Below are 110941 nucleotides of genomic sequence, written 5' to 3'. Positions count from 1 at the left end.
AATCTCTAATGGCACGTCTTCCAATCTGACCATTCCGCCCAAAACCTAGCTGAAGCTCAAAAATTACCAGATAAACAATTGATCGAGGCGACCAGAGTGGTACGAAACTAGCCCCCGGTGAAACTTAAACTGGCCATATCTTGACAACCAAAACCCCGATTGACGAACTGGAAAGACCAACACGCTCCTCAAATTGAGCACTTCAGGCCCATGCATTCATATCATCTTTGACCCTTTATCAGCAGTAGCTGCCCAATTCGGTATGGATCTGCTACTAACTCAACTTCAAACTGACATAACTTCCTATATGTAGCTCCAATTGACGAGCCGTAAAGATAGGCCTATAGAGAACTTCAAGTACTACAACTCTAATGAATAAATTTCCAGTTGTGACCACTTCAAGCATACTCATTGTTAGCATTACCAAGACATCTTTTGGCCCTTAGAGCCGCATCTGGCATATTTTTAGCTTAAAATTGGCTTGTTAGCAAGCCCTTATTACTGCTGAATAATCATGTAGGATTCAAATAAACCTAATTGGCATTCCTTTGCTCATTTTCTTGTCATGGAAGCGGAGCTGCATGACAGCGTAGTGGTCTAGTGGAAGTGTGTGGATGTGATTTGTGGTACTTCCCACCTGGCTAACAATATCACCTTTATGATGTCAAAGCCACTGACTTTAGCCTTAGATTCCATAGGAAAACAAATCCAATGTAATTAGGTATGTGTAGGAAACACCCTCCTTTTTTCACTAGGTCAATTATGTGTGTGTGTGTGTGTGTGTGTGTGTGTGTGTGTGTGTGTGTGTGTGTGTGTGTCCCGATGCACAGTTAGCCTCATGGTGCATAACAAGCCCCCAATCTACTCAAACTAGAACCCTTCACGGATTGTTCTAGTAGTAGAAAAGGCTTCATCTATGTATGTGTTTGCCTGTTGATGTAGATTTAGCCTTGTGATGCATAGCCCCCTCTTGAGGCCTCCTCGTTCTCTCATGTGGGTGCAAGTGCACCTAGTAATTATGTGGGCAAGAAGGGCTTCCTTTCTCTTGTAGCCCGTCTTGGCACTTTCTTTCCTTTTGCAAGTGCACCTAGTAATTATGTGGGCAAGAAGAGCTTCCTTTCTCTTGTAGCAAACAATAGCACACCCTCTGTATTACTTTAAAGCAATGGGGTAGGGAGGCACCTTACATTGTTAACTCTCTTGAGGCCAAAGAGGCCCTAGGGAAAGCAGGTCCTCCTCAGTACCCCTTGTGTCAATAGCATGGCTAATACATTGAGAGAAATCTTTGCTAGTGATTTGCTTTAGCCATGCCGCTCATACCAATTCCACCTTAAAAAACACACAATAAGAAAATTACATGCTTGGATAGATGAACAAATTGCAACAACAAGAGACATCATCTATAAGACCATAACTAATCCATAAATAAGAATATAATTGCATTGCATGAAGCACAAATAAATTTTATTTTGAGAAGGAGCCAGAAAAAACACAATTTTTAGAGAAGAACAAAAATATATTTGGGGTGAGGATTACACCATTAGTCTAGACAACTTCCAATAATTTATAAAAGATGTAATGATAGCGCCTAAAGCAAAAAAGAGATCGAAAAGCATTAAAATATATGTCAATACTAAGTGAATTTGTAGATGATTGGTCCTATCTTCCCAATCCAGTAGAAGAAGTCACTTAAAAAAAGACTTGCAAGACTTGTTCCCTTTGTTGAATTAGGGATCCCACTTATATAGAAGTCAAAGGAAATCATGCATGGGTAAAATAGAATTCAACAAAGAGGAATACATGATACCAAGTGTTGAAATGGTATGCTAAGTGCATCAAATGGGATAAGTTGGCGCATTTTACAAATCCAACAATTTTAATGTAACACATCACAAGTGTGAATAGATATCTATACTGAAATTACCAATCTCATTAAAACTCATTCCCAAATTATTCCAAGGAAATATAAAACATGGTACTACTCCTTTTGCACGTTCTTTAAGCACACTTAGCATGATTCAAAATTTGTGAAATTGAAGCATTGAATGGGTCTATTTTTCTTTGTTGGATTGAAAAATTAGGTACATGTGTATAAGCTTCACAGCGAGACTCTGGACATTTGCCTGTGAAGCTTATACACATGTACCTAGGGAGCGTCGTGCTAAGCTAGATTCAAAATCTTGAAACCGCATCTTTATTGTCTATGGATTGGATGGTCAATTTGGCTATCATTTGTGGGATCCAGAGAGTCAATCCGTTATTTGTAGCAATGATGTTGTCTTCAATGAGACTAAGATGCACACACAACCAATAAAAGAGGTTGAATTCCAATAGGTCACATTCTACAATGTATCACCTCCTATGCATACAACTCAAGAGCTTCTTGTTTAATGATAGAGATACTATAAGCAGGCTACTACTAGTCAGTCAAGATGATCTCAGAGAGCCTCAAATTTCCAGAGCAGTCTGTTCGTGGTGTGGGTTTTGTGTTGCTGAGGTGAGCGTTCTTGTTACAAAGAGGCCTTGCTAGCCAAGGATAATCCTCAGTGGGAACTTGAGATGAAAAATGAGTTGTCTAGCGTCAAAAAGGACAAAACTTGGGATTCGGTTCCATTGCCGAAAGGCAAGAAAGCATTGCCTTGGGTCTACAAATGGAAGTTTGCATCCAATGTTGGGCATGCTTAGTTAGTAGCTAAGGGATTCAAGCAAGAGTATGACATAGATTTTGAGAAAATATTTTCTCCAATGGTCATGGTGGCGACACTGAAACTGTTGCTTGGATTAGTTTCCATAGAGCACCTGGAGCTAGTTCAAATGGATGTAATAACAGCTTTCTTACACAGTGATATCGATGAGGAGATTTATATGCAGTCGCCTGAAAGGGTTTGTGCACAAAGGCAAAGAACATTTAGTGTGCAGACTAAAGAAGAGTATTTATGGTCTAAAGCAAGCACCCATGCAGTGGTATCATAAGTTTGATACTTTTACAAAGTCCCAAGGACTTACGTGTAGTACCAAGGATCCATGTCTTTGTGTGAAAAGACCGCGGAATGGATAGCTTATTGTGCTTATTCTCTATGTGGATGACATAGTCATTGCCAGTCATTCTAAAAAGGACATTGTTGACCTAAAGCAGAAGCTACATATTTAGTTTGACATGAAAGATTTGCATGACGCCAATCATGTTTTGGGTATGCACATTACTCAAGATCATAAGAGCAGATTGTTATATGTGTCTTAGAAAGAGTATATGAAAAAAGTGCTTGAGCATTTCAATATGCAGAAGGGAAAGTCAATGAGTACTCCATTGCCTGCCTATTTGAAATTGAGTAAGAATGATTGTCCTAGATCTGTTGAGGAGAAAGCCGCAATGGCTAAGGTTCCTTATGCATCAGATTGTGGCAGTCTCATGTATGCCATGGTGGTACAAATCTCAACATTGCGTATGCAGTGGGAGCTGTCAGCAGGCATATGTCCAATCTAGGAAAGAAGCATTGGGATGCTGTCAAATCGATTCTCAGATATTTGAGTGGCATAGCAGATAGACAATTATGCTATGGTCATGGAGAATTATCCATTAGGGGAAAATTGATAGTGATGCATGCTGTGTTGACAATCATAAATCAATGATACACTTTTGTTGGTTCTGCTATTTCTTGGAGATCCATTCTTCAAGATTGTATGTCAATTTCCACTACAAAGACAGAGTATGTTGCTTTGAGTAAAGCATGCAAAGAAGCTATATGGCCTACTCGTTTAGTGAAATATCTTGGACTAGAGCATAAGATACCAGTTCTTCATTGTGGCAATCAAAGTGCTATTGCTTTGTTTAAGAATTTAATGTTTCATGCAAGAAAAAAACACATTGATGTGCATTATCACTTCAATCACAATTTCCTGGCGAACAAGAAGATTGACTTGGTGAAGATACATACATTAGAGAATACAACGGATTCACTCACTAAAAATCTCTCTAGCAATCAGCTTCAATACTACTGCTAGTTGATGGGCATCGAGTGAAGACGCGGTATTCTTCACTACTTGTACAAGTTGTATAGTTTTACGGCCTCCCACATTGGCCATCAAGTGGGATAATGTTGGTTTGTTGGCCATGTTGGTTGGTCGTCCACCGCCCATCACTAACTTATCTCTGCTGACCTTTAGAAGAGAGCTAGCTCTCCCTCACCATGTGTGTGTGATGTGCTCTCTCTCTCTCTCTCTCTCTCTCTCTCTCTCTCTCTCTCTCTCTCTCTCTCTCTCTCTCTCTCTCTCTACCTTGTAGGTGCTTTTCCGCTTCCCTTCAATATGAATTTCTTAAGCTCCAAAACCATCTTCACGAAGAACAAGAAAATGGGGAGCAATACAAAAAGACCATCAAGGAGTTGAAGGAGGATGACGAAGAATTGGGAGCAATAAAATCCAATCTGAAGTCTCATAACAAAAAATTGGCAAGGGATCTGAAGAGAAAAACCACTGAATATGAATCCACCCTTAGCGAGAAGCAAGCAAGTGTTGAAAGCTTAAAAGCCATAAACAAGATTGTGAGACATGCAATATTGGATAAGTATATCCACCAATCTCTCATAGATATCACGGTAACTGAAGGCAACATAGCTCTAAGTCTGGATGAGATAAGAAGTCTGAAAGAGGATATGAAGACTGACTTGGAAGACTTTGCTTCTAGATACGCTAATACACTAGCCAATCAAGCATTGACTAAACTCCTGCAAGCAAGCTAAGACAAAGATGATGAGGAGGAGGATGACAAGGAAGATGATGAAGATGATGACACTACAGAACTTGACCTAAATTCATTTCCAAAGTCCAACAATGAGGATGATATAGACACCCTGATCAATCCAAAGAGCATCATCATCAGAGGAAAAATGCTTATATAGATCACCGATTTAGGCAACACATGTTTGTAGAGCACCAATAGAGGGACCATATGTTTGGAATCTTTAAGTTCTTCAATGCTATCATTGCATTGATTGAGGCAACATAAATGACATTCTTGTATAGATTATCGATTGAGGTGGTACAACTGAGGACAATTGTTTTCAAACTTGGGGGCATGTTATGAAAATAGGAATTAACTAATATTTTTTCTTAATTTTTAACCCACCGTGAACATTTTGTTCGTAAAAATATGACCTAGTGTGTGATTGTTGTATAATGATAGATGAGTGGATATGTACTACAAAAACTCATTCACTTTGGGTAGCCTCCACTTCTACAATAAAAAACAAAGTCCATTTAGCTCTTAGTTTACGATAGGAAACCTCTCTTAAATATACAAACTTTCATAAGTGCAATGTATCTCTTCTTTCGAGCTCACCTTTTTAGTTTAACTACTACAAAGAAATACATGCACAAGGTTGGAGCTCATTTGTTCATGGGGACAGGCTGGACCTGATTTGTGTGCATTGTCTTCTTTGCCTTCCTCTTTGCTTCTATGTGCAATCTCAAGTATACCCCATAGCATGTCCTCATATCATAGTGGGCAACATGTGTCCCATTGACCTAGAGTGCATTGAAGTTGACACCATCCTCATAAAATCCTCATTTGAATGCCTCACCTTGATTTCTAAATACTCACTTGTGGTGTGTGACTCCCATTCTAAGTGGCCCCTCCTTGCCATTAGGGCCTATATAACTAGCTTATTCTTAAAATACTCAATCTTGTTGTTGCTAATATCATTAAACCACAATTCTTAGATGGTGTTGATGCATAAATGATTAACTTTTTATTTGTATTTATTACTCTAATTGTAATTTTCATTTTATTTGAAATATCCTCACCAAATATATTTATGGAGAACACCACTTATCACAACATTTTTCGAATCTTTAGTTTAATGTTAACCACAAAATTACATGACTTGCAAGACTCTTCAAAAATTTGAGTTGTTTAACCTTCTCATACATAAGAACAAGAGTGTATGTAGAAGCTATCATTGATAAAGGCCCCATTGATGACTTCACTCACAAGTAAGGGGAAAAATATACAAGAAGAGAACCTCCCACTATTACTTGAGTCCTTACCATGTTAACTTTATAAAGCTACATTCACACTCACCACATCACCATTCTTCAACAAAACTTGCTCTATTCGCACGCTAGTGCTACCTTTCTTTCGGCCATGTTAGTTCTTTGTTTAGGGTCAAGATGGAATGCTCGAGTGGTGAAAACAAGCAATTGGTTGCTAACATGGACAAAGTGGTCAAGCATTACTTAGAGAGGATAATGGAATTGAGTCTCTCCACATGCCAATTCGAGGATTGGAGTACGTGTGCTACTGTAGCCACAAATCTCACACCATGAGCCACATGCCAATTCGAGTGTTGGCATACGTGCATTGTAGCCACTAATCTGGCGCCTCTTCTTGAGTTCAAGACTCGTTAGATAGATCATTCAAGTCTCATTGGATTGTTCCTACAGGCTACAACGTTAAAATCTAGGGAAAATTACCAAAATACCCCTCTAATTTGTGGAAATTCCCAAAATACCCTTCAAATTTCAAAAATTCCCAATATACCCCTCATATTGTCATAAATTCCCAAAATGCCCTTCAAATTTTTTGAAATTCCCAAAATACCCCTGGTTGTGAGAGTAAATTTATCCAAAGATTAAAAAAATTGTAGCTTTTCATAAGAAGAATGATTGTCTATGAATACAAGATACTAAAACTAGAATTTGAGCTGGTTATGTAGGCTTTGGAGATGAATTGCTTCATTATTTTTAGACATAATTGTGTTTTTTTGGGAGGTATTTTGTGACAAATTACATGCTAAGCACTAAAAAACGGATATACATTGTCAAAAAAGAATAAAGATTAGGAGATCGTGAACAATCCAACTAAAATAGATACAAAGGTATTTTGGGAATTTTTGAAATTTGAGGGGTATTTTGAGAATTTCCACAAATTAAAGGGGTATTTTGTAATTTTTCCTAAAATCTGGTGGCTGACGTGGACAAGATGCCGAAGTACAAAATGTATGAGAGCTGACACGGCAGCGATTTGAGCCACAGAGGAAGCATTTCTTACGAAAGAACAACAATGATACACAACAACAGAACAGGAGAGAAGTACTATGCAAGCAAAGATGGAATTGCTTATTGTAATGCAAGTTTAAGCTGACGAAGGAAGCAGCAGCAGGGCTCGTTGCGCAGCAGACAAGAGTAACGAGGCTTTCTTGCTGTCATGCGAAGCTCCCTGTTTCCTTCTTCTGCTGCTGCTGCGTAGCTATGGAGGACCGGCCAGCTCCTGAACTACACGATTCGAAGAATTGCGACACTGCTTCTCCGTCCGTACTTCATTCTCTCTCCATGCCCACCGTATGTCCTCTCTTCCTTGTTCTTGTCTTTGTTCTGAGCTAATAGCACACAGTTTAGACCAGATGTAGCTTTCAACGTATTCCATCTGCACTGAAAAATTCATGCTTGTGTTTACATGTATATGCTATGCTATGCTTCTGGGTGTTGCGGATCCTTCCATGCACGTTTGCAGAATTCTTTTGAGTGTGCGTGTGTTGTGAAGTTGCCTCATCAGCGCTACAATCTAAGAGGGTGCCCCAATAGACCTTCCACATTGCAGGGCCCTTCTGCAGGTTGAGAGTCCTCTTGATTTGTTAGAGGACCGCCATGCTGAGCAACATACCGAATCGTTGACCTAATTTTGTCCGGCAGAAGCAGGCTTCAAGAGTAATCTCCACACCCAAAGGCTCACATGTATCACTGCCACCAGTTTGTGAAAGGTAAGGTGACAACAGAGCTGCTTTTTACTACTCCATGAATCTGCTCTTGATCCAAGAGTAAAGGTGTAACTTGTAGTCAACCATTGTGTAACCAGCAAGGCATTCGCAAAGTGGGAAATTGATAGCAGACACATGAACATATCTAAAAACTGATAACACTAACTACAGTTGAGACAGGAAGTGGCGGAGTTTTACTTCTAGATGCATCGGCCCCAAAGTTTGGCGCACATTTTGGTACTTCTTTTTATATTCTGGGGGCAAGCTCTACAGATGTGCGCCCAAGCACGTGATCCGACAGAATGAGTCCCTAAGGCTCATATTTGAAGCCATGGGTTAAGATGCAACTGATGCCAAAAGCTAGGCGTCCCGAGAGCAATAACTGCTAAAACAAGTCAACTCCAAAAGCTGGAAGTCAACTGTTTTGTTAACTGACGTCCAAAAGATGTGCAATGTCAGCACTGTACCGTCTGCTCTTCATACGGCCCACTTTTCCAGCCGTGATTCTTATCGTGATTTTCGGTATTTTGTAGGGTTATTCTCTACCCTCTGTCTTGCTGCTACCAATCATGCCATGACATCATTTTGTGACATACCCCCTTTAAAAGAAGAGTAATCGCCTTGGATGACACTTGCAAAACAAATAGTGGACTATATAATAGCTTGGTAGACACCGACTTTCTGCATACATGCATTTGACTACTCGAACCATGCACTAGCACATAGATACAAGTCACTGATTAATCACAACCACATTCACATCACTATCCGCGTCGAGATCTTAGATATCAATGATCATTATGAGGTATTTAGCCATCACATGGAGACTATGCTGATCTCTAATGGATGTCTCGATGCATTCAATCTCATCACTCTTGATTCATATCACGAAGACAAAACGTAGCAGACATTTCATCTTACACACATACTCAGACAAAGAAACAATTGTAAGAGAACATAATTCATTTAGTTTTCAAGGAATTCCAACCATAATCCCCCAAATTATGGTCAACTTTTTATGTACATATCATAAAGTTACTCAAAAAGAGTACTATCAGCTTGTTAGCACCGCCAAAATCTCAAGGAGAAATTGATTGACTCTATTCCTTGTTTGGCAATGTGCAATAAAGAAGTGGAGTGGCTTCCCTGTTGTGCAACACGCTTCTATTCGTTGACACTTCATCCTTGAAAGGTCTCAATAGACTCACATGAAAAGCATTGTGAATCTTCCAAGTATCTAGCAACTTCAATCGTAAGGATACATCATTGATCAATGAAGCTTTGGAAAAAGTCTCTCCTTACACTTCTTATGTCGTTCTTGAGATTTCAGTAAAGCCTCCTTAACCTTGGCTTAGAGAGTTTCCACATCCTGTACAATTTGTGGGTCCTTGGTGCACAAAATAGGTAGACCCTTTCTGCCACCCTTGAAAAATTTAAATGGTGCCTTCCCCGTCGAAGTGTGAATAGGGTTATTGTAAGCTAATTCCACCAATGGAAAATACTTCCCGTGGAGTGTTATTTTCACATAGAGAGCACTTTAACAAGTCTAATACCACAGAATTTGTAATCTCTGATTGTTCATCGGTCTGTGGATGAACCGAGGAAGAGAATTTGAGCATAGTACTGACATTCTCACATAGTGCTCGCCAAAATAAATTGGTAAATTTGAAGTCTCCATTTGAAATAATAGACTTAGGCATTCCATGCAACCAAAAAATGTGTGAGACAAACAGCTTGGCCAAATGGTCGGCCTTCATTGTCTTGTTCACTAGTACAAAATGAGTGTGCTTGTTGAATCTAACCACGATAGACCAAATGCCATCATGCCACACTCTTAGTCTTGGGAAGCTCAAAGATGAAGTCCATCGCTAGACTCTCCCATGGTTAGACTGCATTGTCCGGGCGTCCACTCCGGGCGGCCGCTCACCATTGTCCGGGCGCCCTCTTATATATTTCTTTTTCTTGTTGGGTCGTGGGGGATTTTTCTAGGCATTGCCCTACCTCCCCTTGGGCACCAATTTATGGGGCCAGTGGGGTACCCACTTTCATAGATCACATATATCATCTGGTTGTTGTATTGGGTCTTCTGCTCATGGTAGTCATGGGGGGCTGATCGCCCCCTCTTCACCATAACTAGCGTTTGTGCCTACTCTCTCTCTCTCTCTCTCTCTCTCTCTCTCTCTCTCTCTCTCTCACGCTTCTACACACGTGGACTCTCGCAATAAAGGCTATAGGAGTCGTGTCGCTTTGTCCATGTTGTACTTACATACTTAACAGGTATGCACAAACTCATCCACATCCTTCTTGAGCTGTGTCAATAGAAATAAGTCTCATTGCCCTTTACGTATCTCCAACTCTCATGGTCCAGGTCTGTAAAGTCTTCCTTGAGTAAGTAATGCAACGCCTCTCAAAGCATGAATGACTGTTAAGAGTTGCTTTTCATAATGTGCGGAACCTTCTATGGCTTTGACAACATTCGACTGCTTGTAAGCTATGACATGGCCCCTTGCATTAAGGCCCCACCCAAACTGCTTCACAAGTATCATAATAAACCTAAGTACGAAAAAATCAACATTGGCCAGTAGTCAATTTCTGCCTGATTCTCTCAAATGTTATAATTTGTGAAGGTCCCCAAGTGAATGGTATCCCTTTCTGGGTCAAGACATGCAACGGCAAAGTAATCTATGCAAATTGTCTGATGAACCGTACATTCCTCAATGTAGGCCAATCATGAATAGCTGCCACTTTAGCTGGATTCACGCTAACACCCTTGGACGAAACAATGTGTCTTAAAACGTGCATCTCTTGTTGAAAGAATTGCTCTTTTTCTTGTTGAGCACCAATTTGTATTCTTTTGTGCTTTGAACACTTGCGACAAATGCTCTTGATGTTTTGCTTCAGATTTGGAGAAGTCATCAAAGAATGTGTCCACAAATTGTCTTTGCTCTTGAAAGATCCCGATTCCTCTCCATCATCCTGTTGAACGTTGCAAGAGCATTTGTGAGACCAAGGCGTCACTAAATACTTGCATGATATACCACACATCTCTCCTCAAAGTAGGCCAGTAAAAGAATGTCTCGATCGCTTTCACTGTCGCATGTATACCACTTTGCCTTGCATACGGTGGGACATGACTTTCTACCATAACCTTATGTCGCAATGGCCTAGTGACACAGTCACAAGACGGGCACCACGTGCCAATAGAAAAGAACAGACTGAACAGACTTTTAGCACTTCAATAACAAGTGAACTGAGAGAGAGAGACGACACGCGACACGGAGTGGCGGAATTCCACCCCAGAGAGTATTGGCCCCAAACCTTGGCGCCTCTTTCGGTGTTTCTTTATATTGTATCAACACAGTACAAGCCGGTACTCCAGACTCTGCACCTTCTCCAGGAAGCATGCCAGAGAATGAGCCCTAACCTCATATTTAAAGGCCCTTGGCCTAAAAAGCAATTACAGTGAAAAGCCTTCAAACTCACAAGCATTTGGTCCAAAAGCAAAGCCAAAAAGCTGCCAGCGTAAATCACGGAAATCCGTAGAACCCTGCCAGGTCATCAGCTAGCGCAAAACGCGGAAATCCGTACTGCCTGCCACGTCATCATGTCAGCGCAATTTTCGAAAATCTGCCGTACAGCTGCCACGTCATCAGTTTTGCGTGTGTATGTGGGTCCTGCTTTATTTTACTTCCTTTATGTCACTGGGGCCCCATCGGACGGGGTCCCCATAAGTTGGTAGGACTTCTTCTTCTGTTACTTGTTCTCTTAGGGTTTAGGCCCCTCGGCCAACATCTGCAAGTTGGCTCCATTCTTTAGGGTTTTGACACGTCAGCAGTTTGTGACATCTCCCCTTCTTGAAAGAGAGTTATCGTCCGTGATTACAACATATTTGCAAAGCAACTCAAGTTAGCTAAAAAATTTCTGAGGGACATTCTGAGGGACAATCAGTGTGCTCTTTTTATTAAGGAGTTAGCTTCTCCTTTCTGCTCTTTTGATCAAGGGGTTAGCTTCTCCTATTGGCTGTTTTGATCAAGGAGTTAGCTTCTCCTTTCTTCCCGATCGGAACTGTTGATATTCCGGTGTAGTAAAAGTAGCCATCACACCCAGACCGTACTGATCTTCCACGGGTGTCTTGATGCACTAAAGCCCACCAGCACCTGGATATAGGAAGATTTGTTAGAGTCAAACGACCTAAAGATCTACCAGGGGGTGTTCAAAGACAATGAAGGCAATGTAATAGAGCTGCCAATGCTGCCAAGAGAGCTCAATGAATTTGTCCAAAGCAAAATGGCCGGTTACTTGGAGAAAATTGACCTCCATAACTATTTCGAAGCAATACCAGCAGGGGTGGACGTCAAAAGAGTATGGGAGTTTTCCAATTAGGAATATTCAGTGGTTGGCTCATCACAATGCAACACAAATGCTCACATATGCATGTTACAAGACATAGAAACATGAAGCCGTCGATGAACACTCCTCCCGCATAACCTAACAAGGTCCGGGCCGGGAGAAATTCGACGACTCCCTCATCACTCCTCCCGCATAACCTAAAAAGGTCCGGGCCGGGAGATATAGAGGGCTTTTACAACCAAACACCCCCCAGACTGCAACCTGCGTCGTTTGGAGGTGCTAAGAGTAACCATTGCTCAGACTTCTTAATACTCCTCCCGCATAACCATCCATGTCCGGGCCGAGAGGCACAACAACAATACTCCCCCCGTAAAATAACCACAAGGGTCCGGGCCATGAGTAAAAACAACACTTTTCAATCATTCAATACTCCCCCCGCAAATAACCACAAGGGTCCGGGCCATGAGTATGAACAAGCATTCTCAAACATCATTTCTTACTACTCCACCCGGGAGTAAAATCACCAATCGTTGAAACCAATTTCAAAACTAGAGTCAAACTTTCAAATCGACACCAAGACAGGTTCAAAATTGATATTATCCATTTCAAACAAATTTCAAACAATACTTTCTCAAACAAAGGTCAAAAGTATCTAACTATAAAACAACTAGAGAGTTCATTCAGGGTTTGGTTCGAACAACCGAATTTGGAGGACGACTGGCTTGCCCTTCTGCATCACGGTGATGGTTCGGTTCCGGACCTCGAGAGTCGCATCATTCTTGTCATGCCAAGGCATGCCTAATAGAACGTCACAATTGCCCAACTTTATGATGTGGAAATCAGCTTTTCCATGATAATCTTGAATAGTCACTGGAAGAGCACCAATGAGCGATACTACTTTCTGAGTTTGCCGTGTGGCTAGCGCAGCTTTTTCAATTTCTCCACCCTCTGCATCATAATGAAAGTGCATCTGCTTTAAGAATTCTGGATGGATGAAGTTCTCTATAGCTCCGAGGTCAAAGAAAATAAGGGCTTTGAAGCCATTGACTTTGCCATATGCTCGAAACAATTCATTTGTACTCTCAAGGCGTATGCCATAAATATCAAGAACTAGTCCAATAGCGGGTCTAGCTCTCTTAGTAGGAGGTGGCGCTTGGGTTCTGTCGATCGTTGGTGCGGGTGTCGGCTCCTTTGGTCTATCAGTGCGCTTGGGACAATTAGAATGATTATGCTCTGCTTGAAAGCATTCAAAGCATCGGCCTTCTTGTAGTAAGGTGTCTCGTTGTTGAGGCGTCAAACGAGGCCTTTGCGGTTGATTTTCACGAGACTCGAGAATTTGTTCGTTGTTGCCGAGAGTTGTGGTTAGTGGCCAGAGATTCTTCTGTGGTAAACTCTAGCTTTCCCTTCATCAGTTTGTAGCCGATTGCGGTATGGTCCATAAGTTCTTGCATGGTAGAGACTTGCTTGGATAGACAATATTGTTGCAATGGTGATGGTAGTTTGTATCACTCGCATTGGGCCTCCAAGGGAACAAATCTAAAGGACACCGGAAGGTACACGTCGAGAAACCTTTGGTTATATTCGTCCATGGTTTCAGTGGCAAGCATTTTCAAGTTGCCCCATTGCCAAAATCCGGACTTCAAACATAGAAGTCATGTAACTACGTGCAAAAACTGTCTTGAAAGCTTGCCAGGTCCTTGGAGCATGCGGTTGTGTCGCGATTGAACTCCACCATTGCATGGCATTATCTTCAAGAAATCCTGCTGCTCGAGAAATCTTGGATTCTTCTGTATAGTTCCCTAAAGCATAGATGTTGTCGAATTGCTGTAGGAACTGCAATGCTTTCTTGCGATCTTTCACCCCGGAAAAAGTGAGAAATTTGACTGTCGTGCCACCATCTTTGAAATCTTTGGGTTGGTTAGGCGCATATCCTAGGTATGGATAATAAGGGATCCATATGGGCTCCAACCATTGTAGCCTGGTGGCGGCGGTGGTGGTGGTGGGGGCAATGGCGGCTGCACTGGATCAGGGTCAGATGGTATCATCATATTCCTGAAGACTCCCCCGATCGGAATAGACGGCTGAGAAGGTTGCTAGTTGGAAGCTCTCGTACTTTCTGGTGGCGGAGGAGGAGGTACCACCTGGGTCATTAGAGGGGGTAACATCTAGTTCAAAAATTGTTGAAAACTTTGCAGCATCAGAAGATTTTGTTGAGGATGCCGCGAAAGAATGTCGTGGAGTTCGTCGAGCAAAAACTGCAAATATTCTGCTGAATCCATGAGTTTTAAGTCTTGGGTTCTTAATGACTTATGCCCTGTAAGACCTGAGCGGTGAAGACGGGAGCGCGCCCGATGTGCGATGAAGTAAGGGTGGGAGTGGCTAATACGTCCGGTTTGGAGGGCGACGATACCTCAAATAAAATTCCAATAGCTCTGTCTGCTCTTTTGTAGGACCGATATGCTTTCAGAAAAGCACGCGTGATGCTCTGATACCAGTGTCACAAGACAGGCACCACGTGCCAATAGAAAAGAACAGACTGAACAGACTTTTAGCACTTCAATAACAACTGAAAGAGAGAGACGACACGCGACACGGAGTGGCGGAATTCCACCTCAGAGAGTATTAGCCCCAAACCTTGGCGCCTCTTTTGGTATTTCTTTATATTGCATCAACACAGTACAAGCCGGTACTCTAGACTTTGCACCTTCTCCAGGAAGCATGCAAGAGAATGAGCCCTAACCTCATATTTAAAGGCCCTTGGCCTAAAAAGCAATTACAGTGAAAAGCTTTCAAACTCAAAAGCACCTGGTTCAAAAGCAAAGTCAAAAAGCTACCAACATAAATCACAGAAATCCGTAGAACCCTGCCACGTCATCAGCCAGCGCAAAACGCGGAAATCCGTACAACCTGCCACGTCATCATGTCAATGCAATTTTCGGAAATCTGCCGTACAGCTGCCACGTCATCAGTGCTGTGTGTGTATGTGGGTCCTGCTTTATTTTACTTTCTTTATGTCACTGGGGCCCCATCGGACGGGGTCCCCATAAGTTGGTAGGACTTCTTCTTCTGTTACTTGTTCTCTTAGGGTTTAGGCCCCTCGGCCAGCATTTGCAAGTTGGCTCCATTCTTTAGGGTTTTGACACGTCAGCAATTTGTGACACATATAGTCTGCCATGCATCATCATAAAACCGTCCTTGAGGAGATAGTGCTCATGGCATTGTCCATCTTGCAAAATGTTCAAAGATTCTTGCAAATTCTTCATCAGTAGCATACTGTTCCTTCATGTCATCAAGCTCATGATGATAAGGAATTGACACTGCTGAAATTTGTGGCTTTCTTGATAACCATCAGCCACAACATTCTTCTCGTCTTCCACATGCATAATCTGAATGTGGAACATAGAAAGGATGTTTGCCCATCGTGTATGCTTTTCAGATAACTTTGACTGTGTCAAGAAGTATCGCAAGGTGTGATGGTCTGTTTGGACAACTAAATCAGCACCTAGCAGGTAGAAAGCGCATGAATCATAGCCAATAGCTCTTTCTCATAGGTTTGCATAGTCTTTTTGGGCCCTTGCAAGATTCTGCTTTCATAGGCTACTACCTGATCATCTTGCATTACCCCTGCCCCAATTCTATTGCCACATGCATCACACTGGACCACAAATGACTTCTTGAGATCTGATAAAACAATTACTGGATCTGAAGTCATCTTTTCCTTCAAGAGATTAAAGGGTGAAATCTCTTGTTGTGTCCATTTGAAAGTGACCTCTTTCTTTTGCAAAGCATGTAGGGGTGAAGCAACCTCAACAAAGTTTCGGATAAACCTTCTCTAATAAGAGCATAATCCCAATAAGCTACGGACATCATGCACAGTCTTTAAGTCTAGCCATGTCTTGATTGCTTCAACCTTGGCAAAATCCATTCGAATGTTGGGATAAAGGGCCATGTGCTTGTCCGCACCCTCATTGGGCGGTTGTATATTCGCACCCTTATCGGATGGTTGTATAATCCTACTCTATATCTATCAGAAAAAACCAAAAGAGGTACAAGTCTTTTGTACCCACAAACACTGTGTCGAAGCTATCCTCTCCCTCTCTAACTAGTATGTGTCAAAGTCAATCTGAGACTTCTGTGACAGTAAAGGGATAGAGAGGTAGCTGATTGCTCCTCATAATCCACCCCAGAATGGTGTTGCAGAGCGGGTGAATCAGATATTTGAAGAAAAAGTCCTATGTATGCTGTCTCATGTTGCATTACCCCATGGGTTTTGGGGAGAGGCTGTTATGACAGTCGTACATTTGATTAATTGATCACCACACATGTCTTTGGGTGGGAGAGTTCTCAGGAAGCGTGGTCGGGCAAGCCACCTTTGTACGCTCATTTGAAAGTGTTTGGTTGCGAAGCTTTTTGCACATTTGAAAGGAAGACTGCAACAAGTTGCGGCCAAAGTCTTGTAAGTGTGTATTCCTAGGATATAGTGATGATGGTGAAATGGGATATAGATTATGGGATCCCGAAAAGAGGAGAATTATCCGTAGCCATGATGTAATCTTCCGGGAGGATCGCATGCACAAACAACCTCAAAGGACTGAAGAAGTCAGAAGAGTTGTTTCTCGGGAAGATGTACCTTTTGGCCAACAGTGTATGCCCAATGGTTAGCAGCAAATTGCTGATGATGCTCTTAAAAGTGCAGGGAATGGTGCTGAAAAAGCTCAGCCAAAAATTGCCCATCATAGTCCTCAGTCGGAGCAGCACAAATGAGGACAATCAGAACTGGCAAACTCGCATGCAGGACAACATGCAAGACAGTCAGACTCTGGACAGTCTGAATTAGTTGGTTAGTCTGAAATGTCTGGACAACAAGCTGCAGATTTGCAGGCTGGACAACAAGCTGGAAGTATGGAGCCTTTGGTTCGGAGGTCAACCCGACCATCAAGGCAGCCCCATAGATTTGTTATTGGTGCTGATTATGTCATGTTGACATATTGTGGTGAACCGTCTTGCGTGAAGGAAGCATCGACTAGTTCTCACAGCGAGAAATGGTATAGGGCCATGCTGTTGGAAATGGAATCTCTGGAGAAGAATGATACTTGGGATTTGGTGCATTTGCCAAGGCACGATTGGTTGTCAAAGGGTACAAGCAAGAACACGGAATTGATTTTGATGTGATCTTTTCTCCCGTAGTCAAGATGACTACTTTGCGGATTGTTTTGGGCTTGGTTGCATCAGGGGATTGGGAACTCATACAGATGGATGTAAAAACCGCATTTTTACATGGTGATTTGCATGAGGAAATCTATATGTAGTAGCTTGACGGTTTTGTCGCAAAAGGGAAGGAAAAGATGGTATGTAAACTCAAAAGGAGTTTGTATGGGTTGAAACAGGCACCTCAAGAATGGTATCGAAAATTTGATACATTCATGCAATCTCAAGGGGTGAGCCGAAGTTAGATTGATCACTGCTTGTACACCAAGAGGGCAACAGAGGACAGTCTGATTATCTTGGTTTTGTATGTGGATGATATGCTGATTGCAAGCTGGAATGTTCATGCGTTGGACATGTTGAGGCAAAGCCTACACAACAGCTTTGATATGAAGGATCTCGGTGAGGCCAATCATATTCTTGGAATGCGTATATGGACAGGTCAAAAGGTTTCCTTTATCTGTCGCAACAGGAATATGTATCCAAGATTTTGGAGCGTTTCCATATGAAAGGGGAAAAGCAATTGGTATACCATTGCCTCCATATGTGAAACTTAGTGTAGTGGACAACCCTACATCTGATGATGAAAAGGATGAAATGACTAAGATTTCGTATGCTTCAGTTGTTGGTAGTTTGATGTATGCTATGGTTGCTACATGTCTGGATATTGCATTTGCGGTGGGAGTGGTTAGCAGGTACATGGCAATCCTGGCAAAAAACAATTGGAAGCAGTGAAGGGTATTATGAGGTATTTCAAGGGCATAAAGGATTTGTGCATCTGCTTTGGCAAGTAGAAAGTCATCTGTGGCGGGCTTTACAGATGTAGACTATGCTAGTCATGCGGATTGCAGGAAGTTTACTTCAGGTTATGTTTTCACGTTCACAAGGAGAGTAGTCTCTTGGATATCTAGGCTACAAAAGTGTGTTGCATTGTCTACAACAGAGGCACAATATGTTGCTGCTACAGAGGCATGCAAGGAGGCTTTATGGCATCCAAAGGATGCGTCCCTTCGCCCAAGAGTGACACCTATTCGGCGGAAAGCCATGCCTCTTGAGAGAATGGCTACACCTTTACATCGAAAGGTCACAACTCTACAGCAGAGGGACACGACTATTGGCCTAGAGTCATGTCTCTTGACCTATGGTTATGTCTTTTCATCGTGTCTCTTCAGTTTCTATATAAGAACGCCCTTGTCAGAGCAAATTTTTTCCCAAGACCCGAAGGTTGTGAGCCTCTCACCCTTGCCGCTACACTCTATCCCCTTCCCGGAGTTGTATGGAAGCAGAAGAAGGTGGTATACACACCTATACACAGCATGAGGTAACTCTTACCCTACACTACCTGTAATACATACATAATGCAGCGATATGGAGGGATGGCGTATCCGATGTGCGTGCTGAAATTTCTTGATGGAAGCCTCGCGATGCACCTCTTTATTGGCACTTCTTCATCGAGTTGTGCCTCTTGGTAGCCATCCGTGCCTCTTCAAGGTGCCTCTTCATCGGCTACCATTCATGCTATGCTTCTTCTACCGTGCCCCTTTTGCTTGAAGTGGTGCACCTCTTCCCCAAGAGTCACCCCCTTTTACTAGCGCTGGCTACGGGTGCCTTTTCTTCATTGCGTTGGCTGTTGCACTCGTCATGCGGGCTGCCTTACTGACATTTTACGCACCTCTTCACTTTGCTGGCACCCTTTCGTATATAGGAATATCTATCTGCTGGTGTGGCTCTCTGTGTGCTGGCGGCTGAATACCTTTGCTGACTGCTGCACATCAATGGGCATGCCTCTTCGTGAAAGGTCATCCCTTGTCCCTTGCTCGCACCCCTTTGCGCAATTGCTTTTCCACACTCTGTACTAATGAAATCACTGGGCTGCTTTGCTGAAATTTTCATGCATCCCTTCACATGAAAGGGTGCTGGCAGCCTTCCCCCTCTTTTCTTCCACGCCGGCATCCTTCCCAAGAGACATGGCTCTTGGCGCTGGCTATTTTTCTACCCTGCTGAACTGAAGCGTCACTTGGGCTATATAGAAGCGCTAGGCTGCATGTGCCTTTTAAGTTTTTACGTCGCTGGGCTGCCTCTTCGTCAACCAATAAAGTCATCGCTGGAGTTTTTACGTCAAAAAACACCAGCAGTGTATAAGTTTTTTTTGTTACGATATCAGCCAGCAGATTTTACGCACTTCAATTTTAATAGTCACATTACCTGCCAACCCCCAAAATTTAAACCCCTTGTGTGAAAACAGTGAACACCCCTTGCTAATAATCTTATGTAAAATAACATGACGACCAGCCAACAGCATTGTATATTGCGGTGCGCTGCTCCTTCCCCCCTTCTTCTAGCGCTGGCAGCCCTCTTTATGTACACCATGGCTGACCAGCTGGATAACCCTCTTCCTGTCCACGAGATTCTCCAAAACAGTACCCACCTCCGATCAACAAGGTCGAAGATTTGTAAACGTCCAATTTGGGTTGAAATTTCTTGGAAGAGCTCGGCGAGACCTCGGCATCGGGATCACCCGATCATATACCGCACATTCTCCAGCTTCTCCTCGGTATTCCCTGTGAGACTGGACCATGCCGACATCTCAGGACAGAGAAGGCCGATCCGAGGACACCCTTGCTGTTCTCAAGGAGCAGATGGCAGCACTTTCGACAAGCCTCGCATCAATCAATACTCGCTTGGAGCAGTTGCAGATGCAAATCTTTGAACCGAACAAATGGAAGGTTTTCTAGCCCAAATTTTCTCACCCAAAGCATGGTTTCTCAGAAACAACGAGACACGAAGTACCTTTGTGCGAGCAGCAAAAAGTCTCAGCATGAATATTCTTGGAAATGTTACGGTTCTAAGCAACCTACTTCTTATTGGAATCATTAGCAACATAAGCAGCAACATGAAGCTTCTAAAGGATCTCATCTTAAAAAGAAATCAGCTATATCAAGATGGGCTTACTTAGACCACTCTCGCCATAGAGAGTGGGGCCTTCGGAGGAGGGTTTTGACAATATTCTGGTGTCGTATTCTTCTCTCTCTATCTCTCAGTCTCAGCATCTTTATTCACAGTGTTCATCACTTTGTTTGTGTCCATTGCACTCTCTCACTAAAGGAACGGAAGGCTCTCCCTTTCGTAAGTAAAAGGAACCCTTGAGCACAGTTCGGAGCACTCATCTTGAGCAAAGTTCAACATTCACTTCCGTTGCACCTTAAAGGGATCACATAAGGACGGTGACTAAAATACAAGAAAGCATCACGAATGAAACACTCGAACAATGCGTGTTGACTAATCATTCGAACACATAATACTTTCTGTGAGGGTTCGTTGGACCTCGACTCGAGAGCCAAGATCGGGTCTTCATAATTGATCGAATCTTCTTGTGGGGGTTCTTTGGACCTAGGCTCGAGAGCCAAGATCGGTTCTTCGCGATTTATCGTTTCGTGTATTTTAGTCAGTGTCTTTATGTGATCTCTTTTCTTAGGCATGAGATATTGTACGTTGAGCACGATTCACTCATGAATGAGTTCGGATGTATGCGGATTCCTCATGAAAAGCTGAAAAGTATGCATTTAAGGAAGTCACATTCCATGTCTCTTCCTTGGCACGACACAGTTGTAGAAAGAGCACAAGAAAGATTTAGCATCAAGCATGGCATGTCCATTGTGATTTGCCACAGTTGATTGATTTAGATAAAAAAGTCATGATTCGATCTCATTGTTTGCATGCATTTGATGAACGGTTTGCCACTCCGTCTCTATGTTCATCTACATTGCATGCACAGTCTTTAAAGAAGACTAGAATTTTTCCAATCACTTTACATGGAATAGGTATGTTTATGTCTTTGTGTTGGAAGTGGTTTCAAGAATTTTCATTCTCGTAGAATCTTGAAGAAGGTGGACGCATGACTATAGACGAAGTTGAAGCATTGAAGGAGCCACAGATGACTTTGTGTCGCTTTCGGGGCGGCCCAAAGAAGCAAGCGTTGCAGACCTTTATGAAGTTCAAGTATCGCACGACCCAAACATCAGAGTGCCGGTGAAGAGTCCTTCCCAGGATTCATCCAGACACTATTGGCGATCTCCCTCTACGCCATTCAGTTCGGTACCAATACCTCACTTTGAAAAGGAGGGGATGTCACGTGACACATCCAACCCTATGTGTTCGTGGACAAGCTGCAGCATGACAAGGGTTTAGTTCAGTCAAGTCAATCTAGAATATAAAGTGATCTGGCACTTTTGTGAGTCTGTTCGCAGACCGTGCATGTCCAGACACTTAGATTAGATGCATACCCTCTCGTTGCACACGCATGATCATCAGATTTCCATCAGAACCCATTAGGAGCATTTTTACAGTGCATTAAACCTATTTTCCCTATTTTTGACATTTTTCACTTATTATTTTTAAGTGACTTTTGTTGGAAACTAGGTAGGTCAAATTTACTAAGTCTGTATGTATAGAAACCTCGCTAGCACTTTCTGGCAGAAGAGGCAGCAAGAGCGCTTGCTCACAGGCAACTTCTTAGCAGGACCCCAACATTCTCTAGCGTTTTTGCATCACAGTAGATGAGCTAGCGTTTTTGGACAAGAGCCCAGATTAGCCAGCGTTTTTGCATCTGTGTTAGCTTGGCGACAGCAAAGGACAGATCGGCACTAGCATTAGTGGTTAGAACTGGTAGACCACAACGTGTTTGCAACAAGACCCATTTTCAGCCCTAGCATCTTTGGTTTGTAGATCAGCCTCAACGGTTTTGCAGATCTTCGCGACAGAATCAGCCCCAGGACTAGCATTTTCAGTTTTCAGCAATCAGTTTCTGCAGTAGAACCCTGAACCTCGCAGATCTCACCTTCTTGCAGTAGATCCTTGCCGCACGGTTAGATCCCGCGAAGTTTACAGTTTGAGCCCGGAAAACGCAGATTTCAGCATCTGCGTTTTCAGCGCGTCCTCGTTGTACGTCGTGATCGACATCGTCACCGACATAGAGTCAGTTTTCAGCAGATAAAGATTGCAGATTTCAACCCTTAGCATTTTCAGATTTCAGCCCATCTCGTCGTTGTCCTCATCGTCGTCGACATCGTCGGCAAGTCCAAGCATTGTAGAGATTTGTGCAATCATAAGTAGACCGCTCTCGCCATAGAGAGTGGGGCCTTCGGAGGAGGGTTTGACAACATTTTGGTGTCGTATTCTTCTCTCTCTATCTCTCAGTCTTAGCACCTTTATTCACAGTGTTTATCCACTTTGTTTGTGACCACTTGCATTTTCTCACTAAAGGAACGGAAGGCTCTCCCTTCCGTAAGTAAAAGTGTCACAAAAATACGGAAGCGTAAACTGACATTTAATTGCACTTCAAATGCTCAAGAGAATTAGAGAGAGAGAGAAAGCTTGACACTTCATTGGGGACCAGAAGATGGGCTGGTCCCCCCCTTATAAAGAGAATATCTTTATTACTAAGGGAGAATCTTTACAAGCACAGGAACGGGGCGAAAGCCCGTCCTCTATTCTTTCTTGTCCTTTTTCTGCTTCTGACTGAGAGAGTAGAAGAACTGCTCTCTGACTACTGAGAGGATCTATCCTCTTCTGCAAGATTTTGGGAAGCTCTCGTAGGGGAGAGTCTACCTTCCACAAAACTCATCGGAAGCTCTCACGAATGAGGGTCTATCTTCCGCTAACTGTGCCACTTTGACGTAATCATTCCTGCAATTAACCAACCATAGAAACATGCAAAACACACACACACACACGCTTGCTGTAATTTTCTGCACATAACCAAAAATTGTTACCTGAGCGTGTTCCAATGCCAAATTGGAGGTCCTTTTCGCGATGGAAATGTTCCAAACTTGGTGTATGTGTAGAGTAGGTAGTGGGGAATGAGATTCTATTAAGACTTTACTGAAATACACCCTAATACAAGTGATTAGGGGCTGAAAACAGGGAATTCGCAGCAGCTAGACAAGGGAGAAAGAGAGTTTTCTACTACTTTACGCGATGAAACTTCTCCCAAAGCTGCAAGCAACCATGAGAGGCCTTGTTCTAGGTGATGGGTGCTCAGAGGCTCCACATACACCACAAGGTGTTGCTCTCAAGCTTCAATGGAGAGCTTCACTGCGTAGAGGATGGTCAACTTGGGGGGGGGGGGGTAGTGCACTGCCAACCTAGCAAGAGGGGGAGGGGCTGCTCTCTTATAGCCTCCTAGAAGAGGGGGCGCTAGCATGAAGAGAGGGAGTGAGAGAGCGAGAGAGAAATTGCATGGGAAAGTGTGCCAAGTGGCACACTTACTTTAAAATTTAAAAACCATGCAACTTTTGACTTTAAAAATCCTATGCTAGTTAATGAAATGTGCAATTAAGTGCACAACTGCACACATAGATGCAACAAATGAAAACTTTATCTGCTCCCTAACGCGTTGCCGTACGAGCAATGCTCTGGCATTACCTGTTCGCACTTGTCCAGCCATTTGGTCCAGTGCAAAATCACTTAAGAATACTTTTAACTAACTTATCCTAAGGCCGTAAAATAATCAAGCCTTAGGGTTAATAGTCTAAGGACCCCATCTCATTCCTGTGCTTGCACTAGCGCGCGTAATTTTCTGAGTCTGAAATCTGAGGCTACTATCTACCCCTTCATTGAAGACCCGATTTCCCAATCTCTAGGGCTTCAGGGTATTTTCTGCTAGGGTCTCCCTGAGGTGCACTGGCCCAAACTTGGGCTCACCTGAGGCCCCAGAACTGCTAAATCTATTCTAATGTGCACACAACTAATTAGATAATTTTTTTCTCGTAAATAAATTAATTATTTACAAAGTCTGACTTAGTTACATCCCTTTTGGTACTAAACATTTGACCTCAATTGTAGAGCGTCAAAATAACTGTGCAAGATGTCTGGGTAGTCCTTAAGATCGGACTCAGTCATCCACTTTGCATCTAAAGGAGTGTAATTCTTGAATTTGACTAAATACTTTCGATGTAGACTCCCCGACTTGAGTTGTCTCTCCGAGTGGTGTAATATCTGTTCAGGTTGAAGGATTTCCTCAGTCTCTTCGACTTCTGGAGGATCTTCTTGTACTGGTGTCACTGGAGGAGGTCCAACATATGGTCGGAGGAGACTGACATGAAAAGCATTATGGATGCGCCAGTTAGAAGGCAAATCCAATCTGAAAGTCACATCATTGACTTTATCTGTAATTTTGAAAGGGCCGTAAAATCTATGGGAAAGTTTGACAACTTTCCCTTTGCCGACCCGCTTTTTCAATCTAGCTTTCTCAAACCGAAGTAGGACATATTGTCCTTTTTCAAGATAGAGATTCCTTCTGTGCTTGTCTTCTTTTCTCTTCTGTTGCTCTTGAGTACGAAGAATCGCTTGCTTTACTTGTTGATGGGCAATATGAATATTGCGCACAAATTCATCTGCGGCGAAGATGTTTTCTTTGGTGACCATAATAGTATTGCGCACAAATTCATCTGCGGCGAAGATGTTTTCTTTGGTGACCATAATTGGAAGTAAGAGTGGCTTCCCATAAATAATTTCGAAGGGAGCTTTACCGGTTGAGGAATGTATGGTATTATTATACGCAAACTCAACTATTGGTAAGTACTGTTCCCATTGGGATTGTCGTTCCGAAACATAGTACTTGAGGAGATCTTAAACAGTGGCATTAGCGATTTCGCTTTGACCATTTATTTGAGGATGATAAGCTGATGAAAAATCAAGCTTAGTTCCCAAGTTTTCGAACAATGCCTGCCAAAATAGACTAGTTATACGGGGATCTCTATCGCTGACAATAGTCTTTGGCAATCCATGGTGTTTAAAAATCTGAGCTAGAAATATTCTAGCCATGTGATCAGCTTTGATCGTCTTCTTTACTGGAAGAAAATGTGCTTGCTTACTGAATCTGTCTACTATAGTCCAGATTGCATCATTTCCATTCTTGGATCTAGGTAGATCTGTAATAAAATCCATGGCAATACTTTCCCATGGCGTGTTAGGCACAGGGAGCGGTTGAAGCTTGCCATAAACTTTATGTCTGTCATATTTTACTTTTTGGCAGACTAGACACTCACGTACATGTTTTTCAATGTCCGCACGGAGTGTTAGCCAAAAGAAATACCTTTCGAGGGCACTAGTGGTGGAAGCAATTCCCCGATGCCTGGCATAAGGAGAATTATGTGCTTCATCCATCACCTTCTGTCGGAAGGGCTGAGCTATGCATATTGCTTGTTGACGATAGAGTGTATTATCCCTAATAGAATAAGGTGGCCTTGAGTGATCAGCTTGAAGATCTGCCCAAATTGTGGCGAAGTCTGGATCTTGAGGATACATCTCGCTGAGAGATTCTAGTTCCTCATGATAAATTGTTGTTAGTGCATTGATCTTTGGACGCCTGGAGAGAGCATCTGCAACTGCATTCTTCGTTCCAGAAGTGTGTAAAATCTGAAAATGGAACATTGAAAGAAAGTTGGCCCATCTCATCTGCTTTTCTGATAACTTTCTCTGTGTGAGAAAGTAGCGAAGACTTTGATGATCTGTCTTGATAATGAAATCAGCTCCTAATAGATAGTGTTTCCAAATGGAAAGAGCATGAATTACTGCCATTAGCTCTTTCTCGTATATGGAGACATGCAACCCTGCATCTTTAAGGCGCCGACTTTCATAGGCTATCGCGTGACCCTCTTGGTTCAAAACTGCTCCTACACAATCTCCAGATGCATCGCAGTATACCTCGAAAGGTTTGCGAAGATCAGGGACAATGAGAACAGGTCCGTGACTGAGTAGATACTTAAGCTTTTCGAAAGCTTGTTTTTGTCCAGACCCCCAATGGAATGGAATCCGCTTCTTTGTCAGGTCATGGAGGGGACGTGCTATCGCGGCAAAAGCTCGAATGAAACGCCGATAATAGGAACAGAGGCCAAGGAAACTTCGTACATCATGTACTGTAGTTTGCGTAGGCCATTCTACAACTGCTTGAATCTTATCAGGGTCCATCTTCACTTGATTGTGAGACACTATATGGCCCAAATAGTGGATTTCTTTTAAAAAGAACTCACTCTTCTTAGCATTCACAAATAATTTGTGTTTGCGTAATTCTTCAAACACTAAGGCGAGATGCTTATAGTGTTCATCTTCTGTCTCTGAGAAGATTAAGATGTCATGAAAGAAAACGCCTCTGAATCTTCTATATGAGTGGAAGATTCTATCCATCATTCTGTTGAATGTGGCTAGTGCATTAGTGAGTCCAAAAGGCATCACTAAGAATTCATACAATTCGAAGGTTGTTCTAAATGAAGTCTTATGCACATCCTGAGGAGCTATGCGGATTTGATGATAACCGCTCTTCAAGTCTATACGACTAAAAACACTTGCTCCTTGTAACTTGTCAAGAATGTCGTCAATCCGAGGGATTGGAAATCGATTCTTGATTGTGATCTTGTTTAGAGATCTATAATCTATGCACATGCGGAATGTGCCATCCTTTTTCTGTACTAGCAAGACAGGTGAACAATATGGAGAAGTACTAGGCCTTATTAAGCCCTTCTCCAAAAGTTCGTTAACCTGCTTGAGAATTTTCTCTTGTTGCGTTAAACTAACTCGATAATGGGGCTGATTTGGAGGAGAACTTCCTGGGATCAAATCAATTGTATGATCCTCAAGTCGCGAAGGTGGGAGTTCATTTGGAAGTTCATCTGCAAAGCAATCTTTATAACTTTCTAATAACTTAAGTCTTTTTTGCTCTAAAGAGGAAGAAAGTTGTGAAACAGACACATATCTCTCTCTTGCAAAAATCAAGTACGCTGAAACACACTTTTTCATTTCTTTCTTGATGGCAATGTGATTGGCGATAGGAATACGCCAGTCACCTGCATCTGCAAGTACAAGATACTCCTTTCCTTTATGAGCAAAGGATAAGGTTTTCTGAACATAGTCCGGAATGGGATGCATCTTGTAGTGCCAAGGCATTCCCAAGATAACATCGCATCCTTCAAGTGAAGCTAGTAAGAAAGACTCTTGATCTTTGTAGTCTTCGATCTTTAGATTCAACTTCCCTATGATTGGAGTAGAGTTTGAGTTCTGCCCTTTGAAAGTGGATTGTGCTTGAGTAGAAACTCCAAAACGATTGGGCTGCAAGTTCAGGTCATCAGCTAGCTTGGTAGAGATGAAGTTGTCTGTACTGCCAGGGTCAAACAAAATGAGAGCCCGTTGGTTGTTGATGCTACCCCATGCTTTAAGAAGAGCTCTTTCTTTTCCATCCTTGGTTGTATTTCCCTGTACATCTGGGACTGCATTGGAAGAGGGTGGTTGTGGAGGTTTGGTAGGACAGTCACCCTTCATATGACCAACTTGTCCACACTTGAAGCATCTTCCTTCACTAATGTAAGTTCGTAACTCAGCAGGAGAGAGATATCTCCCTTTCTTGGGCTGATTTGGCTTTGCTTCTGCTTCGGAGGCGGTTCTTTTCTTCTTTTGAAAAGAAGAAGTAGAGGTAGGCTGCTCATGGAGAGCCTTCTGCTTGGCATGGTAAGTGCTTTGCTCCATCTTCCTGGGAGTACCCTTGTCATGTATTCCATCAGCTATGCGGGCTGATTCCATAAGTATCTGCAAGTTACCTCGAGGGTAAAGCTTCATAGCCTTTTGCAAGGCTTCATGCAAACCTGCTTCAAACTTGCGCATCTTCTCCGAATCGTCAATCTTCTTGAATGGAGTGACTTTCAAGAGAACGTCCCAAAACCTATCCACATAGTGTGGAACAGTTTCGTTCTCCGATTGTGAAAGTCGATCCCATTCTTTCTTTACCTCTTCCTCATAGTCTGGAGGAAGGAACTGTGCGTAGAACTCCTTCTTGAAAGCAGTCCAATCTTGAGGTTTGCGAACTTCCAGGATAAGGGTTAACCACCAATTGCTGGCGGTGCCTTTTAGGTACATACTAACATGGCGAAGCTTGGATCTTTCTTTAAAATTCCCTTCAGCAAATGCAACTTCGAATTGGCGGATGAAAGCAAACGCTTTGTCATTATCACGCCGCCCATTGTAGGTGTCGAATTTCACATCTTTGTCTCCCGACTTGAATGTTTTCTGCCTGTGGTTCTTCTTCTTATGGTGCTCCTTCTTTCTATGCTTAGACTCCTTATGGACAGGAGTCTTTTCCCTTGAATGCACTTGTTGCGACGGATCGTCAAGAAACATGTCTTCTGGAGCAACGATGTCATCCAGATCCTTCATGAAAGAGAACTGAGGGGAATCAGGGGGATCCTGCTCTTGAACCTTTGGGTTAAACCGCACATGACGTTATGGAGGTTTCCTGTGCCTCTCGTGCATGTGGGAGGTTCCAATCAAAGGATCTTTCCTTGGTTCTAGCGCCTTTGGGTTCTGCGGGATTTCTCCCGACCCCATCGGCATTTTCTCCTTCCCTTTCTCAAGAGTATGGAGAATTTTTTGGACTTCTGGATGGAAGAGAGCTTTTTGCAACTCTTCCACCTGCTGTTGAAGGAGAGAGAACTCTATCTCGCTTCCTCCCATTTCTGCAGTCTGCCAAGAGTCGTCAATCCCTTAAGGAAGAGAGAGATGACCTTGCTCTGATACCACTGTCACAAAAATACGGAAGCGTAAACTGACGTTTAATTGCACTTCAAATACTCAAGAGAATTAGAGAAAGAGAGAAAGCTTGACACTTCATTGGGGACCAGAAGATGGGCTGGTCCCCCCCCATAAAGAGAATATCTTTATTACTAAGGGAGAATCTTTACAAGCACAGGAACGGGGCGAAAGCCCGTCCTCTATTCTTTCTTGTCCTTTTTCTGCTTCTGACTGAGAGAGTAGAAGAACTGCTCTCTGACTACTGAGAGGATCTATCCTCTTCTGCGAGATTTTGGGAAGCTCTCGTAGGGGAGAGTCTACCTTCCACAAAACTCATCTGAAGCTCTCACGAATGAGGGTCTATCTTCCGCTAACTGTGCCACTTTGGACGTAATCATTCCTGCAATTAACCAACCATAGAAACATGCAAAACACACACACACACGCTTGTTGTAATTTTCTGCACATAACCAGAAATTGTTACCTGAGCGTGTTCCAATGCCAAATTGGAGGTCCTTTTCGCGATGGAAATGCTCCAAACTTGGTGTATGTGTAGAGTAGGTAGTGGGGAATGAGATTCTATTAAGACTTTGCTGAAATTCACCCTAATACAAGTGATTAGGGGCTGAAAACAGGGAATTCGCAGCAACTAGACAAGGGAGAAAGAGAGTTTTCTACTACTTTACGCGATGAAACTTCTCCCAAAGCTGCAAGCAACCATGAGAGGCCTTGTTCTAGGTGATGGGTGCTCAGAGGCTCCACATACACCACAAGGTGCTGCTCTCAAGCTTCAATGGAGAGCTTCACTACGTAGAGGATGGTCAACTTGGGGGGGGGGGGGGGGGGGGTAGTGCACTGCCAACCTGGCAAGAGGGGGAGGGGCTGCTCTCTTATAGCCTCCCAGAAGAGGGGGCGCTAGCATGAAGAGAGGGAGTGAGAGAGAGAGAGAAATTGCATGGGAAAGTGTGCCAAGTGGCACACTTACTTTAAAATTTAAAAACCATGCAACTTTTGACTTTAAAAATCCTATGCTAGTTAATGAAATGTGCAATTAAGTGCACAACTGCACACATAGATGCAACAAATGAAAAGTTTATCTGCTCCCTAGCGCATTGCCGTACCAACAATGCTCTGGCATTACCTGTTCGCACTTGTCTGGCCATTTGGTCCAGTGCGAAATCACTTAAGAATACTTTTAACTAACTTATCCTAAGGCCGTAAAATAATCAAGCTTTAGGGTTAATAGTCTAAGGATCCCATCTCATTCATGTGCTTGCACTAGCGCGCGTAATTTTCTGAGCCTGAAATGTGAGGCTACTATCTACCCCTTCATTGAAGACCCAATTTCCCAATCGCTAGGGCTTCAGGGTATTTTCTACTAGGGTCTCCTTGAGGTGCACTGGCCCAAACTTGGGCGCACCTGAGGTCCCAGAACTGCTAAATCTATTTTGATGTGCACACAACTAATTAGATAATTTTTTTCTCGTAAATAAATTAATTATTTACAAAGTATGACTTAGTTACAAAAAGGAACCTTGAGCACAGTTTGGAGAACTCATCTTAAGCAAAGTTCAACATTCACTTCCGTTGCACCTTACAAAAGCGGTCCAGAATAATCTGCGTCGGCTCCATGTCTTCCACCTTGTCTACGATCTCGGGTTCATCTTCGTCAAGAATCTCCTATGGGGGATTTCCCTGAAACCACTTTAAACAAAATATCATAGACACATCTGTTACTTGTCGAGTGACTGGAAATAGACTGCTTCCTAAATGATTGCAGCTGGACTGCAGAAGAAAAATGAGAAAGTGTCAAACCTTTCAACAAGTACATGCCAAAATTGGGATCTAAACTTGACTTTTGGATCCAAAGTTAGCCATTGTGACAAACCACCAGGGGAATACCAATGCTTGATGGACAATCGTGCGAGTGTTTTTGCGGTGATTGTGTCTTGACAAGGAACGACCATGCAAAACTGACTGACATGAGTGACAATTGTGAAACATTGTGGATTCCTTGAATGCAAACGTTTTATCTTTCCTAGAGGGAACTTTATGCCTCTGTGCTCATCCTGACTAAATCATGTGCATCGTGCAATATGGCGTTTCTATGAGAAGGTAACACATAAAGACGGTGACGAGAAAACAAGAGACCGTCATGAATGAGTGTCACGTGACACATCTAACCCTATGTGTACGTGGACAAGCTACTTCATGACAAGGGTTCAGTTCAGTTCTGTCAGTTTAGAATAGGAAGTGATTTGGCACTTTGGTGAGTCTGTTCGCAGACCGTGCATGCCCAGACACTTAGAGTAGATGCATATCCTCTGGTTGCACACAACATGATCATCAGATTTCCATCAGAACCCATTAGGAGCATTTTTACAGTGCATAGACCTATTTTCCCCATTTTAGTCAGTTTTCACTTATTATTTTTAAGTGACTTTTGTTGGGAACGAGGTAGGGCAAATTTGATAAGCTTGTGTATATAGAAACCTAGTGCTAGCACTTATGGGCAGAAGAGGCAGCAGGAGCACCTTTGCTCAACAAACACCTTCTCAGCAGGACCCCACCAAGACCCTAGCGTTTTGTACCATCTGCAACAAGCTAGCGTTTTTGGACAAGATCAGCCCCTGGCGTTTTTGCATTGCAGGATCCCGGCGACAATAGAATAACAGATCAGCCTAGCATTCATTCCATGAACGAATAAACAACAACTCTATTTTGCACTACATGCTTGTCTATGGTGAGCTTGTGCTAAGCTAAGTCAATACTCAAGATTGTGTTTATGAGTCCAAGATAATTTTATCTTGGAACCTAATTGTAAAGTATGAGCTTTGTCCTAAGGTGTGAGTCAAGGAGAGGAGAGTGGATTTATCCCACATACTGTGGAGCAAAGCTGTAGAGCTACTTAAAGCTCATTTCATGAATGAATAAACAACAATTGTATTTTGCACTACATGCTTGTCTATGGTGAGCTTGTGCTAAGCTAAGTCAATACTCAAGATTGTGTTTATGAGTCCAAGCTAATTCTATCTTGGAACCTAATTCACTTGAGTAATAACCTTGCTTACACACACACTCACTCATTGACATTATGTTTCTCTTTCGTCCACCCTAGCTAGCACGATCCCATTCCTAACATATGGTATCAGAGGAAGTGTGCTAGCTAGGTTTGTTGTTACGCTTTTGTGTATTAGTGATTAGCACTCTTCAATTTCTTGGCACTTAGTATGATTCTTGCATAATTTATATCTCAAATTAATCCTTTCAATATCATAATCTCTTTGCATTAGAGGTGTGTGTGCATAGGCATTATCGAGAGCTATCTGAAGACTATTTGTTTGCTCTAATCGGGTTTCTAATTTGTACCTAATTGTCCACTTAGTTTTGCAAGATTGGTAGTTCTATTTGCTCTTTAGAATTTCTGCCCTGCAGCAACTCAAGAGTTGTGTGTGTGTGAGAGAAAAGCGTTTAATGCACAATAGAACTTTTTGGAAGAGTTTTCAAAAGTCCTCAAAGAAATGCCTTTACAGCATGTGAGAACACCCTATTTATAGGGTTGAGGGCCACGCACAAAACCAAACAAGGATTGGGCGCCGCCCATTGAACGGATGTCAAATTGACAGCAAATCATATTGCCATTTTTTGTTTCGGGTCCAATTGCTTTGACGTGCAAGCGTGCACAGAGTGCCACAGACTCCCTCGTCATTGGCTACACGACACCAGCCGACCCACCCGATCAAGTTGCCCCGCTAAGCAAATTTTTCTCTCGTCTCACATTGGTTCAAAAATCCAACTTCGCATTGTAAAATCCAACTCCGTGTAGCATTGTTTTCACTAACTGAGTCTGCAGTGGGTAGTTTGATGTATGCAGTGGGTAGTTTGATGAGTTTGATGTCATCAACTCAGTCCAAGCAGAAGAAAGAAAGCAAAGAGGTTCACTCACCTCATCGGGAGGAGTTTTTCTTGCAACATCTTTAAGGGAAAGGCATTCGCCATCAACATCGACAAACGGACGAAAGTGTTATGAATGTGGAAGAATGTGACACGTAGCGAAAGACTACTACACAAACACACCTTGCAACAAATGTGGTAGAAATGGACACCCTCCTTCTCGATGCTACTCAAATGGAGGCAGTTGCAGTGGAGAAAGCAGCAGCAGTAGAAGCAACAGCAGAAGCAACGAAGGCAAGAGACCTGACAGAGGATCAGCTCACATAGTAGAAGACAAAAAGGACGAAGACGAGAGCAACGTTGTCTTTTTTTATGAAGACCCATTTTGAAGATGCAGACTCTACTTGTAGGGGAGGACTTTTTCCTGTGTGGACATCACCATCCTTTGTGGATTTTTCTTGTGTGGATTTTCCCATCCTGTGTGGATATCACCATGCTTTGTGGACTTTATTTTTCTGTGTGGATATCACCATCCTATGTGGATTTTGTTAGCCTGTGTGGATCGTGCATCTTCAGTATCTTGTGGATTTTTCTTGTGTGGATTTTACCTCCTGAGTGGATATCACCATTCTTTGTGGACTTTATTTTCCTGTGTGGATATCACCATCCTAGGTTGGTTATGCTCTGTTTTGGGCAATTAAAGGCGGAATCGGGACAAAGACAGTGGTCTCCTTAGGATTTCCCTACTTGCAGACTGTTTTGGGCAGGGTTCTGCGTCGTTATGCTATCCAAAATTCTCCAAATAGGATAGAAACTGCGGGATACAGGTTAAGAACTGCGGGATACAGGTTTAGTGCTATAAGCACTCTTTGTATCTCCTCTTAGCTGTAAAAGAATAAAGAAATACCGAAAGGGGCGCCTATTTAGGGGCCAATCTAGTGTCTGACTCGCATACAGATGCTACAGATGCATTCTAGCATCTGTATCCCATTCCCCTCTCTTGTGTCATTATAGCACAGGTAGAATAGACGACTAATAATGGGTGAAAGCTAAATCAAGGTTTGAAGTAAAGTTTATCGCCCTTTTTGAAGTTAACAGGCCGGTTACATGGTTCCATCAATGGGATTAAATCACTTTTTCCTCAAAAAGTGAGCCTTGGTTAGTTTGGGTTAAAGACACAGAGAGAGTTTGGGATGACCTTGAAAACACAGAGAGTTTGAAAGTAGATCGAGTGGATTTACAGGTGAGAAAGGCTACGAGAGTCTTTCTTTGGATACAGGTGAGAAAGGCTACGAGTCTTTCTTTGGATTTACAGGTGAGAAAGGCTACGAGAGTCTTTCTTTGGATACAGGTGAGAAAGGCTACGAGTCTTTCTTTGGATACATGATGGATGGCAACAAGGAAGAGGGTTCCTCTTCAGAGGATAGACAACCTATTCCAACTGCACATGAAATTGACGAGAGTTCAGGCCAAGCAGAGAAAGCTTTGCAGGTTGTTACTGCTGTGACCATGTTCAAGCAATTGATGGAGAATCCAAGATTTATGGAGTTCATACAATCTTCATCAATAGCACATAAAGTTTAAGGCAGTTTTGGCATGCTAGGAACAGTGTTTAGGGGTATGCAAGGCATGGTGCCCAACCCCATGTATGCAAACATTGGTTTGCACCTAGGATTTCAGGGCACACAAGGTCAGTTTGGGGTGTCACAAGGCAACTTGGGTATGGCTGGTTTTTTAATCCCATCAGTGAATATGACACCTGGACATCAACATGTTACTGGCCAGAGAGTACAGATGGCTCCCACAGGTGTACCCATTATGCAAACTGTCTCTTTTGACAATTTGGAGTCAATGGATAAGCTAAAGCCATACAAAGAAGATGATCAATGAGTCCATTGACACATTCAATGGCTTTGATGAGAGGACAAAGGTTTTCTCTTTCCTCGAACAGTTTGACAAAGCATTTGTTGGAAGGAGCATTTAAAGTCAGGAAAGCTGCCACTTTTCTAAAAAAAAAATACAAGTCACTGTTGTTACAAGGACAGACTCCTTCCACTTGGAATGATTTCATACAGGTACCGAATTAGCTAAAGGCTAATTCAAAACAGGTACAGGATGATTTAACAAGATTTCTTGCAAGAAATCTCGTGTAAATCAAAGGGCAAGTAGTCCTACTGATACGGAAGATCAAAGGCTACGAATTGGTGCGATTGGCACGCAAAACAGAGCCCGAAAGAAGAAAATACATCTTGCTGTATTTTTCTGCAGATTTAGGGTTTTGACCCTATTTGATGCTTTTTTGTCCCAAAAGCTTCGGAGAAGCTAGAGGACAATAATACAAGTGATCTGGAGCATTTTAGGAGCTAAAAAACAGAGAATTCAGCGTGCTGAATTTCCAGGACAGGTTTGCAAAAGTTCTCTATTATGCGTGGATAATCACTTGGATATGTGGATTTTTGGTTGTGAAGGTTTCTACTACAGTTATGTTGCCAAAATTGGGTCAAAAAGAGAATTCTCGGCCCAATAAAAGTGACAGCATAAGGGTAGATCACAGGTTAATCTCCAAAGATCAAGATGAAGAGCAAAAAAAGATTGTTTTCGATGCTCAGTATGCAAATCAGTGATATTGCATAGAGGTTGAAATTGCCTGAGAGTTGGAAGATTCACAATGCGTTTCACGTGAGTCTTCTCAGACCCTATGTGGGTGATGTGCCAGAAGATATGCCAGTTGAAGATCAGCCGGAAGTCGAGGAACTTGACGAGATCTTGGTCCCGGAACAGATTTTGACACATAAAGAAAGAAAAGAAAAGGCAAGGTTGCAAGGTGCTGTTTGGTAAAGTTCAAAAGCTATTCACCTCTGGATGTCAAGTGGATGGAAAAAAGTGAACTTGCAGAGTCACTAAAAGTATGGGAACTTAAAACCTTGGTTTCCAACCTACCTTGACCCCTTGATATTCAGAGCTACATGGATTGTCAGTGTGACAATGGCTTTTGAAAGAAATGATGTACATGTTACTTACAGTGAGCTCAAATGAAGTGCATGTTACATGAATGTTAGAGCTGTACAGATTGTCAGTTTGGCAATTGCTCTTATGGAATGTCCAAAAGTTTGTTTAGTGCTATAGAAGTGAGTATTTCTTGTCAGTTTGTCAAGGGTACAACAATTATTTCTATTGAAGAGTACATGTGTAACTGCATTCTTAAATTGTCGGTTTGGGTATGCTCGAAAGGTTACTAGATCCAACGTGTACTAAAAGATAGTGGCAAAATGTGACGCTTCCATTTTGTCATTGGAAAGTTATGGACTCAAAGCAATGGCAGAGTGTGCCGCTTCCACTATGTCATTGGGATAGGGTTCACATACAGGCAATACATGTGTCAACGAGGTGTTGACTGTGAGCATGTATGTGTCGTACATGTGTCGACACGGTGTCCGGACACCCAAGTGCTGACTGTAAGCATGTACGACATAGGTGCAAACAAGGACGTTTGAGATTTTAAGAGGGGGGTATGTCACCAGCCAGTGGCAATTCCATTTTTGATTATTTTCTCTTTCTTTGGGGAATTTCGTTTGTTTTACCTTTTGGAAACATCCCTCTGGAAATCTACCTGCTCTGCATTGCATAGCCAGTGTGGAACTGTTCAGAGAGAGTCCAGGCCTGAGGGCTAAAGAGCACTAAGGTTGGATAAGGACTATGGTTAGCCAAAGTGGGGTCATTGGCTAGCCAAAGCGGAATCCTTTGCTACATAGGCTACATTTCAGTTCTGGGTGTGGCTGTAGTGTACAAAGAGGGTCAGATGGCCTAGAAGAATGTAATGGCAGAAACTCCTAAATTTTAGGGATTGCTATTTTTGGACAGCAAAATGTCTTCGCGTCATTACGTGCAGTTTGACATGGGGATCATTTTGTTACTCTGTGGCCAAGTCAACAGAGGCTGCAGGTGAGATATTTTTAGACCCGAGGGTCTAAAGCGGGAAAATGCACAAATGAGTGACACTTGGCACTCTGAGGCCAATTTACTACTTGAAGAGAAGGCAAAAACGTGATTTTCAGCTGTGAGCTCATTTTTGAGTGCTGTCACAGGTGGGAGAGCTTCAATGGAGTGCTGGCTTACCCTCTATGTACAGTAAGGTGCAGGATGTCATGACCTGCACACCTCTCACTGCTCTCTCTCTCCCCTATTCTTTATGGTTATGCCCCTCTGGTGGGCTCATCAAATTGACCATGTACAGTCTTGTGGTTTGATGCTCTATTGCTGAGGCAAGAGCCTCCCTGAACAGGAACAGGAGTAGCTAACTGTTACTCCAAAGCAGGAAAACGAGAGGGTGATAACCTCTTAAGTAGACACACAAAAATCAGCACTGTTTTATTGCTGATTTTGGGCTGTTTTGGGACTGTTTTGTGCTCGGAACCATGCGAGAATCAAGGGGCACATAGTCCAAGGCATTGGGAACAGTGCGGGGACAATTGACAACTGAAATTATGTCAAAAACAGGTCCTAACTAGAAAATACAGCTGTCTGAAATTTACTGTTTTGCAGTCGTATGGATGCCAGATGCATTGGGAACAGTGCCCAATTGTCAGAGAACACTTCTGGGAAGTGTTGGGGCTCAAAACAAGTGAAAAACCAGAAATTCCAGCGAGCTGTAATTGCTCTTTTTGAGTCGGAATCAGAGGGTTTTTGACAGTTGAATCAAGTTCCAGTGTTGGGAATTGTTTGGGGTCAATTTTGGAGGAGTTGTGCTGCCAAAATTTAGCCAAAACAGGTGTTGTATTGCTAGATACAGATTAGGATTCCCGGAACTCTGATTTTTGTAGGTTTGGGGTTGTTTCGATGCCCTAAATCCTTCTAGATTCAAGGGGCAACTAGCCCAAGGTGCAGGGAACAGTGCAGGGTCTATAGGGAGCTGAAAACAGAGAAAAACCAGTCAATAACCAGAAATTACAGAGGCTGGTTATGCTCCGTTTTGGTCAATTAAAGGTTGAATCGGGACAAGGACAGTGGTCTCCTTAGGATTTCCCTACTTGCAGACTGTTTTGGGCAAGGTTTTGCGCCGTTATGCTACCCAAATTCCTCCAAACAGGATAGAAACTGCGGGATACATGTTAAGAATTGTGGGATACAGGTTTAGTGCTATAAGCACTCTTTGTACCTCCTCTTAACTGTAAAAGAATAAAGAAATACCGAAAGGGGCGCCTATTTAGGGGCCAATCTAGTGTCTGACTCGAATACAGATGCATTCTAGCATCAGTATCCCATTCTGAAACTAATTTGACTATTTTGTTTCTAATTTCTATTTTCGAGAATTAGGACTTTAATAAGAAATGTGCACAAGTTAACTAATAAGTTAAGGAATCACAGATCTGTAAGAAAAGCCATCAGGAAACAGACGACTCTGGTGTGTCATATGATGGGTGACAAGAAGCACCGTGAAGGAGTTGGCCTGTTAGTTCGGTGGAAGAAGACCAGGTAATGGTGGTCCCTGATGAGTCACAAGATGGGTGACAGGTTCATCTGTAAGGGGACACACTAAGGGTCTAAGGAGGAAATCCGAACTGAGTAAGAAAGTACGCGTAAGAACGCAAGCACAAGAATAAAGATGGGTTCAATGAAGCTTTTTACGAAAAGCAGGAACAGTCGCGGGAGGACAGATGCTTTCCCGCGAGGAGTCTGTGTCTGCATTGCATCTGTGTCGTGTCCTGCACCCGGGGACGCCTGGAATGTGTCCGTGTAGCATTGTTTTCACTAACGGAGTGAGTTTTTAAAGTTTGAACAGATTCACACTTTATTTTATAAAGTGACCGGCCTCTTTATTAATAAAATAAAGCAGCCACTTAGAAGACAAAGCAACAAAACCAGCCAACGAATTCTCTCTCCCGATTTCGGGTAGAACAGCGCCCAAAAAAAAAAAAAAAAAACGGCCTCGATCTCTACGCGAGCAGTTATTCGTGCCGTGGCCAGGGAGCTATAAAAGCACCACATGCCCTCACTCACAGGAGGTACCAACGTCAGCAAGAGAAGACTCTGCCGCAAGAGTCGCGAGACTACGAAGCACGGAAGTCGCTTTTCCCACGCAAGAGTGACAGGTATCTATTGTGGATTCGTCATACGAATTGTTGTCGCGTGTTTGTGTGGTTTGTTTTGCAGGAATCTCCCGTCTTACGGGAATGCCCTTCACGGGAAGTACGGCTTGACGCCTAAGTCCCTTACGGGAAGGTACGGCTTCACGCCTAAGTCCCTTATGGGAAAGTACGGCTTCGCACCTAAGTCCCTTACGGGAAGGAACGGCCTTGTGCCCAAGCCCTTTACGGGAAAGAACGACCTTCGGGTCTAAGACTACAGAACGGAGGGGTTTCCTCGGGTTCTTGTGCTTGTAAAAAGATTCTCCCTAATAAAGAATTCTCTTTAAGGGGGGGGACCAGCCCATCTTCTGGTCCCCAGTACTGTGTCGATCTTCTCACTCTCTCTCCCTTCTCTCATGTTTCCAAAGAATTATAATTTTCAGATTTTCTAAGTGCTTGTGTACGCTCCCGTTTTGTGACACATTCCCCTCTCTTGTGTCATTATAGCACAGGTAGAATAGACGACTAATAATGGGTGAAAGCTAAATCAAGGTTTGAAGTAAAGTTTACCGCCCTTTTTAAAGTTAATAGGCCGGTTACATTTGCATTCAAGGAATTCACATTCTATGTCTCTTCCTTGGCATGGCACAGTTACAGAAAGAGCACAAGAAGGATTGAGCATCAAGCATCGGCATTTCCATTATAATTTGCCACAGTTGATTGATTTAGATCAGAAAGACAAGATTCGATCTCATTGTTTGCATGTGTTTGATGAACAGTTTGGCACTCCGTCTCTATGTTCATCTACATTTCATACATAGTCTTTAGAGAAGACGAGCTTTTCCAGTCACTTTACATGGAATGGGTATGTTCATGTTCTTGTGTTGAAAGTGGTTTCAAAAATTTTCATCCTCGGAGATTCTTGAAGAAGGTAGACGCATGACTATCGACGAACTTGAAGCATTGAAGGAGCCACAGATGACTTTGTGTCTCTTTGGGCGCGGCCCAAAGAAGCAAGCGTTGCAAACCTTTATGAAGTTCAAGTATCGCACGACCCACGCATCAGAGTGGGCTGGCGAAGAGTCCTTTCCAGGATTCCAGACGTTGTTGGCGATCTCCCTCGACGCCATACAGTTCGGTACCAATACCTCACTTTGAAAAGGAGGGGATGTCACGTGGCACATCTAACCCTATGTGTACGTGGACAAGCTACTTCATGACAAGGGTTGGGCTCAGTTCAGTCAGTCTAGAATAGGAAGTGATCTGGCACTTTTGTGAGTGTTCGCAGACCGTGCATGCCCAGACACTTAGAGTAGATTCATATCCTCTGGTTGCACACAGCATGATCATGAGATTTCCATTAGAATCCATCAGGAGCATTTTTACAATGCATAGACCTATTTTCCCCATTTTAGTCAATTTTCACTTATTATTTTTAAGTGACTTTTGTTGGAAACTAGGTAGGGCAAATTTGATAAGCTTGTATATATAGACACCTAGCGCTAGCACTTAAGGGCAGAAGAGGCAGCAGGAGTACCTTTGCTCAACAGGCACCTTCTCAGATCCCCACCAGGACCCTAGCGTTTTGCACCATCTGCAACAAGCTAGTATTTTTGGACAAGATCAGCCCTTGGCGTTTTTGCATTGCAGAATCCCGGCGACAATAGAACAACAGATCACCCTAGCGTTTTGCATTTGCAAGACAATCGGCGACAACAAGACACAGCAGATCAGCCCTAGCGTTAGCAGAGTCCACAGCCAACAGCAGTTCCCCTAGCGTTAGCAGTTTTCTCCCGCAGATAGCAGAATTCAGCCCTAGCATTTTTGGTTGCAGATCAGCTTTTGGCGTTTTGCAGGTCCATCGCGACAGATCCAACAAGAAGACCAACGTTTTCGGTTTTCAGCAAGGACACTCCACAGAACAAGTCCCGAACCTCGCAGATCTCACCTTCCTGCGGCGAGGATAGTAGTTTTCTTCCGCAGATAGCAGAATTCAGCCCTAGCGTTTTTGGTTGCAGATCAGCTTTTGGCGTTTTGTAGTTCCATCACGACAGATCCAACAAGAAGACCAGCGTTTTCGGTTTTGAGCAAACACACTCCGCAGAACAAGTCCCGAACCTCGCAGATCTCACCTTCCTGCAGCAGATCCTCGCCGCACAGTCAGATCCAGCGAAGTTTGCAGTTTCAGCCCGGAAAACGCAGATTTCAGCATCTGCGTTTTCAACGCGTCATCGTCGCATCGTCGCCATCGACATCGTCACCGAGAGAGTCAGAATTCAGCAGATAAAGATTTGCAGATTTCAGCCCTTAGCATTTTCAGATGCCAGCCCGTCTCGTCGTCGTCGACATCGTCGGCAAGTCCAAGCATTGTAGAGATTTGTGCAATCGATAGTAGACCACTCTCGCCATAGAGAGTGGGGCCTTCGGAGGAGGGTTTGTGAAATGAACGCGGAGAAAGGATCTCCCGGCTACACAGACCGCCTACAGATACGCGTCGGACGAACCACTCGACCATAGCCACCATCCGGCAGCTCCCTCGTGCTGGGGCCAGCGTCCGAGGACGTAGGCGTGCACCTGTAAGACCGGGCGTCCCATACCACCCGGCCTCACCTCCTCGAGGTGACCTCGCGCACTCCTAGCCTCGCAGGCTAACCACTGGCACTCTGCCAGTGGGGGGTCGATAACTGTAAATGAGGCCTTGGCCTCCCTTTTATAATAATGGCCGGCCACACTGGCCGTGTTCACACTACGTCTGTCCGGATACTGAACGCCCATCCGGACGGCATCTGGGCTAGATCCCCTCTCCTGTGAGCGGGATAACATACTTCCCCCCTTAAGAACCATTGATGTCCTCTTCAATGAAGTGAGGGTACTGAGCCTTCAAAGCTCTAACAGATTGCCAAGTAGCAAATCTTTGAGATTGACCCTTCCATTTAATTAAGTACTTGTCATAAGCCTTTTGGTGCGAATGACGGGTACGATGATCTAAAACTGCTTCTGGTTCTCGAGGAATATACTCAGTTTGCATATCTTGCCATACATTTTCCTCGATAGGCACCACAACGTCGGCTTCGCCCAATTTCACTCTAAGACGGCTGACATGAAACACTGGATGTACACTAACATCCGAAGGAAGAGCCAGTTTGTAGGCAACTTGGCCAATTTTCTTTGTGATCAAGAACGGACCACAATATCTAGCTGAAAGCTTATAATGCTTTCCTGTTCGCATAGTCTTGGAATCCTTCGGTATCTTCAGATAGACCCATTGTCCCACATCTAGAGTCCTTGGAGATCTCTTTTGATTAGCATAAGTAGTGACTGGATCACGAGCCGTTCTTATACTATCCTTCACCAATTCGAGCATTTCCTGCGTGTCATACAGGAAATCACGAGCTTGGCGTTCCTTGACTTTCTCTAAGCCAATAGCAATTGGGGATTTAGGCTCAAATCCATACATCAGCATGAACGGCTAAATCCAGTAGTAGAATGCTTGCTACTATTATAGGCAAATGCTTGCTACTATTATAGGCAAACTCTAACTGTGGAAGATACCTTTCCCAGTCAGACTGCCTATGAGAGACAGGCTCTCAACATGTCCTCTAACGTCTGATTCATCCACTCAGTTTGTCCGTCGGACTCAGGATGGTCAGAAGACGACATTCTCAACTTCGTCTGAAGATGAGCGAACACATCTCGCCGAAATCGGCCAGTGAACTTAGTATCTCGATCACTGACGATGTCCTCTGGGAGACCATACAACTTATAAAGCTGATCGACAAATAAAACCGCCAACTCATGGCTTTTTACTGTCGACTTCGTTGGTATAAACTTTGCTATTTTTGTGAGTCTATCGACCACAACCCAAATAGCGTCATTGCCCCGACTAGTATTTGGCAAACCAACGATGAAGTCCATGGAAATACTTTGCCACTTGGCATCTGGAATTTCCAATGGGTTTAGCGGGCCAGCTTTCCTAAGGCGCTCTGCCTTATTGACCTGACACTGAGCGCATCTCTTCACATAGCTCTCTATGTAAGAGCGCATTCTTGGCCAATAGAAATATCGCTTGACCAAAGCCAAAGTTCTCTGGATGCCTGGGTTCCCAGCGCTAGGAACATCGTGGCATTCGCACAAAATCCTTTGTCGAATCTCATCGATTTCTGGCACGCAGACTTTACCATTTCTGAACAATAGTCCACCTCTAATGGAATATTGTAGCTGTCTCATCTCTCCAGCACGACTCACTTCGGTCTCCGGACCACCCAAGCCTGTATGTGAGTCATGCCCGCTTCGACCTCGTTCCATATCTTGCCAAAATGGCCATCGGAATGACATAGCCCTCGGAGAGAGATAGAAATCCGTCGAGATTTCAGCCATAGACAAGGCATTGACCTCAGGAATCTTGCTGGGCGCATCGGCAACTCGATTGCCGGATCCTTTTCTATAACGGATCTCAAAGTCAAACTCTTGCATAAGCTCAACCCATCTAGCCTTCCGGTCTCTGAGATCACCCTGATCACAGATATAGCGCAAGGAATGATGATCTGTCCATGCAACAAACGTAGAGCCATACAAGTAGTGCCGCCATTTCCTCAGGGTGTGGACTACAACGTAAAGCTCCTTTTCATACGTTGGATAACGCATCTCAGCGTCAGAAAGCTTCTTACTTTCAAACGCGATAGGACGTCCATCCTGGTATATCCTTGATAAATTTGCGAAAGAATCCAGTAAAGCCTAAAAAGGACTTTACTTGGCGTACATTCTTCAGAATGGGCCAATTTCACACTTTATCCAATTTTTCAGGGTCAACGCGAATTCTAATGCGAGTAATGATGTGACCCAAGTACAGAAGCTCTTTTTTAAAGAATTTACACTTCGAAGCCTTAGCGTAAAGCTTCTTAGTTCTCAGTACTTTGAGAACAGTGCGTATATGCACTAGGTGCTTAGACAAACTTCGGCTGTAGATCAAGATATCATCGAGAAATACAACAACGAAGTTGCCTAAAAATGGTCTCAGCAGATCATTCATCATATGCTGGAACGTAGCTGGAGCATTGGTCAAACCAAAAGGCAAGACCAAAAACTCGTAGTGACCATAACGCGTATGGAAGCTTGTCTTAGGAATATCTTCCAGTTTGATCCGTATCTGATGATAGCCTGATCGCAGGTCTATCTTGGTAAAATACAACTCTCCATGGAGCCGATCTATCAGATCGTCCATGTGCGGGAGCGGATACTTGTTCTTGACAGTGAGTTTATTCAACCCCTTGTAATCCACGTAGAAGCGCATAGTGTTATCCTTCTTTCGAGAAAGTAGCACTGGCGCTCCCCACGGGGATTTGCTAGGCCGAACAAAACCCCTGTCGAGATAATCCTTCAGCTGTCACTGAATCTCGTCCTTCTCGGTTTTACTAAACCGATAGGGTTGCTTTGAGAAGGGCTGACTACCAACCACCAACTCAATGCCATGATCTATTCCTCTCGAAGGCGGCAAGCTAGGAGGTAGATCATCAAGAAAAACATCCTTGAAATCAGTCATGATTTCTCGGATAAGGTTGGATTCGTCTAAATCCCCAAGTTAAATAGAAGAACGTGAAACATTTTTACGAAATTCAGTGACAGAAGTACCAAGCACTAATGAATCAAACCAAGCAGATGGTACACATTGATAAAAGTCAACATCAGAAGACTTTATTTCTTTATACATTTCCAAAGCAGTAACAACTGGTATTGCAAAACCATTATTTACAGACTTTTGAATACAAAGCATCACAGATACATGAGGCATGTTCTGTTTAACAAAAACAAGAGAGTGATGTACATAGTCTATATACAATGAGTCTTGTTTATCATAAAACCATGGAATTCCTAAAAAAACATCTGCTCTGTCCAGACGCATGATGTGGAAATCCAGGTTCTCTTTGTAATCAGCCAGCTCGAGCGACAAGTCTGGAACCATCCGATTCCATACATCTGTATCCACGCCGCGAGCCATCTTCACGTAATACTCATGGTCACTGTCCCCCGTCCGCAGGCTCAATTTCTGCACCAATTTTGCATCCACAAAATTGTGTGAGCTTCCATTATCAAGGAGTACGATCACGTCGTGACCATTGATCTTCCCGGGGAAACGGAGAAGATCGTGCTTATCAAACACCTTGGTGCTAAAAGTACAGTTAGTGCATGAACTGTGCGCCAAATGATGGATTTCAACTTGAACAACATCAGAGTTACCTGAGATCTCGCGAATCTGAACCGAAGGACGGCCTTGCGGTTTCTGCGTCTTTTTCTTCTTAGGGCAATCCTTGATTTGGTGACCCGTCTGGCCACATCCGAAGCAAGCCCTCTTCTTCACTGCATCAGCAACTGAAGCATTTCTGGCTTTCTTCTTCTCTTGAGAAGATCTCGGCGGTGATTTGGACTTATGCTGGAATCGGGGTCGCTTCCTCGAAGCACCCTCACCGGATTGATGGTCTGCAGTTCTTTTCTTCTCATAATTCGCTCCATTTATTAAATGGAATGTCTTGGCCTTTGCCACTGCAGCCTCGACATTAGTCGGGGCTTTGTCCTTGATCAAGGCCCAACGGTAATCTTCATGTAACCCCAGCAAGTACATGTGCACGGTGTGCGTAGAATCCACCTTGCAGAAGGTGAGCGCCTCTTTGAAAGCTGTCGTATACTTATCAAAAGACAGAGTTTTCATCGAAAGACTCTGCAATTTGGCATAGGCTTTCAAAGGGTCCATTTTGGTGAAATCCCTCTTGAATTTCACACAAAAATCAACCCATGTCGTAAGCTTCTCTGTCATGTCACGCCACCAGGTAAGCGCCTTACTGTGCAGATAGAGAGGAATTGTCTGAATCCTCCGTTCATCATGCTCCCCATGGAGATCAAAGTATGTGGTCCACTAGTGCAGCCAGTTATTTACGGCCAATTCCGTACACTCCTCTTCACTTGAGAAATTTGTAGTTTTGTACGGAATTGTGGCAGTCGGACCACCCTATGAGCGCCCAAAAGCAGCAATTTGCATCCGCAATTGCTGGAGATGGGTTTCCCCCTCGGAAATACGCGCAGTCGTCGACTGAGCCATATTTTCGAGAGTTGAAAGTCGGGAACTGAGCCCCTGTACGACCCCTTCAAGAGAGGCCAGGCGAAGGTTCGTCTGAACATTCGCGTTTTCCAGAGCGGTAACACGCTGGTCGAAGCTCTGGAAAGTGCTTGTAATCTATGTGTAGAGAGCATGCGTGAATGGAATTTAAATGTTACCTGGCGCGTCGTCACGCTGCACATCCAAGCTGGAGGAATCCTTGGTGAAGTGCGTGAAAAACTGGAAAATTCACGCGAAACCGAGCCTTTTCTGTACTTTTTGATCGCTAAAAGTTTGAGTTGCGAAGAGCTCCACGCGTCGGCGTGAGCGTCTGAAGGCGAGCAGGTGATGGCGGGAGCGCGGGAGTGCGAGCAGATGAGAGAGAGCAGGCTGGGGAGAGAAGTAGGAGTCTAAAAACTCATTTCTCTACATGTAACAGACTTGGATACTCAAGTCAAGAATCAACCGCGACAACACCAAATAACCACTTCAAAACAATTCACAGATCACAATAGATTTGCACTGGCCTGACGGAGTTCTGTGCCTAGAGATATTGGCCCCAAAGACTGGCGCCCCTTTCGGTATTTCTTTTTATATTAATCGAATCACAGTACAAGAGAGTGGCTAGGGTTTCACTCTCAGACTCTGCGTCCAGATGCTCTGAGAAGTGAAGCCCTCTCCACATATTTAAAAGTACAAGGGATGCCCAAAAGCAGAGCCCCAAAAGCTTTAAAAATCAAAAGCATCAGATCTCTCTCTCTCTCAGAGGTCTTTTTTTTAAAAAAAGCAAGTTCTCTCTCTTTCTCATGGCATAAACTCCAAAAAGCAAGATTCGCGTCGCTCATCATTAAAAAAAATGATGAGCGACGCGAATCTTGCTTTTTGGAGTTTATGCCATGAGAAAGAGAGAGAACTTGCTTAAAAAAAAAAAAAGACCTCTAAGAGAGAGAGAGAGAACTAATGCTTTTGATTTTTAAAGCTTTTGGGGCTCTGCTTTTGGGCATCCCTTGTACTTTTAAATATGTGGAGAGGGCTTCACTTCTCAGAGCATCTGGACGCAGAGTCTGAGAGTGAAACCCTAGCCACTCTGTTGTACTGTGATTCGATTAATATAAAAAGAAATACCGAAAGGGGCGCCAGTCTTTGGGGCCAATATCTCTAGGCACGGAACTCCGCCAGGCCAGTGCAAATCTATTGTGATCTGTGAATTGTTTTGAAGTGGTTATTTGGTGCTGTCGCGGTTGATTCTTGACTTGGAGTATCCAAGTCTGCTACATGTAGAGAAATGAGTTTTTAGACTCCTGCTTCTCTCCCCAGCCTGCTCTCTCTCATCTGCTCGCACTCCCGCGCTTTCTGGAATTAGGGTTTTTGGCAGAAATTAGGGTTTCTGCTGTCCGCCACGGGCATCACTTTGTGACATACCCTCCTCTTGAAAGCATTGTAATCGACCGCGATTACGCCTGCAAAACCGACAGAAGCCATAAACCGTTTTAGTAGACACTGACTGTTAGTACCTACGTACTAGGAACACACATCTAGCACATGTACAAAATCGACAGTCACATCACACGACATCATAGGACATCACCAGACATCATAGGACATCACATGACATTCAACATTCATTCGGATCTTAGACCATGATTTATCGGCAATGTAGCTAGCAATCACGTCTAGGTCCAATCGGGACCTCATCGATGTTTGATTGACTAACCCCTATTGCAACCATGTCTGTTCAAGATCAAGTAGACCAAAATGCTGCAGTCATTTCGTCTATCAGTTCCTGCACTCAAAAGAAGTGAAGAAACAAATCAACATTATTATCAGGAATTCCATTTCATAAAGTCATACAATAGAATACTGTCAGCTCTCAGTATCCCTGAAGCTCAAAGAGACATCAGTAACCCTAGTATCAAAATCGAGGCATCTGTTGACAAAGGAGCGGAGTAACTCCCCTCTTGTGCATCCCACTGCACCAGATGTTCGGCCAAGCTGAATTTCTGGGTTCCATTTGCAGTAGACTATGCTAAACCAAAACATCGAGGTAAAGTTTCACAATCCGAAGAGTATCTGCTAGGTCCTCCTCCTCCATCCACTTCGCATCAAATGCAGGAAAGTTCTTGAACTTAACCAAGAACCGCCTTCGGACTTTACCTTTCTTCGTATTGTTATGTGCCAAGGCCCAAAATCTGTTCAGGAACAAGGATCTCCTCGTTTTCTTCCACTTCGGGTTGCTTATCAGGCTCCCCATCATCAGGCACATCACCTTTAAAAGGTTTCAAGAGACTCACATGGAAAGCATTGTGAATCGTCCAAGTATCTGGCAGTTTCAATCGGAAGGAGACATCATTTATCTTGTCAGTGATCTGGAAAGGTCCGTAGTATTGCATACTAAGCTTTGGAAAAAGCCTCTCCTTTCCCTTTTTCTTTCGTAGGCGTGCCTTCTCAAAACGTAAGAGCACCCGATCATCCTCCTTCAATTTCAAGTCGCGACGATGGCGATCTGCTGCCTTTTTCTGTCGTTCTCGAGACTCGTGCAAAGTCTCGCGAACCTTGGCAAAAGCCGTATCCAAATCTCGTGAATATTCATCCGCTTCAAATATCTAATCTTTCGTACTCAAGAAGGATGGAACCTTCGCAGCACTTTCAACAATCTCAAATGGCGTCTTCCCCGTCGATCTTGTTATTGTAGGCAAATTCCACCAAAGGTAAGTTCTTTTCCCATTGAGTCTTTTGATCCGAGATACAAGACTTCAATATATCTGAAACCACTGAAGTGGCAATCTCAAATTGCCCGTCAGTCTGCAAGTGGAACGATGACGAGAACTGCAACTGCGTGCCAATGTTCTCTCAAATTGCCTTCCAAAACAAACTCATAAATCTGGGGTCTTTGTCGGAGACAATCGTCTCAGACGTGCCATGTAATCGGAAAATCATCGTGATCATTGTGTGTTCTCGGGAGATAAAAAATGAAATCCATTTCTATACTTTTCCAGGGGCGGGTGGGTATGGGTAAAGGTTTTAACAATCCCTGTGCCTTATGCCTGTCAAAATTGACCTTCTGGCATACTAAGCAACTGCGCACAAACTCTTCCACATCCTTTTTGAGTTTCGGTTCAAAGAAGTATCTCTTTACCCCCTTCATGGTGGTAGCAATGCCGTGGTGACTCGTAAAAGGTGGACAGTGGCATTCAGTCATAACCTTTTTCCTCAACAGTTGTGTAATGCACAACATAGTCTTTTTCATCAAGTAGCCTTCCCGAAGGGAGTATCCAGCTACTGTCTCCCCATCCTGTATTCGTGTGAAAATATCTGCAAAATCTGTGTCTGTGGCATACTGATCGACCCTATCCTCGAAGCTCCTATGATGTATCGTGGAAATAGCCAGAACCAACGGCTTCCGAGACAAAGCATCTGCCACCACATTCTTTTGTCCCTGCACGTGGACAATCTGGAAGTGAAACTGTGACAAGATGTTCGCCCACCGCATCTGCTTTTCCTAAAGCTGCTTCTGTGACAAGAAGTAGCGCACACTCTGATGGTCTGTAAAGACAGTAAAATCTGCTCCGAGTAGGTAATGCCGCCACTGAGTAAGAGCATGGATAACCGCCAAAATCCCTTTCTCATATATCTGTGCTGTCATCTCCGGCCTAGAGAACAATCGCCTCTCATAAGCTATGACATGGCCTTCTTGCATCAAGACCGCACCCAGACTACGACCACAAGCATCACAATATACTTCAAATGACTTCTGCAAGTCCGGCAAAATCAAAACAGGTCCTGAAGTCAATTTCTCTTTCAAGGTCTGAAAGGCAGTCACCTCTGTGGATCCCCACGAGAGAGGTACTCCTTTCTGTGTCGATATGCAAAGGGGAAGCAACCTGTGCAAACTTTCATATGAACCGCCTGTAGTACGAACACAGTCCCAAGAAGCTTCTAACTTCATGGACATTCCTCAAATCGGGCCAATCACGAATAGTCTCTATCTTGGCCGGGTCCATTTGCACTCCTGTTGCTGACACAATGTGTCCCAAAAAGTGTATCTGTGGTAGGAAAAATTCACTTTTCTTTGCATTAATCACTAACGTGTCATCCCGTAATGCCTGAAAGACTTGAAGCAGATGATCTCTGTGTTTTGCCTCATTCTTGGAGAAAACAATGATGTTGTCAAAGAAAGTGCCAACAAATAGCCTGTACTCTCGAAAAATCCTGTCCATCATCCGGTTAAATGTTGTAGGAGTATTGGTTAAGCCAAAAGGCATCACCAAAAACTCAAATAACCCAAAAGTCGTTCGAAAAGCTGTCTTGTAGACGTCTCCCGGCGCTATTCTGATCTGATGATATCCACTCTTCAAGTCAATCCTACTAAAGCACGAGGATCCCTGTAACCTGTCGAGTATATCATCGATTCTAGGAATCGGAAATCTGTTCTTGATGGTGATTTTGTTGAGAGCTCTATAATCGATGCACATTCTCCAAGATCCGTCTTTCTTCAAAACCAACAACATTGGAGAGCAATACGGTGAAGTACTAGGCTGGACAAGACCCTTTTCCAAGAGGTCTTTCACTTGGTTCATAATCTTTTCAATCTGTACTCGGCTCACACGGTAAGGTGGCCGGTTCGACGACGTGCTTCCAGGTATCAGGTCAATGGTCTGATCTTTAGGCCCTCTAAAAAGCAATCGGCATGAGTGTGGAGAAAAATCTTATCGTTATTTTGTTCAGGTCAAAACATATTCAATCTTTATCCATCGCTCAATTGTCTCCCAAAAGAATGAGTAAAGAAACTGAAGTTCATCAAGTACAATCTCTGAGGCCTTCCTTTGTCAAAGTCCCTTTCTCGGCCCGGTAGTCAACCACGGCGTAGTTCTGGTGGTACCAAGGGATTTCGAGTAGAACGTCACTCGCGTGCCCTGAACACCCTTGTCATTGCAAACGAAGTTTGCCAATGCTCGGTGTAATGGCAACATCCCATCCGGGTGCTAGTCGAACTACCTCCGCCTGTGGCGTCAGTCTGTCGGGCATAATTCTAAATCGAGCCGCCAATTCCAAGTGAAAAGAAGTTGGCCTTGGCTCCTTCAAAAGAGCGTCCTGATCCTTCACTTTGCCCCAAAAAGTGGCAAAGTTTGTACTTTTATTCATTAGATTCGGTGCAGGTTCCACGCCATGTGGTACCTGTTCTGTTTTTCTATCTGCCTTTTCTGCCACGTTCCTCAACTGCTCTCGAGCTCTCAGTCCTGTCGTCGTCTTTATCATTCTATTCTTTCTGTGCCTTTTTAGGGCACTTCGTGGAGATATGTCCATGTTCCCCGCATCCAAAGCACTTCCCCTCTCTAATGAAGCGAGCTTTCTCCTGAGGAGTAAGCTTGGGTCGTGCATCCTTCTTCTCTGGGTTGCTCTTTTTCCTTCTACTTTCATTCCCAGAAGTCTGTTCGGCTCGTTTTGTCATGGCCTCATTTGTGGGGTAGGTCAGACTGCCAGAGTGAATGGCAAAGCCCCGCTTCACATGACTCATCAACTCTTGAATAGAAGCTGACTTCTGTTCCAAGCAGTGATCTCGGATCTATGTAGGTAGACCCAAGGTAAACCGCTCAATCTGTTCTCTGAACGAGATCTTGAATGAAGAGGCGGGTAGAAAAGAGCTCCACAATCTTTCACAATAAGCATTGATTGTATCTTTCTTGGTCATCCGAAGATGGTTCCAAGCAGCTCGTATATCTCGTTCGTATTCTTGCGTCAACCAAGAAGAAATAAAAAGCTTCTTAAATTTCAGCCATTTAACTGGCGCAGTCTTGTTTAAAAGAAGCGTGGACCACCAAGTACGAGCATTCCTCTTAAAGTAAGAGGCAGCTCTCCGAATCTTGGAGTGCTCTGAATAGCGTCCTCTCGCGAAAGCGATGTCAAACTGCTGTATAAAAGACAAAGCCTTCGAAGCATCTGAGTATCTTGAAAAAGTATCAAACTTGATCGAGTGGCCACCTTCCTTAAACTCTCGGACTTTCTTGCTTTTATCTTCGAGAAAGTCATACTGGTTAGCTTTGTAAAAAACAATTCTTCTTGTTCGCATAAAAGTTTCCGTCATCGGAATCTGAGCAATCTGGAGACGAGTCCTCAGTAGAACTGTTTCTTTGCTTTTTTCTTGCCCTTTCCGAAGCTTTGTTTCTTGCTTCGCTTTTTGCTTTTCCTGTCTTCTTCTCTCGAGTCTGAAGAGCTAGAAGAACTGTCAGAAGAAGAAGAAGAAGAACTGGGTAAGCCTTCAAACTTGACACGCTTCTTCAGTTTCTTTGCCTTGTCGAATGTCGACCGACGACCCAAATATCCCGGGAAGTCAGTGCCTTTCTTCTGCTTTTTGCCTTGCTTTTTGTCTTTCTTTTGCATGTCGAAAAGCAGAGCAATCCGTGCATCAACCACGTTCTCCAGTTCCTTCTCAGTATATTTCTTGGAGGCAGAAGGTTTCTTGAGAGCGGGTTTCGGGAGCGGTGTTGTGGTTCTTTGCCACTCCGTCTGTACCTCTTCCAAAGAGGTCTGGTTCATATATTTTGCCATCTTCGAGTCCTTGGCAAAACTGAGCATCATCTTTGTTGCATCACCGATCAATTGATGTCGCTCCATCCCTCGCTGCTCCGCTAGAGTAGGCCTAGGCGGACCATACTCCGTGCCGGAATCTCGTCGTGATCCGTGCCCGCATCTCTAGATGCAGAGGGAGTCGACTGATTATTGCCTAAAGCCATAGGTGCCACGGAAAAAAAAAATTCGGGGATCGGATTTCCCGTAGAAGAGAAATCAGCCGTGCTCTGATACCACTGTAGCAGACTTGGACACTCCAAGTCAAGAATCAACCGCGACAGCACCAAATAACCACTTCAAAACAATTCATAGATCACAATAGATTTGCACTGGCCCGGTGGAGTTCCGTGCCTAGAGATTTTGGCCCCCAAAGACTGGTGCCCCTTTCGGTATTTCTTTTTATATTAATCGAATCACAGTACAAGAGAGTGGCTAGGGTTTCAGACTCAAGTTTAATAAACTCAGGTTTCAGACCTTTTTAAAAAAAGTCCAAACTTAAAAGGGCCTGGCCACTTTAAATTAATCAAAGTGGTCACTTAATAAAAGGGCCAGCGTTAAAAAAAATTAAAGCCAGCAGTGTGGGTTCATCTTCAAAAGCAGCGCTGGCCAGAGTACTGACACGTGGAGGAAAAAAAATCCCCCCCCCCCCCCCCCCCCCCCCCCACCCAACAGGCGCGTGGTATCCGTGCCCCGCACACGCCATGAGCGCCACACTGGAGCCAGCGCATACCAACTTCTCCACGTTGGAGAATTAACGCAGCCCTGGCAGGTGGTCACCCGCAAGCAAAGAGAGAGGTAGCACTCTCTCTCTCTCTATGCTTCGCACAGAGGAGAAGGAGACTACAGAGAAAGCTTAAAGAGGATACTACATGCTGAATTTTAATCTAAAATCAGCCACTTAATGAGTGATTTACTGATTTCATAAAAAACTAGTAAAATGAATAAGTAATTCCCCCAATTTTCAATGCCAATTTGCTGATTTTTATCAAAAATCAGCAGCATAGTATTGATTTACACCTGCAAACATACTCAAGAGAAGAAAATTAATTAATTAAATAACTATTTCACCATAAAAATTGCATGAAACAAAGACTATCCGACTCGAACCTATCCGTAGGTGTGCACACAGTCTCTCGTGCAGCCAAGCCGGCTCTGATACCATGAAACGAACGCGGAGAAAGGATCTCCCGGCTACACAGACCGCCTACAGATACGCGTCGGACGAACCACCCGACCATAGCCACCATTCGGCAGCTCCCCCGTGCTGGGGCCAGCGTCCGAGGACGTAGGCGTGCACCCATAAGACTGGGCGTCCCATACCACCCAGCCTCACCTCCTCGAGGTGACCTCGCGCACTCCTAGCCACGCGGGCTAACCACTGGCACTCTGCCAGTGGGGGTCGATAACTGTAAATGAGGCCTTGGCCTCCCTTTTATAATAATGGCCGGCCACACTTGCCGTGTTCACACGACGTCTGTCCGGATACTGAACGCCCATCGCGACGGCATTTGGGCTAGATCCCCTCTCCTGTGAGCGGGACATAACAGTTTGACAACATTCTGGTGTCGTATTCTTCTCTCTCTATCTCTCAGTCTCATGCACCTTCATTCACAGTGTTCACCACTTTGTTTGTATCCATTGCACTCTCTCACTAAAGGAACGGAAGGCTCTCCCTTCCATAAGTAAAAGGAACCTTGAGCACAGTTCGGAGCACTGATCTTGAGCAAAGTTTAACATTCACTTTCGCTGCACCTTACAATGAGAGACTCAAACAATGTATACTCACTAATCATGCGCACAAGAGATACTTCTTGACTGGCGATTGTGGACCTCGACTTGAGAGCCAAGATCGGTCTTGCGTGACTGATCGTATCTGCAATTGGGTTAGTTTACTAGGAACACAATCAATCAAACCACCAAATTGCTCACAAGATTGGAACCATCTAGCTTGACGGTCACTCCAAGGTGTACTCAATACAGACTGGAGCAACTTGAAGGCGTGAAGATCCTTACGAACCATCAAATCTCTATCATGCACAAAATGCGTGTCGTGCTTAGGAGAATGAACGATTAGGGCGGCAGACTTTAGCTTTCACCCGATCTTTACTTGAAGTATATGACACAAAGCATATACCCGAATAAACTTGTAATTGGAATTGAACATTTCAAACACACCACGGCCTGGTAGCTAGAGTGCTTCCAAGCAGACAGTTACAGTGCATTGGCCCCAAAGGTTGGCGCCCCTTTCGGTATTTCTTTATTCAATTAAAGCTTTGGAGAAAAATCTTTAATTCCCTACGTGCTGTCCCACTTTTATTGGACTGAAAATGGCCTATTCTAGCCTAATTTCGGCATCATAACTGCTGTAGGATGCTTCATAGACCACATCCCCATGACATAGGCGAGTTTCCGGGCGCAATAGAGCACTTACCTAAACTTGGCGAGAAATTTCAGTGTGTTGAATTCTCTGTTTTCGGCCTTGAAAATGCACCAAAACACATGTAGGGCGATTCTCTAGCTTCCCCGAAGCTCCTAGGACTGTTAAGGATATAAAAGGGTCAAAACCCTAAACCGGCAAAAATACACAACAAAGGTTTTATTGAGTTTTTGGACAGATTCAGACCATTTTTAAAGGTGACCAGCCGCCCACTTAATAAGTGGGCAGCCTATGATTAAATAAAGCAGTATAAACCAGCCATCGATTTTTCTCTCTTTTTCTGGCAGAAAAGTGCCCCCCAAAAAAAAAAACGAAAAACAGCCGCTACGCGAGCAGCCAATGCTTTGCTATCTTTGCCGTGGCCAGGGAGCTATAAAAGCATCATAGGCACTCTCCCAGAGAGAAGACGAGTTCTTGCAAGAAGAAGATGCTGCTACAGATTTCATCCGCAAAGAAGACATTGCCGGTGATGCCCATGGCTGCCCTAAGTGTACTAGATGTCGCCAAGACCCAGTGTGCGAGTTCTCTTGCGAAGAAGTGCCTATAGAGCGTGTTTCCATCGCGACAAGTTGCTATTTTTCTTTGTTTTCAGTCCATAAACGTCGTAGACGGGGCTGACTTACGAGAAGGAACCTGAGAACACACCTCTTTTGTCTGTAGGATTGGAAGAGAGGATTTCCTATAAAGAGATCTCTTCTGGGGAATTGCTTTTCGAGAACCAAGTTGCGTTTCGAGCGTCGAGACTTAGAAGGTAACGATTTTCATGTTATGATCTCTAAGTATTTGTTTGCAGGTGTACTTCCTCTTGGTGAGGGAGTAGGAGCAGAGGAAGGCATGAGCCTCTGCAGGAGAAAAGCGTTCTGAGGAACTAGAGCTAGATAAGCCCAAGGGTTTTGTACCTGAGTTTAGGAAGTAGATCCACGGATCGGAGAAAGGTAGTCTCTCGAGTTGTGATCTGGAAGTTGAGATTCCCAAGTAAGGACTCCGTGTTCGGGAAAGCAGAGTTATTCTGCAGGAAGAGGACTCATGGAAACTGAGTCGGAAAAAGAGTTGCAGGGATGCCATGCTCTGATTCTGGAAGGTGAAATCCAGAGGCGAGAACCTTGATTCTCGAGGATTTGGAATAAGAAATGGAAGTTCCTTGGAATAGGGTTTTGCCCTAGGAATAGGAAGCCGAGGCTTCTAGGAACCATCAAGTCTTATTCTAGAACGAACGTGGTAATACGTTCGGTTCAAGTGCTTGTATAGACTTCTCCTTAGTAATAAAGATACTATTAAGGGGGGGACCAACCCATCTTCTGGTCCCCAGTATTGTGTCTCTCTCCATCTCTCTCTCTATTTATTTCTCTGTATCCTTTGGCTTCAGTATTAAGTGATAAATTCTATTTATCTGAGTATATTTTATATTGTTATGCGCTCCCGTTTGTCACACTAGCCAACCTTTTACTACTCGGATTTCAGTGCCGACTGGCTTGACCAACTCGTGGCGACCCGGCCTTCATTGTTGCGGGTGAAACTTTCGGCCATCGTCCGTTTCACATTGGCCATACAATGTCCGGTCATTTGTGACTTCAAAAGGAGGGTCCCAAAAATTAAATAAAAATCAAGGGAAAGAAACCAACAACTAAGGTTGGTGGTTGTCATAGCCTCATGACATGCCCAAAATGCTAGAAGCTCTGCTTAGTGATCACAACATGCCAAAAGTACGAGGGGGGGTAGGGGGGGGGGGGGGGGGGGGGGGTTGCATATATAGGGCAATAGCAAAATTGCCCTACCCAGCTAGAAAACCGCACTATCTTGAAAAATGGCTAAAATGCTAATAAATGTGTAAACTCACTGAAAATGACCCATCTTCTTGTGGGGGAATTATAATACAAAAGTCCTTTTGGAGGGCGGGTTACCGGCTCCAAGCAAATCCTGTCCTCAGCAAGTTGTCAATCTTAATGTGTTTTTCTCTTCAAAGTTATGTTTCATGATTTGATGTTTTAATGTGTACATGATGCTATCAGCCATGCACTACCTACGTTTCTCCTCTAAAGAATCCTCTTAATGGAAAACTCCGTTTTCATTAACTAATTCCGTTGCAATTGCATGAAAATACTAGTTTCTGTGACACCAGAGGTTGTACTAGAGTCACACATGGATGTAACCTTTTGATCTCATAGGTCATTTTGAGTTGTTAATATAACATTTCATTTCATCATCTCCCCCCTTCCTTCTCTCTCTTTGCGAAAGAAAAGGGCAAAACTCTTTGATATTTCATTGCCTAAAACACTACAATAATTTTGACATTGTTCTTTTGGCAGTCTTTTGACCATGGATACTATCTCATGGTACGTGCTATTCAAGAGCTTCGAGATAAAAAGAAAGGCCCAGTTGCAGTGGGCATTGGTGGACCATGTGGTTCTGGTAAATCCAGGTACATGACCTGTGATGTGTCAGTTCTGTTTGATTAGTTGTGTGCAGTCGTTTCAATTGATTTTTCTGATCTTTGCCCCTCATTCTGTGATGCGATTTCCATGTAATGCCTTTGTCCTATTTTCTTGTACATCTAGTTTGGCAAGCAAGGTAGGTGCGGTATTTGGGGGTGCAGTCATTGCAATGGAACATTATCAAGATCCATCAATTGCAGCAGATGACAGTAAAGAGTTGGACTTGTTAGATTTTTCACTCTTGAGGAAAAATTTGGAGGTGACGAACGCTTTGAACAAAACGAATGTGGAAACAGTTTTGCTTTGAAATATTAAACTGCAAATGGTTTAAAGTTTTTATTGTTAAATTTTTCAGGGTCTTTTGCAAGGGAATGACATAGCTATGCCACAGTTTGATTTTCAACAAAAAAAGAGATTGGGGTACAAGGTGGTTGCTGCTCCAGAATCTGGGGTGGTAAGGGGCCTATCGATTTGCTTTAGACATACGGTTTTTAATGTGAGTCTTTGTAAACCTCTTGTTTAGGGGTACTCATAAACAAGCATCAGCACCAAGGTCCAAAACCTTACAAACGCTTTCATGTGTGGGGTTTGAGGAGAGGTAGCGTAGCGTCAGTTTTACCTTTGGACTAGTCTACAACTTTCCCTTCAAGGATATTCTTTCTTTCTGCTGGCTTTAATGATTTCAAAGCAATCCAGCCTTTGTGCACTGCAAGCGATAGTAAGGTTCTGTTTAGAACACTTTTTGATTTTGCATGTCCGATATCAAAGTTCTTTTAAAAACGTGTCTTGATTTTGTGTCCAATGTCCGTATGTCCATTCAGTGATCTAAATCATCCATTGATTTGTTGTTGAGCCTCGTCCTTTATAAGATGAAGCTTTAAAGTAGATGATTCGCATGCATTATTTTTCCAAGTCAAAATGTGCCATTAAGGATTGAAGTTAGTTCGGAGCTATCTTGGGAACTACTGAGGATAGGTGCTCTAAAGCACATATGTAAAGCACTTGGTAAGTGTATAAAGAAAGCCATCATTTGAAGTAGGGCAAAAAGTTTCTGGCTGCATGCGTTTCTAGCAAGGAAAACAGGTTTGAAAGCGGCAGACACCTTTTGTTTTGAGCTTCAACAATTTAAATGTGATATGGAAAATGACAGAATAGGATCGACGAAGATGACTCTTGCTAGGGTTACATATTCCATATTGAACCCTATTTTTTCAAGGAGGGACTTTTCTCGATTCGAATTCTGGTTTTGTCCGGGACATGTTATGCCTCGACTAGTAATCCTCAATGTGTCTCTATTAGTTGGGACAACCAAGAGGCTATTCAACAGTATCTGCAGGTCCTATATTGAATTCACTGGCAAACTTTATAAACTCTATATAATTGCATGATCCATTTTTAGAAGCAGTATCAATTTATGATCATTGTAGTGGATGCCAATGCTATGTTCTTTTTATAGGTGACATGCTCTCTAATGTACAAATTACAATGTGCAGTAGCTCTAGAGGGAGTATGAACCTGATATTTGCAGATATTCAGGTTCAGGCCTTTATAAGAATCAAAAGCATGTTCACTAACTAAACAGGCTCAACAGGTTATTGTCGAAGGTACTTATGCCTTGAATGAAAGATTGCGTCCATATCTGGATTTGAAGGTTGCTGTGGTAAGCTTCTTGAAGAACATCATTCAAGGGTTTACCAACAATCTCTTTTTTTTTTGTAAGTAGGCTTTTGTGATTAGGTTGGTGGTGTTCACTACAATCTTATTTCAAAAGTGCACCGCGATATTGGTGAGACGACACCAATTGATCAACTGATTGACGGCATTTTTCCATCATTTAGACAGCACATCGAGCCTGATCTTCAGCATGCTCAGGTAAACTCTGCCAGCCCTTGGTTCTACAAGGGGGTGTTGAGTGACATGCACACAAAGGTTGTAGATCCTTAGGGTAGGTTGAACAAGTTCGTGCCCTGTAATTATCAACTTTACAAGCTAAATTTGTTAATAAACTTCATACTAAAGTTCTTCTGCCCCTGTGCTTGAAGTCCAACATTCTTCGCATTATTCTGTGTAGTTAAATTTATTGTTAATTTGTTTACAGATCAGTATTAGCAACAGCTTCAAGTCATCTTTGCGAGAGCCATTTTACATCTTGAAAATGTATAAGGAGGTAGCTGTCTTCTTTGATAAGAAGTGTCTCAATGCGGATGATTTAGATATTTCATTTTTATGCTGATGTACATGTTCGCGTTGAAACAGCAAATCAAGAAACCTATAGATGCTTTTTACGACTCTCAAATGCGCTATGAGCGGTAAATGGTTTACATGTCACCAGCATTTCAGTTGTACACACATGGTACCACTGATTTAGAATATTTATGCAGATCCCTCGAGATTTATCTTAGGCCGCCATACACCATGGATCAAGGGCAGACCACAGAATGGATCAAAATGCGTCAGTGTGGAATCAGATATGATGCTGGTTGGGGCGACCAGAGGATAGTTGACAAGCAGTTCATTATCAAACCAAGGGTTGAATTTGAGGTGAGGTATGGGTGATTCAATTTCATATGTTGGTTATTTAGCCCAGTTCAATTTACATTTGGGCAAACAAGTTGAGCTGTGAGCACAAGGTATTTTTTTTGTAGTTTTTCTGTGTTAAAGACTGTGATTTACTCCTAAGATGGCAGTATCTGGAAATATGTTTACAAATCTAATTACAATCTATAGAAAGGGTGTTAAAGGCCTTATTCACTCAAAGGAAAATCTCTGATATCTTGTTCATTCTTCTTAAGAATGTTCTTTGGACCTTATGGAAGAGAGAGCTTTTGCAAAGCTCAGTTTTGAAGGCTTTAGAGCCCTCCAGAGGAACTTTTATGGTTTACCCTTAAAAATGGTGGAAAAAGTAGTACCCTTCAAAAGAACGATAAGATTTTGAAAAATCTTTAAGTAGCCCGTCTGATTTTAGCTTGAGTACAGCTTGATGAAGGGCAGACTAAAATATACCTTTTACACGAATGATATGGGTAACCCTTGCTCTAAATGGAGTGTATGAAAACAAGGGAGAGGCATGTCCCAGGATTAAAAAAAACAAAAAAAAAAAATCCGGGTGTGGGGGTGGTTTTCGGGGGGGGGGGGGGGGGGGGGGGGAGGGGCTTGCTGTCCTGGGCCTGCTTGGGTGTCAAACGAAAGTGTGTACTTAATACTTTAAATACTAATTTACTATTTCATGTGGAATTCTACACGATATAAAATCGGGAAAAACAACGCAGAAAAATTGGCACAACACTAGGGACCAGAGGATGGGCTGGTTCCCCCCCTTGATTAATTTGTAAACTGTTACAAGCATGTGAACCCGAAAAGGAAGCACCCGTGGGACCAATTTAATGCACCTTTGTAATCCGGCTCAATGTGGATTGTGGATGGCCACCACGACGAAGGTCTGGGGCTGATTTGCACACCTGCTGTGAGAGGATTTGAAGGCTGAATGTTGGCTGCAAAAATGCAGATCTGGTATGCTGAAAACACAGAAAAATTAACGTTATATGCAAGCTGAAAATTGATGTGGCTGATGTGCAAAAATGGGGCAGTAAGAGGGCACAAACTCCAAGGCTATGGAATGTGGGCTCTGGGCTTCCGAAGTTGCTGTGCTGTGGCAGAAGAGGGTGCGATTCTGGCAGAGAGAACACTCCACAGATGGAGGTGCTTTAGCCAAAATTGCTACAACAGGGGATGGGTGAGGGCAATCTCACCAACACTGTAGATGCAGGGAGAGAGAAGGCACCTCGGGAATGTGTGTGAACTGAGCTTTTGTGTATTTAATTATTGCTAGGGGAAGCCCTATGTACTTTCTCATACTTGGGTCAGGCAATGACTTTGACATGATTTTTAAATAAATCATGTCAAAATCAGGCAATGAATATGTACTTTCCCATACTTGGGTCAGGCAATGCCACCTTTTTAATAATTTATTGAGACAATAAGTGGCTGAGTGAAACTTTTGCACAGCTCCCGACTCGGGTTTCTGATTGTCGGAGAATTGGCACTCCTCTGTAACCTAAATTGACATGCTCGTAATGCTAGATGCCCACCAAAAACACTCGTCAAAACATGTGTACAAAGCATTTATGGGGAAGAGGGTATTAAAAATGGAACACCAAATCTAATGGACTCATGCGAGCATGCAGATCTTGTGACTTGGCTCACAAAATTGCCACTTCTAAATCCCCTAGGTTTTAAGACATTGTTATGTACAAGATTGGCACGGGAAGTCGATGTAGCATGTCCATGCTGTGCACATGACACGTTGCTTCTTCTTTATGTTGTTGTTGCCGCCAAGGTGTTTAGACATACCCTTAGACACTATGGGATTGCTCTCATGCTCAACGTTTTCTATGTGAGGCTAGAGAACAGTTGCAATATCGTTTGTATTACTACCATTTTGTAAGACTCTTTTGGACTTTTGGTCGATTGGATCCACAATTACTAGAGTACAACTACTTTTTTGCTTGGGGTGTGGTTCTTGGCCCTGTGGGCTATTCATAATACTCACAATCATCCTCAAGAGATGAAAGTTGTGATTGTTTCCATCTGGGATGCATTGCGCTCAGTAGTTTGAGGTCGTTTATGACTAATTTTCAGCCTTCGTGCATGGCTCCACCCAATTTGGGTGCTTATGGCTTGTACATCATTGGAATTTAAGGTGGTTGGGTGTTATTTTCCCAATTTTGCATTACCTATTCTTCTTGGGTTATCATGTGAGCCGCCCTTTAAAATATTACACCAAATAACCCAAAATGAATCTGAAGGGAAGGAGTGCCTGTCAAAAATCAACCATGGTTGGGTTGTGCATGTGCTTTTTGGGAACAAGATGTGAGTGGGCGTTGTCTGCAGGTTTGGGTACTTGGGTATGAGTGTGTAGACTGCTCATAAAGTAGCTAGTCAGTTACACATAGGCTATCTTGGTCTTTGAAGGGAGGTTGCTTGTCAAAAATCAACCGTGATTCCCTAGATTCACACGTACGGTCATGTACCTTTAGTACACGTACAAAGACGTGTGGTATTAATCGAACTACAAAAATTATAGCGTACTATCATGTACGATAAAGAATAAAATACTTGTGAATTTTAGCCTAGATTATGAGAAACGTGAGGGAAAAGAGCTTACAGGGGTAAAGGGCTAAAACGGGTAGAGCCCAAACACGTGAAAAAAGATAAAAATTGCAGTCCACCATGTTAAAACTGGTCATTTTGGCAGGTCAACAGAGGTCCCAGCGTTGACCTGACAACTCGAACAAGTTCTGAACAAAACGTACTAGCTCATGGTAAAGAAAAAAATGTACAAGCTAACTTTCTTGTACTGTTTTTGTTAATCTCTTTTGTGTATTTAATATTTAATGCTCGTGGTGATGGATAAGTTTACTTCTGCATGTAATATTGACAATCTCCGATTACTTTAATGGGCAATGATGCCAGCTTTTAGACAAGAACTCAAGACTTGATTAAACAGGTGTTGTAAATGCGCCTGGATATTGTAAGGTTTTTGATTCATCCAAGGTTTATCTCATACTAATAATATTTGATTCAGTCAACTCGACTAACGAAACATCGATGGTTCATAACAAGGGAACTTGTAAGAAAAGATGCATGGTTTGCACATAAGAGTGCAGCAGAAAGCACGTTAACCAGAGACACAAACGTCGCTTTCTGGTCTACAGGTGGGTAAGGAAACTCTCGGCGGCTTATTGGCTCTGGGATATCAAGTTGCTGTCAGTTATAAGCGTGAAAGTGAGTGTTTTGACAATGGGAGTATCTCCATCTGCATAGAAACGGTGGATGATCTGGACAGATGTTTTGTGCTCGTAAGAGGAAAAGATCGAAAGGTTGAGGCCACTTTCTTTCTGTTTTTTCCATCTAAAGTTGTAGCACACAGAGCCTTATTTGCATGTTTGATGTTTTTAGGTAGTTGCAGCGCAGGCCTCGTCTCTTGGGATGGAAGGACCATGGATCACCAAGTCTTACTTGGAATTGGTTCTGGATAAAAAGGGTAAACTGTGGTGCACAAATAATCAGCTATGGGAATTTGAAACATATTCTCATGTTCACATGAAACAGGCCTACCCCGTCTTGGTTCTCCTCCTCTTCCTACTTCGGCTTTTCAAGGACCTATATCTCCAAGGCTTCCAAAGACTGCAGATAATATGATTACTGCACCAAGACCTCTTCACCTCAAGCCCCTCAATCAGTTGAAGACACCTGATGCACCAGAACCATGGACGAGGTCTCCTACAAAATCTGAAATGGACTCTCCCCCAGTTTCTTGGCGCTTAGCTTCAGCAGAATCTGGAACTGGGAAGGGTATAACAAGCATGTGTTTTCATCCTGTAAAGCCAATGAAGTCTCAGTTTGGAGAGAGGGAAGGAAAAGGTTCTCAAATATTGTTTCAATCTGCAGATGAAGCTCTTAAAGCAAAAATACAGCTTCAGCCAATCCCAGAGGCTCTTGACTTTGACCGAGGTCTTTTGCTTGGTATACAAGGGATCCAGGTCAGGGCTTTGAAACACTTTGTTTTATTGTCTTGAACTAAATGGAATTTCTTATAGGTGTTTTCTGTTCTCTCTTTTCAGACATTGTTGAATGCTAAAGGATCACCAGTGATTGTAGGCATCGGTAAACTTTTTACATTTAATGTTGAGCAGCAGTTTTTGATGCTTTATTGGTTTAGTGGACAAGGGTTGGACCGCAGCTTATGTTTATTCTAACAACTAGTTTTCAAAAGGGGGACCAAGTGGATCTGGCAAGACAAGTTTGGCATACAAGATGGCAAACATCATGGGCTGTGAGGTTATATCATTAGAGAATTATTACAGGTCGGAGCAAGTAAGAGACTTCAAGTATGATGATTTTAGCTCTTTAGATCTTCCTCTTCTGTTGAAGGTAAAACTAAACTACTAATAATCACTAGGTGCTTTTACACCATCCAGCTGCATTGATTCCGTCCATGTCATTTGGCAGAACATTCGGGAAATAAGGTCTCGTTCTGTGGCTATGGTCCCTCTCTTCGATTTTGAGAAGAACATTCGCAGTGCATTCAAAACAGTGGAAGTGTCCAAGGACTGTGGTGTGGTATGCTATGTGTTTTAACCATTTTCCACTGTGCTCTAATTTCATTATGATTGTAAGGTGTCAAATTCACATCGGTGTTGAAGCCTCATGGTACCAATAATAAATATAAGCTCGAGCTATTGTCGAAGGGTATCCCAAGATATACACATTAATCAGTTACCTCCACCTGAGGCATCCTGATAATGCTCAAAATGTAAAAACGATCTCCTCTTAAGTAAAGCTGAAGTGTGAATGTTCATAACCTTGGTTTTGGCAAGGTTTATAGTGATACCTAGCTCGGCATACAATGCCTCCAATGCTTGTAACTAATGCTGTGATCCTCCTGCGACTAAGAGGTTAAGACAGTGTCCTCAGCAACATAATGTTCACATCCGTACATGAGATCTTTGACCCTTATGTAGTGGTCCGCCTCTTCTATATATCAGCAGCAATAGGCAGCCTTACTTGAGAGAGAGGGAGAAAGACAGGAAAAAAAAGAGAACATTAAATATAATTTTGATGTCCTTTGAAGGCCAAAGTTGACCTACAGGACAAGATCAATATTTTCATACTTATCTATGAATCAAAGGCTCTTCTATAAGGTGGACCATGAAGATACAAGTGGGTATGTATCACTATTCTTGTGGTAAGAGAAATCATGTCATGAAATCACAAATAGGGGTGTGTTCATTCTTTAGGTGACGTGGGGTTCAAATCTTGGGATAATTGCTTTCCCTCCTCTGTAGACTATCCATTTCATTTCTTTCTTGCTTCTCTGGTTGCATTAATCTATATATTTATTCTTAAGATGGAGTTGGGTGAGCTCGTCTGCTATCCACATTAAGGTCCCCTTCGAGGATCACTTTTGTCTCATGACTGATATCTTCTCTCCCACTTTTAAAAACCCAAATTTATCTTGCTTGCCCTTCATTTTAATAATCTAGCTCCTTAGTCCACAAAAGGGACTACCTCCGCTAACCGTTCTCTTTCAATACATCTGTTTCCAAAGGTGTCTCTTTTGGATTGTGCTTGATCTTTGTTGCTTTGAGCTTTGTTTGAAGTTGCACTATCTTCTCATCTTTCTTGCTTTACATCTGTTTCCAAAGGTGTCCCTTTTGGATTGTGTTTGATCTTTGTTGCTTTGAGCTTTGTTTGAAGTATCACTATCTTCTCATCTTTCTCGCTTTGGCCCTTTTGATAGATGCAATCCCTTCGAGCACTTTCTTCAATTCCTGTAGTAGGTAAAGCTCCCATGCCGATTGCTTGCTGGAGGGGGCTGGGCAAGTGGTGGTTCTGGGTGAGGATGGTCCCATAGTTGCCCCCCCCCCCCCCCCCCCCCCCCCCCGGATCAAAAAAAATTAAAATAAATCCTTCCTCTACTTCACCTACTGCTCGGGTTTCACCTTGTCTTTGCGGGTTTCTCTTGACTGCGCCCACCAATATATGACATAGATGAACTTGTACCAGGCCCGTTGAGCCATCTTTGTGCCCCTTAGGTACGTTGGATGTTACAAATGGGAGCGCACAACAATATCAAATTTACTCAGATAACCTGGCAAAGCCGCGCGGGCTTGTTCACACGTCCACATGGGCAATCTTTTTGAGGATAAAGGGAGAGGGCACCGACGTCATGAGGGATGGTGCATACGGTGGTGTGAGCCCCAAGGCAAAGCCAAAAATAAGAAGGCTTCACGTGCAATGCAAGCCAAAAATAGCACATATCGCGTATAAAAAAGAGGGTTGTGCCCATGCCCTAAGGGGGCCAACATTTTTGGAAAAGGAGGACCTCCTTTTGGAGGAGAGAGGAGAGCTCGGAGGGGAGTTTTTTTTGCGAGCTCGAGGATGAGCTCCTTGCAGTGGAGGAGTGCTTGACAAGTTTTGGAGCCAACGAGGGTGCCAACGGCAAGGATTGTGCTCGTGCTCTCAGCGAGGAGGGCTGCGCGGAGGTGAAGCCATTGATTGCGAGGGTTTTTGTTTTTGCTCATCGTGCTTGCGCCGACGGAGCCGATGCTTCATGGTGTTGTAGAAGGCGTTTTTGTCGAAATTGAAGCAAACCATACCAGAGTTTGTTGCCGTTTCTTCCCCCTTTTCCCCCTTCTTCTCTTTGCTCTGTTCCAATCATCTGGTGCTGGTGTTCCTGTCACAAGGCAGGCACCACGTGCCAATAGAAAAGAACACACTGAACAGACTTTTAGCACTTCAATAACAACTGAACTGAGAGAGAGAGACGACACACGACACAAAGTGGCGGAATTCCACCCCAGAGAGTATTGGCTCCAAACCTTGGCGCCCCTTTTAGTATTTCTTTATATTGCATCAACACAGTACAAGCCGATACTCCCGACTCTGCACCTTCTCCAGGAGGCATGCCAGAGAATGAGCCCTTAGCACAGATTTAAAGGCCCTTGGCCTATGAAAAGCAGTTTACATGAAAAGCCTTCGAACTCAAAAACTTCTAGTCCAAAAGCAATGCTAAAAAGCTGCCAGCATAAATCACGGAATAACTGCCACGTCAGCAATGTCATCGCGTTTTGTGGAAATATGCCACGTTAGGACTATCAGCGGAAAAATCCAAAAACTGCCACGTCATCAGCTGCTACACATGTGTGCGGGTCCTGCTTTATTTTAATCCTTTATGTCACTTGGGGCCCCATCGGAGTGGGTCCCCATAAGTTGGTAGGACTTCTTCTTCCCTTACTTGTTCTTCTAAGGGTTTAGGCCCCTCGGCCGGCATGTGCAAGTTGGCTCCATTCTTTAGGGCTTTGACACGTCAGCAGCTTGTGACATTTTGAGATGCGCGTGCCTCCCCGGGCCTATTTGTGTGTGAGAGAGAAAGAGAGAACGGTGTGTGTTGTGGCACGGTTGTAAACAGGTAAAATTTGGTGTGGCATGCTTTCTGTTGTGTGAGTTTTGAAGGTGAACTCTAGCACACAATAGGCAAGCACTTGAATGAAGATGGCTTCTTATGAAATGCATCTGCTTTTCCATAAAGGAGTATGCATCAGCATTGCATACGTGCATGAGATTGCATTTGGGGACTTTGCATGGTGTCTGTGGAAGTATAAGGCTAAGAGTTGAGTTTCTATGGAGTTTTGCAGATTCATACTATTTTTAAGTGTGTCCGGCCACACAACTTATAGTGGGCAGCCACTTACGTAATGGCAGGCCAAAAACTAGGCGCGGGCGCCCCCTTTTTCCTCCCCTATACTAGAAGGTCCCCCCCCCCCCCTCCCTCCCCCCAAATTCTAGAAGATTCTGGCCTCACCCCTCTCTCACTCTCAGGGACACAATTGAAGGCCCTAGAAATCTCTTTATGCTGCTGCAGATTTCAACCACGAAGAAGATGTTTTTGTTGCCGAGGACTCCTATGGCTGCCCCGAGTGTATAGGATGTCCCCATGACTGAGTAGAAGAGTTCCATCTAGGAGAAGTAAACCCGAAGATCATTTCCATCGCGACAAGTCACTGTTTTTTTCTGTTTTCAGCACATAGACGTCGTACACAGGGCTGATCTATGAGAAGGAACCCGAGAACGCATCGTCCTAGTGTGTAGGATTGGAAGGGAAGGTCCTCTACACCGAGTTCCTTCCAAGGAGTCTGTTAAGTCACGACATGCACGTGCACATCTAACCCTATGTGCATGTGGACAAGCTTTCTTACTTCTAGGGTTTAGGTAGCCTAGGAAGTGTTCTGACACCCTTGTGAGCCTGTACGCAGGCCGTGCATGTCTAGGCACTAGTAGCTCCATACCCTTTGATTGCACAACCCAGGATCCTTAGCATCATGACCCAGTACCCAACATGAGCATTTTCCACCACATGAACCCAGCTGCCGACCAAGCGTAGGAACCACCTTTTATAAGTCATTTTCATAATAAGTGACTTTATCAAATTTAACCAAATCGTGGAGCATAAATCCAGCCTGCTTGACCCAGCATTCTGAATGTATATAAGGAGGCAGGGGGCGCTCAATAGAAGCAGACGAAGGTAGAGACACATGGAGGCAGGCACTCAGCAGACTGGCAACATCTCAGGCATCCTGGCATCTCCAGCGCTTTTCTCCAGGATCAGCCCAGCGTTTTTGCATCAAGAAAACCAGCGTTTTCAGCATTGAGGACCAGCGTTTTCAGTTCCCAGCCCTTAGCCTCGCCGTACCGCACCACCCGGTAGCAGAACCTCACCGCAGACTTTCCCGTTGCAGCCGATCATCTATCGTTTCCAGTTTCAGCCCAAATCAGCCAGAGTTTTCTATTTTCAGCCTCTAGACAGTCAGCATTTTGCATTCTCAGCGTCGGCATACAATTACACCGCCGGTCAATTGCGCGAGTGGGCCCACGGCCGCCGTCAACAGCCAAAACCGCCACCAGGCCCGGCTGCGCCACCAGAGCAGCGCTCATCACTCATCCACCATAGCCCTCCATGCCTAGAGTTCCATGAGCTCCTTGGATACACCACAAAAGCCCCACGCCTCAGCACAAATACCCTCCCTCTATCGGACAGGCATCCGCATGTGGGTTTCTAGGCTGTCCACGTGGCATTCGCAGGGTGATGCACCCCTTTGGGTTCTCCACATTCCACCAACTTTTCCAAAAAAACTCTTTTCTTTTGTCCCCATTTCAACTCACTGTCATTTTCTGCTCAGGCCTCCGACGACCGAGCCGTAAAACTCCATGAAAGCTCTGCTAGCTGGCTTCAACCTGTATGAACCCCGTCGCCTCTCGGATTTGCTGTGCCCCTGAATGACGCTCGCCAAAAATAGCAAAAAGTCCTGATGCTGCCCGGATGGCAACTACCGCCGCCTTCACCCTTCAGTTTCTTGTTGATTGGATGGCCGATTGACGAGCCGTAAACTCGCATGGCCTTCACTTGCCGCATAGAACGCATACAAATCCTGGCGAAGCTCATAAAATCTCAGATGACACACCACCTGAGGCGATCGAACTGGCACAAAACTGTCCCCCGGGGAAACTTCGACCGACGATATCTTGTCATCTGGGACTCCAAATGGCGATCTGACAAGACCGACATGCTCCATATGACGAGCGCTTCACACCTATCCGCTGAAATCAGCTTTGACCGCCTGTCATTACCTGCGCTGTCCGTCCTAGATCTGCAAACACCTCCAGCTTTGAACAGCCGTATCTTTCACCCTGTAGCTCCGTTTGATGAGCAGTTTGGACCAGCTTGTAGACCATACTGAGGGTCACCTTTGGCACTCTCATCTCTGCACTTTACACCCTCTGACCATGCACTACTGTAGCTCCGTTTGATGAGAAGTTTGGACCAGCTTGTAGACCATACTGAGGTCATCTTTGGCACTCTCATCTCTGCGCTTTACACCCTCTGACCATGCACCACTGGCAGGCACCATAGCATAGCATTCTGGCCTTGAAAACCACATATAGCATACATCTCCGCTTGTTTCTGTTGAGCTTGGTGTGTTCAAATTTTTCTTGTTTGTTAACGTTATCTTATTGAGTGGAGCTGGTGCTATGATGTTGCATTTCGTTATCAGAATTAAGAGCAGAGTTCATGCTGATTGTACTTGTTAAGCAAGGTAGAAGTTTGCTAGTTCTGCAGGGAGCTTAGGTGGTTTTTTATTGTGCTAACTCCCTTCTACTTTCATGACATCGTAGGTTATTATAGAAGGCGTGTATGCATTGCACCCAAGTATCCGCAATCTTCTAGATTTTTGGATTGCTGTCGTAAGTATTTCTATTTTTAGCTCATTACTATCGCTGAGTATACTCTGTCAACATTTGTGGCATCGATGTGTTTCTGCCAAGCCACAGGTTGGTGGTGTTCATTCTCATCTTATTGCCAGAGTGCAACGTGATCTCGAAAGGAGTCAGGGACCGTTGTTGCCTGAAGATATCATGCGGACATTATTTCCAATGTTTCAGCAACACATTGAGCCACATATAGTCCATGCTCATGTATGATTCCCTCTTCCTTTTTTGTTACGAGTGATCAATTTGTTTCCTACCATAATCAATCTTTTTATCTTCAGATTTGGAACTTGTCAAAGCCTTTTTATAAGATATTTCATCAGAGTTTTTTTCCCCTTTTTCAGTTGAAAATTCGAAATGACTTTGATCCAGTGCATTCACCAGACAGCTCCTTATTTGTGTTGAAAAGCAGCAAAGAGGTAGTGATCATTTAAGTTGGCATAAAACAAGTGTTTATTAAGAGAGCAGGCGTAAGGGTTAACAACTGAGAAACTTATCAAATCAAGGGTTCGCCTGACCCTCATTCTTTCCGAAGATTCTGCTGTTTGTTTAATGCGGTGCTTTTTCCACATTAAGTGGATTACACCATGTGTCAAACTGCCCTGCTTGGCAGTTAAGTACAGAGTTAGCCCAGTATTCTTATAAAGGTTCAGCTAAGTTTTTACAGGCCAAAGCCCTGCCCTGCTTGGTTATTGTCATCACCAGCTTCATCCTGCTCTTTACTCCGATCTAAGTTATCACCTTCCTCATCATCAGCTTCTTCTTCTACTTCCTCTTCTACATACTCGTACTCTTCTTCCTGATGATTAAGAGGTGCTGCTTCCACTTCAGATTGCTGTAAGCTGTGAAAGCACTGCTCTATGTGATCCTTACTGGATTAGCTAGAGTCAGAGAGGCAAGGAAAAATGGCTAATCGGCAGTATACAGAGGAGGAAAAGGAATCTCAAAGACTTCAAGAACTCACCATTGAGGACTTCGTGCGAAGAATGGGCCAATCCAGCAAAGCACGTATCTTCTCGGGGTCAGTTCAAATGCCATCGGCCGAGATGACATGACCTAGATACAACAATTCCGTGAGAAAAAAATCGCACTTAGTTTGCTTCGCATTTAGCTTTTTCGGTCTTAAAACATGCAAGATGAGACAGAGGTGTTGCAGATGCTCCTCGACTGTTTTGCTGTAAATTAAGATATAATCAAGAAACACAACCACCCACTTTCCCAAGTACTCATTATTTGTTGGAGAGTGGCAAGAGCATTGGTTAACCCAAAGGGTAAAGCCAAAAACTGGTAATGTCCATACCGTGTACGAAATGAGGATCATGACTATTCTAGCACGGCATGGGAGATGTCCACCAGTACGACTATGTACAGAGGCGGACATTACAGAGGCGGACATTGACGATGCTCGTCGACGAGGTGGACATTGACAACGCTCGTCGACGATCGATGCAGTACATCCTTGGACAGCGCCCGATGCCAGACATCCTTGGACATTGAAGTTCACTTTAGCTTTTGTTTCACTTCATTTTATTTTGTACCAGACACTATATTAGATCCACAAGGATTGTATCAGTTTGGCCTCATAGGTCATTTTGGCCTTTTGAAGACGTTTAATATAACATTTCATTTCATTTCATCTCTCTCTCACTTCTTCAGAGCAGACACGGGACAGCCGCGAGAGCCACTCCCACAGCAGAGCTCCCCCTTCGTCTCACACCAGAGGCACACTGATTGACCGAGCGATTGAACTGGGGAAATCCAGGCGCCCGCGAAGAACTACACAGCATCGACGGAGGCTACGACAGAAAATTCGGAGCACGCTAGCCAGGCATGCACGACGCCCGGTCAGACTACTAACCATGGAGGAAATTGATGAGATTCGCCAACGACCGATGCTAGATCTCTTGTGATTGAGCTATCCCAACAAGCCGCCCATTTTTTGCTTAGTCTTTTGCTTGGTTCACATCGATCAACTTAGGACCCCATAGTATATATCTTTGTTTTGTACTGTTGTTAGGTTATTTTGTTACTCTGACTTTGTATCAGATTCACCACTTCGTAACTTTCGGGTCTCATAGGTCATTAAGGCCTTTTGAAGACGTTAATATAACATTTCATTTCATTTTCTCTCTCTCTCTCTCTCTCTCTCTCTCACACACACACACACACACACACACACACACACACACACACACACACACACACACACACACACACACACATGGGTCGCTCACTGTTTTTAGGGTTTCGTCACTTCTTCTTTGCTATTTTTAGGGTTTCAAAACTGCTTGCCGATTGCTTTTCAAAGGGCCTGCCAGGCGAGTCGCCACTAGCTCGTCCCGAGGATCATACCATTGATCTGATACTTGGAAGCACACCATCAAATGGGCCACCTTATCGTGTGAGCCAAGCCTAGAATGAAGAGATTATGAACCAAGTGAAAGACCTCTTGGAAAAGGGTCTTATCCAGCCGAGTACTTCACCTTACTGCTCTCTGGTGTTGTTGGTTTTGAAGAAAGACGGATCTTGGAGAATGTGCATTGACTATAGAGCTCTCAACAAAATCACCATCAAGAACAGATTTCCGATTCCTAGAATCGATGATATTCTAGACCGACTACAGGGATTCTCTTGTTTCAGCAGGATCGATTTAAAGAGCGGATATCATCAGATCCGAATCGCGCCGGGAGATGTCTACAAGACAGCTTTTCGGACGACCTTCGGTTTATTCGAGTTTTTGGTTATGCCTTTTGGGCTTACCAATGCTCTAGCGACCTTTAACCGAATGATGGATAGAATTTTCAGAGGGTACAGATCTGTTGTGGGCACTTTCTTTGATGACATTATTGTCTTCTCCAAGGACGAGGCAGAACATAGGGAACATCTGCTACAGGTCTTTCAGGCATTACGAGATCACAAGTTGGTGATTAATGCAAAGAAAAGTGAATTTTTCCTACCATAGATACACTTTTTGGGACACATTGTCTCAGCAGCAGGAGTGCAGATGGACCCGACCAAGATAGAGACTATCCGTGATTGGCCCGATTTAAAGAATGTCCATGAAGTTAGAAGCTTCTTGGTCTTATGTTCGTACTACCGGCGGTTCATTAGAAAGTTTGCAGAGGTTGCTTCCCCTTTGCATATCTTGAAATAGAAAGGAGTCCCTTTCTGGTGGGGACCCATAGAGGTGACTGCCTTTCAGACATTGAAAGCGAAATTGACTACGGGACCAGTTTTGACTTTGCCGGATTTGCAGAAGTCATTTGAAGTATATTGTGAGGCTTGTGGTCGTAGTCTAGGTGCAGTCTTAATGCAAGAAGGCCATGTCATTGCCTACGAGAGCCGATTGTTCTCAAGGCCGGAATTGACAGCACAGATATATGAGAAAGAGCTTTTGGCGGTTATCCATGCTCTTACTCAGTTGCGACATCACCTACTTAGAGCGGATTTTACTGTTTTCACAGACCATCAAAGTTTATGCTACTTCTTGTCATAGAAGCAGCTATCGGAAAAGCAGATGCGGTGGGCGAACATCTTGTCACAGTTTCAATTCCAGACTGTCCATGTGCAAGGACTTAAGAACTTGGTGGCAAATGCTTTGTCTCGGAAGCCGTTGGTTCTGGCTATTTCCGCGATACATCATAGGAGCTTCAAGGATATGGTCGATCAGTATGCCACGGATACAGATTTTGCAGATATTTTCACTCGGATATGGGATGGGGAGGTAGTAGCGGGATATTTCATTTGGGATGGCTACTTGATGAGGAAAACAATGTTGTGTGTTACACAGCCGTTAAGGGAAAAGGTTCTAACCGAATGCCACTGTCCACCTTTTACGGGTCACCGCGGCATTGCTACCACCTTGAAAGGTGTGGAGAGATACTTCTTTTGGCCGAGACTCAAGAAAGACGTGGACGATTTTGTACGCAGTTGCTTGGTATGCCAGAAGGTCAAGTTTGACAGGTATAAATCACAGGGATTGTTACAACCTTTACCCATACCCGACCGCCCCTGGGAAAGTATTGCAATGGATTTCATTTTTATCTCCCGAGAACACAGAGTGGTCACGATGGTATTTGCACTGTTATTGACAGATGTAGCAAGCAAGCTCATTTCATTCCAGTGAAGAAAACACTCAAGCCGGATCACTTAGCGAGACTGTCTGTGGCCCAGATCTTCAGATTACATGGCATGCCTGAGACGATTGTCTCTGACAGAGACCCCAGATTCACGAGTTTGTTTTGGAAGGCTATTTGGGAGAACATTGGCACGCGTTTGCAGTTCTCGTCATCGTTCAACCCGCAAAATGATGGGCAATCGGAGATTGCTAATTCAGTGTTACTAGATTTATTGAAGTCTTACATCTTGGATCAGAAGACTCAATGGGAAAAGTATTTACCTTTGGTGGAATTTGCCTACAATAATAGGATACAGTCTTCGACGGGGAAGGCGCCATTTGAAATAATTGAAGGTGCTACGAAGGTTCCACCCTTCCTAAGCACGAAAGAGAAGATTTTTGAAGCTGACGAGTACACACGGGACTTGGATACGGCTTTTGCAAAGGTTCGGGAGGCTTTGCAGAAATCTCAAGAAAGTCAACGGATCGACATCGTCACGATTTGAAATTAAAGGAGAACGATTGGGTGCTCTTACGTTTTGAGAAGGCACGCCTGAGAAAGAAAAAGGGAAAGGAGCGGCTTTTCCCAAAGCTTAGCATGAGATACTATGGACCTTTCCAGATTTCCGAAAAGATAAATGATGTCTCCTTTAGACTGAAGCTGCTTGGTACTTGGAGGATTCACAATGCTTTTCATGTGAGTCTCTTGAATCCTTTTAAAGGCAATGTGCCCGATGATGGGGAGCCTGATGAGCAACCCGAAGTGGAGGAAAACTCATTCCAGAACAGATTTTGGCACATAAAGAAAGAAAGGTAAAAGGTAAGATGATAAGGCGGTTCTTGGTTAAATTCAAGAACAGGAGGAGGAGGAGGAGGGATAAGGCGAAGTGGATGGAGCAGGAGGACCTTGCAGATACTCCTCAGATTGTGAACCTTTACCTTGAAGCTTTTGGTTTAGCTTAGTCTATTCCAAAATTGAACCCCGAACTCAGCTGGGCGGAATTTGGTGGAGTGGGTATGCGCAAGAGGGGAGTCGCTCCACTCCTTTGTCAACAAATTGCCCCGATTTTGATACTAAAGTCACTGATGTCTCTTTTGAGTTTCAGGGATACTGTGAGAGAATATTCTGCAGTATGACTTTATGAACTGTAATTCCCGTTAATATGATACTGACTTGTACTTGACTTGTTTAAGTGCAGGAACTGATAGACGAAATGACTGCAGCATTTCGGTCTGAAAGATCTCGATAGACGTGATTGCAATATGGATTAGTTATTCGGGCATCTATGAGGTCCTGAGTGGATCTAGATGCAATTGCTAAATACCTTGCCGATTAATCATGGTCTGAGATCCGAATGAATTTTGAATGTAATTTGTCATGTGATGTCAAGTGATGTACTGTGAGGTCGTGTGATGTGACTGTCGATCGGTACATGTGCTAGATGTGTGTTCCTAGTGCGTCGGTACTAACAGTCAATGTCTGATAAGACAGTTTATGGCCTCTGTCTATTTTGTAGGCGTAATCGAGGGCGATTACAATGCATTCAAGAGGGGGGTATGTCACAAACTGATGACGTGGTTGCCTTGTACACACACACACACACCCGCCCCGCTGAAATGCTGACATGGCAGTGACGTGGCAGCAGTCCCGAAATTTGCGCTGCGGGCTGACATGGCATTGCCGTACGGACCCCCGTAAATCACGCTGCAAAAAGCGTTGGCAGGCAGTACGGAATTTCAGCTTTTGCGATGAGAAAAAGCAGGGGAATTTCCTACGCAAGGCTTGATGAAAATCTACGCAAGTTGCTTTAATTTACTCAGCAAGCTTGTGAGAGGATTTGCTTTTATTTTTGAATGCTTTTTATGGGCAGCTTTTGGGGCTCTACTATTAGCAACCCTTGTAAATCTATAAATTAGTGGCTTGGGCTCCCACTTCTCAGAGCATCTGGATGCAGAGTCTGAGAGTGAGACCCTCCCACTGCCTTGTACTTTGAGCACAGATTTAATACAAAAAGAAATACCGAAAGGGGCGCCAGTCTTTGGGGCCAATATCTCTTGGCACCGGAACTCCGCCGGGCCAGTGTCGAATCAATGGTGAACTGTAAACTGTATTGAAGTGAATCTTTGCTGTGTTGCGGTAGAATCTTGACTTGGAGTGTCCAAGTTTGTTACAATATGCCGTTTATGCCAGCTAGAGCCAGAGACAGAGCTACATTACATATGTCATTGCACAATGTACTATGAGATTTGGGGCCGTTTCCATTGCTTATTTAGAGAGGGTTTCGGTCCTTTCTCTAGGGTCATGAGTTATGAGGATCAGAGATGTCTTGGGCTATATCTACTTGAGTTACATAGATATAGAGACACTTTACTTGGGAGCTCGACCCACACTCATTCGACCACTACCGGCACTCTCATCGACCGAGCACTGGAGCTATAGAGATCCAGATGGCCACGATTGAGGAGAGGGGCTACACAGCATCGACGGAGACTACAGCTGAGGATTTGAGCCATACTCTCTCTCGACATCCAGAGTGCAGATGAGGGTGGATTCTAGTAGTAGTAGTATTTTTGTTCTAGTTCTTTTGTACCCAGACATGGTATCAGATTCACTATTTTGTAACAAATTGGTCTCATTGGTCATTTTGGCCTCTCTCTCTCTCACACACACACACACACACACACACACTTTTCTTTTTGTTGTAAATCTGCTTTGATTAATTTACAAGTGGGAAACCTCAAAGGGAGGAAAACCCACGAAAAGAAAGGGATACCAAAAGCGGAGCACTAGGCGGCTCCGAAGGCTAAAAACAGTCGAAGTAAATCCTGTAGGTATCAAGAGTGATGTCTCCAACGTCATAAGCAAAATGTAGCGCTTGACCAAGAGATAATTTGAAATAGGGCAAGGGGTCAACATAAGTGCTTTGGAACATTAAGGAGTTCCTATGGTGCCAGATGGCCCACAGAGTCCAAAATCTGACCCAGGTGAAAAAAACCGCAAACTGAGATTGCAGTGACTGGAGCACCCCAAAAAGCCAAAAGCATCTGTGAAAAGAGCTGGAAGGAACACACACACACACACACACACACACACACACACACACTCATTTGCCTTCTCTCACACCACAGGTTGCTGGTCTTGCCTCTGACTTAATGATCCAACTCAAATTATATAGTAGAGAGAATGGAAAAGGCTTGATGCCTTTCTACTCACATTTGTTCACAACATGTTCATTGAGTCTCAAACGAGGGACATTATCCCTCCTTTGGATGCAGTAATTTTGGCAATCTAGATGTAAATGTAAAGCACAAACACAAACCTCCAGTCTTCTAGCCTTCCTTTGTTACTGACCAAGACTTCTTGAGCAGGTCTCTGTCAAGGACATTGCAAAAATTTTGGACCCAGAACAAGTATCTTCCACAGTGCTACATTTTACTGATATTTATCTTCATTTACCGGGTGCCCCCTCCACAGAAACTTTCACTGAGGGTAATTGTATACGTGTGCGGAACTGTGAAGGGCGCTTTGCTCTCTTGATTCGAGAGGTAAGCATATTGCATGTATTAAAAATTGAATTATTATTATTAGGTTATCTTTTGAAGTCTTGTCATTTTGGACAGCCAATCAGAGAAGGAAATTTTATAATACAACCCAAAGTGGATTTTGATATTAGCGTTCGCACAGTAGCTGGTCTTCTGAATCTTGGGTAAGATCTACATTCTGAGAGTCATTTGAAGTAACCAGGCGTTGCAGTTTTCTGTAATGTAAGGGTAATGTTTTCCGAGAGTTCTTACTTACCTGCATGCACATCTCCCTATTCTGCTACAGTTGACAGTCGTCAGCTGCGTACAGCGATAATGTGAAACTGAGCACGCTGTTTGTTTGTTGTTTGATGAAAATGAAGATTTTTCCTTTTAGGCAGTAATTTTAGTCAGGGACAACAAATTAAAGACTTTAGGAACTTGATACCTCGCTATTGGACTCTAGGGCTCTTAACAACTGTTGAGCTGGGAGATGAAGCAGGGGATGAAGTGACCAAAATTTGGTATCACCCTGTCATCAAGTGCTTTTCCTCTGTAAGAACTGATCTATATTGGGATGGATGCAAGTTGTGATGTTATTGGAATGGTGCTTGCTGATGTCCCATTCTCCATCACAAAAGTGCAATCATTTCATGTGAACGTTGAGTAATGTAATAATTTCTCTGGCGGCTAGACGCAAGTCTTTGGAACTGCAAAATGATTAAGTATGTTGTCATTGGAAGGATCATGGAGCATTAGCGAATGAAATTAGTTCTATGTAAGCTTTCGGAGCTAAGTATGTTGTAATTGGAAGGATAATGGAGCGTTAGCCAATGAGATACTTCTATTTAAGCTTTTTGGGGCTAAGAACCTCTTGTGGTTTTGAAACTGGATTTGAATCAATAGAGTTCATAGAGTTCATTGAATGTAACAAATACGTACTTTATTCAATCCTGCTTAAAACAGACATAAGCCATGGCATTATCTTTTTCTTTGAACAATAGAGTTCATTGAATGAAAAAATTATATCATTTATCCACTAATGCTTATTACAGGTATCAAGCTACGGCATATCTCGAGGCAAAAGCAACAATTTATCAAGACGAGAAGGTCGCCTTTGCTATGATTTTCTCCCTACGTAAAAAAGTGCATGCATCAGAAGATGTAAGGGACACTTACAAGTTTTTCTATTTGTAAATTGCAGCTGATAGTGGAAGTGGACCATCTCAAGCACATGGAAACACCCTTTTTACAAATAAAAGGCTCAGACAAGGAGGCAGTGGCTGCTGCAGGCATAGCCCTTAACCTTGATGGGACTTACACAACCATGGTGAGCCTGTTTGTTATTTTTTGAGTTACTTCACACCTGAATTAAGCTAAGAATTTTCTGTTTTAAGAATTAAACTAGCAGCTTAAAGCTACAGTGGCAGCTTCTAACATACCCTTCATTGCAGCCTTACATTGAGATTGTTCTTGGAAACAAATTTTCACGCGTGGAAGGTTTTGCGGGCCTCCATGATCCGGAGGCTTCTGAACTTAGAAAGTGGGTAGACTTTGTGCAATCTCAGGTAAATGATGAGAGGTTTAACTTCATTGACAGTCAAGTAGCCAGATGTTAAATAGCCTTTTCCCCCCCTCCTGAAGGCAGGAAGCTCTGGGTCTGATGACATAGCAAGCCCAATTGTTCCGATGGAGTTTCTTCTGGAGGAGCTTCAAATACGCATCAAAAAATTGGAAAGGTGGAACAGATGGCACATTCTTAACAGTGTACGTCCTCTTCAAGTTTTCCTATCTTGAAGCTTGTAATGGGATGGAACACTTTTAAGAACTTTGATTTTTTCAGGTATTGTGGACTTTCTTCATGTCTGCATTTGTTGGGTATGTCTTGTACCAGCGAAAGCGTCGTCCTGCTTAGCACATTCTTGCAAAAGTAAGCTTCGAATGTCTAAATTCTTTTTGCATAAGCAATCGTTTCATGCGTCCTGTTCGACCTTTTAAGCAGATGACTTGATTTTAGCTTACTAACACCGGCAGAAAGCTAGTTCTGCGTCAGCTTGTTCCTCACATTCTTTCTAATGTCGGCGCCAATAAGTCCGGGCTGTCTATCCTCTAGGTGAGTAATAAAAGCATCATCCAATCAAGTGGTCTGCATGAAACGTCTCTTAATCTCCCCTATGTGCTTTTTTTTGTTTTCAGGTACAATCACCCAATACAGCAAAATAACAATGTTTGCATTACTTGGATTTGGTGAATCAAGCCACATCCATTTTGCTACCAAAGCAAGCTTTCGACACAGATATCAGAATTGTATATAATTGCAGCTATCATCATCCCTTACATGGTGGGGCTTGAGGAAGCGCCGAACAATTAGGAGTGGAACGGCAAAGCTCTCGTACATATGGCTTGTTAAGCAAGGGAGCTGGAATAGACCACATATTTGAAGTGTACAAAAGTTTGGAATGCGTTGTTTTTTGGTTAGCTTGGGAGTGGCCTCTCTCACTCCTAACATCAGGTAGTGTAAGCTTGCAGACATTTCCCCATTCCTTGATGAAAGTAATCTTGTCCACTGTGTGTTCATGCTTACTAGTTATGTTAGTCGTTTATTTTGGTGAAAATGGACAAAGCAGTGAAGTGACCCCAAAAATGAGTTAAAAAGTGGCTTTTATACCTACGGCTTTGGCAAAATTTGAAGTCAAAGGTTATATGGGTAAGCCTTCGGTCTGACCACATTGCCAGATCTTGTTAGATGCAAATTCACGACTCACTCTGTATGTAGTTGTCTGATGGTGTGTTCAAGACTTCATATGACCTACATTATGCAGCTGACATGTCCAATGTTTTGGATCTTCTTTGTCCTACTGTTGTATTTTGTTGTGTTCTCATGTTGCACAGGCAACTACTTTAAAAGTGCTTAATTCGTATGACCTACATTTTGGAGCTAACATGTCCAATATTCTGGATCTTCTTTGTCCTACTGTTGTATTTTGGTCGTGTTCTCATGTTGCACGGGCAACTACATTAAAAGTACTTAATTCGTATGACCTACATTTTGGAGCTAACATGTCCAATGTTTTGGATCTTCTTTGTCCTACTGTTTGTATTTTGGTTGTGTTCTCATGTTGCACGGGCAACTCTCGGAAGATGTATGTGAATTATACAACAGTAGGACAAAGAAGATCCAGAACGTTGGACATGCTAGCTCCAAAATGTAGGTCATATTTAAGTACTTTTAAAGTAGTTTCCAATCTGACATTCAAAACTGTGAAAGCTTTAGTAGACAACATTATGTTGGTCACGATGAATGGCAAGTGCAAGTTAGAATCGGAATGTAAGTGAAATCTTTAGATTTCATACTCAGAAATCATTGTGGAACTAGTGGGCTAGAAACGTTTTTGTTGACTTGGGAGTAGCACGCTCTCAGCCCTTATATAAATGTGGAGAGGAATGTGCAACCTGTGCTACATAGAAGCTTGTTTTGACAAATCCCCCCCCCCCCCCCAAACCATCAGCGCGGGGAAGGAAGTAGGGAGAAGCTGTACACATATCATGTATTTACAACTGTACATTGTTGCACATTACACCCTCGAGGGGCAGTCATGGGAACCACACCCCCAATAGGGGAGGAGAAAACACAATAAACTATAACCATGATTTTTTCTTAAAAGAAGAAGATTGTTAAACTACAAGAAATAAATAAAATACAAGACAGGCCGTCAAAACATGTCAAATATTGCTGGAAATATCATGCCAAACAAGTTTGACCCTTCTAGTTTATTATTAGGTCAATGTATGAATGTAAAATGCCACAAGTGTAGTGAATTGGACGGACATGAATACCACATAAGAAATAAGCGAACATGTTTGAATGTTTGATGAAGTACAAGCTCTCTCTCTCTCTCTTCCTTCCTTCCATGTGGGATAGATTTAAAGGTCTCTTAGGTTGTTTCCTTCAAGATAGGGATATATTGGATTTTCTTTCTTTTTTCTACTTTATTTCACTCCGCTCAATGAAAGTTAGCTACAAAAGTAGCAATTAAAATTTTTTGTTGCTCTTTTTCTTGGGTAAATAAGCTTCATTTTTTGCAGAAGGTGCAGGTGAAAGATAAGGAACAAGAAAGAGGACCCATACATATAGCGACCCCCTATCCCCTCCCATACACACGTACAGACACTACATTGATTGTTTAAAAATATTACAAGACAGTCTAATTAATACATAGATAAACATTAAATTCTTCTTAATTCTTGGTACGCACAATGCATTGGCAAGTACGAATAATCTCTCGTATCTTGGATCTCTTCGAGTGGACTTTTTGAAAACCTTCTACTTACCACTAATATATGATAGCTATGATTTCCTCCTTATGTCTTAAATTAAAGAGTTACAGTGAAAAAAATGTGAGACCCCTAGTTGATGTATACGATATTGTTTGATTCTTTGAAAACACTTTATGGAAGAATTTGTTGTTGTGTAGTAAAACTTTTTGTTTTTGATTTTAAGCAGTAAGTTATATGAGTATACATCGGTCAGTCTCTCTTTAATCCTGAGCCTCAAATAGCTCTAGCGCCGTGAAAGAGAACAAACATCAAGAAACACTCATTAGGTAGCTCTTGATGGGAGTGTAAGTGTGTCTGTACTTGAGGTGATTTAATTGAAAAAGATATAGGTCTCTTAACACCAAAGACTAAGTTTTAATTAACATCATATGGGAACTACAATATTGTGCTAGCAATGTTTGCATATGACGTATTTATTAAACTATCTTTCTACTTATGTCAATGGAAAATATATGTTATTGATATACTTCATAAAGTGAGTATGTGCTTTGGTTTTTCCAATACATGTCTCTCTCTTTGCCTTCTCCTTCCCCTCCAATGTTACTTATATTCCCAACCCCCCTACTAATAAGTCTATAAGGGGAAATTACTTGGGGTCTAGCCCTAATACATTTATCTAGCATTTTAAAAGAGTCTCCTACCATGCACTATTGTGGTATGGTAAGTTTCCATGGTCAAGCCCTTCGCTCATGTACTAGTAAGTATAATTTTGTGTAAGAACCATTGCACTTATATAGTATGGTAAGTTTTCCACGGCCGATCCCCCTACTCATGTACTAGTAAGCATAATTTTGTTGTGTGAGAAATGCTATACTTACACACATGGAATATCACTTTGTCTTGTGGTTTATCTCTCCCCCCCTTTTTGTCTCCTCCATGACTTTGTGTGTGTGTGTGTATGTGTGGACAACATTCTTAATCTTTGTTTGTTGTCCTTAAGGTGGTTTTCTTTATTTTGCATTCTTCTCTTGATACTACGTTGCAATAGATTGTAACCAGCTTAACACTCATTAATACTATTTGGCCATGTGTGCAATACAAAGGGTTCTATTTGTTTAGAAATTTGTGATATAGGCAAAATGTCTAAACAAATTGGGCAAAATGTCTCACCTTAGAACTTTATCATATTACTAGGTTGTTTGTGACACTGTTGGAGAGATCGAGGACTTAATTTAGTTCTTGGTCATATAGATTAGCCATGCATGTGATCTTAGTTGTTTGAACTTTGTCATTTTTGTTATGTGATTCTTCTTACATTTGTTGTGTGTCGTCATTAGGAACATGCATCAGTCACTTGGGATTTGGCCATAATGTTTGCTTGTTGTTTTCATTCTGAATGATGTGTTATCTTAGTCTTCTCGACCTTTCCATTGCTCTTATGGAGTTTCCATAGTAAGTGTTAAGTTTTGGAATGAACATTATAGTCTATCTATTGTTTAGGATAAAAGGGACTATATGCTATTGTCCAACAACAGGGCCATTTGGCATCAACGGTACCGTCACAAAAGAAGCCAAACAATGGCCAGCTTAAATATCTAATTAGCACAAGGGGCACTTGACATCAGGGGTGGTGCCCCCAAGAAATAGAGGCACCATTGTCCGCATTGTCAAAAATATTGTAGGGAATGTGCCCTTCTCCTGTCACTTTATCCCTTGTTGTTGGAGAGGGACTTATAGTCCCCCCCCCCCCCCCCCCCCCCCAAAGTCTTAAGGGACTTTCTTACTATACAAATATTGGAGTTGCACAAAAAAGATTCCATTACCTTTAATGTTTGGCAGACTTCTGATATCCTCGTTAATGTAGATGCATGCCATGTTGCGGCTTACTTTCCACATGCACATTCTTTTAACATCATAGAAGTTGAGCTAATTATCCTCTCACTCTTCAAGACCTTGTTGCCTTCATTTACGACTTTTAAATGGAGATAATATAAATTGATATGCTTTAATGAGCTAATGATGTAAATGGTTAAATATTTTTGAGATCACATAGGATTGAACCTTTTGTGTTGGTCTTCATTAGCTTGCTCTCAAGGTTGCATAGAGACCCTTCTAAAGATACTCTTTGCCATTATAAACCACCGTGGCCTTCATTTTGCAAGAGTGGCTTTATTGGGCGACATACGTTTCATGTTCGTGTTGTCTACAATTGCACGATCATCTAGAGGCACCATTTTCATGTCTTTTGGTCAAAGATAATATATCTGCATAATCATTAAGTGGGTACAAATAATGCACCTTAATAGCAAGGGTTGTGTATACATGCCTATATAGCAGGGAAGGTGGAAGTTTTAAAAAAATTCACGAAGTTCCAAATCTCCCATTCTCTTGGAACCAAAATTGCTATGCAAGAAGAGGATATGACTTCATCTACACACAAAGGGATTTCAGTTTCAATAAGCATATCTTCATGTGCTTTATGCAAACATCTTTGTCTTCTGAACGTGTTGCATCTATGAATGATCACCTCCCCACTCTAAGAACTACGCATGGATAAATATCCATGATAGTGCATACTTGGTAAAACAAGGCACAATATTCTCTCATTTTTACCTTGAATTTGTAGCAAAATTTGGACACCAAGAATCCATATTTCAAGAATTTCTTCCATATTGGCGGTATGTAGATGCTCATAGCTCATATAAGGTGAGTTATCAACAACATGATCTCCTCTCAAAGTATAGTCCCATACGGATTCGTCCCCTAAACCTTCCATTTGATGTTTGCATCTTCTCTAAATCAAACCATTTAGATGCCCCCCCCCCCCCCCCGCCCCCAATCAAGATAATCTCAATCTACCCAAGAACTTCATCCTTCTGGGAGTTCACTTTTTCCTCAACTGTAAAAAACTAATCCGTCTCAATGATGTGTTGCTATTTCTATCCACTATAGTCTTCATTAGTTCATACCTTGTGTAGTGAGGAGTCCTATTCCTAGCCACTTTCATCCTCATCATTTCGCCTGCAATTTGCCTTCACCTTGTACCTCTTCTAGTCAATATCTCGATGGCCAACTATCAAGAGGAAGTCTCCTGATAATGAAATAAAACTACACTTAAGAAGGTTCTTTGCAAGATCTTGATCCTAGATTGTGATCTGGAGGGAAGGGCCATGTAGAACATGTTTGTGACAAAGATGTAAAATCCAAGTTTCACCCTGGATTAAGACTTTGGTGTTGGGTTTGTGGCCTTTGGCATAACACCAACAACTAGTGTGAGAACCATCTCTTTTACAATAAGCAATTGAGTAAGAATGTAAGCATGTAAGGGCACATGGCTTAGCACATGTGGTAAATGAAGTACACAAGAGTCCAAATGCCATCCTAGTCAGCATGGATTTTTCCACATATTATGAAGACACTGTTAACCTTTGGAGAGTTTCCCATTGATCATTGAGAAAAGCCACCTGTGACCCTTGAGAGGTGCATCTAGCCATATGAGCTACTATATAAGGAGCATGCTCTTTTACACACTTTAAAACTCTACCCAGATTCCATTGTCTGCATCTTGTCAGTTTATGATTAACCAAGTTATCATGTTTTGAGTCTTTACTCTCTCTCTCTCTCTCTCTCTCTCTCTTTAATTAGTAGTGTAATTATCAATGCTACAATGATGAATGCTAGTCTCATGGATCCACCCTAGCCCTACAATCGGTATTAGAGCTTATGGTATGATTAACATTCTTTAATTGTTTTTTCCTTAATTGCACATCCCTAATCAGTACTCTAATTATGGTCCATCACGTTTGGGCACGTTCATGGTCATTCATAGAGCCATTACACTTCTTGATGGATTTGGCATGATTAGTGTATGATCGCATTTAATGAGGATTGCACTTGAAATTTAGTGTTGTTGTGCGTGTTTTGACTCTTCAATTATTCCCACCCCGTAAATCCTTTGCTTGCATTATCCATGTGTCGAAGAAGTGTTCTCCAAGACCTCTGCAATCCGAGCCCAAGAGCTCCCTCATCTTCATTCCCATTTCCATGCCATAACTAGATGTGTGTGTGAAGCGCTGTCTAATTAACTGTAAAATCTTCTTTTTTGGGGAGTCTTTATAAGCAAAGTCGTGAGGCTTGTTGGCTAGCTTGATTTGGGCATGTTATTATTGAGTTGCCAAGGTCGTGGGGTCGAAGGCCTTAATCTAGGTAACACGGACGGACGCCGTCTTGCATTACACAAAAGTGTCGAGAATTGCTACGAGCTCAGGCACTTAAAGAATTGTTGAAGATTTAAAGCAGGTAGCAACAACAACAACATCCAGACTGCATCATGGTAGAAGAGATGAATATGAAGCGAGTGTCCCGTAACTTGGCAGTGACAGTGGCAACTTGTAGGCAAAATATGGGTGAGCCCCCATTTTGGAATCATCTTGGTGGACAGCTTGGTCTTAGGAGATTCATGTTTGAGGGGAGGTGTCTTTAGCCTTTGTGGCACCATAGTCCAAAGAATGATTATAACTTGCATGGTCTCACCTTCATGACAATTGAGTTCTTTGTAGTTGGTCACTAGTCTAGTCCAAAGTCCAAGGGGAGGTTTGTTGGGTTTGTGGCCTTTGGCCTAACACCGATAACTAGTGTGAGAACCATCTCTTGTACAATAAGTAGTACGGTAAGCATGTAAGCATGTGAGGGCACATGACTTAACACATGTGGCAGACGAGTTGCACAAGAGTCCAAATGCCATCCCAGTCACTAGCACGACTTTTCCACATTTTATGGAGCCACTCTAGACCTTTGGAGAGTGGCCCCTTGATCCTTGAGAAAAGGCACCTGTGCTTTCGGGGGGGGGGGGCACTTAATAATTATGTGATATCACGTGAGTGCAACAGAAGGGGTTATTAAATTTCATTTTTTTCTCACATTTTCACATACAAAAAGGTCCCATAAAATGGAATTGACAAAGAAATTTACAGATTGAATAAGAAAAGGGTGTTTTTTATTTGTCAAAAATTTATAACTAAGAATTTCTAAAATTAGTCCTTGAATGCATGCAATATATACAATTTATACAAAGTGACCCCCCTCCCTTGGAGTACCTGTGACCCTTGGACGGTGCATCTAGCTATATGTGCTACTAAGCAAGCTCTTGTACACACTTTAAACCTCTAACCAATTCCATTGTATACATCTTGTCAGTTTATGATTAATCAAGTTATCATGTTTTGAGTCTTTACTCTCTCTCTCTCTCTCTCTCTCTCACACACACACACACACACACACACACACACACACACACACACACTACCAGTGTAATTATCAATGCTACAACGATGAATGCTAGTCTTGTCGACCCTAACCGAATATGTAGAAAAATGAGAGTTTGAATGCTTTTGCTTCCAATGATGAACGTGACACAAGGATCATAGCTTCCTGTCATCTTCACATAGAAGTATTGAATTTTTTGGCCCATGAATGTCTGATCTAGGAAGGGAATTTGTATCCTCGATGAGTACTATGGTCATGATTATCTCACAATATCAAAATTGTTTACTTGGGCGTAAATATTGGACCTCATTAGCTGCACAGTGAAATATAGAGGAAAGATAAACCCCCTATGTCAGAAATCCATGCGTAAAGAGAGAGGCTCATCAACTTATCTACAATTGAAACAGAGAGTATAATGTTACTAGGTGAACTTTGTCCATCTTCAATAGGATTGCACCCCGTCCACCACGAGCTCTGATCTTCTCGACATGTTTTAGATCTCGAAGGTGGTATATAGCAAGGGTCAGGAAAATGAACCCAAGCCTTGCCTCAGAAAGCTCATGATCTAACCATCACAATTGCACCAACATCTTGGAAAGCATGTGAGTTTCAAACTGTCATACTAAAGATGAATAAGTTGGCGCATTTAGACACCCAATTCCAATGCTTTGAACATATTTATAAAGATGTTTACATTAATATATTTTTCATTCTAAGGTGAATATATAGAGTGTAGTTACACGTGCATAATTTCACATTAGTAGATGAATATAGAGCTCAAGTACATTTTCACACATGCACACGGGTATTAAAATAAAAAATTGATAGACAAAGAAAATCTCGAATTGAGGACGAAGGTCAAGAAGATCTGGTTCAGGTGTGAGTCGGCAAGGGACGAGGTGGCTGAGGCCAAAAGCTTGGTTGGTGTTAAATATTGAAGGTTGTCGAGAGTATATGATGACTGAGAGTGGGCATGGCAAGCTAGGTGCGAAATTGCCCAAGGTCAATTGCTCGGGGGCACTATTCCAAGGGATGGCTGGACATGGTGCGAATAGTGTTCTTGAGCAATTGACATTGGGCAATTTAGCCCCTATCTTTCCATGCCCACTCCCAGTCATCAACTGCTCCCGACAACCTTCAATATTTAAACCCAATCAAGCTTTAAGCCTTAGACATGTCGCCTCTTATCGACTCACGCTTGAACCATATCTTCTCAACTATCTAGGCAAGACTCTCAAATTTGAGGTCAGAGTTGTTCAACAAAAACACTTTATAGTAAAGATATACAAAGCACAAATCAAGACTACAACAAAGATGCAAGGCTCTAATTTAGCCATAGGGATATGAAATCCTGGCATGTTTCAAGGGATGTGTATAAGCCAAGAAAGTTGGAATGAGCTTTCTATCCGCCCTAATTTTTACGTACAAAACTTGTCTTGAATGAAGATCTTTGAGGTCTCTTCGTATTTCTCCTATGACATTGAAATTTCTCTTCTCATAGAATGACCTTTTTTTCTCACCCAAGTGTGGTAGATTGGTTATCCGAGTTTCGGTGAGTGTGTGCGTGAGAATAAGGGTAAAGAACTGGAATTTTCTCTCGGAAAGGCCTTTTTCTCATCAAAATGTAGTAGATTGGTTATCCCATTTATCTCTCAACTAGATTTTGCTGTACAAGAAAAGAAAGCTTTCTATCGCTCAATTGTGGTAAGTTGGTTAGTCCAATCTTTTTAAGTGTCTTACGTGTTAAGTTCAACGGTCATTGCAAAGATTTTTGAGATTTCTTGGAACTCTTCTTGTCTCTCTCTTCTACGATTCTCTCTCTATGCCTCTAATCTCTCTTTATCACTCTTTCTTGCTCTCTATTTCTCTCTACAAGGCTCTCTATACCATTGGAAACTACTCTCAAGTAGATTGGTATGTATGTGAACACAAGAAGAGAAAACTGGATTAAGCTTTTGATCAATTGTGTTAGATTTGTTAGATTGGTGTGGGTTGGTTTTCCAATTCCCTAAGAAGTATAAGGCTTTGATTTCAAGGCTAGAGTCTAAGAGTTGTCAGAAAAATCTTTGATATCTCCTTGGATTATTCTTATGATTTTAGTTTTTAAAAAAACTCTCATGTTAATAGTAGGGTAAAGGGGCCAGTCATGGGATGGGGGTCAGCGTGCGGACATGGAGACCCCAATAAATAAAACTAATGGGCACCAGCTTTAGGACATCCAGTAGCGAGCGCTTTCGTGGTTAGCTCAGCTCAAACTACATCGTGGCCGTCAGATGCACACTCAAGTCGCGTTGGTAGCAGTGTTCTTCAACTAGCCAGAGTCTCTTGTGCAATTGGACCCTCGTTTTTGTATACGGAAGTCTCGAGAATCGAGCCAATCTCGGCATGTGGAGTGTCGATAGCTCTTAGATTTATGTTACGTGTGTTGCTCTTGAGTATTGCTATCAAACGCGCCCCGCTTGAAATGAAGCATCCCAAAGAAATGGCGCCCGCGACTCATTAAAGGTCCTTGATATAGCCTCTTTACCCTAGTAGACCTTGAGTGCAAGACTCCTCGGGCATATCTTTGCGGTCTCTTGGGATTACTACTACATGTTAAAGTCTTTCGTCATGGATATGTGTTTGTATATGTGTGTGCTACCTAAGCGAGGAAACTTAAATAACAGTTCATCACCTAAGTGTGGTAGACGGGTTGTCCCACTTTGCTATATGATATCAAGTCTTGAGTTCAAGTATTATCAATTAAAATGACAAAAGTGGTGTAGCGCGGATAATGTGTCGTGCTCTCTACAGTGTGGGTGTCCCTCAATGCAATGTGCGTGACAATCTCACTCAAACAAATGGAAACTCTCTCAAACAGAATGAAACACAGAAACAATGGATAACAACAGAGACACAACAGTGAACAAGAACATGTGGACTCAACTAGCTCAAAGAACCATGTACAGACTCTGGCGTGGCAGCACACTCAGCTCCAGCCCAGAACTCAGAGGTACAAGAGGGGTGTCGAGGCTCATATGTGCAGGGATGGTGAAGCAGTGCCACTGGCCCACGATGTAGTGGGGAGGGCTAGATAGGGGCGAGGGGGAGTGGGTAGGGGCGAGGGTGGGAAGGGTGGGTAGGGGTGACGGTGTTGAGGCCTAGATAGGGGCGAGGGTGGGAAGGGCTAGATAGGGGCGAGAGGGGGAGGGGGTGGGTAGGGGCGAGGGGGAAGGGGGTGGGTAGGGGCGAGAGGGGGAGGGGGTGGGTAGGGGCGAGGGTGAAGGAAGGGGTGGATAGGGGCGAGAGTGGGGAGGGGGAGGGGGAGGGGGAGGGTAGGGGCGAGGGTGAGGGGGTGGGTAGGGACGAGGGGAAGAGAGGGGGAGGGTAGAGGCGAGGGTAAGAGAGGGGGTGGGTACGGCAATAGATGAAATCCATGGCTCCTGGTTGAAAGAGGAGATGCTCCAGAGCGTCGTCACCATGAGCAGGACTACTATAAAGTTAATAGAATTCATAAGGTAGAACAAGCTTTGTGAAGGGAGCTTTGATCTGGGAGAATCAGACACCCATGGGGCTGATTTTTGATGTTGGGTGATCTTCTGTCGAGGAGATTTCTTCCCACTTCTATTTTCCTCCATAGGCTCGCCAAATTCAACGACTTCCCCCGAGGGCGCATCCAGAGTTTTTTCTAAGGCCTTTAACCTTTGAGCTGGCTCAGGTGGCTCATTGGGGTTAGTTACTGTGGAAACAATGGAAGAGGGTGTACCTTCATGCAAAGAGTGAATAGAGACTCCATAACAAGGCATAGATTTGGTAGCCTCTAACCACTCCAGCAGATCTTCATCTGACCCTTCAGGTGTAGTAGGTTGTTCTTGTTCAGGTTTGGTTTCCATTGACAAAGAAACTTGCTACACCACGGGATCCATACCACCTTCTAAGAGAATGGGTTGCATCGAGGAGCCTGAAGTATGTATCCACATTGCGTCGTTTCCCCAATCATGAAGTGCTTTAGTGTGCTGCAGCCATGGTCTTCCAATGAGCAAAGAAAATCCGCCCTCAACCTGGGGAAGTCGAACTGACGGGAGCAAAGCGAACCCCGAACCCCGACGGACTCTAAAACACCGGGGACCGAATGGCGCACCTCAAGCCTGTCATGGTAAAGCAAACAGGGGCACCACCTAGCTTCAACGGCTAGGACGCAAAAAACACACCACCATAACAAAGTTTTCATCCAAGAGAGATGGATGCTTGGGAGTAATGATGAAGAGGAAAGGGAATGAGATCAAGTGAGAGAGAGAGAGAGAGAGAGAGAGAGAGAGAGAGAGAGAGAGAGTGAGGGAGGGGGTATAGCGGCTTAGTACTTAGGCACCACAAAAGGATGGCGAATCCGCACACCCTTCACACATACACAAGCTCACTCCAAACACAAGACTAGGTGGCGATTCCGCACACCTCACATGGGCAAAACATTGCAAGAAAACATACTCACAAAACCTCAAGCTTTATTTAGAGAATAAAGCGATGAAATGGGGAGCATAGGGTAGGGGAATGAGAAGGGAGAGAGTGGTAGAGCACATGGTGGATAGGTTGGAGTTGATGGCGAAGACTCGCACGAGGGTTATGGCCATCATCCTTCATTTAGTTGCCCTTCATCTTTCATAGCCAAGGGTGTAGAGGTCATGCTCAAGACAAGCATGGTGATTGCGGTGATGGTGATGGTGTGGGTGTGTGTGTGTGCACTAGGCACACACAGTGCATAGTGTGTTCTTTGGTGATGTTGTGTGTGTATTTAGTGTGATGGTGACCCCTCTTTATATAGGGGAGGAGGAATTCTAGAATTTAGAAATGAAGAAATCATTATTTACATAGGCCATGTGACTGTGGGCCCCACTTGTCTGGCTGTGTGTATATGTGCCAGAACAGCAGTCTCATGAGAGAGAGACTAAGAGAGAGAGATGGGTTGATGAAAAAAAGTGAGAGGTGACATGGAGAATGAAGTAATTATAAGAGGGGAGAGAGGGGAGTGTGTTCAGAGGTGAATCTGTGTGCAGATGTGTGTGAACACAAGAAAAATCAGGTAACCATTGGGTGGGGATGGGTCTGTGGACACCTTTTTTCAGTGAAACTGAGTGTGTGAGTGTGGGGAAGGTTATTTAGCTACAAGACAAGAGATATGGCGCCCTTTAGAGAGAGAGGGGGGTATTTGGGTCATGGGATATGATAGGAGAGAGAAAGAGGGGGTGGGGTATACTATTTTGGAAGATAGGGTAAGTTGCATGTGAGTTAGGGTGCATTATTGGTGAGTTATAATGCATTATTGGTGAGAGGTGGGGTAGCTTGAGGGGAGAGAGAAAGGAGAAAGGACAAGGGGAAGAGAGAGGGGGTTGACCTTTTGAGTGGAGGAGAGGAAAAGGGACACACGACGGGGCAACAGTGAAGAAAAAGGAGGCAAGGTGGGGATGGGCTACCCCGCAGGCATGAGGTGGCCTATTTTACCTTTTTTATATATTTACATAATCATACTTTATTTATTTTTTACTTTTTCCAATGCCTTTTATCACTCCCTCCCTAAGAGGGGGTTTTCATGGGGTGGGGATGAGAGAAGAGGGGTATGGAAGCTTGGCTTGTGAAAAGCCCCCATCATTAGCCCTCCCCTTTTGGCTAGAGGCATTCATGTCTCTAGCTCATCTGTTTGATCATTATCGTCGGAGGTGGCGGCTGATGGTGTGTCCTCATCTGGAATGTCAATTGGTGGAGCCTGGTCAAATCGAAGAAAATAAGGTTTAAGTCGCCAACCATTTACCCTGGTTTTATGAAGTTTTCCATCAGCCTCCATAAGCTGGTAGCTTCCATTGGCATACTTTTTCCTGACGATGAAAGGACCTTCCTTCCTTGCCCGTGTCGAAGCGATTGTCGTAGCGGAGCACCAACATTCCTTTCTTCAATTCTTTTTTCCGGAGATGCTCGTTAAAGCTAAGCCGTCTATGCTCTGCTTGTGCTGCATAATAATTTATTGCTTCTTCTCTGTCCAGCTACAGTCTTTCCAAGTTGATGATGTGATCTCTCAAATGCATGTTGGGCTGTTGAAGCTGGCTTGCCATTACTCTGAGACTTTGTAGTTGCACTTCAATGGGCAAGATTGCTTCCTTACCAAATACTAGATGATACGGTGTGAATCCCAAGGATGTACGAAATGAAGTTCTGTAGGCCCATAAAGCTGGTAGTAGATACTTATCCCAGTCTCCAGGATGATTGTTTACCTGCTTGGTAATAATTTCAGAAACCATTCCATTTACCTTTTCAACTAGGCCATTACATTGAGGGTAATATGGTGAAGAGTGCCTCCTTGTAATGCCCAGTTTCTGCATTAATTCTCCTACCAAGTCTGCTCTGAAACCTGGCCCTCTATTAGAGATGATCTCTAAAGGTGTGCCAAACCTACAGCATATGTGCTCGTAGATAAATTTAGCTACCTCTACCGCTGTGATTCTAGTGGTGGCTGTAGCCTCTGCCCATCTAGTCATGTAGTCGACCCCCATGATAATGTAGAATTTCCTGAGTTGTCCCTAGGTAATGGTCCAATGGCATCGATACCCCATTTTCAAATGGGCCATATGAGAGAATAGGTGTCTGTGGTTCAGGCATAAGTGACCTAGTGCCGGCCTTTTGACACAACTTACATGTTTTGCACCAGTGGTGTACATCACGGTTGAGGCTAGGCCATATGAAGCCTGCTTGCAAGATTTTCCTACTTGTTATGTCTAGGGCAAAGTGACCACCACAAACCCCGTCGTGACAGCTAGCAATTACTCTCGTGATTTCCTGAGAGAGAGGGACCTTCCTGAGTATTTGGTCCTTACCCTTACAGTACAAACCGTCATTGATGAGTCGATACCTTGTGGCCTTCCGCGTTAGCCATTGCTTCTGTCCCTTTGTTAAATCTGATGGGCATTCTCCCGTTTCCAAAGAATGCATGATGTCAGGCAAAGCATCACTGCCTTGAAATAGAGGGGGCTTTATCTTTATTGCTCCAACCACCACTTCCTGTAGTCTTTCACTTGCTAGGGCATCTGCTTCTTGGTTTTGAGCCCTTAGGATATGGTGTATTTGAACTTCTTCAAACTTACCCAACAAGGTTTTTACACCACTTAAGTGAGTCCTTAAACTAGCATTCTTGCATGTCCATGCTCCATTTACTTGCCTTACCAGAAGTAGAGCATCCCCAAATACATTAAGGCGTTGTACACCTTGCGAGACGCACCATTGTAGACCCTTGGTTAGTGCTGCATACTCAACTTCATTGTTAGAATGTGAATCTAACAATTGGCCCAACGAAAATACCTTTGTCCCTTTGTCATCAAAGACCACTATGCCTGCAGCTGCTTTGTCGGACGCTCGCTTGTAGGCTCCATCAAAGTAGAGAGAGTATGCTCCTTCTACCATCGGTGGTACTGGAGGTAATCGGACTTCTCCTTCCTTATATTGATTCTCCTTCCCTTCAAAGACTTGGTAGGTCATGAGTCCCCCCAAACTTGCCCTTGTCGTGCTTTCTACCTGTACCGTGTAGTCAAACTCTTGCAGACGAACTAGCCATTTAGTAATTCTAGCAGACACATCCATGTGTTGTACAACATAGGGAAATATTTCATCCGTGGTTAGAATCACAAATTGCTTAGGCAGCAAATATGACCTAAACTTTGTAGTTGCAAATCTAAGAGCTAGGAATAAGTGTTCCACATGGGTGAAACCTTTCTCTCCTGCTGTCATCATTCGACTAGAGAAGTAGATTGGCCTCATGAAAGATGTCGTCATATCCTTTTGGAGTAGCACAGCCCCCAATGAGTCATCACCAACACTTGAGGTGACATAGAATTTTTCATCCCACTTAGGTGGTGAGATAGTTGGCAGAGTGGCTAAGACCTCCTTTACCTTGTTGTAGTGATGTTCACTTTCCTCGTCCCAAGTGAAAGTTGATCCTTGAGTGAGTTGTTGCAGTGGTAGAACAAGTTGTGATAGTAGATGTATGAATCTACTTAAGTACCTCACCTTCTGTAGAAAAGAGACCAGTTGACGTGCGATCGTTGGTGAAGGCAGGGCTATGAGTGCGGACACCTTACTTGGGTCGGCGTTGATACCTCTTGCTGAAATTTCATGGCCTAGTAGAATGACTTTACTCTCCCCAATGTGACATTTATCCACATTTAATTGCCCACCTAGGCTCTGCAACATGGCCAAACTTTCAGTTACCTTTTCTAAATGTGAAATACGGGAGCTATATATACAAAAATCATCAATGAACACTCTTATGGATGTTCCAAAGAACGGTTGAAAAACATATGTGACATATCTTTGGAATGTGGCAGGTGCATTTGTGAGACCAAATGGCATAACCCTGTATGAAAAACAACCCCATGGCGTGATAAAAGTAGTTTTTAGCTGATCTTCCAAGGCTATGCGTATTTGAAAGTATCCTGAATGACCATCACAGACGGTATAGCATTCAAAACCCGCTACTTCATTCAGAATTTCATCCAAGAAAGGGAGAGGAAAGTGGTCTCTCTTTGTAGCTGCATTTAGTGGTTTGTAGTCAACATAGACCCTCCACTTACCATTCTTTTTAGGCGTCACCACTACGGGTGACACCCATTCTGAGTTTTCTACAGGATAGATGAATCCCGCCTCCAGCAGTTTCCTTACTTCGGCCAAGAGTGCCTTTTCTTGTATGACCCCCAGTCATCGTAGCTTTTGCACAACTGGTTTTACCCCTTCCTTCAGCTTAATATGATGTTCCACCATTGTAATGCCTGTGATTCTTTCATAGTTGTCAATGAACAGGTTAGGAAATCCCATCAACATTTGCAAAAAACTATCTTTCTCCTCAAGTGTTAATTTTGTAGACAACATACCCTTCAACCTACTTCCTCCTAGGCCAGGTGATTTTCTCTCCTCTTCATTGGGTTTCCCTTTTGGTGATGGATCACTAGTTGTGCTTACCCTTTGTGGATCCTTCATAATGATACCCATCACATCAATGGAACTGTCACTTTCGTCGGTGGATGTGGTCTCCTCCTCAGAACTGGAAGATTTGCTAGTGGTTTCATTTGCCGATGTTTCCAGATTCATTTGCTTCTGCTTGCCAATCCTCATGTCGTAGTAGATTGTCTCCCCTTTCTTACCGTCATGCGTAGAAGGCCAATACCCCAGTTCTGTTTTTCCTTCATGGCCATCAACCATGGCCTTCCCAAAATTAGTGGATAGCCCTCCCCCTTAGTAGGCATTACAAAAACATCTACCTCTACCTCAGTGTTGAAAGCTTTTATTTTCACGGCACTTACCACACCCACACACTTTACTTTTGCGTTGTTTGCCATCTTTGCCTTGCATGGAGAAGGCCTGTCAACCTCGAGCCCTAATCGAAGCATCATAGCTTCGCTCATTACATAGATTTGTGCACCTCCATCAATGTAGGTGTTTCCAACCCTCTTTCCTTTTATGTTTACGTCGAGAATTGGAAGGATGTCATCCATGTTGCATCCCGAAATTGCTCCGGCTACCTTTGTTTTGGACCGTCTTGTACTTACCATTTTAGACCATTGTCGCCTTACTTTTGGTGCAAGATGTAGCAGCTGTGGCCATGTAATCTTCGGTCCTTGCTCTGCCACATCCAATGTTAGATCATAGGGCTTAGAAATTTCCCCTAGCTGGAAGTTGATGATGCCCAATTTCCGTCGTGGCCTGGATGGCCTCTTGCTAGTTTCTCCTCTCATGCTTCTCTCATCATCTGATTGTGTAGCTTTCTCCCTCCTAGCTCTTTTCACAGTCATGGCTTCAAGTGGTTCTAAAAAGGTTACCTTCTCCTTACCCTTGTCCCTCTCCTTCGCTCAGGGTGGATCCACTACTACGGATTTTCCTTTCTCTTCTAGCCTTATGATGTTTACAGGGTGATCAGGTGGTGGGGCTGGTGGAAGAGGTGGGATGGATGCTTGTAGTGGTGTCTGGGGTGGACGTAGAATTTGTGTTGGTGGGGGTGGTGCTCGGGGTGGGGGTGTTCTTTCTCTAGGGGGTGACAATTGGTTCCTCCTACCTCCTCTATTATAGTTTTGTCGTGGTTTGGGACAGTAGTACATACTGTGACCGTCTTCTCCGCAGTTATAGCAATGATACTCCCTGTTTTGTCGTCGTGCTCTTCCAGGGTCTTGATCTCTTTCTTGACTCCTCCCTTGTTGTATTAAGTGGACAGACAAATTCTGCAGTTGGTCAGTAATATGGGCCAACATATCTTGTTGGTCATCTCTTACCTCAAGAGCCGGTGGTGGTGGTATGGTGGTTGTCGTAGTTGCTGGTCGACGCGATGTTCTTGCTTCTGTTGACTCGGTTTTTTTGGCTTTCATTCGTAGCTTCTTGTCCTTAAGGCGAGCAATCTCAACGACTAACTTGTACGTAGCCGAGAATCTACCTTTCACCTTCTCCTTGAGAAACGGCCATAAGCCATGCGTGAATCGATCTTTTTTTAGGAAATCGGGTGCGGCTTCCCCCCTTGCCAGTGACTCAACCCACCGTTCCCACAAATCCACAAATTTGGACTCATAGGTGGCATATTCTAAAAGACCCTCCTGCTTCAAGTCTCTCAACTTGTCCCACAACTTTTCTGAAGTGATACCTCCCCCAAAGAGCCTCTTAAAAGCGGTTTTTAAGGGTTCCCAGTCATCCTTGGTTGCTTGTGGAAGTGCATTGTACCATGATCTAGCTTCTAGCTTCATGAGATGCTTAAAGATTCTAACCCGGGATTCATCCGTATCTTTGTTGCTCACTACACATGCTACTTCAAAGTCATCTAGGAAGTCTGTTACCAAATCCTCCCCCTTCTTTCCTTTAAATGTTGGAAATGCTACACTTGCCATGATCACTGAGAGAGAGCTAGAAAGACACACTGCTTAACTTGCAAAAGTTTTTTTCTTCTTTACAAGGAGGCGTGTATACCCTCTTATACTAGGACATAGATTAAAACTTCAAACGGTACATTGCCTTGTACCAAAGGTAAGACAAATGGTTGATCTGATTCTAGAACCTCAAAAAATTGCTCCCCACCCAGCATGGTGTCAATGACGTGCTAGTAGTGAGCCTTCAAATCCAGTATTACCTTGATTGAGCGTACATGTGTTGGTATGTGTGATCTGTCTTGAGGTAGGTTGTACTCATTCATGTGAAGCTTAGAGGTGCTTAGTCACTGTCCAAGCTTGTGGGAGAGGGTGGTGTTCTTTCCTGAAACAAACTTAGTAGATCCCTAGTTTCTCTAGTGAGAGTGTGAGCCAATGATTTTGTTATCTGTGCTGCAACATCAGGTGCGACTTGAAAACTGACTGTGATAATTACCTCGGTGACTTGAGTCACCCGATTCTCAAAGTAGAATAGTGTTGATTCTCTATTGTGTAGAGCTCCTTCCATTTTGTTGTTGTGGGTTGGTTGTAGGTTGCGGACATGGTTTCGACCTTCTCCTTCTTCTTCTTGGCACTTGGCCTATGTATATACACTGGGTTTGGCGTGTTGGTTGAATCTCCCACTGCAAATCGATTATCGTTACGCCTGGCACTCGAGCTTCGATGGAGATGCGGAGTTCGTCTAGTTGTGCTTCGAGCTCTTCTTCTTCTGTCATCCAATTAGCAAATCCTGCTAGCCATTCATCCATTCACAATAGTTTAGGGGTTTCAGCCTTGTAAACTGAAGGGTTTCATGAAAAGATCCTCAGTGGGGGCACCAAATGACGGGAGCAAAGCAAACCCCGAACCCCGACGGCCTCTAAAACACTGGGGACCGAATGGCGCGCCTCGAGCCCGTCATGGTAAAGCAAACAGGGGCACCACCTAGCTTCAGTGGCTATGACGCAAACAACACGCCACCATAGCAAAGTTTTCATCCAAGAGAGATGGATGCTTGGGAGTAATGATGAAGAGGAAAGGGAATAAGATCAAGTGAGAGAGAGAGAGAGAGTGAGGGAGGGGGTATAGCGGCTTAGTACTTAGGCACCACAAAAGGATGGCGAATCCGCACACCCTTCACACATACACAAGCTCACTCCAAACACAAGACTAGGTGGCGATTCCGCACGCCTCACATGGGCAAAACATTGCAAGAAAACATACTCACAAAACTTCAAGCTTTATTTAGAGAATAAGGCGATGAAATGGGGAGCATAGGATAGGGGAATGAGAAGGGAGAGAGTGGTAGAGCACATGGCGGATAGGTGGGAGTTGATGGCGAAGACTCGCACGAGGGTTATGGCCATCATCCTTCATTTAGTTGCCCTTCATCTTTCATAGCCAAGGGTGTAGAGGTCATGCTCAAGACAAGCATGGTGATTGCGGTGATGGTGATGGTGTGGGTGTGTGTGTGTGCACTAGGCACACACAGTGCATAGTGTGTTCTTTGGTGATGTTGTGTGTGAATTTAGTGTGATGGTGACCCCTCTTTATATAGGGGAGGAGGAATTCTAGAATTTAGAAATGAAGAAATCATTATCTACATAGGCCATGTGACTGTGGGCCCCACTTGTCTGGCCGTGTGTATATGTGCCAGAACAGCAGTCTCATGAGAGAGAGACTAAGAGAGAGAGATGGGTTGATGAAAAAAAGTGAGAGGTGACATGGAGAATAAAGTAATTACAAGAGGGGAGAGAGGGGAGTGTGTTCAGAGGTGAATCTGTGTGCAGATGTGTGTGAACACAAGAAAAATCAGGTAACCATTGGGTGGGGATGGGTCTGTGGGCACCTTTTTTCAGTGAAACTGAGTGTGTGAGTGTGGGGAAGGTTATTTAGCTACAAGACAAGAGATATGGCGCCCTTTAGAGAGAGAGGGGGGTATTTGGGTCATGGGATATGATAGGAGAGAGAAAGAGGGGGTGGGGTATACTATTTTGGAAGATAGGGTAAGTTGCATGTGAGTTAGGGTGCATTATTGGTGAGTTATAATGCATTATTGGTGAGAGGTGGGGTAGCTTGAGGGGAGAGAGAAAGGAGAAAGGAAAAGGGGAAGAGAGAGGGGGTTGACCTTTTGAGTGGAGGAGAGGAAAAGGGACACACGACGGGGCAACAGTGAAGAAGACGGAGGCAAGGTGGGGATGGGCTACCCCGCAGGCATGAGGTGGCCTATTTTACCTTTCTTATATATTTACATAATCATACTTTATTTATTTTTTACTTTTTCCAATGCCTTTTATCACTCCCTCCCTAAGAGGGGGTTTTCATGGGGTGGGGACGAGAGAAGAGGGTATGGGAGCTTGGCTTGTGAAAAGCCCCCATCAGAACCACAACAAAATCCAAGTTAAAAGTAAAGTCTTGTACAGGAACATTGTCCACTATGCCTACTGGGTAGACTGTTCGCTGGTCGGCCAACGTAACTGTGAAGGGAGCAGGGCGAGTAGGCTGTAGACCTAGGGCTAACATAGTGAACTCAGGCATCAGGTTGATGCCAGATCCACCATCCACTATCACTCCTGAGAATTGCCGACCTAAAATGGACACTATTAGGCGAGGGCTTTTATAATCAGTGAGTGGAGCAACGGGATTAGATATCATATAGGACTCTGATGGTCGCACCTGGAGGTGCCCGCCACTAGGATCTGCTCCAGGATAAAGTGACTGAATAACCACAAGGGTGTCACTTCTAAACTTTGCATCTAGTCGCAGCATGTCATAGAGGGACACTTGTTGGAAAGTGTTCTTCAAGACTGTCTCTGCTGTAAGCTTCTCTTTTTCTACCGGTTGTTCCTCTGGTACCTTGATCTTCTGTAGATCGGAAACTGCTTCTAAGAAAGCTTCATCGATATCAGAGAGCAAAGATTGGGATTCTTTGATGGCATTGGGGGATGGTTTGTTAACAGCTGCAGGTAGGGTATCCACTGGTGTGAGATTGTGTGGGGCAGTTGAACTTGATGGAATGCTAAGACCAAGAGCAGCTCTCTGGGCCCGGGTGAGGACGCCTGATGGCTCCTCTACCAACTGTGGCGGCTTATTTTGAGGGGTAACCACGTGGGTAGAAGGGGGCGGCTGAGAAACAGTGCTAACTGCTATCAAATTGAGCTTGGGAAAGGCAAACTCAGTCTGGCTTTGACTTGGGTTCGAAGCCGTAGATGCACGAATTTTAGGGCAATCCTTACTGTAGTGATCCTTCATATCAGGGCAATGACGGCAGAGAGGAGACCCTTCTGACAGAGGGCATTTGCTTTGGTAATGACCATATTCCCCGCATCTGTAGCACAAAATGGGCCGATTCACTGGACGAGTCGAAGGACGAGGTGGTCCTTGCTCCATGGAGTTGGAGGTGGAGGCATAGAAGCTGTGAGGTGGTGAGGGGGCATGGGTATGATAAAAGCTCTGAGAGGGAAAAGTGCTCTGCATACCTTGCATAGGAGGGGCTGTCAGCAAAGGTGGAATATGGTGTGGATGGCCACAGGTAGAAACCATGTTGGATGCAGGTGCTGGCCCTTGCTGAAGAGAAGGACCAAGGCTTTGCTGTATTTGTCTCAATCCCTTGAGGTAGTAACAATCCTTATCCTCATGTCCAGATTTTTCATAGAAGTGGCAGTAAACCCGAAGGGGGCATTCCTGTGGATGGTGACCTGGAGAGCGGCACGAGCTACACCAAACCGTAGCCTTAGTCTCTTGTTGACACTTGAGCTCTTCTAGCTCACGCTTAATCTGTTCCAATGCCTCGTGATGTGGAGGCTTCTCTTGTCTAAGAGAGAAGGACCTCTCCTCTTGAAGAGCTCGCTGTAACTTTAGGGCTTCCAATTCCCTGCGTAAAGAAGATAAAGGATCAGAAGGACTTTCCAAAAACACAGAGGGGGTCTCTATGTGAGAGGAATTGGTGAACAGCTTCCTAGCCCCCTCTATCCGCGTAGCAGCTGCGATGAACTCCTCCAAAGTAGCGTCGGGTCGGAGACTCTCTCGTAATTTTTGCTGAGAACTTTTGGGAAGCGCCTTCTCTACCCACTTCTTAACCATAAATTCACCTGGTTGCTGGGGAAGCTTGGCAACCAGAGACTTGGTTTTGGTCATAAGTTCTGCAAAGGTCTCCTCTGGCTGGAGCACCATGTTGGCCAACTCATCCATTACCTTCTCCTAGTAGTCTCCTGGCCTGAAAGCTACAAAAAACTGTTGTCTTAAGGTTGCCCAAGTTGCAAAATGGTTCTCTGCAAACTGGCTGTACCATTTGTCTGCTAAGCCATCCAAGGTGGATGGAAAGAGTACCAAATAAGCATCTCCCTGTTAAGACCACGATCCCTACACAGAGATACAAACCTCCTTGCATGGTCGTCAGCATCTTCTGAAGAGAGACCTTTGAATGTAAGGAACTTGATGTTTACCTTAGCCAAAACGCTAGCCAATGGCTCCATGGCCCCTTGCTGAGCCTGTTGCTCAGTAGCCTGCTGTAGCAGAATAGGTGAGAGCTTCAATGGAGATGGTGATCTGGAAGATGTGGAACCGGAGGGAGGAATGGATGATGTCGTATGTGGAGGTATGGGTGATGAGGTTGATGGACTTCTAACAAGTTCCAACGGTCGTCTTCTATTGTAGTACTTCAAAGGACTCAGGAGGGCACTTTGACGCTCGACTGACCTCCTTGTATGGGTCATGCAGCGACCACCAAACTAGCCAAGCTTTGGGCAAGAAAACCTTGAACTGGCTGAAGACTGGTCTAGACTCTACTAGACCAGGCGAGTGACTAGACCAGCTGGACCAAGGACAAGGAGGACTAGACCAGGGTCTAGACCAGGCAAGTGACTAGACCAGCTGGACCAGGGACGAGGAGGACTAGACCAGGGTTGAGGGGGTCTAGACCAGAGACGAGGGCAGGTTGGACCAGGGCAAGAGAGGACCAAACCAGCTAGATTAAGCTATCAAGGGTGAAAGTGGACCAGACCAACAGGCTGCACAGGCGAAGCGAAGAAACCAGTTACTCAACAGAGTGAGACTTCAGTTGAGGTCCCACCGTGATCGCCAAAATGAGAGCACCTGTAGCGCGGATAATGTGTCGTGCTCTCTACAGTGTGGGTGTCCCTTAGTGCAATGTGCGTGACAATCTCACTCAAACAAATGGAAACTCTCTCAAACAGAATGAAACACAGAAACAATGGATAACAATAGAGACACAACAATGAACCAGAACATGTGGACTCGACTAGCTCAAAGAACCATGTACAAACTCTGGCGTGGCAGCACACTCAGCTCCAGCCCAGAACTCACAGGTACTAGAGGGGTGTCGAGGCTCAGACGTGCAGGGATGGTGAAGCACTGCCCTGTGTAAGACTCTCTCTAGACGACTACGTACAAGATAATACCACTGGCCCAGAGTGACTACTCATATGTATCACCATAAAGAGCCACCAACGGCTCATAAATGTTAGCCATGTGGTGACCTGGCCACGAGGTCCACTAGACCACCGTCGGTAGGTACCCTGCCACGTGTCACTCCCAGACCAGAGGGTCCGTCCAGTGTGAACCAGACCAACTGTAACCAACTGTCTGTCCTGTGAAGTGACACTGTAGCCCGGCTACAAGTGGTTCTCTCCTCTTATCTGATCTCTCTCTCTCTCTCTCCCTCCCCCCCCCACCACCACACAACATGTCGAGAACTCCTCCCGCCTATTGCAACTACCAACCACTTTCGACGACGATTGTTTTTGTGGAACTTACATATCATGGAAAATAGAAATACTAAGTCAGTCTCTCTCTCTCTCTCTCTCTCTCTCTCTCTCTCTCTCTCTCTCTCTCTCTCTCTCTCTCTCTCAAATTCTGGGTTTTCTCAAGAAGAGTGTTACTATACACCGAGCGAGGTTTTTTGAGCGAACAATAACCCGAGTAAAACTATACATGAAGAGGAATCTTACCAAACATGGAGCAAAACAAAAAAACTAAGCAAGATTCATAAAATGGAAGCTCAATAATAACTAACTATAAATTTTCAACGATGCCTACTACTAGCACCTACTAGCAACTCTTAGAAAAAACTTTTTACTATGGAATATTCCGCTTGGAGGTTGACCTCCCCCCCCCCCCCCCCCCTCCTCGTTGCTGTCTGTTGCAGGCCTGCCTCCTCACCCTGCCAACACATAAACGCCTTGCCCTACCAGAATATGGCAGTGTGCAACCCCCAACCCACAAGCACCTTCCCTGCCATAAATTGGCAGCTTGTAGCCTGTAGTTCATAGCCTTTTATTAGCACATGGAAATCCAAAGGGTGCAACTCACACCTTTAGGATGACTGCCCTTTTACTACCACATCCCTTGCAGCTCCCTTGGCCCATCTCGAGCACTCTCCTTTGTTTGCACACGAAAACAACAATTTTTGTGGATCGTCCACTCACTATCTTTCACATCTAAGGACATCCAAATTGGACTTCCACACTCATCTAAACGAACGAGAGAGAGAGAGAGAGAGAGAGAGAGAGAGAGAGAGAGAGAGAGAGAGAGAGAGAGATTTCATAGACCACAAGAGGGGTATCTTTGTTGATTCTCCCCTTCCATTTTTAAAAGAAAATTGTATAGCCTAATACCTCTAAAATTTTCCATGTGTCTATTTTGAGGAGGTCACAAGACTATCGAAGAGTGACAATATGGAAACAGGGTCTACATTTCTATGACATGCGTATATTTTTGATCAAATTAACATGGGCAAGCACCAATTGTGGTGGAAATGTAATCCATGAGAGGCAAAACTGGTAAGGCAAGACCTTCGCCATGCGACCTCTGACACTCGCTATAGACCTGTTCACTTGAATGGCTCGCATGGATGCAAACATAGAATTTGTCATATGCTTGCTCATATGATAACCAAAAGCATGCAAATTTAATACAACTTTCTCCATAGAATCTCTCCAATGTTTGGGAATAGTGTGCTTCAACTTAGCCTTGAGCCGTTGAAAAATCAAAACAACCGATTGAAGGGAGGGGGAGAAGGAGAAACTCCACTTGAAAAATCAAAAACTAGAGATAAATTGCAATTTTTATTTTTATTTTTAAATTTCCTCTTTTTGAATCTACCCTAAAGAGAATTTTGTATATTTGTAAAATTGATTTTTAACCGAACATTGAATCTGCCTGTAGCACTGCTCGTTGCTCACATGAGAGAGAGAGAGAGAGAGAGAGAGAGAGAGAACAACAACGTGCACTCCATGATTTTGAGAGAGAAATATAATGACCGCTTGCTCGTCGACGACGGCCTGCCAACTTCTTTCCTCGTCTAGTCGCTCAGTAGACCTCTTCCACCCCGCACACGCTGCAGCACGAGAGCTTGTCTTCCCAAAAGCTCTCACTCGATGCTTGCTTTTGTCGATGCCTTCTTTCGTCGTTGCAGCTCGTACCAGAAGCATGCAAAATGGAATCTCTCTATAGGATTGCACGCCGCCGTGGGCTGCTAGAGAGAGAGAGAGAGAGAGAGAGAGAGAGAGAGAGAGAGAGAGAGAGAGAGAGAGAGAGATTTCATAGACCACAAGAGGGGGATCTTTGTTGATTCTCCCCTTCCATTTTTAAAAGAAAATTGTATAGCCTAATACCTCTAAAATTTTCCATGTGTCTATTTTGAGGAGGTCACAAGACTGTCGAAGAGTGACAATATGGAAACGGGGTCTACATTTCTATGACATGCGTATATTTTTGATCAAATTAAAATGGGCCAGCACCAATTGTGGTGGAAATGTAACCCATGAGAGGCAAAACTGGTAAGGCAAGACCTTCGCCATGCGACCTCTCACACTCGCTATAGACCTGTTCACTTGAATGGCTCGCATGGATGCAAACATAGAATTTGTCATATGCTTGCTCATATGATAATCAAAAGCATGCAAATTTAATACAAATTTCTCCATAGAATCTCTCCAATGTTTGGGAATAGTGTGCTTCAACTTAGCCTTGAGCCGTTGAAAAATCAAAACAACCGATTGAAGGGAGGGGGAGAAGGAGAAACTCCACTTGAAAAATAAAAAACTAGAGATAAATTGCAATTTTTATTTTTATTTTTAAATTTCCTCTTTTTGAATCTACCCTAAAGAGAATTTTGTATATTTGTAAAATACATTTTTAACTGAACATTGAATCTGCCTGTAGCACTGCTCGCTGCTCACATGTGAGAGAGAGAGAGAGAGAGAGAGAGAGAGAGAGAGAGAGAGAGAACAACAACGTGCACTCCATGATTTTGAGAGAGAAATATAATGACCGCTTGCTCGTCGACGACGGCCTGCCAACTTCTTTCCTCGTCTAGTCGCTCAGTAGACCTCTTCCACCCCGCACACGCTGCAGCACGAGAGCTTGTCTTCCCAAAAGCTCTCACCCGATGCTTGCTTTTGTCGATGCCTTCTTTCGTCGCTGCAGCTCGTACCAGAAGCATGCAAAATGGAATCTCTCTATAGGATTGAACGCCGCCGTGGGCTGCTAGAGAGAGAGAGAGAGAGAGAGAGAGAGAGAGAGAGAGAGAGAGAGAGAGAGAGATTTCATAGACCACAAGAGGGGGATCTTTGTTGATTCTCCCCTTCCATTTTTAAAAGAAAATTGTATAGCCTAATACCTCTAAAATTTTCCATGTGTCTATTTTGAGGAGGTCACAACACTGTCGAAGAGTGACAATATGGAAACGGGGTCTACATTTCTATGACATGCGTATATTTTTGATCAAATTAACATGGGCAAGCACCAATTGTGGTGGAAATGTAACCCTTGAGAGGCAAAACTGGTAGGGCAAGACCTTCGCCATGCGACCTCTGACACTCGCTATAGACCTGTTCACTTGAATGGCTCGCATGGATGCAAACATAGAATTTGTCATATGCTTGCTCATATGATAACCAAAAGCATGCAAATTTAATACAACTTTCTCCATAGAATCTCTCCAATGTTTGGGAATAGTGTGCTTCAACTTAGCCTTGAGCCGTTGAAAAATCAAAACAGCCGATTGAAGGGAGGGGGAGAAGGAGAAACTCCACTTGAAAAATAAAAAACTAGAGATAAATTGCAAAAAAAAATCTTTTCTTTTAATTTCCTCTTTTTGAATCTACCCTAAAGAGAATTTTGTATATTTGTAAAATTGATTTTTAACCGAACATTGAATCTACCTGTAGCACTGCTCGCTGCTCACATGTGTGTAAGAGAGAGAGAGAGAGAGAACAACAACGTGCACTCCATGATTTTGAGAGAGAAATATAATGACCGCTTGCTCGTTGACGACGGCCTGCCAACTTCTTTCCTCGTCTAGTCGCTCAGTAGACCTCTTCCACCCCGCACACGCTGTAGCACGAGAGCTTGTCTTCCCAAAAGCTCTCACCCGATGCTTGCTTTTGTCGATGCCTTCTTTGGTCGCTGCAGCTCGTACCAGAAGCATGCAAAATGGAATCTCTCTATAGGATTGCACGCCGCCGTGGGCTGCTAGCGAGAGAGTGAGAGAGAGAGAGAGAGAGAGCGAGAGAGCGGTTGAGTGCACTTGAGGATTATTTTGAGAGAGAAATATGATGAAAATTCAATACGGATTCGGAGACTCTCTTTAGTACTGCACGCCGTCGTGGGCTGCGCGCGCGAGAGAGAGAGAGAGAGAGAGAGAGAGAGAGAGAGAGAGAGAGAGAGAGAGAGAGAGAGAGAGATTAGCAGAGCAAAGTGCGAGTGATAGTACACTGTATCCAACATGGTCATCTCCATAGCCACTTCCTCGATAGTTGTTGCTCCCACCTGTGCCCTCGCAGAGAGCTTGTCAAAGAGCTTCTTTGATCTCAAAGACACTACCATGTTCGCCCCCAAGAGACCCAACCCGCTCGCCATCTCTAATGGCAGTTGTGTGAGCGCCATGCTTGTGTGGAAGCCGTATGAGAACTAGAATCTCGAGATCTGTCCTGGCGTTGTCAAGCGAGCAGATTGCAAAGCAGGTTTTCGTGGGTGGGCTTCATGGTGCGGAAAGATTAGACTCCCTAGCATGTACACATAGCATTTCCATGGCAGCGACTACTACGACAGACAATAGTGAGCTACCCATGTTCGGCTCCCAAGATGGCACCTCAGTGCTGCGTGAAATTGCAGAGTGCGCCAAGGAGTATCCCGAAGCCTTCATCTGGGTGATGGGCTTTGAAGGTCGTCGGCTTCCTCGTCCAGAAGCCCTCTATCTAAGCTCTAAAACAAGCCACCAATTTTTACTTTTACGAACCGACGCCCAAGTTGGGTATAGCAATTTCTCTTGAAAACTCGCCGGGGTGATCAAGGTTTTGACGAGTGAGGGCAACCAAGTCTCGCAGTAGCTAGATCCCTACGGGGCTCTTGGGCGCTGTCGCGCCCCTAATGGGGTCCGCGAGGGACCCCTTGGATAAACTAACAAGGGTGCAAGTTCACGGGCTTACCATCCCCAAGGCGGTGTCTAAGGTCTCTAATTGAGATTGAAATCAATGACAAAAGCTTCACCTTGCGAGAGTAAGCCGGGCACTTGTGCCCGGCTCGCTAAAGTAAAAATTAGTTTGACATGAATGCCTGCATCCCCTTTTCCTCTAGTGCCTAACTGTAATAGGACTAATTTTTGAAGTTCTTAAAGTCGAAAAGAATATAGTAGTGCATATCTTTCATTTAGCACGATTTGAAAGATTGTTGAATAGTCTATTAAATAGAGCTTATATGAATGAGTGTGAGATATTAAGAGAGAACATATATTCTCTTTTTTAAATAATACACTAAAGACGTATTTGATGAAGATTAATGAATAACAGATAGTCTGTCTATGAACAATAAAATTGAGATTTTTATTAATATGAGTGTTTTATATTTATGTGTTTTAGCTTAAAATGCATGGGTAGGCTTAAAATAAGTCGAAAAAGTAGTGGAGACCCAAAAATAGAGGTTTTATGAGTCACGACCTAAAAGTTGCGTTTTCATCCAAAGAAAGACGTTTTTCGAAATTCTGTCCGCGATGTCTTGTAGACCAAACCTATTCCCGTCGTTTTGAGTACCTGGATTGCTCTGTTCGGTGTTCGTTTATAAAAGTTCTGATGAAAACAAATAGAAGGCAGCAGCAATGTAGTATACACAGGGACAGACAGACATACAACATCATACAGCTCTCCCTACTATCAAACAAGAAGTTGATTTGTTTCTTCATGGTAGACTATTGCAATTGAGATTATGAAGGTACATAATTATGTTTTCTTACTTTGATCATCATATTGAATTGGTTGCACGAGTATGTTCTTTTGGCTATTTTGTAGGCGATGCAGAAATCAATGTGTGAAACAGGATCTGTGCAAAGTGTCATGATAAAAATCTAACCTTTACGGATCGCTTAGCGATCACGTTCTTATCTTATTCTCCCAGGTATACTTCGTGCGAAAATCGAGTTGATTGAACGTCTAAAAAGCGGCTATTTTGAGAAGTCGTAGGCTTTTCGAGGAAAAGAAAGATAAAAGCACGACGGGTGGTGCGTTTGGGGATCATATACAGATCTCCTCTTCTGCGAGTGTGAGTGCGATTGCGATTGTGATTGCGATTGCGAGTGCGAGTGCGAGTGCGAGTGCAACGCTGCATGCAAGCGGACTGAAGCTCGGGGGTGGTCGGGAGGTTTGAGCTCCGTACAACAGAGTGCGCCATATTCTATTGCTCATATGTTGTATCAAAACTCTGCAAGAATTCATCAATACAAAGATCTCCTTCTCTGTCTTTGCTGTCTATCTCTATTATTCTGTTCCTGTGACAATTGGTATCAGAGCAAGCGGTTGATTCTGGATATGGAAGGATACGAGAGGAGGATGAAGGAGCAAGAAGACCTAATTTGACGACTACGAGGATTTGGAACAAGCAAATCGGGAGCGTGTTGAGGCTCTGCGAGCAAAGCAGCACGAGAGCCTGATATCTATGTGGACCTTGATGGCAAACATGAAGGCGAAAACCATGCTACTCCACCAAGAAACAATAATCATTGTGGAGGTGCTGATAGTGGTGATGATGGAAGTGGTGATGGTGGGAACGGTGGTGGTGGACGTAGAGGTCGTCATCGTGAAAAAGAAACGATAACGATATGGGAGAAGCGACAAGCAAATCATTCTTAACGAAAGCTAAGCTTAAAGAGTTTGATGGCAGAAGAAAGATATGCGAAGATTTAGAAGCGTGGATTATAGAACTCAAAGATTTGGATTATACTTTCAATATCGAGAACACGACCACCAGACTTTCGAATGCTCGAGCAAGGTGACCGATAAGACAATACGTATCAAGATGGCTCAATTGGAGACTTTTGGCGATGCGTACGATAAAGGTAAGTCATCTATCCCTTCTTTGTGATGTTTTATGTCTTTGATACGTCCTTTGAAAGCTTCTGTGATCGTATTTATGCGTAAAAGTTGAGATTTAAATTTGAATTTCTTAATTGATTTGGATAGTATTTATTGCTTCTTATCGTCTAAATTGATTGAGAAATTAAACTTGAAATTAAATCGATAAGTTATAAGACTTCTGGACTTAACCAGTGATAATAATAGTTTCACGAAAGAGTTAGTAGAAAAAATTGTTTTTTTTCTTTGAAGAGTCAGAAGCATAAAGATGATTCCTATATCATAAACATTGATATGCATGATGTTATCATTGGTATCAATTAG

The 110941-nt window shown here is 43.5% G+C and overlaps 1 protein-coding gene and 1 pseudogene across 4 annotated transcripts; both read left to right on the top strand.

Moving 5' to 3' along the window:
• Positions 1–7030: 7030 nt before the first annotated feature.
• On the top strand, positions 7031–80756 carry LOC147450358 (P-loop containing nucleoside triphosphate hydrolases superfamily protein). Of its 4 annotated transcripts, XM_086519599.1 has the most exons (29): positions 7031–7338; positions 7598–7757; positions 57222–57334; positions 57471–57606; positions 57703–57801; positions 58939–59007; positions 59085–59219; positions 59446–59514; positions 59604–59656; positions 59729–59888; positions 63062–63226; positions 63306–63390; positions 63459–63701; positions 63798–63889; positions 63971–64013; positions 64123–64280; positions 64359–64469; positions 70083–70151; positions 70239–70382; positions 70520–70594; positions 77662–77838; positions 77914–77999; positions 78870–78924; positions 79019–79144; positions 79269–79382; positions 79459–79581; positions 79658–79744; positions 79817–79927; positions 80011–80756. In XM_086519599.1, the coding sequence occupies exons 3-27, from the start codon at positions 57246–57248 to the stop codon at positions 79727–79729; spliced, it is 2748 nt and encodes a 915-aa protein (XP_086375725.1). In that variant the 5' UTR covers positions 7031–7338; positions 7598–7757; positions 57222–57245; the 3' UTR covers positions 79730–79744; positions 79817–79927; positions 80011–80756. The 4 variants fall into 4 exon arrangements, with proteins under 4 accessions (XP_086375725.1, XP_086375723.1, XP_086375722.1 ...); XM_086519597.1 differs by lacking the exon at positions 7598–7757 and having other exon boundaries at positions 79832–79927; XM_086519596.1 differs by lacking the exon at positions 7598–7757.
• A 27244-nt stretch (positions 80757–108000) lies between these two features.
• On the top strand, positions 108001–108476 carry LOC147450357 (ribulose bisphosphate carboxylase small subunit, chloroplastic-like; annotated as a pseudogene).
• The last annotated feature ends 2465 nt before the right edge of the window (positions 108477–110941 follow it).

Source organism: Adiantum capillus-veneris, chromosome 9, assembly GCF_014529385.1.
Source record: "Adiantum capillus-veneris isolate H3 chromosome 9, ASM1452938v2, whole genome shotgun sequence".
In the NCBI taxonomy this organism is placed as follows: domain Eukaryota; kingdom Viridiplantae; phylum Streptophyta; class Polypodiopsida; order Polypodiales; family Pteridaceae; genus Adiantum; species Adiantum capillus-veneris.
This window is presented reverse-complemented; position numbering and strand designations above follow the sequence as displayed.

What these genes read in the sequence shown, in the direction of transcription:
- LOC147450358 (XM_086519597.1), top strand. Translation starts at nt 7,249, where the DNA reads ATGGAGGACCGGCCAGCTCCTGAACTACACGATTCGAAGAATTGCGAC. An exon ending in CTGCTCCAGAATCTGGGGTG is followed by an intron (nt 57,802 to 58,938) that starts GTAAGGGGCCTA and finishes CAGGCTCAACAG; the next exon opens with GTTATTGTCGAAGGTACTTA. An exon ending in AACCAAGGGTTGAATTTGAG is followed by an intron (nt 59,889 to 63,061) that starts GTGAGGTATGGG and finishes TCTGGTCTACAG; the next exon opens with GTGGGTAAGGAAACTCTCGG.